This window comes from Barbatula barbatula (genome assembly GCF_947034865.1).
Source record: "Barbatula barbatula genome assembly, chromosome: 6".
Classification (NCBI taxonomy): domain Eukaryota; kingdom Metazoa; phylum Chordata; class Actinopteri; order Cypriniformes; family Nemacheilidae; genus Barbatula; species Barbatula barbatula.
This window is the reverse complement of record NC_136765.1, coordinates 13,543,649-13,653,805: the sequence shown is the minus strand read 5'-3', so window position 1 is coordinate 13,653,805 and position 110,157 is coordinate 13,543,649. Positions and strand designations below refer to the sequence as shown.

Below are 110,157 nucleotides of genomic sequence, written 5' to 3'. Positions count from 1 at the left end.
TGTCTGAACAGACCCCCCACAGTATGTCGTGATAACAGGATGAAAGTTTTGCATTCTTAAAGGTTAATTGTGCATTTGCATGAATGTGCTCTGGGTGGAGGTCAGAGGTGGGCCTCATATGAGAAACATTCTGCGGTGGGTTACAAAAAATAGACACACATAATCGTGGAGAATTTAATAACGACTCTTATTCTTTTTATTGGACGGCAGAGTTTTTTAGCTGTCCCCTGTTGATCGTTTTAGAGGGTGCACAGGTCGCAGGGTGTCGTCTCGTAGGGGGAATCAGAGGGTCACGGGTCTTTGGGGACACAGAATATAAATGAACTGGATATCTTTATTGATCAGTCGTACAGAGAGTCAACGGTTTGCAAAATAGAAATGGTGACCCCTGCAAGCATATTTATTAATAAAAAATAGAATGTGTTTAATTACACAGTGTAACAATGTTTTGTTTTGCCTTTTTATCGTTCTTGTACAAGTCTGTGGTGCTAATTATTGTGGTAATATTTTATTTTCATGTAGCATACATTTTTTAGTCTATATTTAGCTCAAATAAATGTTGAGCTCATATCATTAATTACGATATTGCAAATAAACAAAAACTTCTGTAGCACAGGGAAGGTGGGATGAAGTGATGATGGGTGACTACTCACCTTGGTTCGTGAGGACAGTATTAGTCAAATTATCAAATGTACACTTCTGAAGTTTTGGACGACTCAGTTTTAGTAACTGTTATGTTACATTGTTGTTTTGAGCTCAGTTTTATGCTTATATGTCATTTCTGCGTATGAGTAATGATCCCCAAATGTGTGAAAATATTCTGTTGTTTCTTTGTGAGTACCGTCAATGGTCAAAAAGATATATTTTTGTATTCAGCATGTTAAACTTCATAAAGAAAAAAATTAAGATAAACACAACTTTATATAGCTATAGGTGGAACCAGAAAAGTGTAATTAGTAGTCACCACTAATCTGACAATATCTGGTTGCGGTCCTGAGTTTCTAAGAAACCTTTTATACTCAACAAAAAGGATTAAAAGTACTGCATCGTTCAAATGGATTCATCGTGATTTTAAATGAAACGCTAATGAACTACACTGAGAAGATCTGAGCTCTTTCATGGGGATCTGCTGATTTAGTTATCGAGTTGCTCGGCATTATCCTTGTGGCTTGATTAAAATTACGATCGTTGTTGCGGCACATATGAAAATGATATGTTGTTACTCAGCAGGACGGTGATGGCCACTGGCTCCATCTTCCCCCTCCCCCTTTACATTTCCCCGCCAAGGCGAATCGATGGCAAAATGAATTCAGATGAACCTAAACCTCGCCTTTTTGCGGTCAGAGAATGTCCAGCGATGGCTGTTTGTCTTGCTGGCTGTAATACATCTGAAATCCAATTACAATGTAACCGTAGTGGAAAGATGCTAAGCTGAAACACGCTAAGATGAAAAATGGATCTAGAGTGCATTTCGCTCACTCGAGCTGTTTGGTGCGGCCGGGGCACAAACTCAGTTAGGACACACTCGCTGGAAATACACATTATGTTGACATTAGCATAAATGGGTTATCGATTCTCATTGAAAGTTAACCTTCGGTTCTGTCCTGCGGAATTAGCATGGTGAACTGAAAAGCTGGGTGTGCATGTGCACGTGTAAGGGAGAAGACAGTAATGAAGATGTGACCTGTCTGTTTGCCCCCCATGACCCTCAACATCGAACCGACCTCTGCGCGCACACACGCTCCTACATCAGTGTCATCCGGCTCACTTCAGACATGCCGTTTTCTTTCATTGTGGACATCTATCAGCCTTAGCCCTCTCAAGTCCTTTGACAGGAAGTTTTGAAAGCTTGTCTTAAAGCCATGAGAGGATGTCTTTCCCATCATGCAATGGGGTGAGAGAAAGGGGTGGGGGGACATGCGGTTGAGACTGACCAGCGAGGATGGAAGATCTGTAAATAACAGTCAACCCGGGGGCTGTATGTGGGGTGCCTTCTCATCTGGCCCCCAGTCAATTTAATTTAAATGTAAATTTTTAGAGATGTGTGGCGTTAAAAGGCTTATATTAGCAAAATAGGAAAAGTTAATGAATGTATTTCAATCTCTGTAACCAGACGGCCCTCCTCATTTACCTCTTGAAATATATGACTGGTGCCTGCTGGAAAATGGGACTGGGGTAATATACATGAATAGCCTCCCTGTTAAACCAGCGCTCACAATCCTAAATCCAGTGCAACATCTCTCGGTTTGTGAAGGTTTCACAACTGAGTCGATGAGGAATAAAGTTGTTAAAGTTTAGACAGCACATGTTGTGTTTTAGCCAAGAAACAGTGTTTATTACATTTGAAAGGACATAAATTCTGTATTTAACTGTTAATTGAATTAATTTCAACTCTGTTTATTCTAATATATCGCCGCTGTTCTTCCAAAACCTCTGATGTCCAATTTCACTGTTTTACAGGAAATGGAAAAGCAATAAAAAAACTTAAACATAAAACGGCAACAAGTAGAAATCACGAAATATGGAGATATCAAAAGGAATGCAGTGATGTATCGGTTACACAGCAGCCGCATATCAAAACAAAAAACTAAGCAAGCGTCAGGTTGCCTTACATGTCGCAAGACTAACTCCTTCTGTCCAGATGAGTGTTTCTTGGCTAGAATAAGCTGACTCTTTGAAGCTGGTCAGTAGTACAATTTTCCATCTGAACAACCAAACCAGAACTAACCAGCTTAAACCATTTTTTACCATGGAAATGTATGCAAGAAGCGAGGCTGATTGAGAGGATGGGGGAGGTGAAGGAATTGAAGAGCGGCGTGATCTTGAAGGAAGTCACCAGGTTGGTTAAAATTCTGCCTGCATATGTGTGAATTAGAGAGCAGCCTCTTCTACCTTTGCTAAGGTTTTCTTCTGGAGTGCTCATGCCACTTCTAGTCATTGCAGTAAACGCATACATCACAGTAATGTCATATGGCTTTAGACAGTTATGGATGTAATAATAAAAGAGTAGAAGAGCAATGCCCGGTGAATCCCAATTATTTTGCCTTTCACTGGCTCTTGTGTGATGTCAGAGCTAGATCAAACATCGATATAATGCAATAAATGATCACCTTTTATGTGATATATAAAAAAAAACATTACTTAACAGTATGTAGTGATGCATGTGCAGTGGCCGGATGGACTCAGGTGCTTCAATTAGTGTTGGACACGTAAATTAAGACATTTGAGGGAAGGATCTTTATAAAGAGGGCATTTCTATGCTGTGTTTTTGTGCTCTGCCAGCAGAAAACAACCGCTCATTTTGTTGGCTTGAGCTCGCTGCCAATTAAGAATGCTTAAATAATGACCCGCAGAGAGCCGTGTCCTATGAGGCCCATGCTGACGTGCCGCCTTTTCACTCAACTCCAGAAAAGTCAGACTTCCTGTATGGTATTGGGTGGTTAAAACTGGTTTCCAGAACATCATTCCCCTAACCCTCGCAGGAGGAAAAATTTGAATTTTCACCATAGCAAACATTCACGTCTATTAACGGACATCCCCAATGCCTTCTATTGTATTTCCCATAATGCTCATGTGCTCGTGTTAATAAAGCTGGAGTGCTTTCACTGAACCTTGGTGCCGAATCCATTATCTGAGCTTGGTTTTCTGCGATGCAATAAAGTGTGTAATTAATTTCTGATACAGGCACCAATTCCCCTCGTTTCATTTAAAGAGATCTATCTCTTACTCTTACTCTTTCCCTAATTTCATCTGTTAACATCGACTCTTGGTAGGAAGCTGAAATGCCCTCTATAAAGGGATTCTGAAGGTGACTGACCATCACATGTTTCACTCTTGGGAAAAACATGGGTACAGTAAAACATACAAATGAGTAAAGGATGCAGACCAATGCTTCATCTTTTTTTTTTGTGGCAACGTGTAGGCTTCAACATTTCTGAGGACACACAATACATGGTGAACCATTATAATATAAAAAGAACTGGGTTTTAATGATAGCCCTATTCTAAATGTGCAGCAACAGGTGGGTCTGTAGTATTGCTAGGAGTGAGTATAGTTACTAAATACAAGCAACGTTTACGCATTATATGTTACAGAACAGTGTGTTTATGCTACCGGCTATGCACGGATTATATTAATGTAAACCCATGAAACGAGACAGGAGTAGCTGCAGCCTGGAGCAATGGGCGTAACGAAATGTAGAGGCGTGTCAAAAGGTAGAGGCGTGCCAAAAGGTTTCTGATTGGCGAAGGAGTTTTACTGTATTGGCCAACCCTAACCCTACCCTAACCATACTTATCGGCGAGACCAATGAGAAACCTTTTGGCACGGCCCATTTTCGGCACGACCATACTGTTCAGCGAGACCAATCAGAAACCTTTTTGCACGCCCCATACCTTTTGCCACACCCTCACCTTTTGGCACGCCCATTGCTCCAGGCTGCAGTTATCGCTACTTGCATGAAACACGGTAAAATGTGTTAAAGCAAACCGGACATTAAAATCCCTAAGTAGTAGTTGAACAGCCAAAATGTTTAATACATAGGCCACGGTGATTTTAAGAACCCCTCGCACCAGTTCAATAAATGCTGTGTAGATCAAATCTCTTACAGTTTTCACCTTTTGCAGTAATCCGAAAATGTGTAATATTTATTCATTCATATTAATATTAATATGAAAGACAGATTTAAGTAATACGATTAAAATGCATGATAACTGATATTCCTGCCATGACACTTTGCAGATTATTGCTCATGGATATTTTACCTATAAACAAAACATCTGAAATGATTTAAGTAAAAAAGTGAAATCCACAATAATAAATCACGTCAACCATAGCAATCCTATATATGCCATATAAAACGCGACACCTGAAACGCAATGCCATACTATTTTCCTCACAAAAATCACGTAAAACTAAGAGTAACAGGTGTGTATTTTTACAATAAATACCATCAGCCAAAGCGCGACTCGGCGCTCGGCTGCTTTTCCCTGACTCCGCCCCCTCCGCTCGACGCGCTCGGGTCTCTGCTCAGGCTCGTCGTCAGTGCGGGCGAGAGCGCTGCTAAACATGGCGTCGGACGGAATGATTTTAACTAACCACGACCACCAAATCCGAGTTGGAATATTAACAGGTAAATACGCAATGACACTCGCTCCTTCACCGTCTCGTCGCTTGTCCTCGCGTGTTTTGTCATGTTGTCGCTCGTTGTGGTCGGTCGTGCCGGTTGTGATATGTTAGCGTGGTGATTCCTATCTGAGGGACTTGTGCCCGTCGCGCGCGCGTTCCTCGACTGGTTTGCAGGCGACGCCGATCAAAAGCCGAGCTTTTATTCTTCTGTGTATTCTTTGATTCAGCAGAGCACCCGTGCATGTGTGGATCCGGCTTTCTGTGATGTGCCTTCGGTCTGTCATGCAGCAAAGCGCGGTATCAAGACAACAGTTTGTGTGATGAATTATTCATACCTTGTACGCGAGACATCCAACTAACATAAAGCAGAACGCCGGAAAACCCTCGTATATCTGTGAATGAACCGACCGATAGCTGGCATGTGCCTTTCCTCGGCTGTATTGATATGTTTGGCAGGTGTATAGTGCTGGTTTATGGATAGGAGTTGCTATTTGGAGTTGGTCACGGCACGCAGTGTTTTTTCAAATGGGGCTTTATTTCTACACATGATATCTATAAATGCCCACAGCAGCTGTTGCAACAGACCCAGCTGTGTTCGAATTTCATTTTAAACGCGTCTTTCAAGGTTACAGATCATGCTTTCAAGTATGCGCCGATGCGTTTTAATAGTCTCCGTTGATCGCCTAACGGGAGACGAAGAAGCCGCCTTCGCGTAAAATATCCCCGTGTCGCTGCCCCGCGGGAGCGGGACGGAACGAGTGATGAAATGCACACAGTGGCTGAATGCAAATGTCAGTGTGTTTGCGGTGTGTCACGTATTCACGACATTCCTCTCGGCGCGTTTCTGGCTTTCTCGTGTGCACCGATTCCGCGAGCACGAGCCTCTGCGATTGTCGCGAGGGGGAATGGCATAAAACCGTATGGGAATCCCCCTCCCCCTATCACGCGCACGCGCGCGCACACCCCTGTCAAAGCGTCTTGTCGAGGGTGCTGTCCATCGCTTTTTAGTGCTGAAACGTCGCCAGCCTCAAATTTGCGCCGTTTTGAAGCTCCGTACAGCCGCTGGAGGAACACGTTTGAGAAGGTGAGGGGGATTTTCCCGAGGACATTACAAGCCCCCCCTTTATCTTTTCTCTAATACTAACATCAGCTGATGTAGTCCATCATTAGTCACAGTCACGCCTAGCCCTTCTAGGAGATTGCTTAGCGTGCCTTCACTGTGTAGGGGCATTTCGTGGTAGCGCACGCTATTGATGAGGAACCCTGTGTGTGTGTGTGAAGGATGCAGGGAGGGAGCTGGAGTACGGATGCCTTGGAGTGAGATGAAAATGAGTCTAAGCACACAAAACTACGGAACATGCACACTTAATAGTGAGCAAGGTAATTGGCAACAGATTGCGGTTTTAAACAGTCACGGGTTGGCAAGCGGAAACCTTTTGACCTGTGGGGCATCCACGCTTAAGATGTTGCAAATTAGCGAGACGGAAACACAACGGAGGCATTCAGATTTGGTAATAATGGTTCATTGATTGTGCTTTTCTAAAAATAGACCTCTAAAGCATTTACCCAAGGCATTCAAAACTGCATTGAAAACAGAATATGAATTAGAGGCTATTGATTTTTGTGCTATTCGGAGTTGGTATGATTTTGGAATTTATTTTTAGGTTGGTTGTTGAAAGCGAGTGTGCTCTTTGCAGATTTTCTGAGTGCTTTCTAGGCAAACATCATGATTCAGGGTGCTGTGTAGTAATATGAATGTTTTATATGTAACATCCATAGTCTGCTATACATTTAAGAGAGAAAGCCGATGGATAAAAAGAAGCTAATTTTGAATTCTAGCCTGAGGTGATGTTGAATGCCAATCATGGAGGCTTTAGGTTTTTAAAGGCTTTTACTTTTTCTCGAAGAGTTTTTGCATATGTGTATTGCACACTTGTAGCGTCCACTGGTAGACGAGTTTTCTTTGATTCCTGAAATAACACCTAGAATAAAAGCTTCTAGATCAGAGTTACATTCATGGCTGCAAAGACTGTCAGGGCCTGTCTGAAATGTTCAGAGAGATCCTCCCGTGTGGAAACGGCTCTTCTATGTTTCCTCCCTCTGAACAGCTGTTGTGCTTCAACGAATAGACTAAAGTCAAGTCAGGTATTTTCTCAAAGACAGGATATCAGCAAGTTTTTCTTTTCATGTTGTAGCTGCTTTCTGATCCATAGAAAGTGTACTTATCGCCTGGGAGTAAAATAGGGATGTCTGCCACAAGAGAAGGATTTGATTGGGAAACCTGTTTGAAATGACAGGGTTTAGATTTAATACATGTTCCTGGGGTTATTGAGCAGTTTATTTGTGCATGTTTGGAAAAAGATGACTTTTTCGTCAACAATTAATATCTTGCCAAAACAGCTTTTTGGTCAGTAAGCGCTCTTATCTTTAACCCCTCACATGACCACATTGCACCATTCTCTTATGTAATAGACACTTCACGATCAAGTCAATTTCTAACTACCGCTTTTTCCCTCATTTTAGATAGATCCTATTTTATTCTGAAAGGCTTGGGATCCCATGTGATTCAAATTTGCTTTTACTTTTTATTTTACTTTAATGGGTGCTGTTTACAATTTCTACGAAAATGTTATAGATTTCTTTGAGCTGTGTTATAACGATTATTACTGCACTTTAGTTTGTTTTATTTACTATTATAAAACCAAAGCTATACGTTGTCACATCAAACAATTCTCGCTTTTACTGTTTTATTTAGTTAGCGTATGACCTAGCATTAAATTAAATTAAATAAAATTTTATTGATATAGTGCTTTTCACAATGTGCATTGTTCCAAAGCAGCTTTACAGGGGAAAATAAGAAAAACCGAAAAACACAAAAGAGGTAAAACACATTGCATGGTGTTAATATAACAAGTTCAATTATTCTTGTAAATAATATCTAATAAATGCAGTCTCCCTGTCGTTTATTTAGCATATTTGCATCAAGTGAATGCTTGGCTGAAAAGAGGTGTCTTTAATCTAGATTTAAATTGGGCGAGAGTGTCTGATCCTCGAATAGCGTCGGGAAGGAGTTTAGGTGCTATGTATGAGAAAGCTCGACCGCCCCCCCTTTGGTGGATTTAGTTAAAATTGCACTAAATGGTTAGTAGGGCTGTTCGATTTGGGGAAAATACCAAATTTTATTTCGACAGACATTGCGTGTTGATGTACGAATACAATTTTCTTAGTCAAGCTTCAGCTCAATATTGTCAACAGTGTGGAGCACAGTATGGGTATAGTTACCTTGCTGAAAAAATAAAAACATTACATATATTCACATTTTTTCCATTAAACCCATTACAAAATTCCTGTTTGTAGTGTATTTTGGGTATTATTCAAACATGACTTGATAGAATAGAATCCATAAAATGTTCTATTGTGTTAGTGAATTATTAAATAAGTACATAGGTTACATGGGCTGATTTATTCATTTTTAAGTATTTGGGATTGTAAAAACAAGTAGAAAATGTGCTGAATATTTAATTTCATCCAAGTGAGACTATCAAAACAGTTAGCTGTGTGGAGCCGGACTCAAGTAGCCTATTATAAATGAGCATTAGGGCCTGAACAGACTCGTTTCATATTTTTTACAACTGTGAAGCTTGCGCTGTATAGTTGACACATGCCTTAATTCTGCCCTGTTTGCGCTCTAGACATCGTACAATGACAATTTGGTAGACATCACCCAACCTTACTACAGTTTCACTTTCCCTACCTACTGTATATTCACAGGATTGGGGTGGGCGGAAGACCAACATTTGCCCGAATTTGCATGAGATTGTGATGGGTGTCATTTCAGACAACACCAGGTTGTGGTAGGGATCACAGCATTGGAAAAACATTGACGTTGCAGTTTGATTAAAAAAAGTTTTTCAAGAAAGTTACAGAAGTTTTAGATTCTCACAATATTTCCTTTTAGTCATAAATGATAATTTTTTATTCATAGTGCTAGGGCTGAGATGCTTTATTGTGCAATTCTTATGCTCAGTTTCTCAATGAATTACGGTTAATTGCTGCCACATCCGAAAGCCAGAGCACAATCTGACGCAGAAACTCTGAATATTGGACACAGAAGAATATGATTTACACATGTAGTTCCAGCAAATGCCAATGGTCATATTCTCTCGCTGTTCTTCAAACCTTTTCAGGTATTTTCATGATAATAAAGTATATTTATAAAGATGATGTTTGATAAGTGTTGCTTTTTCAAATGCACATTATAAATGACTCAAAGTGATTTCAGATCGTGCAGTACTTCCTTTGATCAAAGAGCCGTAGTTCACAGGAGAGCTGTGCATAAAACACAGAATTGAAGCCTTTGAAATTTCAGAATGGCCCTAGACAGGTATAAGTAGTGTGAATTGTGATATATATCGTCCCAGGCCTACGTAGTGCCCTTCTGAGCACTGTCTTCACATGAAGTTATTCATGAAGTTGTGGTGTCAGAGCATGTTAGCACCCATGTGAGTGGTGTCTTTCTGAGAACACTCAAACACACACCCAAACCTGCATCTTCTCTAAAGTTTGTGCTTCAGTCCCCTGTAACACCTTCCGACACCCTCAGCTTGTGAAGGGCAGATGTTGAATAGCAATTGGGAATCATTGTGCCAGACTTAAAGGCAATAGAGGACCTTGTCTTTGAAAGATATGGGCTCCTGCCAAGATCTCATCTCAGCTGATCGTCAACAGTTGCCATTAATAAGCCTTAATGAAAGATAGTTCAGATGTCAGCCCCAGGTATCATTTCGAAGCTACTAGTATTGAATTACAGGGGCAGAATTTCACAGGTTCTGGAAATCAGCCCCGCAGAACACTGATAACAAAGCTTTCTGGTCAGTGTTCTCAGAATGGCTCGTACATAATGTCAACACCTAGTAAAAGCAACTGTATGGCTTTTTTGTAGTGGCTTATACGAAACCCCATTTTGTGTCAAGGTGTATGATATTTTTGTGGATTTATGCTTGTGTATTTGGACTCTGGTTCCCCATTAGGAATGCAGAGGACAAATAATTCAAGTTGATGTATTTACATAAACATTTGACCCTAAAGCCGCATTTAAGCATGTATGGACCTCACTGAGGAGGTTTTTGAAGATAGCAGTCATGTTTTAAAAGTGTTTGTGGAAAAGTCTATAAAAACGGTTGGGCTATGTGTGCACATTAAATACCATTGTGCGTTTCGTGAAACTGTGTAGTACCAGCTGTTTCACAGTGTAACTAGAGAAAAAGCGTTTCCTGTTCTGGTAATCGATGAAGGTATCGTCAGTTAAACGGCTTATTAATCCATTCCATCGAGGGATTTCTATCCAGATGCGGCTGAGATTAAATTGAATACTCATGATAAATCCACTGCAGCTGTTGTTTGAATATGTTCAGAGCTCCGTACGGGCACAGGAATTTCTTTTTGAAGCGGATTATCTTTGAAGCATCTCTCTGCCGTACGCTACGCTTAAAGTAAGTCATGGTTGTATTGTAAGGCCATGGCAATGATGCATTCTTTTAAATGCCTGGGGGACCCACTTAGTCCAACTAGTACAAAATTTGAACAGAATGTTTGCAAACTACTGAGATTTTTATGCAGATTTAGATTTACTGCTAAATATTAGGTAGTTATATTGACGTTACGTAACATTATTTATTTTGACAATATTTTTACATGTCGTCTTAATTTTGGTTTGGGTAGGGCTGTTCACGGATTAATCACACACAGGACAAAAGTTTGTGTTTGCATAACATGAATGCTTGGCTTGATACGATAGTCTGTGTCACCGGTGATACACGGTGTCCACCGCCCCAACCGATTACATCACACGTCTACCGATCCCCACCATCATTTAGAATTTTTATAGTAATAAATCACTTAGTTTAGTTAGAGACTAGACTGCGCATCCGAAACGCGGCTGCTGCATTCAGCGCAAGCGGAGCAAGTGTCGCAGCAAAGATCAGCAGCAGAAGTTAGATGCATGTTATTTTCACCTGCGTTTAGTCCTTAAAGGCTGAGGTTTCCTGCCATCGCATTGGGCGACATGGCGATTGACTGTTCTCCTGTCCCATAGCAGTGTGTTCCAGCAGGGTTGGCTCCAAGGCCTGCCTCTATTACCGCACCACGAGCTCCATTCATAAATGTGTAATGGCTCATGAACGTGTTGGCTCTGTGTCTGTGTCCTGCTGGGATTTGGAGCGGTGGGAAATGTGATCCAGCAGGACTTTTATGCCATATCGTCTAGCCTATGCTTCACTTCCCACTTGCACTCAGAGCGTGTGGAAAGCGTGTGAACTCATTGCAGATGGTTTATTGCATTATGCTCACAGGGATTGTGTGACCATTATAGAGCCAGTCACACGGATAATCATATCACAGACAGACACATTTCATTCGAGTTGAGTTTGAGAGTAAAACATTTGAAAATACATCTACAAACTATTACATTTAAGGTTTGGATGGAAGATAATCCTCCTCATATATATTATTTAAATAAATAGTCTTAACATTGTTTTCCACCTTTTGTGTAGAGATTGCATCTGTAAAAGAATGTACCTCAATGTGTATTTTTTGTATCTATTGTATTTTTAGCTGGTCATCTCATGATTGAAAGATTGTCTTTAACTTGTACATAGACAGTTATAATGTGTTATATTCTTTTGATAAGTGTATTTGTATAAAAACAATATTTTTACAGGCAGGTGTATTAGCTTCATAATGGATAGTGGTTTTTGTTAAGTCTGTTAGTACTTTTGTTTTTGTAAAAATGTCATTTTTACTAAGATTTCATTTGAGTTGAACTGCAAAATTGTTTTTGTGTGCTTTATTTGTGGAACAAAAGGCATTCGCTAAAAATATCCTACTAAGCTCAAACGTGGTGAAAAATAAATTCTACGTATTCGGAAGAAAGTGATTCGCTAAAATGCTCACAAGATCCATTTCGGTATGACAATATATCACTTTCAACAAGATATTATTCGCGAAGTATCACTTTTAGTTCAGTGACCTCATGTTTTGTTCTGCTGTTAATAATTCAGAAATGACCTTTACCCTCCTGTGTCCCATGATGCCATGTGAGCTGGCCTTCAAATGCTGGATTTGACATGCTGCTGATTAAATGGACCTCTAAAGGGGTTCAAGGCTGGTCATATATTTGTCACATGATCCATCTTTTGAGTCCCGAAAGCCGTTAAGAATTCTTAACACACACACTGGTTTGTGTTATAGACTTTTTTGATTTAATGCAAGGCTAATGAGGTTCCTGCGAGTAGACTTTCAGAAATGTTGGCCATTTTCACAAGTTAAGCCAAAGCTGTACACACAGAGATGTACAAACACAGTTGTTGAAGATTGTGAGCAAAGCAGGGGCTGAAAATGAGCATCCTCATGCAGTTTTAATTGTCCTTTAATCATTACACTCATTACACCCCTCCACTGTCAGCCGCACTCTATACACACATTTGTACAGCATTACAAGCATACGACCATGAATACACAACGGAAAGCTCATGGATCTGAGATATTGAGAACATAGTCGCAACTGTGTAATTGTGTGTGTAAAAGTGAATCGATTTTATGGGTATGCCTTTTGGTTGGCATATTTTTTGGTTATTGAATAAATAGGATGCTACTTGAGAATGCGAGTACATTTTTGGAACTCTAATGTTAGTGGGCCTTCAACCACATAGTTCAGGCTACATGTATGAACGGGTACCAAAACCCGGTGACGAGCCCAGCGGCTAAATTATTACAGTTGGCCGCATTGTATAGCTAGATAAGCTCTTACGTTATCATTACCGTTTCTGTACAGGAGAATTTCTCTACCTTCTCTACCAACTCGCACTCTGTAGCCACCCCAACTTTTGTTTATACTTCGCATTAAGATGCGTTTTGGTCAATCTCTCTATCAAATGGACGAAATAAGTGCACACGATTTACAAATGCACGCGACCGGGGGAGAGAAACATACAGAGAGAAGCGTTTCTTTCTGCCCTGACAGCCAGGAGACACGCTGAACACTGCAAGTGTGTGTTAGAAATCTGAAATGAAGAGAAAGCATTCTACTTGCCTGGTACGTTTATCATCATTAAACCAAACTTTTGATTCTTTAGTTTAAGTTTAACTTTAGTCTTTAAGTTTAAATCCTGACTCGTTGTTTCCCTTCATTTATGCATTAAGTCCATAAGCGGTCTTTTGTGGCAGTTGAAACGAATTTGACCACAAGAGCGTCTACTTTCCTGTCAGGCTTTCTACTGTCCTATAAAATGGAAAAAGGCTAAAAGCTAAATATAACTTAAAACGCAGTTATGAGCAGCAGGCTGTGTAATATGAGAGATTTATTTATTTATTTATTTTTGTTTTCACTTAGATTATGAACATTTGACTAATAACAGTGTCTGCCAACAAACATAAACTAAAAGTATGCTTCACAACAGTTTGAGAAGGTGCATTAAAGTTTTGAGCAATGTGTTATTACTATGAATTAGACTACTGTATATTGTACCCTGCAATAAACACTCTTTCTCAATCAAGTGCACTGAATTGAAGAGACATGTCTTCAATAAATGTTTAATTTAAGCAATATTTTGTATCACCTCTTATCACTTCATTGGATTTTATGAGATAAAGGTGGAAAAAAGAAAATCGGCCAAACATATCGGCCATCGGCTATCCTGGTTTCTAAAATCTGCATCGGTCAGAGTGAAACCCATATCTGTCGACCTTTACTCTAATAGTTAATGGTGTAGTTTTTCCGGTCACCTCTTAAAGTTGCTGTGTTTTTTTTAAGAATCTATTGATAGAAATGCAATATAATATACATGACTATGTCTTCAGAGGTGTATAAAACCTTACATAATGAAGCGTTATGTTTTTATTACCTTTGAACGAGCTATTTCTATCCACATACACTGTGGGTCCCCTTACGTGGAATCCACCATGTTGTTTTTACAGTAGCCCTAAACAAACACACTGCTTTATAATTTTATAAATATGTTATCTCCTTTTCGTCGTTATCGTCTTGACAAAGACTAAATGTTTAGCAGTTATTGCAACTTAAATTCGCAATTTGCTTATACACGGATTTAAAATTTTAACCAAAATTTGTGACGTTAAAGAAAAGAATATGAAGTGGCCCTTGTGTGTTGTCCCCAACCAGCCCTGCATGCCGAGTGTACAGTCCATCGTCATAAAAGTTTGTATTTGTTATAATTAGTTAATGCATTAAAGAACATAAACTAACAATACTTCTACAGCATTTATTCATCTTAGTTCACGTGACTGCTCGAGGCTGCGGGCTGCAAATCACGTTGTAAACAAATATAAGGAGCCTGCAAGTTTGCACTGTATATTGCAGATGCGACTGATTTAATTAGCTTGCGTATGTATAAACTTTATAGTATATATGTTCAGAAAAGACGCGAGTGCCTGGGTTTTTATCAGCTCTGCTTGTGCTGTACAGAGCAGACCCACGTAACTTTGTAACTGCACAGCTTGAGCTGTAAAAAAAGGATGTGCGTGCCTTTTACACCGTGTGTAATTCATACGGTTTACCTTTTGAACCCGTGTACTGCCCAGCACTAACTCATGTTAACAAATACAAACTTATTTTAAAGTGTTACCAGTTTTTAAAATTATTTGTATATGTGCCTATCCTATATCGCAGCCATTTAACCACACATTGTTTGTTATAAGCCTTTTTAGGGCTATAAAAATTTGGATCCTCAACTAAGGATTTACATAGTGGAATCAGAATTGTAACTTCTTGACTATAAATGACTGATAGTCGAATCGCGTGCGTGTGCGCGCGCGTGTACATGTGGGGATGACACCAGGTGGTTAACAAGGGTTCAGCACAAAGTGAAGCGCAATGTTGATGCACCAAAAACAATCAAACAATAATTTATCATAATAAATTAAATAAAAAAACAAAATAAGCCACATTCAAATAAATGTGTTTAGGTAAAATGTCTGAAATGCATGGGAACATATTCAAAACACAAGCCACAAATAGCAAAATTAATTGACATTTTCCTTAAACGTCAAGTAACAATGCTATGCCGCTTGCTAGACCAGATCTCGCCTAAAAAACTTCAAAACTACTTGATGATTTTTTTTACAAACTGGAATAAAGCATTACCAATGAACTACCAATACAGTAACTTTATTTTCCGCATGTAAAGAAGGAATGCAATTAAATATCTAACCATATAAACAGTCGAAAGTCCCTTTCACCTTTTTTCCTGTGCACTCTTTTTCCATCCTCCTGACGCGAATGCTTTCAGCGCAGAGAATGACGAGTTCTGAAAGTCTGCTCTGTGCTTGCTATATACTGTGATTTTGGTTATATTACCTTATAATTTTTTTGTGTATCATGCAGCACAAAGATCAGTCTAAGTTATGAACTACGTTTATATACAGACAATGTGTTGTATTCATATTTAAATGCCCAAACATTCAGTAAGGGAGAAATGTTTTTGACACCAACATTGGTGTACACATTCATTTGCAAGTCATCTGGGTGCATGCGGATTGAGCTGGGTCCCTTTACCAGTCTTATAGCACAAAAGACAGGAAGAGATGCGATCCTGCGCTGGGTCATAACCACTCATATGCGCGCTCATATGCGTGGGGGGTTTCGATACCCAACCCTAAAAAAGACCCATTTATTTACATCATATATTATATTTTTTTGCCGGGCAGTGCCTGCCTGTCTGCTACGCCACTGCCCATTTAACCAAAATGGCATGATGCCCATTGCATAACACCTTTGCGAAGATTCGACTGTGAGATTGGAAGTCGAATCAGGCTCCTCCTATCGAAGCATCGAGTCTTCGACTATTCATGGTCACCCCTAATAAAAGTTATTTATAACACAAGCTGTCTGTTGAGGTTTTGGTGCGAAGGGTCAGTTTGAAGTTATTTTAAGTTATATGATTACAACCCATGTACCAATAAGTATTTAAGGTTACCTGCATGTTTAACGAAGAGTCAAAAGATGCTTTTCATAAGCCACATTTGAGTCGGTTTAAGCCAATCATAAAAACGTTCCATAAACCGAACAAGATAGTTCATAATACACAGCAAACGTGTTATTTTGTGGAAACACCCCTTACAGTGATGTAAAACTGTATCAGTAAAAGCTCCAAAGCCCCATATGCTCGAAACCAACTGTGTGAGCGGGAGAATCTGCCAAAGTGTCTTCGTAATGATCTCTTCTCTAAAACATGCCTCCCCATCTGAACGTCCCTGCGTTCTGTAGGCTCGTGTCTCGTTGAATAATTTAAGTCAAGTCTTATCTGGACACAGCGTGACTGTAGCGTTTTAGATAATAGAATGCAGACATTAATCACAGACGTCCCCCACTCACCGCTGAAGATCTCTCTCTCTCTCTCTCTCTCTCCTCAGGAATCTCTCTGACGCAGATCAAACTGACACTCCGCTCTTTACGTTTTCCTTACCTGTTACAGCTTGTTTCACAGTGATGGTAAATGTCACGTTGGTGATGTTTTCTGCGCTTGACACCAGCTGGGTGCATTTCTTTGTCTGAACTCTGTGAGGCTAAAGCAGATTGGTGTTTAGGGCTGCACGGTATTGAAGAAAAGTGTGACATGATATATGCAATACGATAATGCTTCAAGTTTGTAAAATCCATTTGAAATGTATTAAATATATTTAAAAAAATGATGATTATTTTACAAAGATGCACGTTCTTCCACACTTCAGAACACATGCATACGCTCGTGCACACAGACACTGACATTAACATGCCTCTTATTATGAGAATATAAGGCTGTCAAACGATTAATCGCGATTAATCGGAATCAGATTGAAAGTTTATGTTTACCTATTAAATGTCTTTGTACTGTGCATATAAATTTTGCGTTTCTGAAAACATATACATATATGCATATATTTATGAAAAATATAAAATATGTAAAACAAGTAAATTATGGGTAAAAAACAATAACTCTTTCTCTCCACAGGTTTTGGTCTGGCTTCTGTAGAAACTAGAAACTTTGTATTAGCACCTATTGCACTATTGCTCGACATATCGTTTATTGCTCCCTGAACTCTCTGTAAGTCGCTTTGGATAAAAGCGTCTGCTAAATGACTAAATGTAAATGTAAATATAAATAAATACATGTAAATATTTCCTAAATATATTCATGTATGTGTATACGTTTATAAATACAAAATTATATGCACAGTACCCAGAGATTATACAGTATGTATAAACAACTTTTATTCTGGATGTATACATTTTGATATTTCGTGCAGCCCTAGCCGTGTCAGGCAAAAAAATGCCAGAGGGCTGGGTATCTTCTTCAAAAGATGTAAAATGACTTGACCCAAGTGTGAGGGGATTGGTCATTCTTGCCAAAAAACAAGAGCTGTTGTTTAGCAAGGATGACTTTTCTTGGCCAAACAAGTGAAGTCACATTTACGTTTATTAAAGTGCATTCAATCTAAAGATTTTTGGAGTGTTGTTACGATCTTAGCGTTGTTAGGGACATGCTCCCGTAACAATCAGATTAAGCCTTTTTTGACTCGAATGAATTAAAAAGTCAAACAAAAACGTGTCAAATTCTTGTTAATCTGATCCAATTTCATAAATTGCAGAATGACAGTATAGGCAGGGTGTGTACATGTTATTTCCCTTGCACTTATTGGGATTTCTTTTGCGCTACATTATATAATCACACTCTTATTCATATAAAGGCCTTTAAACTGTTTAGGCGCAATTTGAAATGGTTGTATTGACACGTCCAGTATAGATTGACAGCTTGTGGCTGTGGAACAAGGCTCAACACAACGCGACAGCAGTCTCGTCTGTTGTACACATGTGTTAAAGGCTGCGCCAGAAAATTTGTCATTATTAACTTCGATTTCGTGCTTGAATGAACAAAAACACACAAGATTATGCCCAGAAAGCACATTTTGTTTAGTATTTTCGCAAGCACAGTAGAAAAATTATATATTTAATAAAGACATCAGTTGCAAAGCCAACAATATTAGAATTTAGGCTTTCAATCATAAAATGATGCTGTTAAAGAAATTTGTCGTTTCTACATTAATTTGTAGATAAAATGTGAAATTAAACCAACGGTCAGACTTGACTTTGAGCATCGAAGATTGTTCGGACGTGATACGAAAATGGCCGTGCGCGATTCCTTCATTTTTTACAGCGGAGAGGTCACGCTGTGAAGTTTTTATCTTCTATTTGTCTGAGACACTGAAGTGACGTTAATTCGCAGGCCAGAGTTCACCAGACTTGAACTTTGCTACTCAGCGAAATGCGAAATACTCTTGTACGGGCTTGAGTTTCATGCGTATGAATGGAAGTCAATGGAGGGAAAAGTCTAATTTGACCGCAGCTTTAGACTGTGGTATACATGGAATAGCTGGAAGAAAAAACTAATAACATTGGGAACCCAACAACATAGCCCCCCATTGACTTCATTGTATGGACACAAAACCACTCACTTCTCAAAATATCTTCTTTTGTGTTTCACCGAAGAAAGAGTCATATAAAGGATTTAAAAGACATGAGGGTAAATACATTTGTATTTTTTTGGTGCACTGTCCCTTTAAGACTTGAAGCTGCGGGAAGTATACTTATGTAAAAGTAAGTTTCACAATTTCTAAATATTTGCTGCACAGACTTCTATTATAAGCCCACAATAATAATCAATAATTACAATGAAAAAGTGTGTTCAGTTTGTTCGTTTAGACCTACCGCTGGACCAACATGGCGAATTCCACGCAAGGGGACCAGTGGCGTATGTAGATAGAAATAGCTCATTCTAAGGTAATAAAAACGTAATGCTTCATTGTGTAAGGTCTTTATACATCTCGGAAGACATAGTTATGTATGTTATATTGCATTTATAGAGATCCTCCAAAAAATTACAGATTGGACCTTTAATTATTAGCATGTTTATAAGGCGAGGGACAAATTGAACAAATCAAAAAATCTAAAAGAGTCCTTAAAGAGAAACATCTGAATTATAGTTTCATACGTGTTACAATGTCATGCTTGTATGTAAGACAGAAGTGCTAATGGAAGCACAGGGTCATCAGCTACGGGCTTGAAGATAATTACAAGCCTTCACAAGGGGAATAGATCTGTTGTGTGTGTGTGTGTGTGTGTGTGTGTGTTACTGGTTGTAAGGAGGTTGCGTCATTCCTCTGTAAATCTTTAGTCTCTCATTCCTCCCTGTGTATCTCCTCTTCAAATATACGGCTCATGCTGTTCATCATTTATCTTCTCTATTCTAAATAACATCTCTCCCTCCTCTGACTAAAGAAAATGTAGACAAAAAGTAACACTCCCTTCATACCTCACTCATTCCTTTCCTCACTGTGCAGCTGTACTTTTCTCTTTTACTGTTGCTTATTCAGAAATGTAGTAAAATAAATTCATTAATTTAGGGAACACGAGATGATCTGAATGGCCGAGTGCAGTCGAGTCCACTCAGTTGTCTCTGCAGCGGTATCCTGAATAAAGGTGTCCTCAATATTTATCAGCGTGGTTATGAAATATTTATTATGGAAGACAACCCCATCTCACAGATGCATCAAAGACCTCTGGAAACCACAAAAAAAGAAACGTGGAATTTTTAACATGGATTTTACAAATCAAATTGAATTTATTTTTCTTCAGTGAAATAGAGATTCCTTAAGCGAATAGATGCGTTTGTTTAAGAGAAATATTAATATTGAGAGCGTTATTTACGGTAATGTCTAGCTTCTGTTATCCCTCGGCTGCGCGTGAACCAGAGGCTTGTTTTTCCGGCAAATGACGAAAGCTCCCGTGGTATCATATAGAAACGAATAGAAAAATGCTGCGCTTGTCACCGACACTTTCGACACGCCCGTGTCATTTGCCGGAAAAACAAGCCTCTGGTTTTGTTCCTTGACTGAAATGTCCTTTTAAAACAATATGATGAAACAGTGGGTGTACTCGCCTATATTGTAAATACGGTATGTATTGGACTTTGATCTTCATTGTCTTTTGTCAAGTCTCTTTAGCCACAAGACGGGCAAATGACATTGAAGTTGCTTTTAAGTATTTATTTTCCCTCTGCGTTATCGTGTGGTCTTGTCTTTGTTGCTGTGTGTGTTCAGTATTGATAGTTGGGATGCATTTTGCTGACTTTTTATACCTAGTTTTTTTAATTTGATTGGAACATTTACTTTACCTTTAACCTTTACTTAAAATAATGAATAAAAATAAATACCTTGGATTTGAGCGAGAAAGAGTCTGCATTATATTCGCGTGTAGCGAGTGCAGTTAGAGCGGTTAGCGGACGTTTGTGATGACATAAGATGAACGCAAGTGCTCCAGGGTTCGATAGAATTAAACTGAGAGTTAAACTAAACCAACACTGTGGGAGGTGCTGGGAACAATTGCATACGAGTTCAGACCCTAGCAAACGTGCCCAGTCTGAAAATGCCTAGAGAGACACACAGTCTGCAAAACAGGCAGATTACATATTTAAACCGAATCAATACTGATGTTATTTAAAGCACAAATTGGATTTTAATCAGCTGTTCAATGCTATTTTCTGATTAAGAAGTTCTAAATTTGCAAGATTCCGCGTTATACATCAAATTCCATATTAATGCCTGGATTTCAAGATTCCGTCCGCGTTTTCCGCATCGCAGAAATCATGTGATACTTAATTCTAGGCAGTTATATAATAAAATAGATTATGATGATATTATATTGCAATTATATAATCTTGTGTTTGAGATGTCTGCTAGTTAGAGAATGAATGTTATTAAAATGTTTGATGACGATTAAGGGTGCTGCTTGTGAAATTTTTGCTTCAATACGGTTGATATTCAGTAAGTGAATCAGGAACAAAATGAGAGGTTGCTATTACATTAAACTGGTAATGAAATGGTGGTCGTCCGGCTAAAACGACTGGATTGAGAAGCTAACATAAGTATGTATGATATAGCATGAAAACATTTAAAAAATGTATTTAGGGAGGGTTACAGTCCTGACCAAGTTGAGATGATGTGGCAACGACCGGAAGCCAGTGGTCCTTTGCAAAGAAAAGGGCCAAAATACCTTCAGGTTGATTTTCAAGGTGCGGAATAGCCTACAGGAAATGTTTGAATTAAGTCATGACTGCTAAACAATGAAATGACTTGAACTTCCTGTTTGAATGCATATATATGTTTGTGTTATTTTGAAAAGAGATATGATGTTTGTGTTTTCTCTGTGCTTTAATTCGATACCCTTGATTCCCCTCTGGATCATGTGTAGTCTTCCGTCAGATTCCCTCAACGCATCCTTTCGCCTAAATCATTTTTGTTTTCCCTTGCCTATTTCTTTTGTGAAAGGCTTATCTAGAAATTGAGCTTTTGCATAGATGTTATACGATACAATTAGTTATAAAGGGGCTTTGAAATGCAGCTCACTGATTTGCTGAAGAACTGTAAAGGTGTCTTTACACAGCAAAGACGGCACAGAAACCGAATCTGAAGTGGTATAAACCACCAAAACGTGTACTTACATTGGCCGTTAATGCGGCTCTGAAGCAGCATAAATGCATTTACACAGGAATTAAACATTTACATTTACGCATTTTGCGGCCACTTTTATCTTCACTGTGCTACAGGAAAACTCATAAGGCTGAACATAATCACAAAAGCACAGTTTTAACAATATGAAATTTCAATTTGAAATGAAACACATAAACTTCAAATAAATACTGAGACTAATAATAATAATGCGTACCTTAGGATAAAAGCATGTGAACCGCTATTAATGACGTATGATTTGGTAAAAATGTGTTCTTGTACGTGTATCACTCACTTTTCTGACAAGCGTGACAAACCGCTCCAAGCAGAGAGCTGTATATCTCATTTCTGTTTGCCTTTACAGTACATCCGTAAGACACACGGAAGTGCCATTATGAACTGAAGCTTTGGAAACAAAACTAACGGTTCAAAAACATAAATGTATAAAAGTGAAGCGAGCAATGTTAAGCATTTTGCCGCATTCTCCTGCGTCGTGCAGGCTTGATGCCGGAAACGACCTGCAGTATGGATCCAAATTAAATAATATGAACGCAATCCGGCGGGGGCAGGGGGAGGGCAATCGAACTAGGGTTCGGACCAGGCAATCAAACTTAATGTGAAACCACCCCAAGAAAAGAACACACTCTCTCAGAACAATATAGAGCAACGTTAGCCCTATTTTGTCCAACAAACCTAATATTTGGTGCAGTTTGAGACTCGGAAACACAGGTCTGCATGTGATCGTGTTGATCGTATCGGATGGTTTTGTCTGAGGAAGGAGAGTAACTAAAGGAGGATTTGAAACATAAATGATGTCATGCAAATTGCATTCTGCATCTGAGGCACAAACAATTATACTCCAAACATTTTTCTTAATAAACTTAACAAAAAGAAACCAAACTACATAAATGTAATTTGCCATTTAAAACGCAACTTGGCTATATTAATGGCTGCAACTTACATCATGCATTGAAACTGTGCCACAGCACAAAAAAATACTTCAAACTTTTTTTCTAAATTAACATAATAAAAAGAAATGAAGAAACGTTTTAATTATTTAAAGAACTGCGTTATTATTAGCCTTCTATATAGCTGTGTGTTTTTGGGTTCATCATCTTCGCTCTCTCACTGTTGACATGATATAGATGTAGTCTCGTGTTTCTTTCTAAAAAAGTAGTAGAAATTATACATTTGATGATTTCATTAATTTATAATTATAACTACAGTCGTTCCATTTCTTTTCAAATCATCATGTTGTGTGGTCATGAAGATGAAGGCAGATGGAAGTAGAAATGTTCATTGATTGGATCTAGAGAGCGAGGCTTGAGTTATATATAATGTTGCTCTTGGGGAGTTGTTCAGAGGTCTTCTGTGATTGGTCAGTTGGTACTTATTCTTTACTCTGATTGGCTGCGGATCTCTCCATGGAGACCGACACAGTAAGAGTCTTTGAATCTGTTTGTTAGTGATGCTCGCTATTGCATATGCTTGATTTGAGGGTTTGGTACGTGTTTCCCACAGGTTCAGAACGTGTTTGCGTCTGGTCTAGTGTTGGCACTTGAAATCGGTTTCGCTTCTAATCCCCACCCTAAATTATCGACTAACCACGATACCCCATAACCCAATAACACCTCGTGTTTAATACAACACGCTGTCACTTTAACTGCTGCTAAAATCCAGATTTTTAATAAACGCAGCATCACCTGACAAAATCACCATACATCTACATTAATAAGCTGTTATATGCAGTGATTTTAGCTATATTACTTATTTGTCTCATGGAGAGCATATACGGCTGTTGCTCTTCCTGTCAATGTGTTGCTGTATTATGATCGCTTTGATTTTAAATGCGAGTGATAGTTTTATTATAGCGCAGACAATATAGCGCGGCCAATTTGGCGCAAATCTCTGTAATGGATTTTGTTTTATTTCAGCAGGGTAACTATAGCAATACTGTGCTTATTGACAATATTGAGCTGAAGCTTTACTTTTAAATTACAAATCAAATCGCAATGTCCGTCAAAAAAAAAATCGCAATTAGATATTTTCCCAAAATCGGACAGCCCAAACTGCAAACCTTCCGTTAAGTCCTGATAAACTCGGTCGGTCAGGCGTCCTCTGTCAGTTTAACATTGCATTTTAACACCGCCACCTTCTAATTCGCTCACTGTCATGTGAAATTGACCCGCAAGACTGGTTTTGTTGTCCAGGGTCACATTTGTGGCGGCCAGTGTGTTTCAATCTATTTTCAGTAAAAACACAAACAACATGTTTTTGAATGTTCATTTAGATGATTTTGTTTTTGGGGCCTGAAAACTCAAAACGATACCGTTGTTGTCTCTGTAAACTACTAATGTTTACTGCTAGCCTGGCATACATAATACAGTGTTTTTAGTCATTTTTCATGTGAACAGGTACTGTTTTGATAACATTATAATCTTTTCGCAAAGCTTTTCAAAAATGCAATGGAAAAACTTTGTATAATAACAATTTTAATATATTGTATACATTGCGTGAAAATATGCCCTTACGGAATTTCTGCTCGCTTGAATCGCTGCATAATGCCATAATAAAGCTTAATAATATAACTCTACAGAGAAAGTAAATACATTAGCTGATCATCCAATCAGAAACAATCTCCTTCCTGTATCGTGAACTCTTACTCAAGAAGTTTTCGCTACTAGTCCTTTATAAACACGAGGGCTCTTCAAAGTGAGTGCAGCTCAGAGGTTTGTTACCCTAAGCTGAGCTTATGTGCTCCCAGGTCGGACATGCAGTGTTTGAGGAACAAAGCGAGGTCCACGACTCCTCTCTGAATGTAGGCAGGGGTTAACCAGAGCGGCTTTTACAACGGCTAGCTCATGCAAGTCTAACTCCTACTCACAGCCGCGGGCAACACACGCGCACACACACACACAGTCTCGCACTGAGAGGGAAACTCTCACCTCACCAAAGTGTCCACGCAGACAGACTTTTCCGTCAGCAAAGCTGTGAGTCACAGACATATGAGGTAGAAAGAAAGTGTGTGTGTATGTGCGTACTCCCCGGGAAACAGGACTTGAAGGATTCGGCTTCTTTGGGAGTTGAGAATTGATGGCCGTAAAAATTCTTTACGATTTTTATTTGGTGTCTTTCTTTGCTGTTATTAAAGAATTACCAAAAGTAACATGATAGTGTCGTGTCTTTAGGAGTGCAATTCTTTAAAGTGCTTTGGAGTATATATCAGTAATACCTTTGTTTTCATAAATGTGTCATGGTAATGCTGCGATATTCTTAGATGTCTTACATATGATAACCGTTCGCATCAGTTATTCAGATGACCATGATACATTCAATTCAATTCAATTCAATTTTATTTATATAGCGCTTTTCACAATTTGCATTGTTCCAAAGCAGCTTTACAGGGCAAAATACATCTCTGTACTGTAGTACTATCATGGTATAGTTCTTAAGAGTTCACCCAAAAATGACAATTCTGTCTTCAGTTACTCACCCTTTTGTCATTTCAAACCCATATGATTGATTTTCTTTCATCTGCAAAACAGAAAAGATATTTTAAAACGTTTTGGCAACTGAACAACAGTGGCACCATCGATGCAATAGAGTGATTGGGTACCACCGTTGTGTGGTTACAAACATACCTCAAAACTAGGGATGCACCGATACACAAGTTGTGGCCGATAAATCTTGAAAATTGGAAGCTGATAACCGATATACTGTTCGATATACCATATCTTAATGATATAACATTGTCTGAGACTGAAAATTATGTTCAGCTCTGCGTGAGTTCTGCCAGCTGTTGCATGGATGTAAATACTGTACCAAAACGTTTTGTTGTTGTCATAAAGTTAAATAGGGCTTACAGTTTGATCGAGCCTTACATATTTGATCCAGAATTGGACCCTGAGTCTGTAGTGGTACAAGAACCACAGCAGCAATGACTACCGATGGACGTCTTTATATGGTAAGATATATAATGCCGCTATTTTAAAATCGTATAACACTGAGATGCCGATTGCTAACAAAACATAGATATTTCACAAAGTTTTACATACCGGCTGTGGCTCAGACTCCAAAACGGTCGCTTTTATAATTTGCACCGCTCCGTCATTCAGTTCCAAGTGACTTGAAAATCCAGATTAAAACTGGTACTTGTTTGAGAAACAATCGTCTTCGAAATGATGTTCACAAACAAAAACACTGATGGGCGACCTCTTTCGTTCGCTCTCTGGTTCATTCATGGGCGAGCTCTTCCAGGAGAATGGCCACTAAAACCGTAGGAACCTTGTTTCGAAACAAGGATCCAAAGTTATAAAAAACTCTCCGAAACAGGTTGTAGTGCTGTCGGACATTATCGAGCACAGAAATACTACGTCATGCGCCCAACTCGGTTTTAAACAAGTTTACCATGTTAAGCATGAGGACCCTGCACGTTTAACGATATAAAGAAGGCACAATGTATGTAATAGCATGTTACTCCTCCTTTAAAGATGTTCTTCCAGAGCAACACAGAAAGGTGATCTCAATAGCCGCAAGTCTGACAGGTCTCAAGACAGACAGCATTCGGTTTCAAACAATATACTTTTGTTCCTATCATTTACACGTTCATAAATATATTCACAAAAACATTGTTGATGGTGTATGTAGATAAGTGAATGATCATGACAGAAAGAGTAAATTGATCACAGTCTTTCCGTTTTAGGTAAACTATCGCTTTAAATACCACAGTGTATAAATAAGATAGCTTTGAATCCCATGATATATTAAAGTACTGTTATGTTGACATTTAGCGATTGACCTACATGTTTTTTTGTAGGTCGACAATGATATGATATTTAGAGCAGGTTGGCCAATGGCTGATGATGTGTGTAAATGCAACTTCATGATAAAAATTCAATTTACACAAAATTGTTGGATATAAATCACTACACAATGACCTTTTCTGTAATAAGCCAATTCAGAATGGCCAAAAAATGGGCTGATTAATTTGATCAACTAATCTTATCTCATCCTGATTCCCATTAACATACCGATGTCTTAATGTCCTTTGATGAATGTTCCATCTGCTGTCTCTCCCTCACACACACACATACTATCGGTCACTTATACGTTACACGTTGGCAGCAGAATTCGCCTTCATTCATATACACACGCACAAACAGACGTTGGTTGCATCCCTGAGACAAGAAGTTTTTTCTCTCTGAGGAGATCTCACTTCTTCTGCCTCCTGCAGGGAACACCAGGCTATTTATAGATCAAGGGTTAGCAGGAGAGAGAGCGAGAGCAAGAGATGAGGAGGATAGAGAGAGGGGTGAGAAAATACGGCACGGCAATTATGAAGCAAGTGTTGCACCGAGCGTTTGTGCGTGATGGGCAACGTGATGTTGAGTGCAAGCGTTGTATCATTTATTTACACCGTACGGGTCATTCTGTATGATTTTTTACCTTTTTCGAGGAGCCCTGGAGGCTTTCGTGACCAGTGCGGTTGAAATCTTGCATTTATCAAATTGTTTTGTTACTATTGTTATATGCTGTTTGTTAATGCTGAAAGCAGCTCTGTTGATGTTTCACTTACAGGTCATGTAATGGCATTTATGTCTTTTGTTATTCCTGAAATGTGATGCAAGAAAAAAGTGGCTGGGGTGTGAATTCTTTTTTTTTATCTGAAATTTAAAGGAATACTTCAACCAAATAGTTTGGCACCTTTGACCACAAACAGTTCTGGGCGCCTGACAACCATTGTATTTGTTCCTACTATGAGAGTCAATGGTGGCAAAATCTGTTTGGTTACAAGCATTCTTCCAAATATATATTCTCTGTGTTCATCAGAACACAGAAATGTATACAGATTTGGATCAACTCGAAGAGAGTAAATGATGACAGAATTTTCATTTTTGAGTAAAGTATCCCTTTAAATAGGTAAGTTGTTTCTATAGTACAAGTGGTTTGAAAGCCAGAGGGTCTGGTAATGCTAATAAGAAATTATTTCGGGTGTGTAGCAAGTTTATACATTTAGATTAAAGCTGACAAAGATATAAACCAATGAATCATTTACTGTAAAACCAAGAACATAAATTAAGAAAATGTAAAAGATCCATTTTGCTTTGAATGTTAACCTTAATGCATGATATGTTTTACACTCTTCCACATAATAAAGATCATGTAGAAGAATGACACATTTTATGAAAACTATTCATTTTTTGGGATGATCTGTGCGTAACGGTGTAGCCTGTGAAACACACCAAAGCCTCAGACTATGATTCCCCACGCTTGCATCTCCGTACATCTGTTGAGTAATGTGTTTTGACATAACTCATATTCTCTCAAACCTCGGGACTAAAGTGACGTTTAAGGAATGAGACGTATACGGCCTGAAAATAGGCATTGTGTTATATTCATTAAATGATGTACTCTTTATCTCTTTTTTTTGTCTCTCTCCTCCCTGCAGTGAGTGACAGCTGCTTCAGAAACCTTGCTGAGGACCGCAGCGGAATCAACCTCAAAGATTTCGTCCATGACCCCTCCTTGTAAGTGACACAACTCGCAGCCTATGTTTGTCTGATACCACTGACATGCATCAGGTCCTGTCTGCCATAAGGTTTTGCCAAATCGTCTTTCTGTCCTCCAAATGATTCCCTGACTATCTCAAAATTCTTCAATTGTTGTGGTCTGTCTGTGTTGGGTCTGGAGCTGTGTGTTTGATGTGTGTGATGCTCCACAGCACAAAGATTTTGAATCAAACCCTTTCAGGGCTTAACAGTGGTTTAGGCTTACAAATCCAAAGTAAAAATGGTCGGCTTGTGCTATTTGTTTTCCCCGTTAAAATGGTACGAAATTTTACCTGGGAAATGTACAACATATAAAGCTTGTACCAATTCAAAGAACGTTCATTCTGAAAACAAGGGTGTATAATTTAAAATATTAAGCTAAAGCCGAATAATGGGTTTTAAGTTTTAGACTCGAAAAGCTGTAGAGACAACCAGACTTTATGCTGTTGGTCAAAAGACAAATCAATGTTATTATGAACAATAACATGATTTCCTATGAAGTTAAAATGTGAGCTGTGTTTTGAAACTGCAATGATTTCATCAAAATATTTCTGCTTTTGAGGGGTTGCATAATAAATGTTTTACTTTTCTCATACAGAAGGTTATTAAAAGGTCTAGACACAATTTCAGCATGGATGACTACTGTAGATTGCACCTATAAGAGCTTGTTTTTGTGTTTGTGGTTTATTTGTTGCATCCACTCTTACAAGTGTGGACTCTTCACATAATGCAGGCCATGTACTTCTCATGGACTTCAGTGGAGACCTTTCGTGCTTTTAAGCAACCTCATCTCAAGGAGAACACTTTTTCACAGAGTTCATCCGAATAAGATGAAGTAATGTTTCCAGAAGCTGTTTCTGAATCCTGCAAAATGCTACCTTTTCTATTAAGGAAGATATATTTATAATGTCCTGAATGTAATGTTCATATAGTATGTTGTCTGCTGGGATTCTTCCATTTGTTCATTTAGGGATGGGAGCATAGTGATGTCTTTGGTTTCCTATGAATTCCCATAATCCTTTAGTGCTGTCTTAGAGATGGCTTAAAAGTACTCTTTTAAAGGAATTTATTTCCAATGAAAATGAAAGATTATAGCCGTGGAATGACAGCTTTAAATAAAGTTCAGGAAAACTGATTTTCAATCTCAATTTACTTTAGAAGTAAAACAATTTGCGCTGTATTCTGTTTTGCAAATGTTGTTTATTATGTTATGCTTTTGACAGCTATATTATTTATTTGAATGTATGCATTCATACTTTATCTTTTTTATCAATTATTTTTGTTGTTATCAAGTTGAATCCAGTGTTTATTTGACAACATATATATTTATTAATAATTCATCCATCCTTAAGTCAATGAGTAATCGTGTTATCAAAATCTAAATATTTGGCTAAATAATCAAACAAATAATTTTTTCGGCCTCTCTACGAAAAGAAGAAAACAAAAAATACATAAAATGTTTCAGTCCATCTTAGGCTATTTTCAGTGTGTGAACGTATTTAGCCGTTTAACTTTAAATAGATATGGTGTGTGTATGAACTGAAATGACACTTGAGAATAATTTACATACATAATTTGGCACTGGATATTTTCTGCTTTATCTGAATCTTTCCTTAATTTCTCAGAAACCTGTCAGAAACTTTGTCATTGATTCATCTGGCAGCAAGGCAGCTGACTTTGGTTTAACACACATCCAGTGTATAATGCCCCTTTTGAATAATTGATTCATCTGGGTGTAATAAACCCATATATATATATATATAATATACTGTATATAACGGGTTCTGTAGTTTCATTAATCCCTGTGATGGATCGCATAGGAGCTTGTGGCCAGACTGCATAGTACAGTACCAGCGGAAACACATTGTGTTTCCACTATAACATCAAAAACCAAAGCTTTTGTTTAATGACTCGACCAAGGGCGAAAGGAGGGACAGAGACAGCAGGAATTAGGTCCCTTAGAGGTGGAGAGACACGGGGCGCAGCCAGAAGGTAGGAATGGTTGAGAGAGTATTGATGCATAAGGTTTGGGTGTTGGTGCTCTGTCAGCTCAGGTAAATTGATTCATCGGAAGGCCTGTCACTTTTTCTAACGAGGTATGGTAAAAATAGAGCTGAATTAATCACAGTGAGCGCGTGTCCTCTGGATGGAGGCAATTCAGACGACGTAGCCTACGGACAGGCAGACGAACAGACGTTTTGGAAAGGGACAGCTGAGCGCTCGCCTGAGAAATAGAGATGGACGTGTCCTCACGCCGGAGCAGAAAAGCAGAACCTCAGAAAGTGCTACCAAGGTCATAGTTGCTTTTGAGAGCGGCTTCCATTTGCTGTGGGCATGCGGATGAGTCTCTGTTAAACTGTCAGGGGTTTGGAGGGTATTTTACCCTCATTTTTAGAAAATAAGAGGATATAGGCAGTTAGGGGCGAGAGGGGCATTGGTTTAGGACACATTGCAAGTTAGGGCTGTGCGATTAATCGGAAGTGATTTTCGATTTCAGTTCTTACAATAATAATGAAAACAAAGTAATCGTGGTAAAACAGTTATTGCGCCACATTCTGTTTTGCAAGGAGTATCTTATTTCTTTATTATTTTATGGTTTTTATTTAAATGTATGCACTCATAATTAATTTGATCTATTTTTACCTTTTGTTTTGTTATTAAAGGCCGAGTGTGTAATTTTTTGGAGGATCTATTGAGACAAATGCAATATAATATGCATAACTATGTCTTCAGAGGTGTATAAAGACCTTGTTTTTATTACCTTAGAATGAGCTATTTCTATCTACATACACCACGGGTCCCCTTACATATTTTCTACAGTAGTCTTAAACGGACATACTGCTCTACAGAGCGAGTGTTGTTAATATGTTATCTCCTTCAGGCAAGGAAGTGAAAAGGCGATGACATCTTTGTCCTGTGAGAGCCGCCATTGTACTTCGAAAGGGCGGGTAGAATGAGCCATTGGTTGCAATTTATAACCTCACCGCTAGATGCCGCTGAAATCTCCACATTGCTCCACATTGAAAACGTATTTATTAATAATTTACATCTATTTGGACTTTCGAAACAAAGTCAATAAGTTTATAATTTAACATAATATCGTGTTTATCATTTTTGTCATCAAATTGAAGCACAATTCGAACCTGCATCTCTCACATGTGAGCACGTCATAGTTTTTCCGTATATAGCATCATTGTATATTTGAATGCTTTATTTTTTTGTCGGCGCAGACGGTAGTCTCGTAAAAAATTGCAAAGGGTGTCATTCACAAATTCAACAAATCCCACAAACCTAGCATGTTCATTTATTAAACATTTTTTCTCGTTTCATAATGCATTCATTATCCCCGCTCAGCTGTATCCAGGTTTCCTTGAAATCCTGCAGATTTTCCTTGGGAAAATGATGCATCCATTGAAACACCTCTGTAGTATCGAGTGCATGTGCACTAACCACTGCATGCCAGCTCAGAGTTTTAGACTTAGAAAATAGTGTAGCGTATAGGCTATTTTCAGTCTGAAACCTTAAAGCCGTAACCGTAGACACACACATGAATTGAACCACACACACTTCTGTCCAGATTCAAAATGCGCTCCTTTCACATTCACCATTCTACCTGCACTTCCCTTCGTGTGTGTTTGTGTAATTTCTACTCCCTTACACACACCAAATACCCAGGTTGAAATCCCAAACTCATCTCCGTCTTAAAGCATCTCTCCCCAAACCCCCAGTCTTCACACACCAGCGGTTTCCCTGGCAACCGGATTAAAGAGCTCTGCATCTTTGTGTTCAGCATATTCTTCTTTTAGTCTCTGCTCTTCCCGTGTCTCTCTCTCTCTCTTTATTTCTCTCTGTCTCTATTTCTCGCTTTTTTATGAGCATTACACCATAGTAGTTAGATAGTAAGTTGGATATATATGTGCTTTGTTGATCCTTAAGAAAAAAATGGATGTAAAAGAGCAAAATAATCAACGTAAAGTGCACAGATAATAATATACAAATGTACATACACATAACAGCTCAAGACCACCAATCCTGGGCTCGACTATAAATGGATCTTGCGATGTCTTTTCGTTTTTTTACACACGAGTTTCGTGACACACACTTATAAAAGCTTGTGGTTGGATCTGTGGCATCGAGAGTACTGAACATGCTTGTGTGGGTGAAATAAGTTCGATTCTGGCTCGCAACATTACAATACCCCAGTAGTTTCCTTTAGCTGCGTTCTGTATATGTCTAATACAAACAAATTATAAGATAAACATCCGTAAGTTTTTTTTATATAACGCCTGATATTTCAAATAAGAAAATAGCTTGAAAAAAGTGGTGATAGACCAGTGGGGTGGCTCAATAAATTTGGTGACTGCTAAGCATAATGTTAATCCTATACACACAGTAGTAGGGCCATGCACAGGTGAAAAATACGTTTTAAAATGGCGTTTAAGCTGTAGTTTTGTATATAGTGAGTAGATATATAGTTAAGACCAAAGGTTCTGGAAATGTGTGCCCTTCTGTTTTCCAAAGCTGCCCATTTCTTGAATTATTACAGGCTGCAGTTCCCCAAGCAGCCACTAGTGTGCGCCGCACTTCAGAAATTCAACACGATTTGCCTTCGAGTTCTGAGAATGTCTGTTCAGATTCTCCTTCCCTCTTGAGAATTTACGCTTAGTCGTTTATATATGAGACTTGCGCTTGAAATCCAGCCACAGCACCAACCCACCTGTTCTGTGGCCTTAGAAACAGCACTGTCAGAGTTTAATCCTCCACGAGGTATCACCCTGGAGAATGCAGAAGTGAATAAAACAGCAAGGGCCCCATGAAAGGAAAGTCCTTCTTTAACTGTCATCCCTGTTGTGGGTGGAGTGTGTGGGGATGTATTTTGACAGCTTTATGATACCTCTGGCATCGTGTGGCTCTTTCGGTTTCCTGCACCCTGTCACATTATGTTTTTTTACCTCTTGCTCCCTGCTGTTGGGACTGTACGTGCACTGACACTTGCGTGTGTGCGTGTGCTTCACCCGCAGGCTCGGAGGGATAATCGCTGCATACAAAATAGTCCCCGATGAGATTGACGAGATCAAGGTAACGTTTCCTATCACCCGTTACACGAGGCCATACATGCATCTGCATCTGCACGCACACAAACACCTTTCAACTTTGCTGTCCCCTAGAGGACAATAATAGTATTGCACTGCTACTCATTACAAGCGCAACTTGATGTTCAGAGTTGCAACTGTTTTTGTACGTGACTTCAGAAGCTATATTTTGCTGCAAAATGGAATGGAAATATAGCATAAGCACGTTAAACATGTCACAAAAAGTTTCTTATTCATTAAATTATAAAACCGTATTTATCTATGGCATTTAAATTTCGTTTTTGCGCGTGTTGCTGTGCGCAATATTTTGATCAGGCTACGCTGATAACAGCAGTTTTCAAATTATATATTTTATTCATCAGAGGGCACACGAGAACAAACTAAAACAGCGGATAGTGTATGAGGTAGCACCAGCAGATTTGACGAGACTACTCACATAGTCCACATATACACTGAATTACAGATGAGTAGTTTCTCACACCCTGTCAGTTGTGTTGATATTGTGTGCATGTTTGTGTGTTAAAGGAGACGCTGGTGGACTGGTGCGATGAGAAGGAGCTCAACTTGATTCTAACCACCGGTGGAACGGGCTTTGCTCCCCGTGATGTCACACCCGAGGTACTCAATGTTGTCTACGTGTCTTTGTTTGTGTCCATGTGAGTGTGTGTTATTTAGGTGCGTTGTTTATATCGTTGCTTATATGTACACACAACAACAACTAAATACGTAGCATATAGTAAAGGGTTCAAGTTAGTACTAAAATTGAGCTCAGAAAGGGTTTTGAAGTGGTAGTTCACCCAAACTGAAAATTCTGTCATCACTTACTCATCCTTTGGTCATTTCGGAAGAAAGAAACGGATACAGGTTTGACATGACTTCAATCAAAATCACTTTAATGTGTTGCAGTCAGTGGTGACAGGAAAGAATGCAAAGTAGCGGATTGAATGGGGTATGATATGTTGCTGTTTCAAACCCACATCCCCTGAATGAGCAGATCTTAGTTTCTATGGATCATGTTAGGTTGTGGTTTCTGTGAGACTGTTTACACCCACTTTCAACACTGATGTCTCCCAGAGGACAATAGTAGTATTGCACTGCTACTCATTACAAGCACAAGTTAATGTTGAGAGTTGCAACTGTTTTTGAATGTGACTTCAGAAGGCAAAATGTATTTGGAAATATAGCATAAGCACGTCTTTGAAGTAAAACATCTCAAAAAAAGTTTCTTATTTATTAAATTATAAAACCTTCAAAACCTTCAAAAACCGATTTAAAACCCATCTCTTCGGCGAATACTCTACCGACACATGAAAAAAAGAAGAAAAAAAACGTACACTAACCCTCTTCTCTCAACAGGTAGTGGTCTAGCTTTTGTTGAAACTAGTAATTTTTTATTAGTACCTAATATACTATTTCTCTTTCATGACATATCGCTTATTGCTCCCCGAACTCTTTGTAAGTCGCTTTGGATAAAAGCGTCTGCTAAATGACTAAATGTAATGTAAATGTAAATAAAACTGTATTTATTGATCACATGCGAATTAAGCATTTTGCGCGAGTAAATTATATACAAAGTCAATGCAAAGACGCAATGTGAATGATGCGAATCGGACGACACGTTTGCCGCGAACGGGCATTAATCTCCTCTTCCGCGCAAGTTGACAATATTTGTCAGCTTGCGTCACTCACGCAAAAATAAATAGCGTTGATAACCAGTGTTCGCATTGGTGGGAACCCAGCATAAGAATTTGACCATATTCAAACCATAAGGACTCCAGAACGTCAAGGAAGAGTTTTGAGCATTCGCATAAAGTTGAACTCATAGTGGGCTGGGTGGAGTCTAAGCAAGAAGTAAGTGGACTTGATTTGAATTGGAGTTCAAAATAATAAGCACCGTGTGCCACGATAGATGTGGATGAGTGAACCGCTTGGGTTTGTTTTGTTTGCCTTGCGTATCTGTATTCCAGTCTGGTGTGGATTATGCCTGTGTAGCTTCTCTTTTGATGCCTCCTGCTCTCCTTCTCCTTTTGACTAATGGGAGCATTTGAAGTGTCATTCAATTCAAGGGCACAATGTGTCACATTGGAGAGTAACTCTCCTTTTCTTTTTTTCCACCCCTTCCTGCTGAGCACTTTTTTCAGCCTGTACGTGTGTGTGGTTTCGTGCATGTTTGCTTGAATATGACTAAGTGTGTGTCCACCTGATTGGGGCAGTTGAGATAGAAGGGAACGTGTGTCCCAAGGGATGCTGTGAAGGGTTCAGAGAACGAGTGTTTTAGATGGAAGTGGAGAAACATCAAAGGCAGCCCGGAATTGTGTTTGTAATGAAAAACCGCAGTAAGCGAGCTGTTCTTATGTCATGAATATTGTGGTAATTCTACAGCGCTGTGAAACATTTGCCTGTTAATAGCTGTGAAGCTGTGGGAAAGTGGGATCCTGCATTTAAGAAAATTGAGGTTTCTGTATGCTTATTTACACAAACAGAGTTTTCGAAGATATTAAAATAACTAATTGATTTCGGGAAAATGACCAAAACTATAATTGCTAATAAAACTTTTTGTATTTGGGCTTTCGCCTTCACGCAAGATGCTGGGTTTGAGCCTGACCTCCCTATCTGATTTTCTACACCTTTGCCCAAAAATGTCCAATCTGTTCTTTATCATATCTAATAAAGATGCAAAAGATAACTGATGACTGTTGTGGTGTATTGCTTAAACTTGTGTATGCTCTCTCCTTTCCAGGCCACCAGAGAGGTGATAGAGCGCGAAGCTCCAGGGATGGCTCTGGCCATGCTCATGGGCTCCCTAAATGTCACACCGCTCGGCATGCTGTCCAGGTAAATGCATATGCACAGACACGTCCTCTTGTTTCTTCTCTGCATCTTTTACACTTTAACACTCTGCTGAAGAATGTGTTTTGAATACTAATGGTTTGACTGCTAATCATCTCTTTCCTGTAGACCCGTATGTGGCATCAGAGGCAAAACCCTTATCATTAATTTACCTGGGAGCAAAAAGGGCTCACAGGTAAGCAGACAATGTGTGTGTCCGTGTGGCTCTGCGCTTATGTATTCTGATCACTTGCTGTTACTGCAGTCCTTGTGAATGTTTCAGTACAGATGTCCTTTATACTTATCACTCAACATGCGTCCTTAAACAAATGTAAGTTGATCAAATTATTTTCAGGGAAAACAAATGTTTCATAGGCTGTAAAAGCACAACATGGGAAATTAATGCATACAAACCACTCACTTAGTACTAAAGGGGATTAAATTATGTATTAAAGTCCCAGTGAAATGTAAAATAACCATTCCTATTTTTGCACGAAATATTGCAGGGTTTATTGTAAATATATTATCAGTGTGGGTCATTCTATTTTTTTTTTATTCATTTGCCCTCATAATCTTCAATTAAAATCTGAAAATGCACTACCACCCTCTAGTGGCTATATATATCAAATTATGTAAATTAGATGGCTTGGGCGGAGCATCCGTTAACTCCTCCCCTTCAAGTGTCAGTCTGCAGCCAGTTCCATTTCAAAATGCACGGATGTTTTTATACTTTCAATCAAGTCGCATTTTTTTTATAGGAAATTCTGTTTCACTCAGAAATGCATCAGAATACGGAAGTTAGAACGACCGCAACTTCTGGTTCACAGGGACTTTATATCGAGCATATCTTCATTTATATATTTATATATCTAGTCCCTAAAGGGGTTCCAAATTAAGCTTAACATTTATCTTCAAAAATGTTATAATTGTACATTATAATATATAATAATAGTTTTTATAATTAGAATAGTTATTTTCTGTATTTAGATAGTAATTGTCAATTGTTTATATTGAAGTAGCTCAAAGTCAAATACCAACAGCATAATTTCTAAAACTATAATTATAGTTTACCGCTGTGTATTGTGGTAGAAGTAAAGAGACAGTTTTAAACACAGATCTTTATGTAATTAATTTTTGTCTATTTTTAACAAAAACATAATGGCTTATTATGGCAGCTTTAAAGAGGACGTGTGCTCTATTTCAGGTTTTAGGGTGATAAATAAAAACATGAATCTTGAATCATTTAAATCATGCTTTCAAAAAGGTTTCATTAGATGATTTAAGTGTTCTTATAAAAACATTTTTATAAAAAAAGATTTAATAATGTAAAGCAAGCTCTATTACAGATCTTTATGTACTAAATTGTTGTCTATTTTAACGAAAACATAATGGCTTGCAGCTTTAAAGAGGATGTTTGCTCTAGTTCTTCCTCGTAAATAAATAACACAATTATGTATGACATGAGAGCAAGTAATCCAGGAAATTAAAGTAAATATTTAAAACCAAAACTTAGATTTTTGGTTAATTTAAACCTTTGAATTTCTTTTAAATGGGAGTACTCCCGTTCCATTGCATCACCTCTCACACGCACTTTCGCCCACGCTTACCATGTTAACATCGTGGCCAATCCTATTACTGCTCTTTCCCCGTGGAGCTCTGCTGATAGGGCCGTGGTATTAATCTCCATTACCCATCAGCCTCAGCCACGGAGCACTTCATTGTCACTGGATCTTTGAAGTCCAGAAGCAGAGGCGATAAGGGGATTAAACTTTTAAGAAGCCCTTTATGTTCGGTCCAGCTCAGCTACAGCTCTCCCCTTCTCCGTTCCTAAATAAAAGCATTCCACGTCTACAGCCTATGAAAGCAACCTCCTCACAGCCCCAGTGAGAGTGACTCTTTTGGCGGACATAGTGGGGCCTGCCTGGTTTTAAAAAGGGAGGCAGATCCCGGTCACCAAACTACAACTTCTGACTTAGATACTACTCCAGAGAGATTCCACAAAGCCTAAGGATGAGGGTAAATTACACTTAAAGAGTGTCTTTTGGAAAAGAGAATATATCTAGACAAAATAATACATAATTTTTTTTGTTGAATCTTTTGATAAAATGTATAACTCGCTTTGGATAAAAGCGCCAGCTTAATGTATACATTTTAAAAAATCGTGTTTTTATTGTTAACATGTTTTTATTGTGTTTTATTGTGTTAGTTAGCTGTATTTGTTCAGTTATTATGGCTAAAATCAAACCAAACCAACTGCAGTTGGATTGATATTAATTGGAATGCACAATTAATGGTTTTAATTTTTTATTTTTACTTCATGTTAACTAGTATTCGAACAATATGGGTTTTTTAATGGCCGATGTTGAGAAAGTAATGTGGCTGATATAAGACATGTAATAATAGTAAATGAGAAAAACACAAACAATAAGTTGAACTAAATTAACATTTATTTTTGCGTAATATTTCCATATTGACAATTAGTGCAGCTGTTTTGTTTACTGTTTTACTGCTGCTTTAATCCAACAGAAGATTATAAATAAAGTGTATCATTTACTGTATATTAATATTAAGGAATTACATTGTTTTTGTCATTAGTGTACGAATAAATAACATTAAGTTATTTTACTCGGTATGTTTCACTTTCTTAAATTAGGTAAAAGTTTATATTTTATTACGATTTATGTCTGTTTTGGGGTTTTGTCTCTGTGAAAACATTACAAAACCACGACAATAAGCAACGCCTATATATTTGCTTATTTAGTTGCATGTAGCGTAGCATCAAATCAGAACAGACTAAACCTACACTCTAGTCCACACACAAGTGATCTACACACAGTTAAATCTAGATGGATATTAAATAAAAATATATAGGAATGCAAACGTATTATTACTTAACATACAGTGTACATGTCTCTGTCTCGTTCACCTCACATACGCCACACAGCTCTCAGGGTGGGATTATAGTGACAGGTTTCTGAGTGCGGGGGGATACAGCGTCTTGTCTGTAAGTTACCAAAAACAACACACCTATCTGAGGCAGAACCAGTCGCAGGATTTGTTGCTGTTTGTGAGGTCAAATGTTTTAATCATATTTGTGTCCCCAGTTGTAGACACCTAATGGCTGGAATCCACTACGAGACATTTAATATCTGAACAGATTTCTTTTTTAAACTAGACATCATACACTTGCAGACTTTTTGAAAGTTTCAGATAGAAACACACTAACTGGTAAAATATGTAGACTGGCACAGACTTCCTGCAACAAGTCCAGAATCTGTGCTAAATCTGAGCAAATGTCTTGTAGTGTATTTTAGCCTTAACAGAACTGTTTGAATAAGACTTGGCTGCATGCTGAAGTGTTAACTGTTACACACAACACAACGTTACGTTAAAAGGTGAATGATGATTCATTTGTTATTTCACTGTCTGTCAGATGCTGACTGAGTGTTTGATTTCATTCGCCGGGATGATGCGGGAGCATTTTTAAAGCATATGAAGCAGGTTGTTCTCGCGGTGATTTGGTGTTGGGCGCCAACCGGTCGATGAGTGTAGCCATCTTCCTAAGGAACAAAATGCACTAATCTGAACGAACCGGAGAATCTATCGGCCAAACTGAAAGATTTTATAATTATTTTAACGTAAGTGGTCGACCAATATATTGCCAGGAAGATTAATCGGCCGATATTTGGAAATTATTGATTATTGCATCGCCCGATAAATCTGCATTGGCAATATATCGGTTGAGTAAATTAATGTTAACTACAGTAATGTTACAAATAAAACCTTATTGTAAAGTGTTACCAACATTTTTAAGCATTTTTAAGTTTATTGGTCATTTTTTATAAAGTTCAGTAGTATTTTACATTGCGTGGATAGTTTTCATCATTCTTAGTCGGTATTGTCAAAATCAGTCGCCCATCATTTTTCCCTTGGCACTCATTTCTCCTACATAGTACTGCGCTCAGATCTGGAGTGTCAGGGCGCGCACACACACACACACACGCACACACACGCCTCACCTTGCAACAAAAAATAGGCTTCTACACGCACCAAAAGGAAGTAGCCTATGGACTTTTGATGTCTCCACATATTAATCTACTTTTTAACTTTGAGTCATAATTGAGAGATACAGCCACATCCAACCATGCGTGAGCAACACTCCAGCGCATAAGCCTTCCCTGGACTCAGGTCTCCATCCCCTCTGCTGTCCATTCCTTCATAATTATTAATGTCTCCTGTCTGAAGTACTTAAGCAATGCAGTTTAAGAGCAATTCAGTTCGGCCACCTGTGTTATATTCACAAGCTGTGCCCTTATCAGACTTCAGCGCTTCAAAATGGAGGATGTCCAACTGTATCCGAAATTCCATTAAGTTGGAGTCAATAGGTTGGCCTGTAAGTCGTCCTATTAGAGGATTCGGATAGATACTGGGCCTTCACTAACACAGCGTTACTTTGGCGGAGAACAAGAGGGATTTGTGCCGTGAAGACCTGACATTACTGCTTAATGGTACATTTAAAGCCGTGCAGAGGATGTTAGAAGCGCCGAAAAATGTCGAACTCTGAAAAGTCGCATCGTTACTTGTAAATGTGTTTATATCAGGGTTCCCAAACTTTTTTGGGCCAGGGACCCCTTAAAGTTGAGAAAATTTTCCAAGGCCCCCTCAATAATTATACGTTTTGCTTTCATATTGAAGTATTTGTAGGCTATTGTTTTTTTTTTAACTAAATAATTCAGACAGGTTTTAGGGTATAAATAAAAACATGAATCTTGAAATTCCACTTATATGCTTTCAAAAAGGTTTCATTAGATGATTTAAGTGTTCTAATAAAAATATTTTTATAAAAAAAGATTTAACAATGTAAAGCAATTTTCAAAATTATGTATTTTTATGTTATGTTCTGAAATTTATTTACGGAAAAAAGATAATTGGGAAAGACTAAATTTTATGGACCTAATTTATCCAACTGTAAAATTAATGTCCTTCGTCCGTTTCCTGCCTATTTATGTGATAAAGTACAAAAATAAATTGTTTGTGTATATTTTTAACATTAACAGATGTTTTATCCATATGCTACAACTGTTAAGCCTGTGCTGTGATTTTTCACTCCCTGTACCTCAAAACTAGACCTGCATATTTTGGCTGATAAGGCTATAGCACGGGTCAAAAAAACGGATTTTTTCTATTATTTGATTTCCCCTGATTTCTTGTTGAACACAGCTAAATCTTTAAAAACATATCAAATATTACATCCAAGAACAAAACCTATTTTGTTTATCGAGCATACAAGTGTATATTTTGTGTACATTTTTATAGATTTAGTTTGGTAATGCATTGACCATCTCCATGTCCTGTCATTTCATTCTTTCGCATTCCTTCACTGTTATTTCCTCTTTGCCACCTTCTTTTTCAGGAGTGCTTCCAGTTTATCTTACCCGCTCTGCCTCACGCCATCGACCTGCTGAGGGACGCTGTTGTGAAGGTGAAGGAGGTACATGACGCCCTGGAGGACCTGCCATCTCCTCCTCCTCCTCTCTCCCCTCCACCCACCACCAGCCCACACAAGCAGACAGAAGACAAGGGTGTACAGTGCGAGGAAGAGGATGAGGAGAAGAAAGACAGTGGTGTGGCGTCCACTGAGGACAGCGGCTCCTCTCACATCACAGCAGCAGCTATAGCGGCTAAGGTGAGCATCACTGGCTGCCTGCTGCATTAAACTGGCTTGGTTAAACTTAAAGGAATAGCACCCAATATCATTTGTTTTTTTGGCACACTAAAGTGAACCTCCCATAGAAACCTTGGATATAGTTTAGGACACTTGAACAAGTATAGACCACCTTGCAAGATGTAACCACTGGTCCAGCAGCTAGTATGGTTTAATAAAATAATGGTAATATATAGCACTAAATGTGGTTCATGGCTCGTAATGATAAGGGAACCACCTTTAGTGCTATATAGAATCATATTTTGGTGCGTCTTCAGAGGTTCTTCAGTGGTTCTTAGGGATGACTGAGGTGCTATATAGCACTGTTTCCGTATAAAGAACCTTTTATGCTCCTGTATGGTTCTTTATGGGTTCTATATAGCACCTCAGTCATCCCGAAGAACCGCTAAAGATCCACTGAAGCACCCAAATATGGTTCTAAATAGCACTTAAAGTGCTTCCCCTATGACTACGAGCCAAGAACCACTTTTTTGTGCTATTTATATTTTGTCTTCGTTTTTGAAGACGCTTTTATCCATATGACTTACATTGCATTTTCCTAAACATTTGTTTCCAAGTATGTGCTATCCCCTGGGATCGAACCCACAACCTTGGCGTTGTTAACCATTTTCTTTAAGAGTGTATTCTTTTTAATCTTACAAATACAATTCAACTTAAATATGTTTGTTCAACATCTTGATCGGTTATTATGTTCTGTTGGTTGTATTTAGTTTAAACTAGAAGTGCTTTTGGTCAGTCTTGGACCAGGGTTGTTTACGTCTTCTGACGTGGTCTATAGTTCACAGGATTACTATGTTCCAAGTCATAACAGCTTTGTGTGCGGAGAATTTGAGTCTTTTGTCTGAAATTTAAAAAGACGCATTGTGTTCAAGAGCCAAATATTACAGCAACGTTTTTAATAATTGCGCCTTGGCTGCAGTTTAGTTTCCAGCTTTGACAGAGATTATGTGTTGTCTCTGTCATGTATTTATATGTACTGTAAAAACCGATTGCTATGAACACATAAGAATGTTGATCATTTTTCTGTCAGACGGTTTTGTCTTCAACCTCCAAATTACCATCTTGCATGTATATTGTGTTTTGTGTGTGCATGTATGGCAGAACGTTTGTGTGAAGTCTATTGTCATGTTGATGAGTCTCGTGTTCACCATCAGAGCATGAAGTCCCATTCCAGCCATGCTGTTTTAATGGCGAAAGGTGGGCGGCCCCTGAGCGGCTTCGTGCCGCCCACTTCCATTCCCTCCCATTTCACCTGCTCATGCAGCGACCCGGTAAGCCACACACACTGACATCCCCACCCACGTTTTCCTGTCAAGCAATTTCAGTGGCCCTTTGAGCGCGCAGTTTCGGCATTCCCGATTGAATGATTTGATGTCAACCAACTTATTTTGGGGGTTTGAACTAATCAATTGCCCCAAGTATTAAACGTTGACGTAAAACTTCAGTTCAGCAATGGATGTTAATGATACTGTGCCTCAAACCACCCATCACTCAAAACACCAAAGCAACTGCATAGCAAAACAGTGTCATGATGTTCAGTTTTGCACGGGCAAGCACCCTTGTCGTTTTTCCTCTGAAAATGTGCCAATCTAGTACGCTTCTACAACAGTGTGCTCCATCAGATTATTCTCCAGTAAGCAATATTTATATTGTTATACCGCCACGGCAGGTCTTGTAAAGCTTTTCCCTGATAACAGAGCTTTGAATAAATATCCTGTATTAGCTCTCTTTATATAGTAATTATAATGGGGTCGTGCAGGTTGGTATTACTGTGCTCTCCACAGGGAGCGATCGTAGCGCGGTCTCCCGGGACGGCAGAGGTTGAGTCGAGCGCTATTATTAGCACAGTGTTAGCATCAGCGCTTTATAATTAAAGCGCTTGTGGAGCTGGTCCTTCCTGCGAGGGCTTGATTTAGCCCCGGTGTTAATTAGTGCTCGGTTAAGCCCCAGCGTTACCGTGGAAGAGCCCTGCGCTCTTCACCCTTCTGCCCATCAGACTGGCTCTTAATCCCACAACGCTTCTGCCGGAGAGCCTGGCTGCAGTTTGTTTCAGCGCAAAGGCTCGCATGCTGGATCAAAGGCGGTGTGTGTGAATCTGACTGCAGTATAAATTATCAGCCTGTATATGTTATGATGTTTCATATATTACAGGTAAATTCCTTGTGAATGTTCATGTAGAGAAATAAAACAAGTATCGGTTAGTAATAAGTATATTTCTTAAGCCCTTCCTGATTGTAGGTCAGTCATTGATGCTTCTGATAATCTTTTTATGTGAAAGGCAATGCCTAACTGTATTTAATTGACACACACTACGCTCTTCTATTTACAGATACCAGAATCCATCATTTCACGAGGCGTGCAAGTGTTAGCGCGGGACACCGCCTCTCTCAGCACTACGCCTTCCGAATCTCCTTGTGCTCAGCAATCCCGCCTCTCGACCGCCTCCTGTCCCACCCCCAAGGTAAATCTCTGCCCCTTTTCCCTTCACTCACACCATTCCTTTCTCCCCAAGCTCAGCTTTCCGTTTCGTCATGCCCTTCTTATACTTCATGGATCTTCATTGCTGCCCCCTCATTGCCTGCTTTTCCGCACTGCTATGCGACCCGGACAGCAGTGACTGTGCTCATTGGGCAGACAGAGAGGAGAGGCGGGGTTTCTATACGGACTCAATTTCAGTTTGCCCTATTTGATTCACCTGCTGTAGCTGTGACCAGTTTCTTATTTCAGATACAAATGTGCAAGGTGGTTACGAACACGGATTTTTTTCGCTTTTAGGCAAGAATGTATGGAATGTTCAAGTGAAGAAGAAGCAATTTTTTACGTATTAAGCAACTGAGGCCTTTCGCACGTTGGGTTAGCCATTGTGTTTTAGCTACTTCATAAGTCATGGTCATACTCATCATTTCAACTTTTGACTGAGATGTGCTTTTATGGTAGCTGAGGACGCCCTGTGTTATGGCAAGGCATTATGAACACAGGTATCTCTTTACTGTTCAGTTCTTCTTTTATCTGAACGGACACACGGTGCTTTTGGAGTGTGTGACAGCAAGATTTCAGCTCTTTTATGTGAAGAACTCTTTCAGTTTTATTTCTCGTCTTGTTAGGAGGTTTTTGGTGAAACCTGTGCTGAGTTAACAGTACCGTATAATGACTGTTCCTTCCCTTTATTCCCAATGCACTATTTTTGTTAAGCTTGACGTAACAGACACTAGTGAAGCGCTGTTTGTGGCTGTGTCTTAGGTCAGGTGTTCAAAGGTTGTGTGTATAAACGAACTTTGTGTTAATAAGTAAATAAGTGGGATTGCAAATCCACTCTTCTCTCCTTTTCTCACTCTCTCTCTCTCCCTCCCTCTGGTGGACAAATGATATATTACAGCATCTACTTACTGTATGACAGACACCAAGGTGTTGATTCTGCAAAAAACTAAGTATTTAACACAAATGTTATATATATTTTGGTCCGCGGTTCTATTAAATTCACTGAGTTAAGCAGAATTTTAATAAAGTGGAGGCAGTGACCTCAGGCTTGCTTAATTCTGCTTACTGCTGTTTTTTTTGACAAGCGGATTGTGATTTAGCTTTAGATACTAAACAATGATGTCAGGTGGCACTTAGTAGTTACGGAAAGCAAGTGTGTGTGTGTGTGTGTGTGTAACCCGTTATAGATGATTTTGTGTATGCACATTTGACATTGGGCGCCAGAATTGAAGAGCCTTAAAATATTGAGGTTTGTTTTCGAGGTTTAAAATGTGCAGATAATTTATGTGGTTTTATTTTGTTTGTGACACAAGTAAGATTAATTCTAATTTGCTTTTTAGTGGGTCCGCAGAGGGGCCCAAGTACACAAATAGCAGCAAAATTAGTGCTTATTGACTTCAAGACTTTATAATTATTATTTTCTTTTGCGGCAAATAAGGACAAGGTGTAAAACTTCAATTGTAAATTCCTATTCATGACCACTGCGTTGCTAGCGCCATGCTCTAACCACTGAGCCACAGAAATGCTGTGTTCCAAGTTCAACAGATCTGTGCTGTCAACCTATTTGAATGGATTTTAGCGGGGCAGACAATAGCAACTATATTTGCATAAGTTTTGACAAATATATTAGCACATTGTGTACACTGAATACTACTTTGACTACAAAATGCATTTAGTCTGGGGAGTGATGTGAATATAAGATCTATGAATGTAAGTAATGTCTGCCAACTCGTTAAAATGCTGTTAATTAACCAACTGTACAGCAAATGCGTTTATGAGACGTTAAAATGAATGGGCTTCAGTGCAGTGTTTGGAACTATTGGTCACTTCACGACACGAGTTACTTCCGCATTCCATTCTTCCAACGGACGTCTATGCAAGTGTCGTAACTCTGTTTTTCAACGACTAAGCTGTCACAGCTGCGTCAATCTGAAGAAGCTACACAGCATACATATAAATCAGGGGTGCCTCATACATCCTGAAAAGTGAAGCTGTGTGCTCTTTGGTCATCCCCTGGTGGCTGGCTGCAGGACGGGTCATAAATCCAATTACACTTCAAATGTTTTTTTCAAATGTTTTCTGTTATTTAAGTCAGTTTTCATCGCGTTGATGTACGTCCAAGTGTTCATTTTTGAATAAGTTTGGTTTTAGTAAGTTATAAGATTATAAAAAAGATTTCTTCATTTACGATTGAGTCATCAGGGAATATGGACAGGACCATGATACCGCGCTCAACTTCGTGCTCACTACTGCCCAGACTCTGACTCCTTTGACGATTCCTTCTGCACATGCCCAGGCTTCTAACTGACGTTTTACCGTAATATGTCAGCACCCATCGTCTGATGTTTTACACTAAATTTATTACAATGGATTGATGCTGCACATTGACTGAGATCTTAATCAACACTGTGCATGTATGTAATGACAAACTTGAATACTGAAAAATTGCAAAAATTCCATCATAATAGGAAAACGGCAACACGTACTTGTGTCAGTGGTGACAGTGGCCGTGTCCGAAAGCTCTAAAATGCTGCCATAGAAGGCCGCATTTCAAGGTGGGAAGGAAGGCATCTAGGCAAGTCCGAATCCAATGTTGGCTTTACTTCCTGTCTCCTGAGATACCTCGATCAGCAGCTGAGCCCAAATTTTAAAAGAAGTGACGGTTTGGAATTAGTAGCGGAGGTAACCGTTATGCTGGGGTGGAATTCATGTTGGAAGAAAGTTCTTTCCCATTTCCTTAAAAAAACGTAAGGTTTTAAAGACACCCCGAAGTTGTTTCTGGTTAATTTACAAACTTGTGCCGCCAAACTGTTACATTAATGCAATATCGCTCTCGTATTCGTGTGATGGGGCCTGTATCAGTGGCTATGGTCACCATCCTGTATAGAGCCCCATCACGCTACTACTCGAGTAATATTGCATTAATGTAATACTGTACATGTGTCCTATTGTGTGACAGCTAAAATAAAAAACTAACAATGAAGATTAATATCTCTAATTCTATTTCGTATGATTTTTTTGCTGTCATACCATATGAAACGCACACACACAAGAATATTTGGCCTGTCACAATATCAGACCTTCACTAAAAAAAATTATTCTATTAGTTGAACACATCTTTGATTTTCTCTTTTATCACACTCAAAATTCGGGGACACCCCAAGTAACCAATCATCTGTCAGGACAGGCCACCCCTGAGATGACCTTTTTCTTCGTGAGTGAAAGAAAAGCTTGATTAAAAGCCTTTACAAAGCATACATCAAGCTCACTGCATTCACTCCGTAGCATGTCCAGGTGTTACATAAGACTCTGCTTCCCTACTTCTTCCTCTCTCCTTCTCTTAACTCACGTTTTTTGCTTGAAGACGGATAAGTTAAGAAAACACACACACACACACCCAAGACAGCAGTCAGCCCCGTTACATTGTACCACACCACTCTATAGCACTCATGTCTCCTGTGCTATTAGAGCCCTGTGGTATTCCCTCATCCACTGGTTTTGATCTAATCGGTTTAAAAAAATAATACAAAACAGAAACAGAGAAATTTGAAATCTGTCTGGCTTCATTTGCACTGTAAATGTTCTATTAACATGAGCTTTACATGCTTTATTTCCCCCCCGCCTTGTCTCCACCTCTCTTTCTCCTCCTACACGCAGCTTCATGCGTGTATAGCGTGTGTGTGTGCAAGTGTGCGCATGGGAGACTTGCAGCATTCTGCTGTGTATCGGGATACAGCATGGTAAGAGCTGGCTTTCTCCGCTCTGATGCGTCACTCTGTTTTGTCGTCAGCGTATTTGTTTTTGGATGTGCGTGAGTGCTTGCGCGTGTGGTACGTGTGTGAGACTGTAGGTTTCCAGGCAGACTCCGGGGTAGTCCGTGGCAGATGTGTTCCCGGGAGGGATGCTCTGTTCTGGGGTGAATTCAGCGAGCGATCTGTGGCGTATGGAGCGGCCAATCACCAGCGTTAGGTCCTGTGATTTCATAACAACTGCAGTGCCCCGGTGCAGCACAGGAAATGTTAGTGTCGGGGATTGTGAATGGAGCAGGGCTCAGTTAGTTGCTACTATTTGGAGTTGCAGTTGGTTAACAATCTTAGTCTTGTTCCAGTACCAACTGTGCAACATCACCAATAGCTCACATGATTTTGTTACCTTATCTGTTGCCAAATTTTGTATGCATTTGTTTTGTAGCTCTGCAGCCACAAATGCACACACTACGTGTGATGCATGCATGTTTGTTTGAATGTCTTTCTTGTTTCGCATGGGATTGAACTGTATGTGCACTTTCTGTCGTGGAATGTGTATTTGTGTGTGTATAGGAGGCGATTGTGTTCTGTTACATAGTATAGTTTCCCATTTAGGATTACAACATATGCAACATAAATGGAATAATTCCAACGCAAAAAAATATTTTTAATACTATCCAGTTAAAATAATATTATATGTAATTGTTATAAGCGTTATGAAGTTAGGGTAAGTTAGGTTAGGCTTGTTATTGTCTTGGTAAGAGTAAAAAAATCAACGGTAGGTGGGTTCTTATTTAGTTCACAGCTGGCAAATGTACCATAATTTTTTTTGTCGCGGCGTTGCAAAAATAGTGCTGCATTGAATGAGCATTAAAAATCACTTCTGTTTACTAACCTACCACAATATGAAAAAGAACTGCATCACTTTTAAATGATAAAAAATAATTAATTTATTATCATTTGATGCTTTTACTGTGATAGATTGAAATTCTTTTCTTATATTTATGTTGTACTTGCTTGTCTTTAGAGCCTAAGACTAATATTTGCCCTCTTATTTAAAAAATATACTTTGCAATGAAGGGATTGTATTTACTCTCCCTTTTGTCATTTTAAACCTTTATGACTCTTCCTTTCGTAGAACACAAAATTAATTATTTTAACCGAAACCGATTTTCCTATCCACAAACAATGTCATTTTTGACATTTGTTAAATATGAGACAAAAATATAGGTCTTATGTCAGCCCTTTAAACTGCTATGTCGTTTGCTGCACTAATCGACCATCCAGTGTGTCAAAAAATATAAGATGTGCAGTATCATTGTTGTCTTTTGATGACTCCTGATTCACATCATGTGCATGAAGTATAGACGTAGAGTGGATTTCTGTGGAAAGAATTGTGTAGCTGCTTATAGGGACAGTGCATGTGTGCGCTAACTGAGGCGAGTGTGTGGCGTGCTCACTAGTGTGTGTGTGGGGATGAGGTTGACTAAGGATATGCCTGGAGGGCCTTTTAGCTGAAGCTTGCCATGCAGGCAGACTGTGATTGAACAAAGAGTTTAAATACTGAATTAGAGCTGCTTCTTTTACTCACGCAGAACACGACAAAACTAGATTTTTTTTGTACTTATTTCTCAGCAAATTTCATATCAATTTAAAGGAATATAAATGTTAAGAAAAAACAATATGTTTACATATTGTACATATGTTTATATGTTTATGCATATATTCATATCTATTCGTTATCCATATTGACCATTTGTAAAACACATGCGTATGCAAATTATGTAGCCTAGAAACCATGTTTTAGAAACAAGGGTCTCTGTATAAGGACTTAATCTTTATGCATTACTTTGTCAGATTAATTGAAGTAGTTATGAATGTAAGTATATTTTGCTCTATGAGACATGTAATACAAAATTGACCCTTATCGGGATATGCATTGTATCGTGGACTTGTGTCGGGATGTGTACACAGCCCTACAATGCGTAGACATCAACAGTGCCTTTGGAGATTGTTGACCACCTCCTCATTTCTTGATTGATGAATGAAGAGGAGATTGAAGGTTAGCTAAAGGAGAGAACAGGCTCTTGACATGCCGTAGCGATTATCACATGGACCTGTCATTGAATCTGACAGATGTGTGACAGTTGTGGAAGAGATACATATTGTATTTGGCAGCGCCTCTGCATAAAATTTTTTCATTACTGTGTGTGTGTGTGTGTGTGTGTGTGTGTGTGTGTGTGTGTAAGTGTGGTTAGAGTCTGGTGGAGGACATCAAGGGCTTTAACAAAGAGAGCTCTGAATACACAGTTGTGGTTTATATTTGACCGGTGCTGTGTATTTAAAAATATGTTCGTGTCCATTTGTATAGTCCCAGTGAAATAAAAAATTACATTTGTCTATTTTTTCATGTAATATTGCAGCGATTATTGTAAATAGTTCATCAATGTGGGTCATTCTCTTTTAAAAATTGTGCGCCCTCATAATCTCCAGTTAAAATCTTAAAATGCACTTCTGTCCTGTAATAACTATCCATCTTAAATGAGGTATGTTAGAAAGCTTGGGCGGCGCATCTGTTAACCCCTCCCCTTCAACTGTCAGTCCACTCCTTGTTCCATCCAATCAAATCGCAGTGAAAGACAAAAGCCACACCAACATTTTCTCATTCAAAATTCAATTTCACTCGGAAATGCGTCAAAATATCACAACCTCCTGTCACACTTGTACATTTTTTGAACATGCATTTTGACCGCAGCAATGTACTAATTTAAGTTTTGTGTCCATATGAGAGGAAATGATTGACTTTACTTTTATTTATATATATATATATATATATATATATATATATAAATAAAAGTAAAGTCAATATATATATATATATATATATATATATACTGTATATTTGCAGCAATCAACGCAGGTTATGTTCACTAGCACTATCATACACTAGCCGGCACAATACACAAGCTACCAATGACATTTTGTTCCTTCGTTTTTTGTCCAGGAATGTACTAACACTAGAACTGGAGTTATGACAATAAAAGAAAAACACATATTTTTAGATTAATTTACTCATTAATAATGTTTGACTATGGTAAGTTGTTAGAAGATGTGTGATAGTGACGGAGTTGGTTTGCTCATGCCAAATTAAAAAAAAAACGCAAATGTCAATTCTTTTATGTTGCAATTCCTTAAAGGTATAGTTCAACCAAAACCCAAAAAGGAAAATTCTGTCATGAGTTACTTGCCCACGTGTTGTTCCACACCTGCATAAATGTATTTGTATGGTTGAACACAAAGAAAGAAATTTGGAAGAATGTGTGCAACTGAGATCTCTTGGGCGCCATTGACTACCACAGTAGAAAGGTAGAAAGAATTATAGTTTTTTTTTTGTTCTGTTAAAGGGATAGGTCACTATAAAATAAAAATGTCATGAACATTCACTCAACCACGTCATCTTCTGTCGTAAACAATTTGAGGCTTATGAGGAAAGCTTTCCAGGTTTCTTCTCCATATAGTGGACTTGAACGTTGAACTGTTGGTTAAGGTCCAATTTTCAGCTCTCGTCGCAGCTTCAAAACGCTCTACCTGTCACCCGCAGATGAATAAGAGTGCTGTCTAGCTAAATGATTAGTCATTTTACAAGAAAACATAATAATGATATACTTTTTCAACATAAATCTTGCCTGCGTTATCCACGTCCACGACTTCCGTATAACGCAATCATGTTGGAAAGGTTACGAGTGACGTAGATTTCAAAAGATTGAAACGTCCCTGATATGCACACGAACTGACCATTTTAAACAATAATCTTGCGCAAAGATATATAACGTGTCAATCATCATCTAAGAACTTTGAACGATCTTCACATTCGTAAACACAGGGTCGGAACTTCCGATTATATCATGCATGACCTTTCCAACGTGATTACGTAGTGCGAGAAGTCGTGGACGGGCATACAACTCACATAAACAGACATACGAACAAACAGTTCTGGGGCACCTTTGACAACCATTTTAATGATAGTCAGTGGTGTCCCAGAAATCTCACTTGCTTACAATCTTCCAACTATCTTCCTTTGTGTTCAACAGAACAAAGAACTCTATACAGGTTTGGAACAGCTTGTGGTTGAGCAATTCATGACTGAATTTAGATTTTTATGTGAACTATCCCTTTAAGTTTCTATCCATGCCAATTTATATCCCATTTGATGCTTAATTTTGGACCCTACATGTGCTAACAAATGTACTGGTTTGTTGCATGTTCATTTTTGAAGTAACTTCCCAAATACTAAGGTCTTAATGATTGTGTAAGTTGTGTGCAGAAATAAATGTGAGATTCTGGTGGCTTGATTGTTTCCCTGTAGAGTGCCGGCCAGTTGTTTGCCTTTAAGCCATGTAATGTTGGGAATGCTGTATGTTTTTCCCCTGCTTGTGGCTGCAGTGTTAACCCTCCTGTTCCCTCTCTCCCTGCACCAGGCCCGGCTCACCTCCTGCTCATCCACTTATAGTGTCACAGAGGTACAGCATGTTTTACACAGCACTGTCATCTCCCTGAGACTGACCATACCCCTCTCGAAGACTCAGCCAATCATTGCTCACATACCTCGTTGATCACTGTTTGTCAACCCTCTCTCATCAAATGTCCATTTTTTTCTCAAAAGTATTCTAGTTATAGTGTGAGCGTGTGCACTTCAATGGTGTGTGATTCATCAGTTGATGGCTTCAGCTCATTAAGTTCTCATAAATCCTGAACTTTTCTATCTAAATAGGTAGAAACGGGACACATGACTTTTAACAAGATTAATGTTTAATGTGAAATGTGCAGCCTTTCATAATTTATGGCTAGGTGTGAATTTAAAGGTGCAATAAGTGACATTTTTGGGCCGTCAAAAAGTTTCACGCACACAAACACACGAAAAAGTAAAACATACTTATTATAGCAATTACACTCATGACATACTAAAAGCTATTTGTGCCGCTTATGGTTACTGTCATGATGTTGTCACATCACCAGCCAAATACTCACTTAATGTGACTTTTATTAGACTTTGGGTCACGGATTGGGTAGTGGATGAAAATTAATTCAATTTGCACACTTTACCATTTTACCGCCTTTGTGTAATTCCATATCCACACCAGTAGGTATCACTAAATAGTCTTGGAGAACAAGGTGTTGTACTGGCAACGTGATGTAAGCAAATATTGCGTAGTGCACCTTTAACTCGTGTTACAAAAATACAATCTTGTCCCTCAAGACTACAACATAACATCTCATATAACAATGCTCTTTTCTGCAACGCTTCCTGTTTTTCAAAGTGGGAGGGGTTACAGAAACTTGCTTCAGATTCGTAGTACTCATTATCCACATTATCTCTCTTGTTCTTTGAAATCTGCTGAAAACTCAGCTTAGCATACAGAGACGCACCGCAGACGCTTTTCTCTTTGGTTGCGCAGTAGCCGTGGGATTATTTTGCTTTGAGTATTCGCTTCAATCCCCCTCACATTCTTCATACCAGCGTTAGCATATCCGTAGATAGATTGTGTGTCTGTGATGGTGTTTATTGTGAAGTGTGTTTTTATGTTGACGGGGATGGCTGTCTCAGGTGAGTTACTGTCCTGTGGCTTCCCACAGGCCTCACGGAGAGAGTTCAGGGCTCACCTGGATGAGGTCATCACACTCAAGTCAAGGTACTCTACCTTGGACCAGGTAAACGGATATTCCCTTTCTCCTCTAACCTTCACATGAATAAGCACTCAGTCAATCACACACGCAACCGTGCACCAGCGTCCTCTTTAGGTTGTTGCTCGTGGCCCACGGCCTGTTAAATTGGATTGTCAGGGCACTTCGTTTTGTTACAACTCTTCTTTTGAAATCTCTTTCTTCATTCCTGTTTAAAAACTAGTGAGCTGTCTGTGCTGCATACTGCCAACTTAAACAGTTTCTATGTATAGTTGAATGTTTAAATAGGATACATTCTGCATTCAACAGATTTATCATTATTTTAACTTGCTACAACATACCGGTATTGTCAAACCGTGATATTCCAAACCATCATTATCACATTTTAAGTGGTTTGTTGAGAAAACACAAAATTAACTAAATTAAAGATGAATTTGACACCGAGCGTTAGTTGTTCATAAAAAACATCAAATAGTTACTGTGATGATACCTTGATAATAGTGCCACTAGTTATTCTTGTGGTTGCGATAAACATAAAATGAAATTCTCGTAGTTGCCGTAGTTAAATGTAAAGAGCACGCCAATGTTCTGCATTATAGTTCTGTTTTAGTTTGATTTAAAAACAGTATTTAATTAAATGAACAAATATTTTTTTATATTTACTAAAAATGTATTATTGTATAAATAAATAAAAAATACATATTTATAAATATATAAAAACAATTATAAGCAATGATAGTAATGATATTACAATAATAAAATAAATATACATATTTGTTGTTTGTGGATCATGTTTGTAATGAGACCCTAAAATGCTCTCTAGGAATTCAGCTCACTAGATTTATCTCTCCCTCTCTGTCTCTCTGTCTCTCTGTCCCTGAGTTATTAGTTTACACACCGTCTTATCAATCATTTCTGATTGGTTAATTACAAAGCAGAGTTCCCTATACTGGTCCTGACACTTACTTGTTATTAATTCATCGCCCATCACTGTTTCCCAATTACACCATCTTCATTTCACTGTGCGTGAATCTGCTTTCATCCGCCCATATGCTGATGCATCACTCTCCGTTATCTGTGTGTATGAGAACGGGTCCGTTTGTGAGCGTGCGCTTTCACTTCAATGAATCCTTTCGCCCGACCATGATTTTAAAAGATCTGACGTCTCTGCATTGCTTTCATTGCATCCGTCCGTTCCTTCAACCCTTCCTGTGATCACTGGTCACCTCTCATATTCACCTTGAGCTCATGCTGTCTGTTGTTTTATGAAGCGAGGGTAGATGTTCAAAAAAGAATGGGTACAGGAAAGTATTTGTGTCTTGTGCACAGATTTGTTTATATACAATATTTGTACTACATCCCGTTTGAATGCATTTAAAAAACAATAACAAATATTTTCAGAATATGTTAAGTTGTCAATAAGCAACTTTTGAGATTTCTTTGTTGTTAAGTGTTTATGTGCATTTTATTTTTTAAATGTGCATTTAAGAAGCAATTTTATTGTTATTTGTACCATCTATCCATCCATGATCCTCCACACGTGCACACACTTACGTTCACAGTCCCCTCAGGCCTCATATTGAGAAAAAATCTGTGACCTGGTTTATTGGCTGTCAGCACAGATACACCGTAGTACCGACTAATGTTTTTCCCAGTTTCCTCAAAAAAAACCTGGACCAGAAGTGCAGTATGTGCTGTGTGATTCCACTAACTGTGCTGAGTGACATTGTGACGCACCGCACCCCTTTCCCCCGCTGACCTGTGCTAACTTCCCGGCTGGCTGGCATAACAACCCACCCACCCCTTTTTACACAATAGCCCGCAACCGAATAACCGTCCGATCAGATCTCTTCACCTCTCAGTGCTCGTTCCCTGTCATCCCTTGGCTTGTTCCGTGTAGACTGAGCAACTGCTGTCTCTATAAGCCTTTTAAACTCATTCGATTTCCTTTTTTTGGTCTCCCTAAGCTTTCCCTTTGCTCTGTCTGTTGTAAACCCTTTTGTTTCTGTTCATTGCCGAAGCTCCACTCTAGGCTGGAGGGGCTCAAAGATGATCGCAGGAACCATAGGACCTTCGACTCGCGAGTAACTATTTCCCACCCACGCAAAAAAAAAGGAGCTGCTTCCATCCGCAAACTCTGCTTTGCGTCAGGAGTCCAAACTCCTTGCTTCACACTCTTTTTTCCTTGTCTGTTTCCTGCCCTCTCTCATGATCTTGTCTGTGGACGTCGCTCTATCTAAAGCTCTTTGTTTTATTAGACGTTTGGTGTGTTGGAGTCTCTTGTGGACCTTGAGTTCTGTTTCTTAGATCTTGTTATCGTTTCTCTCCTGTTTTTTTTTTTGTTCCTTTTATGTTTTGATCTCCATTTAGAAGCAGTGTTTTCTCGCTGTTTGCTGTGTGTCAGCTGCACCTCATCTATCGTTTTCTCTCTCTCGCTCTCGCTCTCGCTCTCGCTCTCTCGCTCTCTCGCTCGCTCTCTCTCTCTCTCGCTCGCTCGCTCGCTCTCTCTCGCTCTCGCGCTCGCACTCTCGCACTCTCGCTCGCGCTCGCTCGCTCTCGCTCTCTCTCGCTCTCTCTCGCTCTCTCTCGCTCTCTCTCTCGCTCTCTCTCTCGCTCTCTCTCACTCTCTCGCTCTCTATCTCTCTCTCTCTCGCTCTCTATCTCTCTCTCTCTCTCTCTCGCTCTCTATCTCTCGCTCTCTCTCTCTCGCTCTCTCTCGCTCTCTCTCTCTCTCTCTCCCTCTCTCTCTCTCTCTCTCTCTCTCTCGCTCTCTCTCTCTCTCTCTCGCTCTCGCACTCTTGCTCTCTCTCTCGCTCGCTCTCGCTCTCTCGCACTCTCTCGCACTCTCGCGCTCTCTCTCGCACTCTCTCGCTCGCTCTCTCGCACTCTCTCGCTCGCTCTCTCGCACTCTCTCGCTCTCTCGCTCGCTCTCTCTCTCGCTCGCTCTCTCTCTCTCGCGCGCTCTCTCTCGCGCTCTCTCTCGCTCTCTCTCTCTCTCTCTCTCTCTCGCTCTCGCTCGCTCTCGCTCTCTCGCACTCTCTCGCACTCTCGCGCTCTCTCTCGCACTCTCTCGCACTCTCGCGCTCTCTCTCGCACTCGCTCTCGCACTCTCTCGCTCTCTCTCTCGCTCGCTCTCTCTCTCGCTCGCTCTCTCTCTCTCTCGCGCTCTCTCTCGCGCTCTCTCTCGCTCTCTCTCGCTCTCTCTCTCGCTCTCTCTCTCGCTCTCTCTCTCTCACTCTCTCTCTCGCTCTCTCTCTGCTCTGTGTCGATCATTGATTTGTCGTGTTGGTGCTAGTCTGTTGTAACTGGATCGTGAGTAGAAAGGATTTGGGACTTGCTTGTGTGTCTCCCCCTATAGGCCAGGGGCATTGCGTTTCAGCACGAAGGAGATGTTTTTTCAAAGCTTTCATGCAGTAATTAGAAAAAAAATTACTCTTTTTTTTTATTTATTTTTTTTATTTTTTTTATAAACCTTTATAGCCTCAAGTCTGTGTATTTTTTGCATGGAATTTGATTGCTCTCTCATACCATTACTCTTGGCCTAAGGGAACTCCATACTTTATAATACTTTGTATTGGTAGATTTGACAGTTACAGCTGAATGTATAATCAATTTGCTATTATTATTATTATCGTGAGACATTCATGGGTCATTTTGGATGCAATTTAGCATAGAGGGGGTTTAAATTGAATGATGTCAATGTGAAATTAAAATATAGAATGTTTACTTCCTTAATACGCGTTCCTTATTTTTATTGAGTCTGCGAAATCAATGTTAAATGACCAAGTAGCCATCTAGGCTGTAATGCAAACTCAATCATTTGTTTGGGTAGTAGAATGATACAACATTGTAACCTTCAATGGGGCACAATGTCAAGACCATAATGATGATGATAATGATAATAATGGCAGTAGGGCTGAAAATCTTTTCAGTATTTTTTTTGGATCGTTTTGTCTGAATGTGTAGATGATCATTCCGATCTTAAAGAATCCTGTCAGTGGAATGCAAACACTCCTGGACGAAGGATGAAGCTCCTTTTGTGCTCTAACTCTCTTCATCTCTCTCTTTTTTTCCTTTCCCGATCCATCTCTCTCTCTCTTCCTCATTTCCTCTCATTCTCTGACTCTCTATATCTGTAGGTCCAGTCGCGATGCAGCAGCAAGGAGAACATCTTGAGAGCAAGTGGGTGACCGATGTGCGTTATCAGCATTGTTTGCGAGCGTGTGTGCGAGCGTGTGTAAACTCTCACTTTTGGTTTCAGGTCACAGCGCAGTGGACATCACCAAGGTAGCTAGGAGACACCGCATGTCCCCTTTCCCACTCACTTCTATGGACAAGGCCTTCATCACTGTGCTGGAGATGACTCCTGTCCTTGGAACCGAAATCATCAACTACAGAGGTAAGACCTGCGTTCGTTTTTACAAAATGTCAGTAGACCGAAGGCCTTGTGACAGAGTTTAAAAGTCAAACTGAATATATACTGTATTTTATAAACAAAATAAAAATGTATACACTATAGTTGTGGCGCACACACACAGAAACTATGAATGTGTTATATTTTTGTCATGCTTTGAATTTTTTTTAACCAAAAACTCAAAAATAAGAGTCATCCTTTATTTGGCTTTATTTTGACTTTTTTCTATGGAACACATTAGCAATGGATCAAATCTGCATTATTTTTTCTTCTACGGAAGAAAGTAAGTCATGAGTTTGGAGCAACAATTCCTGCCGGTTAATGATAAGAAACGGTTCATTTTTGGTCCTTTCAACGGTACCAAAATGAGTTCTATCATTGGCTTTTGAACTTTTGTGTATATAGGCCAGTAAGTGCTGAAGGCGTATAGTTGCCGTGCTCTCAATGCTTTTCAAGTTTTCAGTATTGCTCTGTTGCTTTTTCATCTTTCATGCCTGTAGCTCCTCGTCTGTCATACATCTAGTCTTTCTTTCATTCCCTCATCTCTCCATTCTTTCAGCTTTAATCTTGTCCTCTGTTGTCTCGCTGACCTCCTCTGAAGCTCTGATACCATTTGCGCTTATCTGAAGACTGATCCTGTGATCAATTTCCAACAGCTGTGTGATTGCCACAACACAAACCCAAGTGTAAAAAAGCTCTGGAAGGTTTCCATTGCTCACACTGCTGAATCTACATGAACATCAGGGGCAGCAGAATTTGACCGCTCCACGCTCATCGTTTTTTATTTTATTTACTTTATGGTCGAAACACCACCGTGGTTTTTATTTCTGGTGGGTCTTCTTTGGTTTTCACGGCCATCACTAACACAGAGCAGCCACCCCTGCATGTGGATGTCAGTTGTGCCACCAAGATGCAGGCTGTGAGCTTGGTATTCATTTTGGTCCATGTGGTGGGGGATTGTGGGATTGCCCTTGTGGTAGTGAAATGTGCAGTGCGTCTGGCAGGGCCCAGCGCAGGTGACATGGCCCCACCGGCACGAAAAGGCGTCTGGCACCAGAGTGGCTCAAGCTGGCGGAAATTGCCTCTCTGTTCTGGCCCTGAAACAAAGGCAGAGACGAGGTCCTTGGCCAGTGCTGGCCACACCCCCAGGTATTGCACAGGTCAGTGAGCACCTCCGAGCATGCCCGATGCTCATCAGAATCCGCTGTGGAAGAGCTGTCTTTCATGTAATTGCATCATTTCACCTCCGGACCAATGAGGGGCGCTATAGAGTTCTCTGCCAACAAGAGGGTGGAGCAGTGAACGATATGAATGAACAGATCTCAACATGACTGAATCCAAATTCACAGAATGGGGTTTATGCATACACGGTGATGACGTACTTCCGCTAAAATCTCAGCCGCTGAGCCACTTCTGCTATCATTGCACTGATGTCATTTTTCATCAAGTGTAACAATGTGTTTAGTAGGTAAACATTACAATTTCAGCGAACCGGCAACACTACAGCTGAACATTGCTATTTGCCTTTGCCATTATGCCTCGAATACGGGCAAAAGTTTACTTAGCTTTTTTCCTATTTGTGAATGCAGCTTTAAACAGAGAGCCTGAAGAGCTTCTTCTTTTTGGTTGTTGAAGTAGGATGTAGTGTTTGGATGATTTGACTGTTGACCGTAATCCTATGTGCATTTTGAAGCGACCGAATTAAAACGCCATTGTTTCCAGTGGATAAGCCAGAGCTGGCTGAAATTTTAGCCGACATACGTCATCGCACCGTTGGTATATACCCCATTGCTTTGCTTAGATTGCATTCTAGTTATACAAAGTATGTGTAAAATACATCATTATTTTGATGTAAGCCGGTACAAAAGCATGCAATATTGAGTCTTTAAAATGCATGTTAGTTCTGAATCAGATAGGGCTGCGTGATATTGAAGAAAATGCGATAATAATAACTTATTATAACTTGCTAAATAATGTGATATACATTACAATAATCCGAGAGATTATACATTACAATAAATATAATAATGCTTTAAATTTGTATAATCATTTAAATGATATTAAACTGTATTTCAAAACGAATAATAAAAAAAACATACATGTTCATATGTATTATTACAGAAAGCATAATTTCCACTTGTGAATGTGAACAGCCATGTTTAACTGTTGCTGAACATCAAAACGAATCTGACAAACCATTGCGGTATGCACGTTTGCTATGTTTCGATCATTTTAATATATTGTGCAGCCCTAGTGTCCGAGATCCATTGCAAACCGCATTGCATTTTTGCATAGCATGAATCCACCTATTGACTATCTACCAGAAATCGCCCTTTATATACCTTTGATATACCATTTTCGACTATTTTGTAAATATAAAATGCGTTTTTGGATCAGCCCATAATGCACTGGAATCTTTTCATCAGCAAACATAAGCTTCACTGATTTTGAGTTGATGCGGATCATGCAGCATTTGGCTGAAACCCCTTTTTGATTTATCAATGGTGAATGGCCTCGTTCTGGAGAGCTTCATTGTCATTTTGCATTCCACATTATTTTCCAGTGGCTGCTACTATAGAAACCAGCAAAAACTCATCAGTCAAAGCAGAATAATACACAAGTCTGTCTAAAAACTATGTGTAATTGGGAATATTCAGACGTAACGTTTCATAGGGGCCGTTTACAGTACATTACATAATTTAATGTATAAAGCCATTGCTTATGACTTAAGTCAGTGAGGTGCGGGCAGCACAATTGTCTAAGGTGTCAACATGCATTTTTTAGAAAAGACCAACCATAGTTTTTTAATAGTAAAGGTGAAGTCACCATGTTTTGGTTTATTGATTACCATTTGTATAACAATATTATTGTTAAACTATGGTTACTATAGTCAAACCATGGTCAGTTTATGTAATGTATGTACATTTATGTAAAACCAAGTATAATATCAACTATGGTACTGTAGTTGAATCATGGATAATTCCCATAAGAGATCAGTTAACAAAAGAAAATTTGTAGGAAAACATAGAAAATCTGCATATAAAGTAGTCAGCCTTCCTAAATGGTTAGTCCTCCTTAGTCTGGTTTAGCCAGTGTTTTCACATAAATACTTTTCAATCTCTAACATATACCAAACCCAAGCAAACATTCATTATACACATTTTCCACACGTCACCTCTTCTCATAAAACCCCCAACACACCTCAACCGTAGTTTCAATCCATCGGTAACCCTGTGTAGACCCTCACTGTTTTATGACAGATAAAAGTGATGGATTTTTAGCTCAGCGCCGGCACAAGGAGACCAGGTCCAGATCAGCGTAAATAGAGGAAATATCCTCACCGAGCCAAGTAATGTCGCTCATAAATTTTTGAAATAGCGTTGTTCACACACCAAGATGGGTGTAAGTTATGAGCGGGGTGTATGTTTAAAAATTTCTCTCTGTCACTTTCACTTCGGTTAATAAAATGAATGTAAAGAAAGATTTATAAATGGACTCGGCCTCTGAGAAGATCGGCCCTTTAGCATAAGCTGAGGACTGTGGGTTCTGTTACTTTCCAGAATTTTCAGCTGATGCCAATTCAGCTTATAACTGCTTTTTGTTATAGACCACAACCGGTATATTGGCGATAGTATTATACACCTCAAGTAAATGATATACGTAAACAGTAAAGTTCTGGGGTCTCATTTATCAACAGTGCCTAGAAAGGTTCCATATTTTGTCCTGCTCGTTCACGTTCACCTGCATGGTTATTTGCTTTTGGAAACGCCTCCAATGAACCATTTATGGTGACGAAACCTCCCTTTATAAATAAATTGTAGTCTGTAATATCACTGAACAGATCACAGTGGTCTTTGAAAACGCATTCTTTGCGCAATGCATGTTTTGCTAAATTTAGTTTTATTGTTAATTTTTTATTTTTAATGTCATTTTTATTTCTATAATTGTTTGAATAATTATATGTACTTTTTTAGTTTGTTTGAATATTTTTTCATCATTCAAACACTGACAGTTTTTCATGACTAAATGTAAATCTAAATGTTTTTTCTTTTCTTTTTTTTCATATATTGTTCTGTTAAGTGGGTCTTTTACATTGTGCTTTCAATAAAAGAAGGTTTGCCAAATTAGAAAAGTGAGATCAGCCATGACACTATAACTACATTTCAAATGATTTCCCATCTGTCTTTTGTAGCTTCTCACCCCAATTATACAAATGTCTAGCTTGAATTCTGAATTTTCAAAACGAGTATTTGCAAACAAAGGACACAGGAAACACACGGTGGCATTTTCTTTTTGTAGTATCACTGTTTCATACGACTAAATTTTTTGCGTAAGCATGTCTCGGAGGTGTACTTATTTACAAACACAATTCTACGTATAAGTACAAGTTGGTAAATCCCACACGTTGTGTGAAGCTGTTCTTACGCACTCACTACACACACACTGATGATAAATGAGGCCCCAGGAGATTGTGCTAGTTTAGGAATATAGTTTAGTTTTTGTGATGGGTACAGTGTTTCTCTTGCCATTGTTGAATTCACAATGTAGCACTGCTTCAAGTGTCTTTTGCTTTTACATAACAGTTAATACCAAATTATAATATTGCAAACAAACTTAATTAAAACTGAATCTTTAATACACAAGTCATTTAGGAAAGTGAAGAAATTACAGAAAATCGAGCCAGGACACAAACTCTGGTCGCCCGATATGCTATTAAAAGAATAGTTCAACCCAAAAATGTAAATTCTGTCATCATTAACTCATCCTTGGGTCATTCCAGTATACTAGTATACACCCTTTGTGAACACCGTTTAGGTAAACCTTGATACGTTTTGTAGTAGTCAGAATGGTCTTTTTGTGGTCGTAGTGTCTAAATATGAGCAGACGTGGGCTTGTTGTACTGTAGCTGCGGGGTAGCGATGCAGTTTCGTGGCGACTGGGTTGTCAGCGCTCTCAGTGATGAGAGCTTGTGTACTCATCGCTGTGTGTAGATAACACCGTACCCATCTGTTTGATCTCCCTATCCAGACACATGCTATATTTAGAGCCTCGTCAGATGTGCTGTTTTAGAGAAATAAGTCTTTTCTAATCAGCCTCCAGCCGAGCCGAGGCCTCATTAGCATCAGCTCGCTCGCCCCTTCTTGTTCTCATTCTTTATTCGCTACACCAGTGCTTTTGCTCTCTCTCTGCTTCCTTCTGGCTCTCCCAGATCTTTCATTCTTTTGTTTTTCCCTCTCTCTTTCTCTCTTTTTTTTCTTTTCATGTGTGGGTGGGCGCTTGTTGCTCCCTCCAGAGATATCAGGCTTTGTGCGTGACTGTGTGTTTGGTGCTCGGAGAAAATGGCACATCTGTGAATCAGGGCACACACACAAACTTCTCTTTATTTTTCTGCCTGCATCACCTCCTCTCGTTCTGCGTCCATCCATTCCTGTTCTCATCAACCATGTGGCCGCATGCTTACATGTGCTTTCTCACGGAGCTTTCGTCGCACTCCAAGTACCGTCATTTCTCAATATGTTCCCCCACTCCTACACCGAAGCAGACTTGAATTGTGGTTTCTATTCATTTCATTCACGATTGTTTGCTTCTGTATTGGAGCTGTAAATTCTTTATATCTCTCGTTTTCTGTTTGTAGATGGAATGGGTCGCGTTTTGGCTCAGGACGTCTACGCCAAAGACAACTTGCCACCTTTCCCTGCCTCAGTTAAAGATGGCTACGCCGTTCGAGGTGAGATGCTGGTATTGACAAATTGTGGATTCCGCAAGGTTTTCTTTTCCGTCTTTCACAATAGTCGTAATAATGTATAACGTCATTAATGTATTATATCTACATACAGTACTTGTTCACCCAGCTGGTAATCCAAAAAATGATCGTTTTCGGAAATAACAGAGAATTTATTCATTCATGGTTATGTTTTTCTCTCAGCTGCTGATGGCCCTGGAGATCGTTTCATCATCGGGGAGTCTCAGGCCGGGGAGCAGGTGAGCTAAACTAACACTTCAGTTCATCAGAGAGACACTAGTATACTGTGTATGTTTGTTCATCACATGTGCACTAAAAACCTAATGCTGATTCCCTCTCACACACAAAAACACACTGGAAATGCTTTTGCACTGCAGGAGGTTTGTGCACTCAGATGGCAAGACAACTCAAACCCAGTGACCATGCTTTAATGAAAGAGAAAGAGAGAGAGAAAGAGAGAGAGAGAGAGGGGGAGATCCCCATGGGCTATCTAAAAGCTGTGTGTGTACAGATTTGGCTATACTTGTTGTGAGGGACAAATGTATGAAAATTCCCTAAGAAATATAGTGAAACATAAAAAACTATTTCTTATATCGGCCAGATTCGTGTTCTACAGGCTTGTGTGTGGCTAGGTTTTGGGGTAGAGTACAGAAATCATTTCCTTTTATGAAAATTATTTTAGTTTGTTGGATGTTTTCAGCAATGTAGACCGTTTCATTGGATGCGTGCGCACCAGACCACCAGTTAACTTCCGGTTTGTGTTTGGCTAGTATCTTATGATATAACTATTCATATTTTACTCTATTGATGTAATATTCATTTATTATTATTTTACTGTATAATAATTGTATTAAATAAACAATTTGTTGAATTGGTCCTGTAGTTTGGTCAAATTTAAACAAACCGTTTGGTATATTGACATCTAGTGGTTTAGCTTGGTATCAGAGTCTAAATTCAAAATAATGGAGAGACAAGTTTAGCCAAGAAACGGTTCTTCTGTTTTTTTTTATTGTTATCAGAAATAATCTAGAGGCGCTGCATTGTTTTGTTAATGTGTACTGGAAGTTAACTGCAGCCGACAAACGTGCGCATGCGCAGTAACGTTCGTTTGTTGTTTTTTTGTGTGTTGTGACGTTAAGTATTGTCTGGCGTGAACTTTGTGTGTTTTTAAAGTCATTATGGACCTACAGAGTGATTCAGAAAAGATACTTGTTTTTTAAACACCTGTATTGGTTTGCTTTAACATCACGGAGGCCTACCACAGAAATGCAGATATGGTGTTCTGTGATAACTGAATGTGTTTCTCTTTGTGTGCATGTAGCCCATTCTCACAGTCATGCCAGGGCAGGTGATGAGGGTAACAACAGGTGCTCCTATCCCATGTGGTGCTGATGCCGTAGTGCAGGTAGAAGACACAGAACTTCTACGAGAGTCTGAAGATGTAAGTTTATCACATAATACATCATTGTCTTTTTCAGTACGTACAATGCTTTACACCCCTAATGCTTTTTGCAATACGTTTGTATTTGTTATAAGTAGTTTATGTATTAGCTAACATAAACTAAGAATAAACAATACTTTTACAGCATTTATTCATCTTAGCTGATGGCGATTTTAGCGTTTACTAAAACATTTTAAAAATCAAACGTTGTAACTGTTAACCTTAGTAAATGCACAATGAAGTAACACAAATAATTAAGACATGATCTAACATCAGTAAAGATTCATAAATGCTGGAAAACAATATTATTCTTTGTTAGTTCATGTTAGCTAATACATTTACATATGTTTAAGAATACAACCTTATTATAAAGTGTTACCAAAGAAGTTACTTAACAAAAATTTAACAAACAAATGTATTTTTTTACTACATCTTCATTTATATACACATGAATTATAGGGTACAGAGGAGCTGGAGGTGAGGATTCTGGTTCAGGCACGTCCAGGACAAGACATCAGGTCAGTGGAACTGAAGACTTTATTCAAAATCTGCCAAGAAGCAGGAACCCCCCTCTCAAGACTTGTTGTCCATTGCAAAACAAAAGTTTAAAGCATTCCCAAATTGTAATGTTCCATCTTTTTCATGTGTTTCATCTCTGCACTTTTGTCTTGCACACACAGGCCTATAGGACATGATATAAAGCGAGGAGAGTGCGTGTTGTCTAAAGGCACTCACATGGGTCCATCTGAGATTGGGCTTCTGGCCACTGTAGGGGTGACAGAGGTGGAAGTGCAGAAGTTCCCAGTTGTAGCAGTCATGTCCACCGGCAATGAGGTACAATACTTTTTTGATCTTCTTTTTCCTTAGTGGCTTCTCCGCAAATACACATTTGAAAGTGTCTGTGTGTTCTGGCCTTCAGTTGTTAAATCCGGAGGATGACCTACACCCAGGAAAGATCAGGGACAGTAACCGATCTACACTGTTGGCCACCATCCAGGAGCACGGCTACCCCACTATTAACCTCGGGATTGTCGGAGACAAGTCAGTGTCCCACCCTAACTAACACACACATGTCTAAATCATTCCACAAAAGGAAAGATAGAAAGTCATATGGGACGACATGAGATATAATTGAACGTTAAAAAAAACGTTTTAATGGAATTGACTTCACTGACCTGACCATCATTTATTTATAAGTGCCATTTCAAACTGCATTGCAGCCCAGACGACCTGCTGAACGCCCTGAACGAGGGCATTAGTCGTGCCGATGTCATCATCACGTCCGGGGGTGTGTCCATGGGTGAAAAGGTGAGTTGATCACAACTTAAGATCTGCGATAGAGAAATGAAATCTGCTTTTTATCTCCGACCAAAACACTTATGATGTCCAGCAGCCGGAGGTCACAGTGTGCTGCACTGCCATCTAGTGTTACTCAGTTTTATGCCACGAAGCGTCATTAGTTAATTTGACCTTTTATTCTGTGTTTTTGCACTGCAATTCTCAGCCCCTCTGCTGTGCTTGAATCCACCCTACTAAAGATCTTTATTTACACGACGTTTGACTTCCTCGCAAGTGCTGTTGGACAGGCTGGAGTAGATCTGTTGTTCTACATGAAGGGGGAAACACAAATACACACAGCCTCGCAACTAAAGTCTCTGTTTCCCTGCAGGACTATCTGAAGCAGGTACTGGATATAGACCTTCATGCTCAGATCCACTTCGGCCGAGTGTTTATGAAACCAGGGTAAGTAATGGGAGGTTAAACAGATCCAGACTCGAATGAAGTCTACGTTATAGATTATTCAGAGAAATGCCCACAATTGGCATGCAACAAAGTGATAGCTTGGTCAGAAATAGTGCTGTAGTTTCTGTGATAAGATTGAAGAAATATCTGGGAAAGGTGTATAGATGTTATGGGCTGATTTAGACTATTGTACTCTCGTTGTTCCATTGATAGAGCATTGTGTAAGCATCTTAAATGCAATAGGTGTGAACACAAGGGAACATGGATACTAATAAAATGTATACCTTGTAATTTACTGTAAGTTGCTTTGGAAATAATTGTCTGCTGAATACATACATCAGTGTTATTGTACACATAAAATCCAATAGAACGATCAGTTCTATTTATTGATTTATTATTTATTCGAAATTATTCAATATGACCATCAAATTTGTGTCTATTCAAAAAGTTTACATCTGAAATTTGAAAATGTACCCTATTTAAAAAATAATTATAGGGCTGATGCAGAGTAACCACGTCTATAAATTGGCCGATCAGACTCTGTTATAAACCTGCTTGATAAACAGTTCTAATGCGGATGTCTTAAGCAATAAAAGCTCCATGATCCATCCGTGGATGTAGAGATGAGCAACAGTTAGGTCCATAAATATTTGGACAAAGCAAATGTTTTGTTATTTTAGCTGTGTATCAAAGTGTACTCGTGTAACAGTTTTATAATGGATATCGTCATAAAGTGCACACTCTCAGCTTTAAGAGCGTATTCACATCCAGATTAGCTGAAGGCTTTAGGAATTCGAGCCCTTTAATATGAAGCTCTCCCCTTTTTCAAGGGACTAAAAGTAATTGGACAGTTGAATCAAAAGCTGTTTTATTCCAGGTACAGGCTTTTTCTTAAATCATTTCTTCATAAATGAAGCATGTTAAAGGTCTGGAGTTGATTCTACGTGTGGTGTTTCCATTTGGAGGCTGTTGCTGTGAACCCCATGAGATCTCCATGCAAGTGAAACAGACTTTAGTCAAAAACACAACGAATCCGTCAGAAAGATGGCGGAAACTTTAAGAGCGGCCGAATCACCACATTGGTACATTCCGAGAAATAACTAACACACTGCCGAGCTCAGCAACAAAAAAAACCTGGGGGTCCATATTTACATTTACAAGATTGTGAGTGTTCACTTTAAGACAATATCCATTATAAAAATTTAACTCGAATACACTTTGATACACAGCTAAAATAACAAAAAATGTGCTTCTGTCCAAATATTTATGGACTTAACTGTATATATTGATGTCCTCTCTTCTCTTTTTTTTTTCATAGTTTGCCTACCACATTTGCCACCTTAGACATTGACGGTGCCAGAAAACTGATTTTTGCCCTTCCAGGTATTTCTTGCTATATCTTTGTTAATAAAAAACGTGTGTTTGTGAATGTGAATGAATGGAGCATTTTGTTTGACTGGCAGAAAGTGTCTGTCTGACCTACTCTTGAAACTGTGTAACACGCACACAATTGACAACACGATACTCTGTTGATATTATACATTTACTTTTACTTAAAAACATTACTCTTTCTAAGTAGTAAGCCCACCTCCTGACCAGATATATAACTAAATAGTATCAGCTCGCAGTTCTGAATACCTTCGAACCCGAGCCCCACACTTCTGCTCCATGTCTTCCTGCCTGCCAACTCGTCCGATCAGCTTCCCCAAGCTTGCCCCACACCCAAAGCCCACTGTGCTCCCACCTTTTACCTACAGAATTCGGGTGGTCGAGGCCGTGGTGACAGTGGCAATTTCTATATTCCCCTTCAAAGGTAATTTCACCTACAGAGACACAGGGGCGACTCTACTGGAGGCTGTGCCCTTGAGTGACATCGAGGCCAGCAGACTTCCTGTGCCCCCTCCCACACGTGGAAGTAGGTGCTCTTAATTCAAGAAATAAGCCCTGTCCTCAGCCCAAGCTCAGAAAACGGAAATGGACTTCAAATTTGACACAAAACCCTAAACTAAAGGGTTTTCTAAACCAAAATAGGTTTGAAAAGAAAATGTCTCTATTAGTTTTGGCACATGGGAGCAGTGTGTTATCATTATTGCAGACATAAGATCCCAAACTATTAAAAGCCTTGACTTGTCTAACAACGTCACAAGCATAATAAAATGAAACATCAGCATTAGAAAGAACTAATATTTCTGCTGGGATTATCAAATGTGACGCTTTCTGTTCTGTTTTCTGAGAGAAATGCTTTGTGCTTTTCTTTTAGGTCTATGGCTATACGTGTAGCTGTTAGTTCTGTGGCAACTTCCCCAAGCTTAATGTTTGTGTATGTGATGTGGCTTAGTGCTATGAAACGGCTGTTTGTCTGTAATTCTTGCCCCTTTTATTCTTGTAAATGCTTTCAATGGTTGTACCTTGTATCTGACACACACTTCTGCCTAGTCTTAGTCAGTAGTGTGGTACACCTGTCTAATTCAAAGAGGAGACTTGGGGAGCTTTCACACAGGATACGTTTTTGCATTTAAAGACAAAAAGCACGGACCACAAATGTTTCAACTTGCATGTTCAAAACAACAAAAGTGATTTGTTGTATTTTGTCGTTTCAACCGGGTTGCCTTAAAGTTTTGAGTTAATTCAACTTAAAAATATTAATCAACTCAATGAATCTTATGCAAACTCGTTGTGTTGACTAATGTATCGGAGATACTCAGGAGGTGGAAGGGTCTTTAATACTTACCGTAGGAGAAAGCGTAACTGCTTACATGGATCACGTGAGGCACCCTCAACCAATCATATAATGGCAGTAACGTCAGTGGCCAGAGTTCACAGTTTTACGGCAGTCGGTAACAGTTTCCCTTGCAATGTTTCGCTTGGATTTGTTTGTTCATATTGTCAATAAATATTGCTCAAGAAACATACTGTTGGTCATCCTGATATATTTATCGTTTAAAATAGACCACATCACCGTAATTTATTTGTTGAAATCTGGAAGTCATAGAAACCTTACCTATATATTTATTTATTTGTTATTTTACCTTATTCATTCAATTGCATTGCCATGATCAACGCAACAGTCACAAGTCATTACATTTCAAATGTAATGAAAAAATAATTATTGAAACAACATTTTATTTTCAACAAATATGCAATATCATATTTTACATTACTTATGTCCTTTTTTCATAAATTAGCATCTGCGTCATATGCATACATGCAGTTTTAGTTATTTCAATTCAAGTGTTTTCATAACTTCTAAAACATGAAATCCCCCATTCAATACTATTAAATTCTATAATAATGCCATAAGTGATTCCTGCCTGTCGCATCATCTGGTACTCAGCCTTCTCTTAAAAAATAACATTTTAATCATAGTCAAATCTGCATATCGTTCCCAACGAAAATATTGTTTGTTGTGAAACATTGTTGTTGAACATTAATGGACAGGCAGTCGATTCCTTAAATGAATAGCTGTTTCCTCACAAAAGCATTGTAATGAAGCTTCTCTTCGATTGACATCTATTCAAAAGAAACTGCCTCTGGTTTCCGTTCATGCGTGCCGGCATTAGCATAAGCAGTTGTGCGTTTTTGGCCAAAGGTTATTGGCTTTCCTTCTAAAAGGGCTTTGCCAATATGTTTAAGTGGAATTAACTCAAAATGGGGTGAGACTTTGAAAGAACAGTGAGATGTGACGTAACAGTTATCGTCTTAAAACCATCCATGCGTCCAAATACTATATACTGGCCGAAAATACAGTACGAGTCACGAATAGTATGTCTGAAACCTCAGTATGCAAAGCAGTAGGCGAGAAATGCCTGGATGGTCAACTGCTTCAGCTGAGATTCGTGAGTTTGGATCGGATGGACACTTTCAAAACTAAATCAAATAAAATTGCAGAAAACTTTAATGTGGATGTACGTTTTTAATGTAAGTGCCAATAATTGAATTTGTGTTGACTTAATTGTTTTTATCAGCACCTACAAGAGCATATGGGTCAACTAAAGACAACTAAACATGGTGGATGCAGTATGTCCGAAATGTAGTCATACTACTCCCACTCATACTATATAGAACGTACTGTTTTAATGGTCGATAGATAGGTACTTATTCAAGTTCAGTACCTACTGTGACAGTATGTGGTTTCCGACGCAGCAAATGTTTGTTTAGATTAACATTAAAAAACAGTGCAAGTGGAAACAAAATGTGTCTTGTGTGAATGGCACCTGATTGTATTTTTACACTTTGTTCATTCGATTTGGACAAACCAGAGTTGGGTTCATTTCTCTCAGTCCTCCTTTCATGACAAGCAAACGTTGTCAAAGTTGCACTTGACTTCTGTAAATTACGCCAGAAAACTTGGAAACTGTACTTGAGTTGACTTAAAGGGAAAATTCTGCCATGAATTACTCACCATCGTGTCATTTCAAACCTGTATGTGTTTCTTGCTTCTGAAGAACACATAAGAAGATAACTTGAACGATGTTGCTGACCAAACCACGGTGGTTTCCATCGACTTGCATTGGTTTTGTGTCCATACTATAGAAGTGAAAGGGTACCACCATTGTTCGATGACCAGTATTCTTCAAAATATCTCATTTTGTGTTCTACAGAAGAAAGAAAGTCATTCAGGTTTAAAATGAGGTGGGTGAGTAAATGATGACAGAATTTCAGTTTTTGGGTGAACTATTCCTTTAATCATTCCCCTGTTCCCCTTTTTTAAGAGGACTTGAACACCTGAAAAACGGCTTTTACACCAAACAAATAAACCAAACTCTTTAATCTCACATGCATTTGGGTCTGAACCAGAAGCTTTAGTGTGAAAACACCCTCAGCGGCATTTATGGCATATTTATTAGGAGTCAAACTGGATTCAGGTCTACCTCCCCTGTGATACATTAACGCCAAGCCTAATTTGCATAAAAAACCTGACAAACATGTTGCAAATACAACTACACATACACACCATTCACATTGAATGATTCACAACAGTTTTGATCTCTTGTACAGACCGGCGCCAATACCCCAAAGCCTAGATCTCTGTTCCTGTACAGTCACCTCAACAGTTATCTTTGCTTTCTCCGTCAGGTAACCCAGTGTCAGCTGTTGTAACCTGTAATCTCTTTGTCATCCCTGCATTAAGAAAAATGCAGGGGATTTTGGACCCAAGACCCACCATCATCAAAGCCAGGGTAAACAAACTGCAGCTTTTTTTGTTTCATACTTTGTGGATCTGTCGCACTCGGATGTCATTATTGCGCCCTTTTCTCTGCAGCTGTCCTGTGATGTTAAGTTGGATCCACGTCCAGAGTATCATCGCTGTATACTGACATGGCATCACCAGGAACCACTGCCCTGGGCACAGAGCACAGGTATACAAATCTGATTACTAAATATACGTTTCTCCTAAATTCGCATCTACGGCCTCTGGCTAATCTGTCAAATTTGAGTAGGTGGAGCCACAGGTCACACTCACTTATTATGTCATTGCGTTGGACCAAGGGCAGTGTTTATCAGCCAGTGTAAAGTTTTCCTGAAAGTGTGCTAGGAAGCTCATTTAAACTGAATAAACCTAAAGACGTCTTTTTTTGAACATATTTGGTTTTAAATTGTGTCACATCTTGTTATTTAAGTATATTGTATAACAAATTAAATTCACACATGTGATATTTGGAAACAAATGAGGAAAAGTAGTAACCTGTGCACCAACTCAATCATCAAGGGAATTAGATGCTTCATGGCTTAGTTTATTATATTGAACGTAATCTATTGTTTGCAGTTTTGAGTCAGACTGCCAGACTAAGTTGTTGGCAAGACAACTTTATGCAAGAACATTATTCGCCTCTAGTTTCTGGTTTGAGAAGCTTCTGCAGAGCATATTGTTCCTGCCCTGAACCATCTTTTTTATTGAAGCATGTGGAAACGGGCTGGATGGCGCATCAACTTTTGCTCCAGCACTTGGCACCCTGTCGGTGGAAAAAGGGGAACGACATCAGAATGTATTATCGTCGTTCCCTTGAGCAAAGCTCTTGGGCTCGTTGTGCAGTATTGCATAAATTGCTTTGTATAGAAATAGTCTGCTAAATGGTGAATTAACCCCACATTTCTCTTATTTTCAGGAAACCAAATGAGTAGTCGGCTAATGAGCATGCGCAGTGCCAACGGCCTTCTGATGTTGCCTCCGAAAACAGAGCAATACGTGGAGCTGCACAAGGGCGAAGTTGTGGACGTCATGGTCATTGGGCGGCTATGATGTCGTCTTTAGGGGACAGACCAAGTGAAGAGCAAGAAAGTGGTGCATGTCCACATATCATTACTATTCTGTAATATGCAACAGCACAGCTAGTTTTTATTGATTTGGAAAAAGTTGATCCAGTATAATCAACGTTTCAAATGAAAACGAATACGTGAATTAATGAAAATAGGACTTGGAAGACATCATAGTATTTCAAAGAGAGAAAATATTATACCTTTTAAAGTGAGAATATATATATATATATATGAAATATAAGAGATTTATTCTGTAATATATTGTTATAATTATTATGATTATTAATATAATGATGACTATTATCATATTAAGCAACTCTGTTCTCTTTCATTGCAATTGCTTTGTGTGTTCAATGCTAGAACTTATAGATAGCGGTAGCATTTTAATAGACAGCTGTTGGCGCCTGTCACACATCCATCAGAAAGCTTATTTTCTCATCGGTAGAAAATGTGCCACTGAGGGATGAAAAAATCTTAAAACATTTGAAAACAGAGACCCCTTTGGATCCCTGACATAAACGTGGATCTTTTCATCTCTCCTCAAAGTGCACCAAGGTGACCCAGCTATCTTTCCCTTTAGTATTATATGCTCCATAAAGATTTCATTATGCTTCATAAAGGGTTTACAAAACCGCTTTGCTTGTCGTTTAAATTGTGAGTCGTGTTTATGTGCGCAGTGCCAAAAGCCAGGGCTGTGGGGGGTGAGGTCTTGTGGTTATGGCTGTGAAAAGCAGTGGGTGCTACTGGGTAACACAGATTTTGTACAGATCCTCAAATCCTCAAACGTTTTGCAAATGATAACCAGTCAGTGAACTTCTGACGGGTCTGTGTAAATTCTATGCTATTTAAACGCACCCAGAGACTTATCCTGTGCTACAGGCTACCTTGGTCTGGAGCAGACTTCGTAATAAACTGGCCCTCATAGCTCTACCCTTATTACTCTCTATTTTACCCACTACCCTTACATTTACACTCGCCCGGCCCACTCCTAGAGGCTGAGCTTCCTGGAAACATTTATTTCCTTACCTTCGAAGATGAAGACAGCTTATTTAAGTGCTGACAGCCTTTTTAAACGAATTACATAAAATGTACAGTCAAAAAAACGCAAGAGTGACATTGTACAGATAAGTGACCAACACTACCGAGGCATATACAAAGGTATTGAGATGATATTGAAAAACTCTGTACTATAATATCATTTTCTGTAATACTGATCTAATGCGAGAATTAAAATTCTTGATCATTATGTAAAGACGTGGTTCAGTTTCTTTATTTTTTAATAAACACAAAGCTGATTAACGTTCTAGTTCTCTTTATCTGTCATTTACTTTTTTATGTGTAAAATGTAAGGGTGTGTCATTATGGTAACTAATAATAAAGCATTTTTCCAGTTTGCAATAACACTTTATAATAAGCTAGTGAATAGCTATTGCAACAGCCAACAAAAAACAGTGCACGATACTTTTATGTAAACTGGTCAATGTCTTTTATTTATTTAATTTTATTTCAATACTTCTTAGTATAAATGGATGTTAAAGTATAATGAATAAACAAGAATGAGCGATATTGAATGTATAAATGAACGTTTTGATGAAATGATGCCTTGTTAATCTAATATAATAACTAATAATCCCAAAGCACTTCATTCAGTTTCATTGAAACTGACCGCTTTGCCCTATTCGCTGTCCTAAAGTAACGCCACACCTGATTGGACGACACAGTCTAAGCATGCGGAATCTGTCCAATTAGAAGCGTCGTCTCATTCAGTGTCCGGAGGCGCTGTGGAGCCACTCTCCGTCAGCCAGGCGCGCAGAGTCCCGAGACTAGAGCGACCCGTCACACAGTATGACAACAACGTTTTGCGCTTCCTTGTGAATAAAACACTCGTTCGGAAGTACATCTGTACCTATTGGATTAAACGGTTCGCATATCCGACTAAAGAGGTAAGCTACGTGTCTTTAAACGTTTTTTGTCGTTAAAATGCGAAGTAAGTGTTGTTTGCAACAGGTTGCCTGGTAAGAAAAGCAGCGCTGCACTTCGGGAAGTGCCCTGCTAGCCGTGCTAGCTATGCAAATAACATCAAAACACACCATTAAATATCTCAAATAAAGCCCTTTAAACATTTTACAGACTGTTTTATATAAGTTTTAACTCTTATGTTTGACTATTTCTTGCTTTTAAGTCTTTAACAAGCTTATACCACGGCTGCCCCTTATGACCCAGTGAGCTATCAACGTTAGGCAGCGTTTGTAAGCATCATTGGCGCGTTAAATGACTCAAAAAGGTTTTCTAGGTAGGGACCCTACTAGGTTTAAAGACAGTTTTGTGGTTAAGGCGCCGCGAATATGGAGCTTTAAAAAAATAATTGATACAGCCCACAACCTGTTGAAGCCGTGTGGAAGTTTGTTTAATGGACGCACGGGCTACTATTGTCATCTTACTTCGTTAAAGCCAATTTGGGACACATGTCGCATTGTTTTCTGGTCCCCTATTGTGCTGAAATGAGAAACGCGATCTTCATATTCTCACTCGAATGATCACTTGGGAAACAAGGGATCAAAGATGACATGTTAAGGGCGTTATCTCTTTATGACTGCGAATTGCTTGGGAGGTGGAGTAGATACGTATTCCAAAGCTCAGCGTGTCTTTAAAGTTACGCGTTTATCTTTCTTGCTTTATTAATGAACGGAAGGTCCTGTATCATGCACGAAGAGTGTCTCGGTGTCTAGACTCACTGGCACGTGTTACAGGCCACTTACTCTGTTTATTTCCATATAAACCTGATGTGCGAAATGCTCAAGTTTATTTTATCAACTCGCCTTTTAGTGCGTACAAAAGGATCTGACAGTTTTATGTACTGTAAGAGATGAAATGTTAAGAATTCACGATTATCTCTTTTTGTGTAAATGTTGCAGAAGTTCATTCAGAACGATTATGTTGGATGAGAGGTATGCAATGTGAACGTTTAATATTGTGTAGGTGTCCCCAAACTAATTTGACCTACATTTTGGGGTATTGTGTCTCCAGACATACTCCGGGGTGTCATTAAACGCATTTATTTGTGTCGTTTTAAGGGAATATTTACTAGATAGGTAACTAGAATCAGCTCACTTGTATCTCATTTAGTAAAATCACATGCAGCGTTTCACCTGTGAACTTCTGTTGTAAGTGCATAACTAACGTTACATTTAATAAGTCTAATATCATAAGATTTACATATAATAAATTAAGTGAATATAATCAAGGATTAATAATCCTTTTTCAAGTTTCCCCTAAACTTTACCGAGTTACCAAAGGTAAACGCCCAGCACAGTCTCCATTTCATTATTAGGAAGACAATTCACAATCTTATCACTTCCTCACATCGCAAGCTGTGTGTCAGTTGGCTGCTGTGTTGTTTAAAGATAAGTCTTCACTGAATGCAGTGATATAACTCAGCTCAGAAGCAACTCGCATCGGCACCTTCATCACTAGGGGATAACCTTTGCTACGCTTTATGCATATACTGAAGTCAGAGTTCATTTGTTGTGTAAAATGGCACTGGTGTGTTTACAATTGTGTCGAATTTTGTTGAAACGTGGTTACTTTTTTAGTTAGTGTGGGTTATTTGTGTAAGTGTGAACCCTGCCATCGGAACCCTGGTGGGCACCAAACAAGCGACCAAGAAAAGATTAAAAGATGGGTCTCGGCCCGCTTTCAAACTAACTCTGTCACGTTGCGATTGAAATATGCAACACGGATGCAACATGGAACCAAACCAACAATAACCTGAAAATCAGGTGATTTTGTAATATACAAAACAATGTTTAGTGTTTATAAGATCTTCCCTGGTGCGTGTTACAGATTAATTCCTGTTGCTGTTTTGACTGCTTTAAACACTTCGTGAGGTCTTCGTGAGAAACCGGCTTGGTAAAAATACCGGCGTATGCGCACACATACATTGATGATGTGTAACCCTGCAGCATTGTTTTTTGATGTCCTTTAATTTTTTTATCAAAATATACATCATTAAAGCTGTTCAATCACATTGCGACTTGTATTAATACTAATGCTGTTATGTTTGATGTTAAAATGCCAATGCGATCCAGGCTTTTTTTCTGGTCCGGACCAAAATACCCAAGAGAATTCCTTAAGAGCCTTAATTGTAGTGTGATGAAAGGGTATTGGCTAAAGCTATTGGCTTACTGCACAGATACGTGATGCTATAACAGATGATACAGGATTTTGGATCAGTTGATCAGGCAATGGTGTCAATGGGGATAGGGTGTCAGTCTTCAGTGTAGAGAGTGAGGTGTTAATGCCAGCACACTCAAGAATCATATTACTTTTTCAGCACGTTGCTTTATTGGCACGTTCAGACTGGCGAGGATATGGTTTTATTTCTAGGAGCACCCTATTATGATGTTGTTGGACAACAACCTTGTAAGGTGTAGAATGTTCTGTACGATTCATATCAATTGAAGTTAATGTACAGTTTCTTTACTGTCATTAAAAATCTCTACTAAATCTTATCAAATCATTAAAAAATATATGGATCAGATATAGGCCTTGACCATTAACCTGATCACCCGAATTGTACGTTAGCTCATATCCATGCTGCTGACAAATACCAGAATCTAATGTTGTCTGCAAATATGCTGTAGTTATGTGTGGAACTTGCAAGTAGCCTGATAGTCTCAAGTGCAGCAGCCTCCTTCCCAGGTATGATGCATTGGCCTGTTGGAGAGGTATGAATGTGTAGACAGGTCTTATTATTATAGGGCAGTGTTATGGGATGGGTCTGGGAACTGTTCCAGGAATGTACAGAACCCCTGTGCTCTTTTTGACCTATCTGTGTCCCCTGAGGAATTCACAATATGCTCCGGCTCTGCTGTCCTGATGGACCACCATGGCCAAGAATGAACAAGCTTGCGTGGTACGCTGGTGTCCAGACCTAGATTTTCCTGCTTGTTTTAAGGGGTCCATGAAGGACAATAACAACACGTTGACCTCTGAGAGTTCAAAGTAACCGTTAAAAGGAAAGCGTTTGTCCGGAAACAGATAGCCTATGTACAATTAGTTTTGAGTGCCTGACTCGGATAAAGCTGGCAGTGAGGAAACCCTTATAAATCACTTGATTCCTTTTAGGGGTCTCTCAGATCTCTGGTCCAGGTGCAGCAACTACACAAGTCAAGGGTGGAGGAGCTACAGATCACCAGCGCCTCCGAAGCTATAAATTACAACACATCAGCACACCTTTAAAACCAGCACGTCTTTAACAGCTGGTTTTCCTGTTTGTCTATGCTAATGATATTCACTTCAATATGGACTTATTATTTTTAAAGTATAGGCTTGACAATTGTTGGAAGATTAGTCAACCATCGTGATATATCCCTAATGTCGGGAAGATTTAGGGCCGTCTAGAGTTTGAAGTTCGGAAATGGATGAGCTGGAGCTAATCAGCTATCCTAGCTTCACACCTATTGGTCTCTTGAATCTTATTCTCAAAGTGTAGTTTCATGCTTAAAATGCACATTGCGTTCTTAACTGTCTCCCATGTACTGTATTTAACTGGCAGTTGAAATTACTCATTAACAGCTTTGACAACACACACCCAGGTGAAGGTTGTGTGCTAGTTTTGTTCTCTTTTCCAAAATTCAAAGCTGTTCTTATGAAGTCCCCACTGCAGAGGCCAAACATTATAAATCCTTTTGTTATTGTTAATGGGTTTCTGCTCTACACTCTGCCATGCCTACATTCTTCTATAGCTTCGTATTTAGCTTTGAAGATGCGGCCCACAAACGTTTCCGTCTATTTCTCTTTTTTCCCCTCTCTTTTCCTCAGTTTTGGCATTACCCTCCGTCCTGGTACTTCGTGGTACGTGGCTCGATTATAAGCCTGGAATCTGTATTTTTTGGGTGCATAAGCAATGGGTGTTGGAATGTTGAGCTGGAGCTTTGGAGTAGATAACAATCCATGCCTGTTTCTCCTCATTAGTGACGACCGTGGAAGTGTCAGCCTGTCCAGTGTCTTAACAGTTTTTCATCTTTCGCGTCTCTGACGAGAGACACTGGTATATATCAGGTATCAGCCGGTGGACTGCTTTGATATATTATATCAAATGAATTTTAATTTCTATTTCTAGACTTGTGAAGCTCGGGTGCTGATGCAGCGGTCTTTCCCGTAGTCTAGGGACAGTTGTGTTTTCTATCCAGCCACTCCTCAAGACAAGCCGTTTCATGTCTGTCAGTTACAGGTTCATCAAGGCCAAACCCTACTTCACATAAATAATCAACAGTGTTTTGTTCCTAAAGTGTTGTAGCTGTTTACTTTGTTTTACCTAACAGGCCTGAAAGCTTTCCTGTTGGGATTAATGACTTTTCTGATTCTATTATGACTCCAGCTGTGTGTTTTAAATGAGAACTGAACAGGTCTTGAGCAGTTTTATCTGATCACATTTTCAACGCTGTTGACTTTCTCTTTTTGTTTACATTAGTGAAACTACTCAATTACGAAAGCTTGCTGGGAATGTGCCTAGCAAGAGAATGTCATGTCTGTTGCATAGCCTGTGTTCACAGCCGCCGTATCTGTAAGCACTGTTTCTCAGGTGGAATGAAAAACAACAGGGTTGTTGACACAGTGCCTGTTTTTGCTTGCGTCCCATTGGCTGGGGTGCGATGGCCACACCCGCAGCCTTGGATCCAGCCCTACTGCACCTGCTCTGGCTTGAAACACCTGCATTGAAATGTGAACCTGCTCTTCCCAATCCACCTGACCTCATCACTGTTTGTGTCTGTACTAGAAAATATTAACCATCCCTTTGGCACTTAACAGACATCATCATCACCACCATTTTGCAAACAAAGATTAAGGTTTGGATTCGATTGAAAGAGCTGATCCTAGATCAGTGTAAAGTGAAAAATCTACCAGGAAGCGCCCTGATGTCCCAAATGCCTGTATAAGAGGCCAGAAGCTTAGTGTGCTACCTAGCGCTGTAGCTGAATCCCGGCCAGCCTGCCACTGAATGAAGCAGGAGGGGTTGAAGTAGGCTACTTAAGCTCTTGAGCAGCAGATGGTTTGAAGCTTTATTTATATGTTTTTGAGTCTGGAGGCTCTTCAATGCACTGCATGGTGTGTCATGAAGGAGGGGGAAGGTGAAGCATTCAACAGACATGTTGCAAGTTTACATTTAAGCGTTTATATTATGAAATGAGCTTGAAGAAAATCTTATGATGGTTCATTTTCAACTTCATTTTTCGCGTATTGTATTGTGGTACGAACAATTATTTTAACATTTGGTGGTTGATGTTCATTAGTTAGTTCTGTGTAAAGGCGTATTCTGCTGTATTTCTGAATTTGTACCGAATCATCTGCACTATACGCGATCTACAATAAAACATAAAAGAAGCGCTCAGAATACAGTAACACATTGACGAGAAAGAGCGACAGCAGTAAAAGCTGTGCGCTGCATGAAACAAATAAGTATAACCGAAATCACTGCATATATACGCTTGTTAATGTAGGCGTGTCGTGATTTTGATGGACAATGTCAAGTTTATAAATCAGGATTTTAGCAGCAGTTAAAGTGACTGCTTGTTGGGACACGTTCAGTCACAATATTTTACTTGTTTCATCTCTGACAACAAAACAAAGAATGGCATTCAGTTGTCTCAAAATACATGTGATAGATCATAGAGTAAAACAAAACTGATCTCACGTGACAAACAAAGACAACTTTGTGACATCATAATTATGCTGATTGATACGTTACGTCGCCATTGCCACAAGTCTCTCAAAATCCTTCGGGATACACTATTAGCATTAAAACAGATTTATGAAGCATATGAAAAGCTCCACATGAAAAAATGGATCTTTCAATGCCGGTAATCCAAATATTGTCCCGATATATCGGCCATGGTGATATAGCAATCTATCAATAATTATGTTATAATTAGGTATGTCCATATTGACTGTTTAACCGTTAACCAATAGTAAAATTTCTATTTATTATTAAAATCTTATCAGTTAACGGTTAATGTTCGGATAAAGAGTGGCGGTTCTCGTTTTGGGAAATTAACCGAAATGAGCATCCGTTGTTATACATTATGTTGTGCTTCCTAAAAAACTACCTGTCTGTTTAATTTATTCACCAGATCCATTTTATATTCCATCTGAGCTGCACTTCTGAACCATAGATGGCTGTTAAGTGAATGTGCAGGCCTTTTTGGCATTGTAAGTAGGGGTATTGTTTGAATAGGCCCAGTATTACTATTGTCTCTGATTTAGTGTAGTGGACGGCTTTAGTTTTGTTCTTATCTGTAGCCAACAGGATGGAAAACCACCTTAACAATGACATCACCATGAGTACATGAATAATGCAGGGGGTGTGTTGAGCTCATGTGAAGATTGTCTATTCTCCGGCTACATCTGTGTGTAGGTGTAAGGCTGCAATCCGCTTACCTTTTTATAGGAAAGATTAATTGGGTTTTTGTTAGTCGATACCGACACATTTGCATCCAAACAAGCAACAGTGGCTTAGGGGGCTTTATAAAATAAATCACAATTAGTTAAGTCACCACTTGTTTTATGACCCTGACTTTAGGTGTACACTAGTAATACGCATGGAAAACCACACACGTGCGTACCCTCACAATAGACCCTTATACTTGTCTGCGGAGGAATGCTGTTTCTAGGGTGTTTTGTATTCCTGCATTGTATGATCGTTGCTCCGTCACTACAAAGCGATGACATCACAGGCAACATTCAAGTGGACTATAAACAATGCATGGGCTCTTGTTGTAGGTGTCTACAATCTACAGAAAGCTGCTTTTAAGTCACTAAATAGTTAAATCTCAAAAGATCTGTCTCCAGAGTCTTGAATAACTATCAAATTCTTGTTAAAGTCTATATTCTTTCTGAAAAAGATGTCCTATACGCAGGACAATATTCAGAAAAACCTTGAAATTGTTTTGGTAGATTTGCAGTTAATTTAATCAAATAATTGTAATCTATTTATTTCAGGTAGAGTCAAGAGAGACGAGGAGAAACGAGAAGGCAGACAGGTCTGAGACCCTAATGCAAGCTGCAAGGTTTATCCTGGACTGACTGGCAAACACGGGTGAGGATATCCATATTGCTTTTCCCCCTGAATGTTTGGGGCTTTGTGCTTTCCTCCTTTGGTTCTCAGGCCTTGGGACCTCCCGCCCACTGACAAAGCTGTTGTCATGGCAATGCGTTAGGCAGTCATGCGGCACAGTGATCTCGGAGCAGGCAAAGGGGAGGAGGAGTACGAAGGGAGGGTATGGCTGAAGTAAGGGGAGCAGTCCATTAGCAAGGAGCCAAACTAGACTAAATGAAGAATAGTGTTAAAGATAAGAAAGTGAAGGATGATGGTTTTGTTTGAAAGGGTGCTATCAGATAGAAGGATCTGCTGAGGTCAGATCGAGTACTTGAATGAATTGAGGGTTTACAAAAAAATCCAGCAATTTTATCTCTGTCACCATTACAATTTGAGTAATACGTTGGTAAACTTCTTATTTTATAACAGCGTTTTTCTAAAGCTCATAGTGTTATAGACCGTAAAGGAATAGTTCAGCCGAAACAAAAAATTCTGTCATCCTTTCCTAAATGTTATTTTATTCATTGTTGCCAAGCTCTTAGAAATGATAATTTTCACATAAATTTCAAAGCCAATTTATTCACAATATATTAAGATCATTAGTAATGTTTTTATTTCTGTTTCTATTCCCATTCCCCTTCCATCAGAAGATTGTTATTTTACATTCCTATTACCAATGTGAGCAGGTTCTTAATTTGTGCAAGACTGGAGGAGGGGTTAATAGAGAGCCAAAAGTCCCTTATATTGTTCTTACTGTGATCTCATGTCTTTCCATCATCCCATGAGATGCTTTTTCCTGGAGTGAGACACACACTTCAAGTGTTGTCTCATGTATGATTCAGCGGTAGAACTTCAGCAATCTAACTCAACAGCAAACACTTAAATCTAAAACTCGCTACCTCATGAATACCCTCATTGCATGAGCTGTTTAGAAGCATCTCCCCTCACATGCCCGAGTGACAGAGCCGTGACTCAGAGTCGTTTGTTACTGAAATCCGTCTGCGAGGATGGAAGGAGAAGCTTGATGGGTTAAAGGGTCAGAGCCGCTCACATCTGCAGGCTTATGGTGGGGGATGAGAATGCGTTTTGGGGTTTTTCGAAAGTGTCAGCTGTCAGAAATGAGGATGATAAAGGGGCAGATAACAGGGCAGATAACAAGAAGGTCTGGCCTGTCTCAAGCAGCTGACGCACAGCTATCAGAATCACAAGGCCACTAATGTAGAGTAAAGGTGTGTGTGTGTGAAGCTTTGTTTATCTCTCTGTGCCTGTTGCTTAAGGTTTGTTTGTTTAGTCTGTATGGAAAGTAATGTGCGAGTGTGTTTAATTCAAGTGAAATAGTTCCTTAAATAACTACTGTCACGCTGGGCTGAATGCCATAAACAGCAGTTGAAAGAATCACAAATGTTGCATGATGGCTCCATGGGAACACAACTTCCTGTTGTGATAGTAAAGAGGCATTTGTGTTTTACATATTCCATTTTTGGTTCTATAATTTAATGTGTTGTAATCATCGATAAAAATGCTCTGATGTTGTAAAGACAAATTATTTAATGGCTGAAAATGGATAGAAATGTCAAAAGAACCTGTTTTATACAGGTTAGAATGTGCATTATAATATCAATAACACAATAAACAATCTGTGCTAAAAGCTATTTATTGCATGGATTGTATTGTATAACCATATAGTCTATTATTATTATACATTACGTTGCTACGTTGTTTTAAAGTTGCTGGTTGACATCATGAGCAGTAAGTTAAGTCACCATACAAATCACATAAAAGACAAGAAGTAACAAAATCGCCCCACTCATCCTCAGATTCTAGTGTTTAAACTTTTGACAGCAGTTGTCACAAATGACATTTGATACACATTTTTCCTTGTTTGATGTTGTCCAAAACGTCTTTTTGTAAGTAAAAGCTGAAATGTAATATTCAGAGGATGAGAATAATCTTCAATGGTAACCTTTTTCTTTTTGTTTGACTCTTGTATGATAGATTTCATTCAGTTGTCTTTGTGGTTGTCCTACAATTGCACTAGCAATTTTAACTACTTTGCAGTTTTTGCTTTTAAACATATAACACCCTCAACAAGACTCTTATAAACCATCTCTAAAAGATGTAATTACACACTCAACATTTCCAGCAAATGTCAATTTACAATCAATAATTGTTCCTAAATATTTAAAACATTTTTTAAAGTCCATCAAGTGTCAAAGGTCATAACCCTTCAATAAAATAAAATGTATTTCTACTAATGACCAATTCCTTGGTTTTATTGACATTTATCTGCAGTGAGCTCAGTTTACACAAATTTTCAAGTACGTCTATGTGACTATAATACTGCGTTTCTCCTTCTGTTCCAGCTTTTCCAGCTCAACTGGCCAACAATTGCCATATCCTCCTCGTATTTAAATAATTTAAAATATTTATCTGGGATCTTGAACTCTTTTATATACAGTGAGAAAAGTACTGGTGGTAAAATTGTTAAATTGTCTTGTGGAAATCTGTTTACACAATAATATCCCTGTATGCAAGTATTCTCTAACCGCTGTTCATTTTCTTCCAGGTGTGGCTTCCTGTCTGAAGCCGCTACTGACCTCGGCCCTGCTGTCATGGCCTCAGCCCTCACACAATGCAGAAAGCACCCATCCTAACCCTCACCCCCCGCACGTTCACACACACACACCACACACCGCCGCACACGTGCACAGCCATGATGACCACCTCCTACATGAACGGTTACATGCCTGAGTCAGATGGCGGGGGAGGTATTGACATTCAAGACGATGTGGTGCAAAAGCACAGGGAGATGGCAGTGGACTGCCCAGGGGACCTTGGTGCCCGCACCCTGCCCATCAGACGCAGCGCTCAGCTGGAAAGAATCCGCCAACAGCAGGAGGACCGCAGGAGGCGGGAGGAGGAGGGACGCAAGGAGCTCGACCTCAACTCATCCATGCGCCTCAAGAAGCTCTCCCAGAATCCCAAAGTGGGAATCGATAACCCCACTTTTGAGCAAATGGAGGGTCCCGGAGGCTCCATAGGAGGCCTGCAAAGTCTTACCGCACCACCCACTTTACTAGGTGGGTGCCATAAACTGCTAATTAGCATGGTTTTTAAAGTGTGGTGCTATAAATTGTCCCTCCCCTAACACATGTTCACTGAAAAGCAGCCAGTAGTAGATTAGCCAGAGTTATGGCCTAGTGATTCGTTCACAGATCATTGAGCCTTGATGATCATGTGGGCGGCATGATTTTGAATCTGGCTCACAGTGGTCCCGTTGTCTTGGGGTCACTTTAAGAAAAGCATTTGTTTCCTTAGAAATTTGCACATTTTTGTTATTTCTAAGTATACATTGTGAGGGAAATATGTGCTTGTGTGACCACATCCATTGACATTGGCTTGAAGATGATGCATTGGAACTGAAGGGCACTTGACTGCTGAAATCAGCATGCATGGGTGAAACCATTCTTAGAGAATGCCAAGCAAGACTCCTCAAAGCAATGTTACTGATGACTAAGAGTCTTCAAGAGGCTGAGAAGACAGAAAGGCTTGAAAATAAATGAGTTCCAAATTCCTCTTATATCCCGTTCAGATATCTTTCAATCCGTCAGATTGTTTTGCAGCTCAACTCTTTTCGCTTTCTGACACAAAACCATGTTCCTTTTCTTTGGTTCCTCTCAGCATGAAACCTCTTGCTGGAGTTGGATCCATGAGGTTTGGATAAGACACACACACTCGGCCCCTCCCGTGAATTCTTGATTTTGAATAGATCTGGCATTAGGGGATGTCCAGCATGCAAGGCAGATTAGAACAGGCCGAGTTACTGTGCAAATGAGAGAGGCACTCGGTGTGGCTCCTGAAAGTCATGGCCGAGGGATGCGTGTGTGAGTGAAATTCCTCAAGGAGGGAGGAGAGGACCCTCGGAGGGGGAGGTTAATTAAAAAGCCTTTTATGAAACATTGTGACCCAGAATGCAGTGTTTGCCGATTTTCTTTGTGTTTATGTTGCATTTCGTCTAGTGTAGCTGTTTGTCTTACTCTGAATTATTTGGACTGCCTAAACGTTTATGTGGCATTGAAGCTTTTGCTTGAACAAACATGCTTGAATATTTCCATCAAGGTTGAAGCAAAGGCAAATCTCGGGATGTTTTATTTGCCTATAAATAGTTCTTATTAGCCACCCACTTAGACGTTACACATCTTATAATGAAAACACACCCCCATGTGTCATAGGCATTGTGTATCACTGTTCCCTCATTGTGAAGTTAGACACTAGACAAGAGATTTACAGCACAGCTGAAGTTGGGTTTTAAGATCAGTGTTAGAATCGCACTGGCTTACTCAACTACATACAGAAGAACAATATAAAATACTTAATGGGGGAGTTTTTGTCAAGGCAACTTCATCAGTTTTCTGGGTGAATGATTCCGAGGTATGTACCCTTGTTCCTATGTGAAGGCAGTAATGTGCAACTGTAAAAAAAATACTTGTAAGTCGCTTTGGATAAAAGCGTCTGCCAAATTAATAAATGTAAAAAATGTAAAGTCGCTGTTCCTTTTGTTTTCAGACCCATGATTTTTAGAGCACATGAGTGATCGACAAGCATGCATGAGAGACCGCTTATGAATTGTGTATATGTTTGTGTTTCAGAGCTAGAGGACCTGCTGATGTCCCTCAAGCAGGTGCAGCATTGCTTAAATGACTCTCAGAGTCAGGAGGACATGGAGCTGGTTCTCCAGCTGGTGCAGAAGCCCGACTTCCAGAAAGCTTTTAACATCCACAATGCTGTGGCCCACTGTATGAACCGGCCCAGCCCTCCCTTTCCCTTGATGGACCATGCGCAGACCCTCACTCAAGAGGTGAGCAGAGTTTTGCTACAAGTGTAGATGGAGAATGTTGATCACCTGAGAATAGAAATGAAAAGAGGAATGGTAAATCACATTGTATGGTCATACGACATCCCTGTAATACTTTTAAAAGGCAACCAATCTAAGAAAAGCAGGGCGTTTTGAAGGCTGATGAGGGTGCTTGAAAGCTCTACAAAGACTTATTTGCATCTGCTTCTGAATTCTTTAGTCTACTCATGGATGCAACATTCCACAGACATAATGTCATATGACCACCCTCCACCTTGGGCTGACACGAAGAAGCTCTTGACATGTTTTGTGAGCTAGTTGATTCATTAGTAAATTATACAATGGTGTCAAGGACCTCATGCATTTAACAGGTGTGAGAACATCCTATTGGCTGCATCAGAGTTGCATGGCAACATGGTAAAATGCAGTTCAAAAGGAGAAAGCTCAATGCCTTTTTCTTTATTGCTCTATACATCATTGGAGTTTCTTTGTGTTGACAGAAATGAAACGGGTGTAGATGGAGCGGGAGAGAAATATTGTGTGTATGTAATTGCATTTCGGTATCTTACACTATAGACCAGTGGTTCTCAAACTGGGGGCTCCAAGGTGTAGATTTTGTGGCATTTTATGAAATATAAAAAATGTATCATAGATGCAATCAAACATCTGAGAAATAGGACCACCAGCCAAAACAATAGATGTTCAAGCATTGTATAACTCAATATGTTTTTGATTTAATTTAAAGGTTTAAGATTCTAAGTCTTTAGAATCTAAGGCTTTAGGGCTGCAATGCGTGGCCTTACACAAAAGGGGTCTTACAATGAAAAAGTTTGAGAATCACTGCTATAGACTATATTGACATCTTAAAGTGATTGTTTATCGAAAGATGAATTTACTCAACCTTTTGTCATTTCAAACCTGTACGACTTTCTTTTATTCTCAAAACACAAAAAAAGGTCATTTAAAGAATGTTGGTAACCGGAATCCATTTACTTGCATTGGTTTTGTGTCTATACAATAGAAGTGAATGGGTGCCGATGCTGTTCAGTTACCATCTTTCATGAAAATATCTTCTTCTGTGTTCTGCGGAAGAAAGTCATACAGGTTTGACATTACAAGAGGATGAGTAAATTATAACAGAATTAGCATTTTTGGAAGGAGATGCTTTAAAACTGGAGGTAAGTTTTATTATTGGTGATTGATTTGAGTGCCTCAAATGGTTCCATTTGGCTAAATAAAGACTTTTCTGGTGTGGTATTGATAATGTCCAGGTAATAGTGATATTTCTTCATGATTGTCCATTGAAAACACATTTCTGCATCTGTAAGACTTTCAAAAAGTCTTTGAGCGGGCTGGTAACCTTAAAAATAGCTTGCTAGATTATTGCATGTAGTATTTCATGAGCCATCATTATTGTGCCCTTGAGCAAGGCTCTGATTCCAGAGGGATTGTCCCGGTAATAAGTTAATGGCGCCAGTCTTCCGTGTGAAAGTCATGTAAACAAGTTCAACCTGTCCCAGTTATATGATCAGATTAAGTATATTACAGTACCTTTTTAGCAAAAAAGAAACCGATAAATGACATGCTTTACTAAATGCTTGTCTTATTGTTAATGTCACTCTATTAATATGAACAGTGGCACAAAAGTGCCTAGAGGATAATAGCATCAAAGATTCATAGCATTCAATGATCAACAGCAAAGAGACAGTTTACCAACTGGCCATCAACTTATTGCAAAGTGGCTTTAATATCAAAAGAATACTATGAAGTTCTATTATAATAAAACGTTATTTTATTCTTAAACTTATCTAAAAAAAACATGTATGAAGCTATAAAATTCCAAAGTGTTCAGATGATTGAGTTGATGAGTATTTGAACTAATGAATCTGATGTTTGGTGAAGGGGTTCTTTAGTTGGAGTCGTTGTTGTGCCGTGCTAATGAGAGGCTGATAAACTGTTTGGTTCTCTCACCCGGTGCAGGACAATAACAAACAGAGAGCTGCTCTGTCCTCTGTATTCATTAAGACCCAGATCCACTGACCTGTACTCTGCTCTCACAGTAATACGCTCTCTCTCAAGGGACCCAATGTGAGAAACCTATTGAATTGTGGGCGTATCTCTATCTAGATCTTATCAAGATCTTTTATACTTATCTTGTGATCAACTGTAAGAACTGATTTAGTCAGCTGATTGTGATGTGTTGGGTCGAGGGGTCTATCTGTTTATTAAAAAAATTATACGATTCATAGTTTTTGTGGATTTCAGACAGGTATATTTGGTTTGTTGATCTGATTTGGGATAATCCCATGTCCTCACAGGTCCAGGCCATGCTGCACAACAGCTCACAGAAGGAGGGATTGGAGCTGAACAGCCTGCTCACAACTCCTCACATGCAGGTCTGTCTTTATCAGATCTATTTCGTTTTTTGGTAGCTTTTTTGAGTCTGTTACCTGCATTTTAGTTTGCTCAAACTGGCTGCACCCCAATTAATTTCTCAATATCGCCCACTCCTTGGTGTAGTTAAACAGCCCGTCCTACACATTCTAATCCATGTCTCCTCTATACTGTTGTGCTGATGCTCACAGCTGTGATCACAGTCCCTGTTCAAGCGCCTGAGAGCTCTTTGATCTAACAAGACATTAAGGTCAGGCTCATGGCTACTCTGAGTTCTGAGATGGGGTGCCAGCGAAAAGGTCCAGTGGCTTTAATCCTGAGCGTAGCTGCTCATCATCTCTCATCGCTCACTTTCTTTAAATCTTCCAGGCGCTTATGATGGCCCATGACAGCGTGGCTGAACAAGAGATGCAGCTGGAGCCTCTCGTTCCTTCCCTTAATTCAAGTGAGACTCTCACCCAGTGGGGAGGAGAGACTGTCAAGATTGTGCGGATTGAGAAAGCCAAGGACATCCCATTGGTGAGGATGATCTTTCACAGCCTCTTCTTACTGAGTTATGCATTTCTTTACTCCTTGTATTTTAGCTTAAAATAAATAATCACCCAGTTATTGAAAGTATGCACCCCTTGGTCATTTTAATCCTACATTATTTTCTTAAAGAAGATGCAAGGCATAATATCTGACCTGCTTTGTTCATACATAAGTAATGTAACTCAAAGCTTCATAAAGGACATTCGCTTTTATCGAAAAGCTACTTGCATTGCCTTAATTTATACATTGTATCTTAGTATGTGCAATCCTCTGACCTGGTCATTGCTAGGGCCGTCCTCTGACAAAATATCTGATGTTTGTCTGTTTTTGCAGGGAGCAACTGTAAGAAATGACATGGACAGCGTGATCATCAGCCGCATCGTGAAGGGAGGGGCAGCAGAACACAGTGGCCTGCTGCATGAAGGAGATGAGATCCTGGAGATCAATGGTGTGGAGATCCGCGGGAAAGATGTCAATGAGGTCTTTGACATCCTGGTAAGAGAGAGAAATACAAAAAAGGTCTAAAATGTGGGATTTAAAATTATTTTGGAATTAGTAAGAGAGAAAGATAACAAATATGTAACCGAGATACATTTGCGACAATATTTCACATCTGTGTTACTGGTTTGTTCACAGGCAGACATGCATGGCGTACTGACCTTCGTTCTTATTCCAAGCCAACAGATCAAACCACCTCCCATTAAAGAGACAGTGGTGAGGCCATCTAACCATACTTAAATAAATAAATCAGACAATGTATTGCAATCTCAATGCCATAAATCCCTTTATAAAATTACTTGTATTTTCTCTCTACGCAGGTGCATGTGAAAGCACATTTTGACTACGACCCGTCAGATGACCCTTACGTGCCGTGCCGAGAGCTTGGCTTATGCTTTCAAAAGGGAGACATCCTCCATATTATCAGTCAAGATGATCCCAACTGGTGGCAGGCCTACAGAGATGGAGATGAAGACAACCAGCCACTCGCAGGCTTGGTCCCTGGTACTGTATCTCGTGTTTTATTAGTTATGCTGTGAATCATAAGCTTTTATCAGGTTGAAATGTTGCTCAAGTTATCCTTTTTAAATGGTTTTATAGCACAGATCAACTATTGAATCCTGAAATGTATATTAGCAGCTTACACTTTGATTTGTATCTGATCCAGGTAAAAGCTTCCAGCAGCAGAGAGAGGCAATGAAGCAAACTATAGAGGAGGATAAAGAGCCTGAGAAATCAGGTGAGGAACACAAACACACTCCTTATAGAAATGTGCTACTGCAACACTGTAGGAGGATACTAAAAGATAGTGCACACCTTCGTGTCTTTGTATAATCTGACTAACATGTCATCTTTTGTTTTTAGGGAAACTTTGGTGTGCTAAAAAGAACAAGAAAAAGCGAAAGAAGATGCAATATAATGCTAACAAAAATGATGGTGAGTCAAATGCATGTTCAAGGTCTTCAGAGGAACATTTGAAACAAAGTAAGCCTCAGCAGTCAGTTACTTTAAACACTAGCACTTCCTGCATATTTGCGTATCATTATTAAAGATAAATATTTCAAAGTGGAAACAGTATTTTTACCCAATGCTAGCAAATGAATTGCAGACCCTGATGGTTTGCCCTCTTCTCTTTGCAGACTTTGATAATGAAGAGGTTCTCACATATGAAGAGATGGCATTGTACCACCAGCCAGCCAATCGGAAGCGCCCCATCGCCATGATCGGCCCGCCAAACTGTGGGCAAAATGAGCTCAGACAGAGACTCCTGTCCAGTGAGCCGGACAGGTTTGCTGGTGCTGTCCCTCGTAAGTACTAAAACATGTCAACATAATATCATTATATCTTTCACTTGCATCATTTACTCACCCTCATTTCAAAGCTGTATTTTTCTTCTTCTGCAGAACACAAAAGACGATATTTTAAAGAATGTTGTTAACTGAAGGCCGCTGGCACCCATTCACTTCTATTGTATGGACACAAAACCAATGCAAGTCAAAGGGTACCGTCGCCGTGGTTAACAAAATTCTTCAAAATATCTTCTTCTTGTTCTGCAGGAGGAAAGAACGTCATACAGGTTTGAAATGACAAGAGGAAAAGTAAACGATGACAAAATTGTCATATTCCTATAATTACCAGAAGCAGTTACAATAACTCATCTTTTTGTCGCTGTCACAGACACCACACGAAACCGGCGTGATAATGAGGTGAGCGGCCGCGACTACCACTTCGTTTCCCGTCAGGCCTTTGAGATGGACTCTGCGGCAGGCAAGTTCATAGAGTCTGGAGATTTTGAAAAGAACCTTTACGGCACCAGCACGGACTCGGTCCGACAAGTTATCAACACAGGCAAAATCTGCCTCTTGTGTGTGCACACTCAGGTGAGTGTGTGTGGTCCAGGGCATTGTGGAATTGAATTGTGGAGTCAATGAATTCTCATGGATCTCTTTAATCTTTCAGTCTCTAAAGGTTTTTCGCAGCTCGGACCTCAAGCCCTACATCATCTTCATTGCTCCTCCATCGCAAGAACGATTGAGGGCGCTGTTGGCGAAAGATAACAAAAACCCAAAGGTAAATGTTAGCTTGTTGGAGTAAACATGGTTTGAAACCAAAGGAATTTATGACCTTAATGCCTTTTCGTTTTATTTCAAACACTTTTAAGTGGAATCTTATAATGAGAATCTTAAATGCAAAACATTGCAAGTCCAAATTTTCACTACATAGTTTCACACCCAATGGTTTTTCTTTTGTCAGCCCGATGAGCTGAGAGACATCATTGAGAAGGCTCGCGAGACCGAGCAGAACTACGGGCACCTGTTTGACGCTGCCATCGTAAACACTGATCCGGAAAAGGCATATCAGGAGCTGCTCCGTCTCATCAATAAACTAGACACTGAACCTCAATGGGTCCCCTCATCCTGGCTGCGCTGAGATAAACCCCACTCGCACGGTGACTCCTACACAGACAGGTGTTAATGAAGAGCAGATCTCACGGTTTCATCCAGTTGACTTTATGTATTTACACTACTAGATAAGGACACTATGTCACCTCATACCCTGGCAGAAGTGTCTGTCTGCACTATGCTGTCATCGGGCTGGGGAAATGATAGTTTTATGTCAGTTCGTTTGATCATAGTGTGTTTCAGTCTGATCACCCACATTCCAGAGACCTGTGAGAGAGTTAGCAGCACTTGGTGCGGCAGTAGAATTAGGGCTTCTGTACTGCTTTTGATAACTATTTATGATTGTAAATATTCTGTGTGTATTTTTTAAGACAAATGTGGAGATGGGTTTGCATTGTGAGAGGGAGTCACTGTTTTAAAAATCCAACTCGAAGGTATGTGTGATGGACAAACTACAGGCTCTCCACCAAAATCCAGGACGGTATAGACTCCAAACTCCCTTATTAGTGAACAAAGACGTTTGTATAGTAAATACACTATGGTTCTCTGCTTCATCGCCTTTACCGTCAGATTTACAAAGTTATAAGCATTATATACAGTACCAGCTTTGAGCTCTTCCAAAACACTATAAAGCATGAGGTTGACTGCATTTGAACCAGATGCCCCTCCATCTATCCTTGCAGCGCTGCCTCTGTGTTCCTATGGCAACCAGCACTGTGATTATATGACAGAGTTTTAATAGTAAACTTCAGGTTAAATGTTCCTTTGGATCGTCTTTATGGCCACTCCTGTAACCACTAAGTGTAAGTGGTTAGTCTTATGTAAGTCTCAGTATTCATGTGCACTTCCAGCACGCAGAAGTGTGACCAGTATTGTAAACGGTGTTTGAAAGCAATACAGTGATGTTCACGATCTGAACGTCAACACGGCCTAGTCTTAGTCAATATTCTGCTTGATTTGTTGAATGATTAGTTGTTACACGTTTCCTTTATTCAAGCCATTTTGGATTGATTTGAAGATTCTGTGTTATGTTTTATAGGCTTTCAACATGGGCAAGGATTTGTTTTTAACTTAAATGGTTAAATTGGTGATGCGCAAAGTTCATGCTGAACTTTAAGGTCAATCTCATGAATTTTCTTTGGCTGACGTTTCAGGGCAATTAAGTACATTTTTAATTAGATTTCCAATACTGTAATACATCTCAAATCTCATTACTATAATATGAAAAGATTAAAGAACACCATTGAAGTATGTGTTGTACTGCTATGAAGTTAATTTAAATAATTTAATTGATTAGTTTAAATGATTTAACTACAGTACTTTTTATTGTAATACAGTAAAATTTGCTTTATTACAGTAATGAGAATTACGAAAAACATATTACAGTATTGGTCATTTAGGAGAAAATCTGCCAAATTGTCAAAAAAATCATCATTTTTAAAACAGGCTTCATATTCCTTATGCACATGTAATTTGTTAGAAGTTAAAGGTAAATCGTGATATGATTTAAGAAGTGCCCATTATTTAAAGTACGAAATATCAGCCCCATATTTACGTGTGATCTGTGTGCGCTTAAGCATATATGCTTGTGAATGTATGATTTTTGTGTATATGAGCAAATGCTGGAAATATGGAACACATAATGAACAGAAAGTATGTGTACATCATTGAAAACATCCCTTTTTAAAGGAAGGTCTGTGTCAGTTATTGCAGGCAAGTATTATCTCAGTCCATAGCTGATTCAAGCACACACTGGAAACGGCTTTACTAGAATTTGTTCTGCAAAACTGTTTAACCATTTTGTTTTCTTGAGATACCAATGTGTTTAAAAAGCATTACAATTTTTAATGAACAGAATAGATCAGCCAGAACACACCCTTGAAGGGAAAGTTCACCCAAAAATTACAATTCTGTCATTATTTACTCACCCTCTTGTCATTTCAAACCTGTATGACCGTCTTCCTCAGAACAAATAATGACAAATGTTAACTGGGACCCATTCACTTGCATTGGTTTTGTGTCCATGCAGTAGAGGTAGAGTAGAGGGTGCCGGTGTTGTGCCGAATTTTGACTCCCGCCCGATTACGAAATTAAAACATAATGTTAGTGCGGAATGGGGAGTCATAATTTGGCAGGAGTCGTTTTTCGGCACCACTGATCAGTTACCAACTTTCCTCAAAATATATTTTGTGTCCTGCAGAAAAAAATATTTAAGGTTTGAAATAACAAAAGAGGGTGAGTAAATGATCACAGAGATGTAATTTCTGGTTGAACTATCCCTTTAAGCTTTTTACTCTTGTGCACTACAGTCTGGTTTCTCTTCTTATTTCTGTTGTGATGGGGGATAGAGACGGTAACCAGCTGTGCAGCACCTCAGTCTCAAGTGATCTAGTTACATGCCAGTGAACTGGAAGTAGAATTAATGAATGTAAAAGAAAAATCACCTTTTCCTTCTCAGCTCTTTTGAGTGAATTAAAGCCCAGATTATTAGACTGTTTGTCTTTTTGACCTCTTTTGTGGATGTGATGCTAATATGTGCACATTTATGTATCCGGAATTAAGAAAATTGAGATTGCAAAAGCATTGATATAGTAAAATAATCCTGTCCTTTATTACACAACTTTTTTGTTGTCCAAGTAAAAAAAGTACACTTACATTAGTCTTTTTTCACACACTAATTTTGTACTTAATATACCAAAAAAATTTATAAGTACCTCCTAAAATAAACTAAAGGTCTGAGCCTACTCAACTGTGCTATTTTGAGACACTAGAAGAAGAAATACAGACTAATATATATATTCAATACCACACTCATGTTTCACTAGCATCGAAAACAATACATTGAAAAATGTTGCGCCTATAGACAATTTATTTTAGCATTTTTGATAAACACGACAGAGCTCCGATCCACTAGTTGGCGAAACTGAGCTGCCATACACGCAGACGGAAGTTAACACTAGCACTTCCTCTTCCGGCTGAATTTCAACATGCTGATGAAGTAGATTACAGAGATACGCCTGTTCATTTTCAAGTATTTCTTTTTTGTATACACTCTTGGGTTTAGGTAAACAAGTTAAGGATTAACGTTAAAAATACATATCTACGGCGCAGAGGTAGGTAAAAGAAACCATGGTTCTCTTGGAAGAATAATTGATTGTGCTAAATTAACTCTCGTGTGAGATTGTTCTCTGTTTTCGCCATTTTTATTCGTGCCGCGTGTCCCAATAAACACACATTTGTATTTAAATAGACGTTTTACTGCGATCGTTTGTCCACTTGCATTGAAAGTAACGTTAACGTGGTCTATTGAATCACACGCGAGCTGCCTACCTAGACAGCCAGCGTTGTCAGCATGTTTCTGCAGTTACCCAAAATGCCGTAGCGTTTGTTTTCTCTACCAGGTTCAAGATGCCCGGGCTCAGCTGTAGATTTTACCAGCACAGGTTTCCGGAGGTAGAAGATGTGGTTATGGTGAACGTCAGGTCGATCGCGGAGATGGGCGCCTATGTGAGTCTATTAGAGTACAACAACATTGAGGGTATGATCCTGCTCAGCGAGCTCTCGAGAAGACGAATCCGATCCATCAACAAACTCATCCGGATCGGCCGCAATGAATGCGTGGTGGTCATTCGTGTTGATAAGGAGAAAGGTGTGGATCGCTGTGTGACAGAATAAATGGGACATGCAAAATATGTGTTTTAACCTGTAATGCCATTGCTTCTCTAGGTTACATTGATTTATCCAAAAGAAGAGTATCGCCAGAAGAGGCCATTAAATGCGAGGACAAGTTCACAAAATCTAAAACCGTAAGTATGCCTGACGTGCAGTGTTATTTTTGAAGCCCCGAACTCGAGAGCATGGTTTCAAAATGTTGCCTGTGTTTTAGGTTTACAGCATTTTGAGGCACGTCGCTGAAGTGCTGGAGTACACTAAAGATGAACAGCTGGAGAGTCTGTACCAGCGTGCAGCGTGGGTGTTTGATGAGAAATACAAGAGACCTGGATACGGAGCTTATGATGTCTTTAAGCAGGCTGTCTCGTAAGAATATCAGTCTTTCACCATATATTGTTATCAGACAATCTATCCCACATTACTTTCACGACATTAAAATGGGCTTTTCTGTGTTGCAAAGGGACCAATCCATTTTGGACGGCCTGGATTTGACAGAGGAGGAAAAGCTTGTTCTGATCGATAACATCAACAGGCGCCTCACTCCACAAGCTGTCAAAATAAGAGCAGGTGACACTTACTCAATAAGATGGCATCAAAATTTTATCTATTGGCTCTGACTGTTATTTTGTTGTGTGTTTTCATGAACAGATATTGAGGTGGCTTGCTATGGTTATGAAGGCATTGATGCAGTCAAAGAGGCTTTGCGGGCTGGACTAGGTTGTTCAACAGAGGCTATGCCAATCAAGGTAAGAACTACATTTCTATTGATCGCAACCTGTGCCCAAACTTGGAGAACAAATGAAAATGTTATATTTTAACCTTTTTCTATTATTATAACTATTATAGAATGTTAATGTGGTTTAACATTGCAATCTTTCAATTGTAACACACATTACAGGGATAGTAATCCTAAAATGAAAACTCATTTTCATTATTCATTTACTCACCCACCTGTTATTTCAAACCTTTAGGATTTCTGCAGAACACAAAAGAAGATATTTTGAAAAATGTTGTAAACCAAGAAACATCCCCATTCACTTGCATTGGTTTTGTGTCCTTATAATTAAAGCCAATGGGTGCCACCATTACCAACATTCTTCAATACGTCGTCTTTTGTGTCCTGCAGAAACAAAAGTAATACAGGTTTGGAATGACAAGAGGGTGAATAAATGACATCATTTTCATTTTGTGTGAACTATCACTTCAAGTTCATTAAATGCATTATTTGGGTTGCAGATCAACTTGATTGCCCCTCCTCGCTATGTTATGACCACAACCACACTAGAGCGCACAGAGGGTCTTTCCATCCTCAATCAGGCCATGGCTGCTATTAAAGAAAAGATCGAGGAGAAAAGAGGTGTCTTCAACATTCAGATGGAGGTGAGAAGTGATTTCCCATTTTTAAGCCTGCCTTTTTTTACTGAGACTTTGCTTACCTATAGTTCAAAGACTATTTCAATGGTTGTTTTGACTTACACCCTAACTTAAATATTCTAAACTCTGTAGGCTAAAGTGGTAACGGACACAGATGAGACCGAACTGGCTCGGCAATTGGAGCGTTTGGAGAGAGAGAATGCAGAAGTGGATGGAGATGATGATGCAGAAGAGATGGAGGCCAAAGCCGATGACTAACTGATAAAATGAACCAGCACTGCCATAATCATTCAGGGGACTTGCATTGAATTGTTCATCATACCATTGACTGAAGACCGGAAGAGCATCGATGGACTTCATGCTTCTGAGACCTGAAATAGGGGCCAGATAATGACAACATTTTATGTTCTGTTGTGGAAGAGGAGGAAGGCAGTGGAAATGGATGACATTCATTACACAATCTTGGGATTACATTGCCAAGTTTTGGATAGTTCTATAAAAAGTAGAAATTTTGTTTTGAGTGTATTATTAATGCTTATACTATTTCACAATTGTGGTAAAGTGACCTTACTGTCACCCAGCCTCTTCAGGAAGGATGTTCAGTTTTTGGTCCGTAGCCTCAAACTTATGACAAACCAGTTCACTTCTCTTATTCAGAGCTTTATGGTGTGGATGCAAAACCAATAAAAAAATCAGCTATCTTTTCAAAAACGTGTAATGTCCTGTATGCTATTGTGATCCAAAAATCTGTTCAGGGATAATGTCTAGCCATTTAAATGCACAGAAACTAACTATTATTTATTGCAATTCAACATGGGTTTACTGTCCTTATGCTTATTAGACATGTAGATATGCACTTTACATGTATGTATTTTTTTATTTCAGTTTTTTTTGCTTTACTGGCATGACTACAACACAATACTAATGAAAAAGATACAAAATTAAGTTCCTTAATCAATTCTTAACAACGTTTAAGCAAAAATCTCCCATTGCAAAGATAAAAGTTTCCTACCAAATGTAATCACACTATATCCTAAATTCCCAAAATAAATCTTATAGGAATACTAGATGCATCATCTTACAGAAAGATGGCGCTATTGGATCAGTGATCGGGCACATCTTATTTAAAGCTTCATTTCCCTGTAGAATAAAAACAATCACCCATGTATCTTTATCAATATAACGGTGAAAAATAATAAAATGTTTTAACACTTTTGTAACCGCACAAATGGGCCTATCCTAAAGTCTCTCAAACAAACATGACTTTTGAGGTAGTGACAAAGTATCCTCTTCAAGTTGGCAAACGGAGAAATACCAACTCATAATATATTTCATTAAGTTTTGCAATGCGGCAGATGTGTCTAGTGGCTTCTCATCACATTTCATGCTATTTTATTGTGTTGAAATCAGTCTATTGAAAGGTTCCTATTTATATACAAACACATTAAATCCTTAATTGTCAATTAAATAATGATTTTTGTCCACTTATAGTTTTTATCAAGGCTTATGGGGGTTACCACTATTAGACTTTTTTTGAGGGGTTAAGTCTCGCAATATACAATTTATACAAAATACACACTATATTTGATCATACGATGCATAACTATATACAAAAATAGGCTTGCATAAAAGAACTGGCTTCTTTTACTGTATTTTGGATCAAATAATTTTTTAGCTGAAGTTATCTTCACCAGACCGACGCAAATCAAGCAGTCATGTCAACAATCTCATGCGCCTGGTGGTCTTTATACGTGGGGCGGTGCGTTTACAATCTGAAGAGACATGACAATTTAACATAAATGATTGTAAATAAGAAATTCACAAAATTGACCATAACCATTGCATGAATTTAATGACATTTGTCATTATCATTTTTACTCAAATAAAAATATCTGAGGGACCCCAAGTCTATTTTTTACTTATTATGGGGGGTCCCGGATTCCCCCTTCAATTTGAGAACTGAATGCATGCATTTACAAACCTTATGTTACTAGAAAACTGTCGAGCCTAACAAGTACCGGGCCTTGTTAGGATGTGTAGCTTTCAGGTTAATTGGTAACTTATATTTGGGGATGTGATCTTCAGCTTTCCTATGAAAGGGATGAAGGTTCTGATGTCTTGCTAGCTCACAGAAACCCCATCACCACCATTAGGCCCTATTGCATACCTGGACAAAAAGCACCATTCAGACTCCTTACTGCAAACTCTGAAAAATTATATTGACCAAGAGCACAGTGATGGTTTCTTCCCTCTGCGCCTTCAGTTTTACATTCACTGTGCTGCGCACACCAGCCAATGATGACCACCAACTTCTGTAAACAGAAATATACCAGTAAATTATTAGGGAAGCCAATCTTGCGGCTAATCAGCATTAAGCAATTTATCTCAATATCATGACAGATATTTGTCTTTTAAGCTCACACGTGAAGCTTTTTTGTTTTTCAAACACCAAGTCATAATGAATCAACATTGTAAGAATATGTAGCAGTGTTTTGGACAGGATTAAAAATATCCTATTTTATGGCTCGTCCATATTTGTTATACCTGCTTTGTGCTAAACTAAATAAATACATGAACTAACAGCTTTATTTTAAGGCTGAACCTTATGCAGGAAGATTGAAATTTTTGTTTTCAAATGAAGCATGCTTGAAATAAACTAGGGATATTGTTCAGAACTCTTAATTTTGAAACCCTACAAGCGTCGCACCTGTTCATTTAATTGTAAGAAATCAATCTCTGGTTGTAAAACCGAGTTAGCTCCCCATCACTGAACATTCAGTCAGGTTAACATGATTAACTGCTAATGAGGGGTTATTTCTGTCACTGCTGCGTCAAAGGCTGCGTAAAGTGAGAGAGAGAGCACCTATTATTAAGAGCCATTTGCTTATCGTCTTGGAAAAAATAATCCCTTCGTTATCACCTTGGATATTAATTAGCATCACAGTTTTCTTGCCTTAAATACATTAAAAACTTATTTATAACATAAGGAAAGGCTCACTCAAAGAAAAAAAAATTTCTCCGACTATAAATTTTGAACTCATCTTTTAAGATCATTTTTAAAATACTGCACAACATTTTATGTCTATGTTTGCATTGCATCAATCAACCAAGTGAGGGAACCAAAGTATCAGTAACCACGGGTAGAGCTTAACCCATCTGCACAACTAGTATTTCCACACTTTCACAAAACAATGTACGCAAAGTTTCAGCGCAGGATGAGCACAACATTTTGAGCCAGGGACAGCATTTTTGGTTGAGATGAGCTTCTGGTTTAAGGCATTAAATGGCAATGTATACCGACAATGCTGTGGAGTAAAGGCATGTTGTAGCTAAGATGTCTCCACAGGTTAATAAGCAGAAGATGAGGCTGTTGATGGAGTCGGGTCTGTGCTGCAGTATAGACACGCTCAGGCCTACAGATGACTCACGTGTCCCCCCGACCTGCCCCGCTTCCCAAGCCAATGTGTTACTGCACTAATGCTGTCGGCTGAAGATTCTACACAGCTGTACCACCATCAACAAGTCTGCATATAGATGGTTTCATCTTCACAACATACACAAACGGTATGGGGTCAGTTGTAGCCTGGGGGTTAGAGCTTGTGATCAGAAGGTTGCTGGTTCAAATCTCAGTACCAGCAGGTCATGACTGAAGTGCCCTTGAGCAAGACACCTTACCCCTCATTGCTCTGCAGTAATGTGCCACTGTATAAAAACTACTTGAAAGTCGTTTTGGATAAAAGCGTCTGCCAAATGAATAAATGTAAATGCATGCGCACTTTTGTGACCCCAACTTTCAGAACACCTGTAGATGATTTCTGACCAAGAAGAACTGAGAGGCTAAACTTGTCTCTCCAATATTCTCAATTTAGACTCTGATACCAATGTCCCATACGGTTTGTTTAAATGCGACTGAACTACAGGACCCATTCAACATATTGTTTATTTAAAAACACGAACATACAACAAAATGTAACAAATTGTTTATTTAATGCATTGCTTGTATAATAAAATAAAAATAAAAAAGTAATATTAAAGAGTAAATATTCCTTGATCTTTAAGGTCCTATTTCGGTTGATGTAGTGTCCAACAGCAAATTTACGTACATTTGTACAAAGTACAGTTGTAGCAAAAAGTAAGCGGGGACTTTATGTAGTGACGTAAATCCCTTTTTTCCCAGCCAATATCTTGTTATTCATTCACCTTCGGCTTTACAACTCGGCAGACTGCTTACATTCACACACGGTAACAATACTGCATGAAATGTCATTTACATGATCTCGTAATATAAACTCTTTTACATAAATAAAAGAAGTGGGCGTGTCTAGCGACTCGACAAAGTTGAGATTTGCTCAACTTTATGCAAATGATGAGTGACTTTCGGGAGCGACTACCAATAGGAGTACAGCAGCGGAGCTCATGTCATCCATCGTCTGTCTGTTACTGCAGGGTTTGTTTATAAATGTTTCTAGTACAACGCCTATTAACAACCTCGTAGCAAGAGACAAATGACACACTGCGACACACTGCGACACACTGCGACACACTGCGACACACAGCGACACACAGCGACACACTGCGACACACTGCGACACACTGCGACACACTGCGACACACAGCGACACACAGCGACACACAGCGACACACAGCGACACACAGCGACACACTGCGACACACAGCGACACACAGCGACACACAGCGACACACTGCGACACACAGCGACACACAGCGACACACTGCGACACACTGCGACACACTGCGACACACAGCGACACACTGCGACACACAGCGACACACAGCGACACACAGCGACACACAGCGACACACAGCGACACACTGCGACACACTGCGACACACTGCGACACACTGCGACACACTGCGACACACTGCGACACACTGCGACACACTGCGACACACTGCGACACACTGCGACACACTGCGACACACAGCGACACACAGCGACACACTGCGACACACTGCGACACACTGCGACACACTGCGACACACAGCGACACACTGCGACACACTGCGACACACTGCGACACACAGCGACACACTGCGACACACTGCGACACACAGCGACACACAGCGACACACTGCGACACACTGCGACACACTGCGACACACTGCGACACACAGCGACACACTGCGACACACTGCGACACACTGCGACACACAGCGACACACTGCGACACACTGCGACACACTGCGACACACTGCGACACACTGCGACACACTGCGACACACTGCGACACACTGCGACACACTGCGACACACAGCGACACACTGCGACACACTGCGACACACTGCGACACACTGCGACACACAGCGACACACTGCGACACACAGCGACACACTGCGACACACTGCGACACACTGCGACACACAGCGACACACTGCGACACACTGCGACACACTGCGACACACAGCGACACACAGCGACACACTGCGACACACTGCGACACACTGCGACACACAGCGACACACTGCGACACACAGCGACACACTGCGACACACAGCGACACACTGCGACACACTGCGACACACTGCGACACACAGCGACACACAGCGACACACTGCGACACACAGCGACACACTGCGACACACTGCGACACACTGCGACACACTGCGACACACTGCGACACACAGCGACACACTGCGACACACTGCGACACACTGCGACACACTGCGACACACTGCGACACACTGCGACACACTGCGACACACAGCGACACACAGCGACACACTGCGACACACAGCGACACACTGCGACACACTGCGACACACAGCGACACACAGCGACACACTGCGACACACAGCGACACACTGCGACACACTGCGACACACTGCGACACACAGCGACACACTGCGACACACTGCGACACACTGCGACACACAGCGACACACTGCGACACACTGCGACACACTGCGACACACTGCGACACACTGCGACACACTGCGACACACAGCGACACACTGCGACACACAGCGACACACTGCGACACACTGCGACACACTGCGACACACAGCGACACACAGCGACACACTGCGACACACAGCGACACACTGCGACACACTGCGACACACTGCGACACACTGCGACACACAGCGACACACAGCGACACACTGCGACACACAGCGACACACTGCGACACACTGCGACACACTGCGACACACTGCGACACACTGCGACACACTGCGACACACAGCGACACACAGCGACACACAGCGACACAGTTCAGATAAAGTTCATTATGAAGAGAAACTGTCATGTCCGTTAGCAGTAAAGGTCTGTTTCCAGGACCTCTAGCTGCTGATGCCTGGAGTGTTTCACCTGAGTTTATGAGCGTTAAATAGTTTCTATAAATGTGTCAATAAATCCTTAGAAATCAGTTGGAGCGTTCGTGAGGAATTTGCTGCACATTTGCTTGTCTTGTCTATGGAAAATGTGTCACTCTTGTTTTGCACCTAAGTGATCACAATTTAATTCCTTCACCATTTGGCTTCAGCAGACCAACTAAACTCTCTCTACATGATCTAAATCTCTTCACAGCATTCCCCTAAAAACAATCAGTATTTCTCTGGTGTTATATTTGATTTTTGATATTGTAGCTTTGACAAACCGCTTCATATCCGTTAATCATATCAGATCTTTGCGTGGTTCTCAAGCAATAAACGGCACGGGCTCTGGCAAAACTTGTCAAACCGGCTCCCACAAGCCACCGCTTGCGCACCTGTGTTGACGTTGCTTCATTTCTCTGATATGTGGCAATAGATATGTGGCAATAATCAGAGGAGATCCTGAACGCAGATATGTTCTTTCTTGGCTGTTGAGCCATTCAGTGCTTCCGGCCATGCACCTGCACCCCTTCGTCACTCCTGCAGCAGCACGACATGTTTTGCTTGGCATTTCTCATTAAAAACCTGCTCGGCTTGACACCGCCGTTTCCTAAGTGAGGCTTACACAAAGAATCTGTCAGTACAAACACCTGACAGCTTGTTAATAACGGATTTTCACAACAACAATAAAGCGCTTTTGTTCAGAACGTCGACGGTCAGACCTCCGCTGCTCTGGAAAGAGCGATAAAGTCAACGCACTCGGATATCGTCGTTTTGGACATAAGGTGGAAAAGGTCAGACTGACTTTGGAAGGATGCCGTGTGCCAGGGCAACTTTGGCGATTCGGACCGGCTTGAGATAACACGACCTCGATGTTCGAAAACATACGATGCACGTGGAATTTATTAAATGTATTACTTTGTTTTCGAACAGCCTATTTTTAGGGTGGCGTGACATACTGCTCTGAGCCATAAGTAGAGTCTATCCTCTTTTGCGTGGGATGTAATGATCCTTGAATGTGCACTCTCTCTTACATGTGTGGCCCCTGCCACCAGAAAACTTTTTGAGAGGCAAGTTAACAGACCGTGTAAAGGCGGCGCAGATGGCAACATCCTAGGTGGTAATTATCCGGCACCTCCTCTAGAAAAAAGGCAAGAAAGTCGAAAGTAAAAACACGAGATGGGTTTCGCCATCAGGTCAGGCTCTGACACCTCTTGCAAGTCAAATCAAATCAATAGAGTCCTGCGGGGACGGAGGCGGGACTGATGTCACAGGTCGCATCGGCCAATAAGAGGATGATTTCTAGCTTCATTGCTTTGCATGCCTGAGAGGAATCCGATGACTCGAGAGCGCCTAAATGTTTCTAAATGGTTCTTTTTTGGTTTCTAGTATGTTTTGCATATTAGTTACATTGGATGAGCTGCTAATTTGCCTCGGAGAGAGACCATAACCAGCTGAAGTGTATCGGTAAGGGTGAATCGACAGCATTTATGCCAGATTAGGCTGTCATGATGTTTATTTTGGTGCAGATCTAGGAAAATCGGAGGCAATGGTTCACTTGTATTCTGTTTGAATTTTAGGGTTGTGGGATTCAATGCAAGGCGATAGCTGTTGCGTCGTACACGCCAACATGCAAAAATATGTAAATGCTGCCCATATTAGAATCTTTGTCTGGTTGTCATTCTCACATGGGGCACATCAAAGCCATATGACCTGATTTTGCACCTGCTGTTTAATTAAATTTACAAGACAGACACACTCTCCACTCCTGGTGATATACAAATCAGTTTTTATTACCCCGGCCCTGTAATTTACAAGGCAATTGACTGCTGTGTGGAGATGATGCCTGCCAAACTGGTCCCTCAGAAAAGATATAGAAACTCAACACTGCTTTAATTCGGCTTCTTGCGAGTAAGTTTGCAACGCCCTCATCCGACATACTGCATTGACGATGTTATACTTTACCACGGTACAACTGTTGTTTTCTGTGAGGGAAGAAGATCTAAAACCACCGATGAGAACTAAGACACATACCAGATCAAAACTGTGGTATGTCTATTAAAAGGATTCAAAGCACACGTGTGGCCTGTTGTCTATTTGGATTTGGTCTGGAGCTTTTTTACTAGTGCTTAATAACTTGATCCGATTTATCCTTCACTTATCATTCTGAGCAAACGACCAATAAATCTCTCAGTAAATCTATGTTATATCTGATATGAAATTGCAGTCATATCTCAATTCAACAAATATCAACGCTCTAAATCCTTTATTTCTGTCGTAACGTGTTAAATTCAGTAAAGCCGGGCAGGCTCACGGTGCATCTCCAACATCTCAGCACACGCTGCGGATTTGCGATTGCATGTGATTCAGACGTGCCCCCGGTCGCAGTGGAGTATGCTTCTCAGGCAATCCATAATAGATGATGAAATTTGGCAAGCGCTCGAGCCTTATGGTCCATTCTTCCACCCGCAGCTGCTTGTTTTCCCACAACTCATCTGTGCTGACCAAGTTGTGTGGCAGAGTACGTGCCTGGGTCCGTATGTCACCGGCTCTGCCTACGAGCGCTCCTTCCGCGACTTTACATTATTTAACACCTGAGACGTACTTTATAGAGGGTTCCAACTTTAAGCACAGGAATTGGTACACACTACGAGTATGTTCTTTGACGGTGATAGGAAAAGTACACACTAGTGTGTAAGTGCAGATATGCCTACAATATAACGAATGTGCTTGGCATTTCGCTTGCTAGTTAGCATTAGCGTCTTAATAAATGTATTTCCTGAGTTGAAAATCTGCCATTTTTAAACTTCTGAAAAGTTGAATGGAAAGTGACAAATCTGTTCTGTTGTGCAAGGGATTGTGGGACGGTTTATTCTAAACAGCGTGCATGGATGCATTTCTCCAAGGTGAATGACAGTTCTTTGGAAACTAAATACACAACTGCCAAAACTTAAATAAACAATGAATGATGGCAAAGAAACAGTTGATAGGCAGAGGTGAACCTGCATCAGTTCTGCACGACAGAAATGGTTTAGTTCTGCGTAGTGTCCAACAAAAAAGATATGAAATTGCATAAAGCAAACTGTAAAGTTTCTGTCTTTGGTCTCTATCTTGTCTCGGTCTGAGGATTTTATTTCAAGACCGGTCAAGACCACAACTATGGCCATTACACTAAATTACTGGTGCATTGTCTGATTTATGTGTTAAAATTATTCATGTGATTGGATGTAAAACTTCTGGCTTGTTCCTTATTTGATTCTTCTGTGTCTTGTGTTACTCTTACTGCTGGTAAGAGAAGAATGGGGGATTGTCTTAAAGAAATCTGTCAGCAAAATGAATACACACAAAGGACCACAATATCCAAGATTGGATTGCAAATCTGCATTTCTGAGCAACACACAGCTATTTTGCTATTGATTAGATCAAAAAAACTAATGAAACTAATTAAGTGACTGAATGTTTTGTTGAAGGTCACAGTCTTAAATATATCTTGTTTACTTGTTGGGATATTTACCTGCACAAAATTTTTAATATGTTACAGTAGGGGGGTGATAAAACATGGAACATACTGCACATATATTTCAGTACAATAAATCACCCAAGGAAGTATAAATCACTTTTTAGTGTTATGCTGATCTTTTGAATGAATTTTGGGAGTGCTGGTCTTTTGTCTTGCCTCGGTCTCGACCTGCCTTGGTCTTGGTCTTGGTCTTGTCTTGGTCTCGGCCCCTCAAAGTCTTGGTCTCGTCTCGTCTCGTCTTGTCTTTTGCTGGTCTCGACAACAACACTATCGCATACACAATCAATATCGTTTGCTAGTAAAAGCCCAACTGCAATACAATAAAGTTGTATTTGTTAATATTAGTAAATACATTCTCTTACATGAACTAAAAATGAGCAAGGTTTTCAGCATGTAATAAATATTGCTAAGATTTCAAACATTTATTAGTAAATGATGAAATCATGAATTAAGTATTGTTCTTGGTTAGTTCATGTAAGCTAATGCATTAGCTAATAGTTTTAACAAATACAACCTTATTACCGTCTTTTCTTATGTTATGCCCAGCACTGACAGTTTGGGTGCGTCTGTCACAACTGTGTTTCAAAGCTGTTTAGAAACATTACTAACCGAGTTTCTGAGACCATTAAAGCTGATGCGAGACTGGATCAAAAGTAGCCAACATTCATGCCAAAGCAAATGAGGTATTCCTCATTGCTCACTCATAGTCTCTCACTGTCACCCAGGAGGTGCTGGCTGATTGATGGCCCAGGTTGAGCCAGTATGGTAAGAGGGCTGTGAGATGCAGCTGTATCTCAAAGCCAGAGAAAGAGAAGGAAAGTGCAAAGAAGTTTTTCGCTTGCCCTTCAGGCAGACCAGGTGTCTCCAACAGCTCGCTGTGTCACTCCCCTAAACTTGGCACGTGTTTCCAAACAGGTCCACTCCGTTGTCGATCTCCCTCAGGGTTGAACCAAAATGAACACACGCACGCTGCAAGGAGCAGGAAAAACACCCCAAATATGACGCCCAGAGCCTGGGTGTAGGGCAGGACGAGAGATTTTTGCTGAATAGAAATGAGAGATGGAGTCAGAGAAAGCCAGAGAGGCTCACAGGAGAGCTCCATTATTTAAGGTGCAGGTGCAGAATTTGAGTGAATGCCAGGTTGCGCTCTCTTTTTGGTTGCGTATTAACGCTGTCAGCTTTTTTGTTCATATCTAAATCTTTTCACTCAAAGCTACCCGCTTTGAGAGCTTGCTGTGATTTGCTCATTTGCTGGTGTCGTAAAAAGTAAAAATTCGTCTAGAACAGCCTGTTGTCTTTGAAAAATTAGCCCCGTATTGTTATGGAAGTCAACTTGGAATGCATTTAAAAAGATGCGGCGGTAGTAGGTTCATATGTAGGTTCGCACCCAGAAAGGAAGCTTATTTTAAGTGCAGTTATATTCATTGTTTCACATCTTTCACCTCTCCAAGAAAGCTCTAGGAAGAAAGCAAAGAATAATCTTTGCAGAATAATTCTCACTTTGCAAAAAGCTTTGTCTTTCTTTGATTAAGTATTGTATCTGTGACAGAACAGAAGTTAACAGAGAGTCTCCAGAAATAAGTCTAATTGCTTTGGACTTTTGCAATTTTGATGATGACAGTTGGTATGGGAGGCGTATGGGCCACAGTCAAAATTGAATAAAACACAAGGCGGGAGTTGGATGACAGCTTTAAACAGGGCAGGCCACGAGTCTTCTCTTCTGTCTGCGGGAACAAACGCAGTCCTGCACCAAACATTGGCAACCGCAGACCACAGCTTGAAGGCAACGGGAGAAAAATAACTTCTGTCAAGAAGCAAGAACAAAGGAGAGAACACTCGTGCCTGCACTTTACTCCTCATTATTTCTTGATTTCATAATCGAGACGACGGGATCTGGTCTGCCGAAACCGTGGACAGCTGGTCCGTTTCCACCACCGGGCCTGTTGGGATTTGTAGTTCTTTCTCAAAGACATGTGTGAATCCCTGCCGTCCCTCCCCTTGTTCTCGATAACGGCCGACTGTTTCAGGAAACAGAAGGGGTACGGCTCTTTATTTCCTCCCTGCATCGGATAAATAAAACATTGGGCACACTTT

The 110,157-nt window shown here is 39.6% G+C and overlaps 3 protein-coding genes across 4 annotated transcripts; all 3 read left to right on the top strand.

Annotated features, from left to right (window-relative positions):
• Positions 1 to 5,018: 5,018 nt before the first annotated feature.
• gphna (gephyrin a) lies at positions 5,019 to 73,564 on the top strand. 2 transcript variants are annotated; one of them, XM_079458232.1, is made up of 25 exons: positions 5,022 to 5,131; positions 28,133 to 28,211; positions 33,254 to 33,311; positions 33,851 to 33,943; positions 36,066 to 36,160; positions 36,284 to 36,350; positions 41,568 to 41,840; positions 43,034 to 43,150; positions 44,209 to 44,340; positions 52,582 to 52,623; positions 53,738 to 53,812; positions 57,925 to 57,967; positions 58,047 to 58,184; positions 63,835 to 63,927; positions 64,126 to 64,181; positions 65,264 to 65,383; positions 65,843 to 65,901; positions 66,064 to 66,217; positions 66,303 to 66,424; positions 66,604 to 66,691; positions 67,053 to 67,126; positions 68,445 to 68,509; positions 72,203 to 72,306; positions 72,390 to 72,486; positions 73,234 to 73,497. In XM_079458232.1, exons 1-25 carry the CDS (start codon positions 5,068 to 5,070, stop codon positions 73,365 to 73,367), a joined length of 2,442 nt encoding a protein of 813 aa, XP_079314358.1. In that variant the 5' UTR covers positions 5,022 to 5,067; the 3' UTR covers positions 73,368 to 73,497. The 2 variants fall into 2 exon arrangements, with proteins under 2 accessions (XP_079314359.1, XP_079314358.1); XM_079458233.1 differs by lacking the exons at positions 52,582 to 52,623; positions 53,738 to 53,812 and having other exon boundaries at positions 5,019 to 5,131; positions 73,234 to 73,564.
• Positions 73,565 to 75,149: 1,585 nt separating this feature from the next.
• On the top strand, positions 75,150 to 95,653 carry pals1a (protein associated with LIN7 1, MAGUK p55 family member a). Its single transcript, XM_079458044.1, has 15 exons — positions 75,150 to 75,327; positions 82,385 to 82,481; positions 85,048 to 85,561; positions 87,131 to 87,339; positions 89,655 to 89,732; positions 90,100 to 90,249; positions 90,595 to 90,756; positions 90,898 to 90,975; positions 91,080 to 91,263; positions 91,427 to 91,498; positions 91,624 to 91,695; positions 91,899 to 92,066; positions 92,437 to 92,639; positions 92,719 to 92,829; positions 93,013 to 95,653. Exons 3-15 carry the CDS (start codon positions 85,114 to 85,116, stop codon positions 93,187 to 93,189), a joined length of 2,112 nt encoding a protein of 703 aa, XP_079314170.1. The 5' UTR covers positions 75,150 to 75,327; positions 82,385 to 82,481; positions 85,048 to 85,113; the 3' UTR covers positions 93,190 to 95,653.
• A 404-nt stretch (positions 95,654 to 96,057) lies between these two features.
• eif2s1a (eukaryotic translation initiation factor 2, subunit 1 alpha a) lies at positions 96,058 to 99,134 on the top strand. The gene is made up of 8 exons (XM_079457812.1): positions 96,058 to 96,274; positions 96,563 to 96,810; positions 96,888 to 96,967; positions 97,048 to 97,199; positions 97,294 to 97,400; positions 97,482 to 97,579; positions 98,070 to 98,213; positions 98,340 to 99,134. The coding sequence occupies exons 2-8, from the start codon at positions 96,570 to 96,572 to the stop codon at positions 98,463 to 98,465; spliced, it is 948 nt and encodes a 315-aa protein (XP_079313938.1). The 5' UTR covers positions 96,058 to 96,274; positions 96,563 to 96,569; the 3' UTR covers positions 98,466 to 99,134.
• The last annotated feature ends 11,023 nt before the right edge of the window (positions 99,135 to 110,157 follow it).

Excerpts from the sequence above, each read along its gene's own strand:
- gphna (XM_079458232.1), top strand. The coding sequence starts at position 5,068 with ATGGCGTCGGACGGAATGATTTTAACTAACCACGACCACCAAATCCGA. Across the intron at positions 36,161-36,283 it reads CCGCTCGGCATGCTGTCCAG|ACCCGTATGTGGCATCAGAG; the intron begins GTAAATGCATAT and ends TCTTTCCTGTAG. Across the intron at positions 64,182-65,263 it reads AGTCTCAGGCCGGGGAGCAG|CCCATTCTCACAGTCATGCC; the intron begins GTGAGCTAAACT and ends GTGTGCATGTAG.
- pals1a (XM_079458044.1), top strand. The coding sequence starts at position 85,114 with ATGCAGAAAGCACCCATCCTAACCCTCACCCCCCGCACGTTCACACAC. Across the intron at positions 87,340-89,654 it reads CGCAGACCCTCACTCAAGAG|GTCCAGGCCATGCTGCACAA; the intron begins GTGAGCAGAGTT and ends ATGTCCTCACAG. Across the intron at positions 90,976-91,079 it reads CTCCCATTAAAGAGACAGTG|GTGCATGTGAAAGCACATTT; the intron begins GTGAGGCCATCT and ends CTCTCTACGCAG.
- eif2s1a (XM_079457812.1), top strand. The coding sequence starts at position 96,570 with ATGCCCGGGCTCAGCTGTAGATTTTACCAGCACAGGTTTCCGGAGGTA. Across the intron at positions 96,968-97,047 it reads AGTTCACAAAATCTAAAACC|GTTTACAGCATTTTGAGGCA; the intron begins GTAAGTATGCCT and ends CCTGTGTTTTAG. Across the intron at positions 97,401-97,481 it reads AGCTGTCAAAATAAGAGCAG|ATATTGAGGTGGCTTGCTAT; the intron begins GTGACACTTACT and ends TTTCATGAACAG.